We start from the raw sequence: 144,179 nt of genomic DNA on the forward strand, positions 1-144,179 counted from the left end.
GTGTTCCAATGGTTAATTACCTTCTCTGATAAAAATGTATTCCTTTAGTCTGTCACTGTAAGGCAGGTTTTCCAATCCCTTAAACATTCTTGTGGTGCTTCTCTGAACACACTCCAATTTATTAACATCCTTCTTGAATTGTGGCCAACAGAATGAGACAAGTTATTCCAGTAGTGGTTACACCAGTGACAAATACAGAGGCAGTATATCCTACTTACTCTTACTCGAGATTCCTCTGTTTATACAGCCAAGGATCATATTATCCTTTTGGTCCCAGCACCACGCTGGGAGCTCATGTTTAGCTAATCCTCCAAGTCTTTTTCTGAGTCACTGCTTCCCAGGATGAAATCCCTCATGCTGTAAGTATGGCCTATGTTTTTGCTCCTAGATGTACCACTTTACATTTGACCTTATTTAAATGTATTTTTTAAAATTGTGCCTAGTTTACCAAGAGATACCAATTTCTCTGCATAGGTGGTCTGTCCTTTTCATTATTTACCCACTCACCCAACCTTTGAGTTATCTGAAAACTTTACCAGTGAAGATTTTATGGGTTTTTCAGAAAAGGTTAAGGCTTGCAGGGCACCACTAGAAACACATGCACTAAGTGATGATTTCCCATTTACAATTACATTTTGAGACTTGTCAGTTAGCCAGTTTTTAATCCATTTAATGTGTGCCAGGTTAATTTTGTATCAGTCTCGGTTTTTAATTAAAACTGAGCTGCGAAGATATTATTTACAGCGGATCCTGCTCATTTATATAGCTCTTCTGCCAAGGCTGGGAAAAGACAGATCAAAAGGACAGAAACAGTTTAAAAAAAAAAAGAGAGAGAGAGAGTTGTCAGGGGCCCTTTGCAGGGAAACAGACTGACACATAGGGCTTGTCTATACTTATGGATAAATCAGCACTGTTGCGATCGATGCAGTAGTGTCGATTTAGCGGGTCTGATGAAGACAAGCTAAGTTGATGGCAGAGTGCTCTCCTGTGGATGTCTTTACTCCACCTCCCAGAGAGTTGGAAGGTAAGTGAGCAGGAGAGTGTCTCCCATCAACACAGTGTGGTGTAGACATCGCTTTAAGTCGACCTAAGTTATGTCAACATCAGTTACATAATTTACATAACTGAGGTAGCGTAACTTAGGCCAATTTACAGCTTTAGTGTAGAACAGCCCATAGACAGGCCATTCCAGATGGGGCTGTGTCATATATATAAAGGGAAGGGTAAACCTCTTTAAAATCCCTCCTGGCCAGAGGAAAAATCCTCTCACCTGTAAAGGGTTAAGAAGCTAAAGGTAACCTCGCTGGCACCTGACCACAATGACCAATGAGGAGACAAGATACTTTCAAAAGCTGGGAGGAGGGAGAAAAACAAAGGGTCTGTGTCTGTCTGTGTGATGCTTTTGCCGGGGATAGAACAGGAATGGAGTCTTAGAACTTAGTAAGTAATCTAGCTAGGTATGTGTTAGATTATGATTTCTTTAAATGGCTGAGAAAATAGCTGCGCTGAATAGAATGAATATTCCTGTCTCTGTGTCTTTTTTGTAACTTAAGGTTTTGTCTAGAGGGATTCTCTATGTTTTGAATCTAATTACCCTGTAATTATCTACCATCCTGATTTTACAGAGGTGATTCCTTTTCTACTTCTATTAAAAGTCTTCTTGTAAGAAAACTGAATGCTTTTTCATTGCCCTAAGATCCAAGAGTTTGGGTCTGTGGTCACCTATGCAAATTGGTGAGGATTTTTACCTAACCTTCCCCAGGAAGTGGGGTGCAAGGGTTGGGAGGATTTTGGGGGGAAAGACGTGTCCAAGCTCCGTTTTTTTCAGGAACCCAGATAAAGTTTGGTGGTGGCAGTGGAAGTCCAGGGGCAAAGGGTAAAACAGTCTGTACCCTGGGGCAGTTTTAACCTAAGCTGGTAAAAGTAAGCTTAGGAGGTTTTTATGCAGGTCCCCACATCTGTAAATACAGTTCAGAGTGGGGAAGGAACCTTGACATGGTGGCAGAGTGGTGGGATTAACGTGAAATCCTTTTGAGATCAATTTGAGATTTTTTGAACCAGAAAAACAGGTTTTAAAAAGGAATTTTTTTTTCTTTGGAGCTGCTGGAAAGGAGGTCCAACCGAAAGTGGCTAGTTTTTTCTCTGCTTTGGAGCCAGAGCACAGACAAAAGGGGATTATCTTTGTGAATTGCAGGTTTTCTTTGCCTGGAGGCAGAGTAGTTAACCTCCTGCAGGGAAATTCAGTCTTCACAAACCTGAGGGTTTTTTTCCCCTAAAAGTAAATAGGAGAGTGTTCTACCCATTTGCCTGGAGACAAAAGTGGTAGGGTTGTTTTTTTTTTTTTTTTAGGAGAAGGAGGTACAGGAGGCTGCCCACAGGAGGGAAATGGAGGCAAGGAAGCATGTGGAGGAGGAGAAGGAAAAAGAAAGGAAGCATTTGGAGGAGGAGAAGGAAAAAGAGAGGAAGCATGTAGAGGAGGAGAAGGAAAAAGAGAGAAAGCATGAACTGGAGATGGAGAAGGTAAAGGCTCAGCAGAATATACCAACAAACCCTAGCAATCCTTCTCCAGGTACCACATCCCATCCCAGAAAGTTCCCCACCTACAAGGCAGGAGATGATACTGAGGCCTTCTTAGAAAACTTCAAAAGGGCCTGCCTTGGGTACAGCATCTCTACCGACCAATACATGGTAGAGCTGAGGCCGCAGCTCAGTGGACCCTTAGCTGAGGTGGTGGCTGAAATGCCTAAAGAACACATGAACAAGTATGAACTGTTTAAATCCAAGGCGAGAGTCAGAATGGGGATAACACCTGAGCAGTCTCGTCGGAGGTTCAGAGCCCTAAGGTGGAAACCAGACGTGCCATTTACCTGACCTTGCCTACCATCTTGTGAAACATTGGGATGCCTGGATATCAGGAGCAAGTGTTGAATCGCCAGTAAATTTCCCTTCCTAATGCAAATGGAACAATTCTTAGAGGGTTTTCCTGAAGAAATAGAAAGATACATCCTAGATGGGAAGCCCAAAACTGTAATCGAAACAGGAGAGATTGGAGCCAGATGGGTAGAGGTGGCAGAGAAGAAGAAAACTGGTCGCAGTTGGAGTGGAGACCAGAAGGGACAACCCCAGACCACACCCTATTACCGGGGGCCACCCAAGGCCTCACCTACCTCCCAAAGAATCCTCCAGACCCCTTATCATCCCACCACCCCGTTCTCCAGCAACCCGCCTCGCCCCAGTGACCCGTCAGCTGGACGATGTTTTAAATGTAATGAGCTGGGGCATGTAAAGGCCAACTGCCCCAAGATCCCCAACAGATTACAGTTCATTGCACCGGAATCACACCAGAGATCCGCAGGCCCAGATACCTCCCAGATACCCTTGGAGCGGAGGGAAACTGTGAGTGTGGGCGGGAAGAAGGTCACCGCATGGAGGGACACCGAAGCACAAGTGTCAGCTATCCATGCTTCCTTAGTGTACCCCAGTTTAATCAACCCAGAGATCCAAGTGATGATTCAACCCTTCAAGTCCAACTCCTTCAATTTGCCTACAGCCAAGTTGCCTGTCCAGTACCAGGGCTGGTCAGGAACGTGGACTTTTGCAGTCTATGATGATTATCTCATCCCCATGCTGTTGGGGGAAGACTTGGCCAATCATGTGAAGCGGACCAAGAGGGTGGGAATGGTCACCCACAGCCGGGCTAAACAAGCCGTGACACCTAGCTCTGTTCCGGAAACTTCTATCAGGACCCGGTCAGAGGTGATGGACCAGGGCCAATGTCTGGACCAGATGATGGACCAGCCCAATGTCTGCAACAGCAGTAGTGGATCCACTCCCAGAGACCCAGATGGAACCAGTCCCAGAACTGGAACCAGCAGAACAACCAGCACCAGACCCATTGCCAGCACTGAATCCAGTACTTGCAACCTCAACACCAGAGGGACCCACCGAACCTGAACCAGCAGCAGCCCATAACCCTACACAAGAGGCTCAGCCGGAGCCTGAACCCCAACATAGTGTCCCAGTGGAGAGCAGTTCACAGTCAATGGAAACAGCCCTATCCCCTACATCGCTTCCAGAGGGACCAAGCATAGGTCCACAATCCAATGAGGAACTGATGTCTCCAGCATCAAGTGAACAGTTCCAGACCAAACAGGAAGAAGATGAAAGCCTCCAGAGAGCTTGGACGGTGGCACGGAGCAACCCACCACCTCTCAGCTCTTCTAATTGATCCAGGTTTGTTGTAGAAAGAGGACTTTTATACAAGGAAACTCTTTCTGGTGGAGACCAGGAAGACTGGCATCCTCAGAGACAGTTGGTAGTTCCAACTAAGTACCAGGTAAAGCTCTTGAGCTTAGCCCACAATCATCCTAGTGGCCATGCTGGGGTGAACAGAACCAAAGACCGTTTGGGGAAGTCCTTCCACTGGGAGGGAATGGGTAAGGATGTTTCTACCTATGTCCGGTCTTGTGAAGTATGCCAAAGAGTGGGAAAACCCCAAGACCAGGTCAAAGCCCCTCTCCAGCCACTCCCCATCATTTAAGTTCCATTTCAGCGAGTAGCTGTGGATATTCTGGGTCCTTTTCCGAAAAAGACACCCAGAGGAAAGCAGTACATACTGACTTTCATGGATTTTGCCACCCAATGGCCAGAAGCAGTAGCTCTAAGCAACACTAGGGCTAAAAGTGTGTGTCAGGCACTAGCAGACATTTTTGCCAGGGTAGGTTGGCCCTCCGACATCCTCACAGATGCAGGGACTAATTTCCTGGCAGGAAGTATGGAAAACCTCTGGGAAGCTCATGGGGTAAATCACTTAGTTGCCACTCCTTACCACCATCAAACAAATGGCATGGTGGCCATTCACAGTCCAGGAGCGCCTGGGAGCTGTTAATTATCTCCTAGCATTCCCCACCTCCAACCGAAAGCCTAAGGTGTACCATATTAATTCTCTAAAGCTCTTTTATTCCAGAGAATTAAAGGTTTGTCAGTTTACAGCCCAGGGAGGAGACGACGCTGAGTGGCCTGAAGCTGTCTACTACAAAGGGAAAAGTGCTGGTGGTGTGGAAGAGATGAACCTCTCCATGACCCTTGGGCGTATGCAGCGACAGCAGATCAAGGAGCTGTGCACTAGCTACGCGCCAACATTCTCAGCCACCCCAGGACTGACTGAACGGGCATACCACTCCATTGACACAGGTAATGCTCACCCAATTAAAGTCCAACCTTACTGGGTGTATCCTCAAGCTAAAACTGCTATAGACTGGGAGATCCAGGATATGTTACAGATGGGTGTAATCCACCCCTCTGGAAGTGCATGGGTATTTCCAGTGGTTCTAGTTCCCAAACCAAATGGGGAGATACGTTTTTGCATGGACTACCGTAAGCTAAATGCTGTAACTCGCCCAGACAACTATCCAATGCCATGCACAGATGAACTATTAGAGAAACTGGGATGGGCCCAGTTCATCTCTACCTTGGACTTAACCAAGGGGTACTGGCAGGTACCGCTAGATGAATCCGCCAAGGAAAGGTCAGCCTTTACCACACATCTCGGGCAGTATGAATTTAATGTACTCCCATTCGGGCTGCGAAATGCACCCGCCACCTTCCAAAGATTGGTAGATGGTGTCCTAGCAGGATTAGGAGAATATGCAGTCGCCTACCTTGATGATGTGGCTATATTTTCGGATTCCTGGGCAGAACACCTGGAACATCTACAAAAAGTCCTTGAGCGCGTAAGGGAGGCAGGACTAACTGTTAAGGCTAAGAAGTGTCAAATAGGCCTCAACAGAGTGACTTACCTTGGACACCAGGTGGGTCAAGGAACTAACAGCCCCCTACAGGCCAAAGTGGATGCTATCCAAAAGTGGCCTGTCCCAAAGTCAAAGAAACAGGTTCAATCCTTCTTCGGCTTGGTCGATTATTACAGACGATTTGTACCGCAATACAGCCTAATCGCCGCCCCACTGACAGACCTAACCAAACAGAAACAGCCAAATGCCATTCAGTGGACTGAAGAGTGTCAGAAGGCCTTTAACCAGCTTAAAGCGACACTCATGTCTGACCCTGTACTAAGGGCCCCAGACTTTGACAAACCGTTCCTAGTAACCACAGATGCGTCCGAGCATGGTGTGGTAGCAGTTTTAATGCAGAAAGGACCTGATCAAGAATTCCACCCTGTAGTGTTTCTCAGCAAAAAACTGTCTGAGAGGGAAAGCAACTGGTCAGTCAGTGAAAAAGAATGTTACACCGTTGTCTACGCTCTGGAAAAGCTACGCCCATATGTTTGGGGACGGCGTTTCCACCTGCAAACCGACCATGCTGCACTACAGTGGCTTCATACTGCCATGGGAAATAACAAAAAAACTTCTTCGGTGGAGTTTTAGCTCTCCAAGATTTTGATTTCGACATCCAACACATCTCAGGAGCTTCTAACAAAGTGGCTGATGCACTGTCCCTTGAAAGTTTCCCAGAATCAACTGGTTAAAATCATCCTTGAGATGTGGAAAATATTGTTAGTCTTTTTGCACTTGGTAGTATATTTAGAGGTGCATGTGTCTTATTAACTCTGTTTTTTCCTGAGCTCCAGGAAGAAATCCCAGCCAGCATTTCACCGTTGCTGAGATTTGGGTGGCGTGTCATAAATATAAAGGGAAGGGTAAACCCCTTTAAAATCCCTCCTGGCCAGAGGAAAAATCCTCTCACCTGTAAAGGGTTAAGAAACTAAAGGTAACCTCGCTGGCACCTGACCAAAATGACCAATGAGGAGACAAGATACTTTCAACATTTGGGAGGAAGGAGAAAAACAAAGGGTCTGTGTCTGTCTGTATGATGCTTTTGTTGGGGACAGAACAGGAATGGAGTTGTAGAATTTAGTAAGTAATCTAGCTAGGTATGTTTTAGATTATGATTTCTTTAAATGGCTGAGAAAATAGCTGTGCTGAATAGAATGACTATTCCTGTCTGTGTGTCTTTTTTGTAACTTAAGGTTTTGCCTAGAGGGATTCTCTATGTTTTGAATCTAATTACCCTGTAAGGTTGTCATAAATATAAAGGGAAGGGTAAACCCCTTTAAAATCCGTCCTGGCCAGAGGAAAAGTCCTCTCACCTGTCAAGGGTTAAGAAGCTAAAGGTAACCTCGCTGGCACCTGACCAAAATGACCAATGAGGAGACAAGATACTTTCAAAAGCTGGGAGGAAGGACAAAAACAAAGGGTCTGTGTCTGTCTGTATGCTGCTTTTGCCGGGGACAGAACAGGAATGGAGTCTTAGAACTTTTAGTAAGTAATCTAGCTAGGTATGTGTTAGATTATGATTTCTTTGAATGGCTGAGAAAAGTGTTGTGCTCAATAGAATGACTATTCTTCTCTGTTTCAGAGTAACAGCCGTATTAGTCTGTATTCGCAAAAAGAAAAGGAGTACTTGTGGCACCTTAGAGACTAACCAATTTATTTGAGCATAAGCTTTTGTGAGCTACAGCTCACTTCATCAGATGCAGCTGTAGCTCACGAAAGCTTATGCTCAAATAAATTGGTTAGTCTCTAAGGTGCCACAAGTACTCCTTTTCTTTATTCTTGTCTGTGTGTCTTTTTTGTAACTTAAGGTTTTGCCTGGAGGGATTCTCTATGTTTTTAATCTAATTACCCTGTAAGGTATCTGCCATCCTGATTTTACAGAGGTGATTCCTTTTCTACTTCTATTAAAAGTCTTCTTGTAAGAAAACTGAATGCTTTTTCATTGTTCTAAGATCCAAGGGTTTGGGTCTGTAGTCACCTATGCAAATTGGTGAGGATTTTTACCAAACCTTCCCCAGGAAGTGGGTGCAAGGTTTGGGAGGATTTTGGGGGGAAAGATGTGTCCAAACTACGTTTCCTAGTAAACCAAGATAAAGTTTGGTGGTGGCAGTGGAAATCCAAGGACAAAGGGTAAAATTAATTTGTACCTTGGGGAAGTTTTAACCTAAGCTGGTAAAAGTAAGCTTAGGAGGTTTTCATGCAGGTCCCCACATCTGTACCCTAGAGTTCAGAGTGGGGAAGGAACCTTGACAGGGCTATTGCCACTCGCTTCTCACCTGTGAGGGCTGCTCTCATCTTGGTATTCTTGCCCCTCAGGGCAGGGGAAAGCAAATCGCATGCGAAAGTTTCGCAGCCGCTGGGAATCGTTCCAGACCTGCAACACGATGCTGTTCCACTAGTCTGTGCTTGTTTCCTGGGCCCAGAATCGGCGTTCCACCATATGAACCTGCCCCATTAGCACCATGATGCCCACATCGCCAGGGCCTGTGCTTTGAGAGAAGTCTGTGTCCATGTCCTCGTCACTCTCGTCTCCGCGCTGACGTCGCCCACTTGCCTGGTTTCCCTTTGCCAGTTTCTGGTGCTGCATATACTGCTGGATAATGCACGTGGTGTTTAATGTGCTCCTAATTGCCAAAGTGATCTGAGCGGGCTCCATGCTTGCCGTGGTACGGTGTCTGCACAGAAAAAAGGTGCGGGATGATTGTCTGCCTTTGCTCTGAAGGAGGGCGGGGTGACTGACAACATGGTTTACAGGGTTGGCTTACAGGGAATTAAAATCAACAAAGGGGGTGGCTTTACATCAAGGAGAAACAAAAACAACTGTCACACAGAATGGCCCTCTCAAGGATTGAACTCAAAACCCTGGGTTTAGCAGGACAATGCGCAACCCAATGCTCAATGCACTGAGCTATCCCTCCCCCTGATATTTCACACAGGACTGAATCTCTGTTAAACTTTTCAAGGTGCCCCTGACAGACCTCACTGAAATGATTGTCAGCCATAGATTTCACGGAGAGAGGGAGGGGGAGCAAATGAATACAAAACAAATCTGGTGTATTTCTTGTTTTGATCCACTCCATCTATCTTTTACATCTTTGGCTGGCAGCAGACGGTGCAGTAGGACTGCTAGCCATCTTCATCTCCTGCCTGCTTGCCATAAGATGGTACAACAGGACTGCTGGGAGGACTAAAGAGAATGACCTGGTCGAGTCACTCCTATTTTAGTCCTTGCGCCCATGTCTGCCCAGGCGCTCCTGACTGACCAGGAGCACCTCAGACATGATGACGATGGTTATCAGGCCTATTGTACCATCTGCTGCCACAAGGCAATAGGTTGCTGCTGTGTAGCAATGCAGTACCATGTCTGCCAGCACCCAGGAGACGTACGAGCTGAGTGGGCTCCATGCTTGCCGTGGTATGGCGTCTGCACAGGTAACTCAGGAAAAAAGGCATGAAACGATTGTCTGCCGTTGCTTTCACAGAGGGAGGGAGAGAGGGCTTGATGACATGTACCCAGAACCACCCGTGACAATGTTTTTGCCCCATTAGGCATTGGGATCTCAACTCAGAATTCCAATGGGTGGCAGAGACTGCGGGAACTGTGGGATAGCTACCCACAGTGCAATGCTCTGGAAATCGACACTAGCCTCGGTACTGTGGAAGTACTCCGCCGAGTTAATGCACTTAATGCAGTTAGAGCATTTTGTGTGGGGACACACACAATCGACTATATAAAAACGATTTCTAATAAAACAACTTTTATAAATTCGACCTAATTTCATAGTGTAGACATACCCTCAGGCTATATATAAGGGGATTGACCATAGGAGTTAAGACAGTGTAGAAGACAGAAAACAATTTGTTTAAATCTCTGAGTGTGTTGTTTTTTGGTAACACATAGACAATCATTAGTGTCTGGTAAAAAACTGTAACAGCTACGAGGTGAGAGGAGCAGGTGGAAAATGCCTTTTGCTTTCCAGAGATGGAAGAGAGTCTCAGGATGGTGGCTATAATAAGAACATAGGAGATAATGGTTAATAGAAATGAGGGCAGAGTGAAAATGGAGGCAAATAGGAATGCTACAAATTGCACCACGATTGTGTCACAGCAGGAGAGTTTTATCACTGGGGTGAGCTCACAAAAGAAATGGTCAATTTCATTGGGGCCACAGAAAGTTAACTGTGACATGAACGATACTATTATGCTAATAGCCAGAAATGCACTTATCCAAGACCCAGCTGTGAGCTGAAGGAAGAACCTGGCTGTCATAAAGGTTGCATAATGCAGTGGTTTACATATTGCCAGATACTGATCATCAGACATTGCTGCGAGGAGGTAACATTCTGCAGCTGCCAAAGAACCAAAAAAATACATTTGTGTAACACAGCCCATGAAAGAGATGGTTCTGTCCCCCGTCAGGAGACTGGCCAGCAGCCTGGGCAGGATGGTGGAGGTGTAGCAGTTCTCCAAGCAGGCCAAGTTCCCCAGGAAGAAGTACATGGGGGTGTGAAGGTGCTGATCAGCCATAACTAGAGCAATGATGAGCATGTTCCCGGTCATGGTCACAATGTAGATCACTAGAAATACCAGGAAGAGAAGAACCTTCAGATCCTGAATATTCTCAAATCCCAGGAAGATGAATTCTGTGATTATCGATTGATTTCCCCACTCAGTGTTTGCCACTGATTGCATCTAGGGGAAAGAAAATAAATTCAGCCATTTAAATTTAAGGAGATACTTTTAAATTTTGGCCAAGTATCTTTTATTTAAACCCAGAAATACCAAAATCCTCACCTCTCTTCTGGGATCTGGGTTCTTTACTCAACTGCTGGGCTATTTACTTTCCCAACAGGTGGATCAAGACCCCAGATCAGAAAGGTGAACTTTCCGGTATCTTGACATTTTAACCAACCATGTATTTTGCTCCCAGCAGTCTGAATGTCTGAAATTCCCACTATACAAATTCATTTTAATTCTGGTAACCCATCTCCTCTTATGAGAGTTCAAGCAGGTTCTCTGTTTATCCACACACCTGGCTGGTGCCATCAGAATTTTTTCATCTTCTTTGGTGTCCTATCTCCTCACAGTGGAATATGAGCACCCAACTGCCTTAGACAATTTTTACAATCCCAAATTCTAAATTCAGTATACATATTTGCTACCTTGACATTCCCCAGGGTACAATCTGGACTGTTGAACAACTGTGTCCCCTCCATTCTCCAGTCTGGGGTGCCTTTTACACTGCTTCACTGTGAAAGCCACCACACCTAATCTGTTCACACACAATCTCCAGCATGTAAATCACTCCCAGCTATATTGTACGAGTGCTATAACCAGCCACTCTTGAATTACACTGCAGAACGCCAGCAAATTCCCGGTCCCTGACTTCCCCCCAGAAACATGCGTCTTGTACAGCCCAGCTCTCTCCTTCTAGACAAGCTCATATAAAGTCTGTCACTTCATCAACAGAAAGGTGGAGTGGTGGAATCTCCATCCTTAGAGGTCTTTAAGGCCTGGCTTGACAAAGCCCTGGCTGGGATGATTTAGTTGGGGTTTGTCCTGCTTTGAACAGGGGATTGGACTAGAGGACCTCCTGAGGTCTCTTCCAACCCTAATCTTCTATGATTCTATGATTCTATGCACTGAAAGGTTCAGAAACAAGAATGCAAATAAAAAGCACCCCCGACCCCCAAAAGTTCTGTTTGGTTTTTGTGTATCTTATGATTTTCAACCAACCTTATGAGATTTTGGGGGCCTGACTCATGATTTTTGAATGACTGGGGTTGGCAATCCGTGTGTGTGTTTGGTTGTGTTTCTTTCTGTGTGTATGTGACTGTGTCTTTGTGTGTTTGTCTTTGGATAGGATCTGCTGCTGCTTTATATTTGATTTTGGCAGTATGGCCAATCCCAAGTGTTAAAGATAAGTAAATTAGGTCACAGAAAATAGAATCATAGGACTTGAAGGGACCTTGAGAGATCATCTAGCCCAGTCCCCTGCACTAATGCACTCAATAATAATTACATTATTATTGTTATTATTATTACTATTATTAACAATAATAACAACAATAACAATATAAAACCATGGTTCTGCATACAATTATGAATATCAAGGAAGATGTAGAGAGGTTGTACATCCAATGATGTGATGGAGGGAAAGGTCTGCTATCTTTGGAGGAAGAAATTAACAATGAAAAATATAACATCAATTCTATGAGGAGTCAGTCAGAGTAAAAGGTCACGATACCAAGCGATGGCCAAGTGTGCATCCTGGCCCAAGGAAGCATAAAGGAGAGAAGAAAGCAAATCTCTAAGGAAAGACTGGAAATATTTACCCGGAAATCAACGCATGGTCAGAAAATATGTCTGATCACACCACTAAACATATCTTCATGGTCTGGTGAGTTATTGCTTCAAAGTTACCTGAGCTGTCATCTCATCTACCTAATAAAAACAAAGACATCCTTTGAGTTAGAAGTTCTTCTCACTCCTTAATTTTCCCTTTTGAGTTTAGAAGTTGACTCCATTCCTACCTCTGCTAATACTGTCTAGAGAGTATAGATATGATTAGCTTTTCCCCTTTGGCTTATTTCAAGCACCTACCAGCCGAAGTGCCAAGGGAGATGCCTTCTTCTCACATGAAGGATAAATAATGAAGCAAAAGAAACACAAGCTTTTTAGTACTACATACAAGGCACGGGAAACCAAGCAGGCCATCGGGACCATTGCTGAGAGAATAAAGACAAGTGAAAAAGATGGTGACTGATGGTCGAGAGTGCAACCTGCATCCAGCTCTCCAAAATGCTGACTGAAGAGGTTATATCAGAGATTCAAGATCATGCAGATCAGTCTTAAAGGTAAAGCAATCTTGTCCCCCTCTTCCTATTTGAAATGGTAGAAATAGATCATGAAATAAAAATACAACCATTCATAGATTCCAAGGCCAGAGAGGGCCATGGTGAACATCTAGTCTGACCTCCTACAAAACACAGGCCTTTGGAACTTCCCCAAATTAATTCCTGCGGCACCCACCAATAAAAGAAAATGCATCTGTGTGCAATACAGTATCAGCTTGAAATAGTTTCTCATCTGAAAGTGAAATGTAGCTGGATTTCCAAAACAAACAGATATTTATATGGCCAAATTTGCATTCACTGTGATACTGTCGTGATTTATGGCTGTGATGACTTGGGGAATTTATCTGTGCAATTTATGAATTCTGTTTGATGCTATGAAGTTGCTATAACATGGATGTATCCAGGAATGCCTCTATGTGGATGTGGACTCCACCACTTGCTGACACGGGCTGAAGGATGTACCTACCAGGCAATGGAGGGCAGTTAACCCTGATGGCTGAACTCTGACTCAACAATTGGTATGCTGAGGAAGTGGGCTGTGCTTGGAGAAGCTACTTCCTCCAGATTGTTGCGGGGGGTGGGGGAGGGACTAGTGATGGAGGATTTGGGAAAAACACTGGGAGCAGAACAAAGGAACCAGGTTTTGGTAGGGGAACATATACATTGAAGACACTTGCTAAGACAGGAAGACGAAGCTTTGAGTAGGAGAGGAGAAGAGAGAGAAAAACTTTTGTAGTGGGGGGGGTCCTGTTTAGTTGCAGACTAGCCAAGTCAGAGAAGGCTGGCTGGGGTAGAGAAGTCATGAGCTGCCAGCAGAGGATCCTGTACACCCAAAGGGTGTCTCCCAAGCCCAGAGAACTCTCCAGAGTGGGGAGAAAGCTGAGGCAGGGAAATGTGGATGGGTGTGTTGAATATTTTGTGTAACTCTGTGTATCTCTCGTGCTGTTAAGTAAAGAGCAATGGGGTTTTAGAATCCTGAACAAAATCTGTCTGTGCATCTGCTGGCTCTCGCTGCAAAACAGAGGGCTCATACCTTTTGAGGCACAGAATGCACAAAAGCTGCTTGGGAGGCCTGAGGAGCTGGTGCTAGTTTCAGAGCCTGGGCAACGGGATCTGGGGACCTCACTGGCGAGAGGGGTGTCAGACAAAAGGTCTGCACCTGGAGTCCCAAAGCCAGGGACAGTGCCTACACTCAGCCCAGCACCAGAAAGCTAAGAGCATATGTGATTCAGCATTTGTAACCCCTGACAACGTTCTGAGACGTGTCCCTCGTGGGGAGCGGGACTAGATCCCTGACAATGGCATTACACAGATGTTGGTGTTATCCTTGTCACTTCTATTCAGGTAATTCTGTTCTATCCCACACCAGTCACAATCATATCACAGCACCTACAAGAGTGAAAACCCGCTAAAGAGCAATAAGGGAGTCACCCCAAAATATCAAATAATGAACATCCTCAGCAGTGGGCTCTTCACTGAAGGGAAGCATTTTTCTGCTCCTATATTTAGTGCATGACAGAAGGTGATCAAACAATCTGAACTGTTATGTTTCAGTGTTTGGGGTTTTGGTTCTTCTACTTAGGTCTCTAAACACTGAGGGGGGATGGATAACTCAGTGGTTTGAGCATTAGCCTGCTAAACCCAGTGTTGTGAGTTCAATCCTTGAGGCAGCAGTCTGAGGCAAAAATTGGGGATTGGTCCTGCTTTGAGCAAGGGGTTGGACTAGATGACCTCCTAAGGTCCTTTCCAACCCTGATATTCAATGATACTGCTAGTGAAAATTTTTTCACTGAGGTGCATCTTTTGAAGCAAAATGGTCTTATAAATGAAATGGAATATTTTGTGAAAATTTCCATATTCTGCTAAATTTTCTGGGGTTTTTTTCCTTTTGAAGAACCAAAACCCCAAACACTGAAAACAATGAGCAAAAATTGTAGATGAAAACATTTTTTTTCATCCTTTTTTTCCAGAGGAAAAAAAAGAGCAATTTCCCAACCACCTCTAAGTTGGGTAGCCTGAGCCATTATTTGATCTTTTACTGGTGTAGTTTGGATGGCAGAATATGCATGATTTGTTCCAAAATGAGAGATACCAGGCAAAGAAGCCATGGTCTGGGGTTTTGATCCAATTGCTGGAAAGGTAATTAGCAGGGAATGATGAGTTTTGAATATTTCAGGAACTTAAAAGAAGATGTGGTTTACATTTATTCTCTTCAAGTTGAATTTTTGCATTTGTTTGTGTTCCCTAGATATGACAATGGCAAACACAGAGTGGAGAAACCAAACGGCCATCACAGAATTCATCCTCCTGGGATTTGGGGATCTTCCTGCATTGCAGATCCTTCTCTTCCTGTTGTTTCTAGTGATCTACATTGTGACCTTGGCTGGGAACATCCTCGTCATTGTGCTAGTTGTGGCTAATCAGCACCTTCACACCCCCATGTACTTCTTCCTGGGGAACTTGTCCTGCTTGGAGACCTGCTACACCTCCACCATCCTGCCCAGGATGCTGGCCAGTCTCCTGACAGGGGACAGAACCATTTCTGTTAGAGGCTGCCTGGTACAATTATATTTCTTTGGTTCTCTAGTAGGTACAGAATGTTACCTGCTAGCTTCAATGTCTTATGATCGGTATTTAGCGATATGTAAACCACTGCATTATTCAACCCATATGAATGACAGGTTCTGCCTCCACCTAGCAGCTGGGTCTTGGCTAAGTGCATTTTTGATTGTTACCATAATAATATTTTTAATGTCACAATTAACTTTTTGTGGCCCCAATGAAATGGACCATTTCTTTTGTGATCTCACTCCAGTGATAAAACTCTCCTGTAGTGTCACCCATCAGATGGAACTTGTGACCTTCTTGGGCTCCTTCCTATTCACTTTACCACCATTTCTATTAACCCTGACATCCTACGTTTGTATCATAACTGCCATCCTGAGAATCCCTTCTAGCACTGGAAGGCAAAAGGCCTTTTCCACCTGTTCCTCTCACCTTATTGTGGTTACTACTTTCTATGGCATGCTAATCATTGTGTATATTTTACCAAAAACCAAGATGCTGCGAGAGCTTAACAAAGTATTCTCTGTCTTCTACACCGTCCTGACTCCCCTGGCCAACCCCCTCACCTACAGCCTGAGAAACAAAGAAGTCATGGAGGCCCTGAGAAAAGCTGTCAGGAACGCTGTGGCTTTCATGAGCTCATTTATGGAGGGTGACGTGAAATGGAGTGTATGATGTATGACATTCAGTCACTGGACCAGAATCTGTCTGGTCTGTTTTCAGAGTCCTTTACTGTAAGTTTTTCAAAGCGGGTGTAACATAATAAAAGTATAGCTGTACTGGTCAGATAAATATGTGTATGGAATCAATTAAAGTTGGGGACAAGGAAACTGGTACATACTGTGTTTGACCTAGTAGATTTGGTTAGAGGTTTTCATGACTTCTGAGAAGGTCGTAAAGTTACTGTAGTAAGTATCCAAAATGTGAGTTGCATCAACTGCAAATAAGTGGAACCATTAGATAGTTGTTTTTGTTAATTAAATTGGATGTGGTGATGTTGCCACCTGTCTCTGGACATTTCTTTTCTGGGGTCACTTGGCAACTGGCTTAAGTCTGAAGAATGAACTGGTTGATGGATGAGGTGGGAGGAGAAGTGGTGAACTTCATCAGCAAGGCTGTCCACACCATTTATTCAGACACTGAGCCCTTCCACAACATCACTAGGTGTGACTTATCCTGATCCAGAAGCATGCTGGCTGGGATTTCAAATGAGCCTAAGGGAGTTAGGAGACTTGTTCCCCATGAACACTAATAAGAATTGTGATCCAGACTTTCAAAGGTAGTTAGGCACCTAAGGATGCAGATAGGCACCTGGCAGGTTTTTTAAAAACAGCTAAGCAAATTACGAGCCTAATGCCCCATTGGAATCTTATGATGCAGCAATTGTTAGAACTTTTATTAGGAACATCCCTAAACTTCAAATGATGAAACCAACAAACCAAACATTCCTGCATTCTTCCAAATTTATTTTACACATTTGTTTATTTTTAATTAACACAGGAATGGCAGATCTCCATTATTCTTTCCTCTGCCAAAATGAAATCCATACCACCATCATAACTATGGCATCACAACCAGCTCCACCATAATACTTGGATCTTCTTGTTATCCATATCAGTGATGAATCCCTCTTCATCTGTTTCAGCTACCCTGACAACTCCACCATTACAACACTGCTGTAATTTTAAAAGCATGGGCTTAAAAAACAATCCAAGATCATCTATTACAATACTATCTAGTATCAAAAATTGCCCTAGTAAGAGCTTTAAATATTATCTACAGAGACTGTCACTGCAGGGATTTCCTTTATAAATGATTTTATGTACAAATGACTTTAATTAATCTTTGTTGGTTACTCCAGTTGGGGATTTGACCATTAAAACTAAAGTATAACTCCCTACTCCGCCACCATTTTCATTTATTTTTGGAACTTTTTCACACACAAACCCCAATATTTAGATTTTAAAAGTTATAAAAATTTTCAAGTTTTTGTTGTTTACAGAAAAATCGAGTTGTAAGTGAATAAAGAATAAAAGTTTTTTTATTTATGAAATCTTCAAAATGATTGAAATAGGATCAATTGTGCAGGAAATTAAAGTTTTCAAACTTGGTGATAGTTTTTCATTAAAACTATATATATTTTTTAAAAAGACTTGTTTCTAAAATGTGAATACAAATCTTATAAAACATTTGACAAAAATAATTGACAGTCAGCAAGTTTTTGTTAAAAGTTTTAATTTAAAAAAAGACCATTTGTAATTCAGGTGAGACACTTTTCATTTGAAGAACGCTGACCCTCTAAAAAGTAAAAAAAATGAGAAAAGGGGGATTGTTGAAATGAAATGATCATTAACTTTATAAGTTTCAAATATTTTAACTGTCTCCTTCCTTTTCTGTCAGTATAATAATCAAATAAAATAATTGTTAATGGTCTTTGTTACAATGGGAATAAAAAAAACCAATCTTGATCTGAAAGGCAGGTCAGACTGAGCTGTTCAATATTTTAGCAATAAGCATTCATTTTAAACCAATAATATTCACTTTTGGGTCTCTGACACCCACCCTGAATAATACATCTGACCTTTGACAAGTTCTTGGAGCAAAGAGAACATAAGAACAGCCATACTAGGTGAGACCAAAGGTCCATCAAGCCCATTATCTTTTTTTCTGACAGTGGCCAATGCCAGGTGCTTCAGAGGGCATGAACAGAACAGGCAATCATCAAATGATCCATCCCCTCTTCCTAGCTTCTGGCAAACAGAGTCTAGGAACACCATCCCTGCCCATCCTGGCTAATAGCCATTGATGGACTTATCCTTCATGAACTTACCTAGTTCTTTTTTGAGCCCTGATAGTGTCTTGGACGTCACAACATCCTCTGGCAAAGAGTTCCACAGCTTGACTGTGTGTTGTGTGAAGAAAGACTTCCTTTTGTTTGTTTTAAACCTGCTGCCTGTTAATTTCATTTGGTGACCCCTGGTTCTTGTGTTATGAGAAGGAGTAAATAACACTTCCTTATTTACTTTCTCCACACCACTCATGATTTTATAGACCCCTATCATATTCCCCCCTTAGTCGTCTCTTTTCCAAGCTGAAAAGTCCCAGTCTTATTAATCTCTCCTCATATGGAAGCTGTTCCGTACCCCTAATAATTTTTGTTGCCCTTTTCTGTACCTTTTCCAATTCCATTTTCATAGAATCATAGAATCATAGAATATCAGGGTTGGAAGGGACCCCAGAAGGTCATCTAGTCCAACCCCCTGCTCGAAGCAGGACCAAATCCCAGTTAAATCATCCCGCCAGGGCTTTGTCAAGCCTGACCTTAAAAACCTCTAAGGAAGGAGATTCTACCACCTCCCTAGGTAACGCATTCCAGTGTTTCACCACCCTCTTAGTGAAAAAGTTTTTCCTAATATCCAATCTAAACCTCCCCCACTGCAACTTGAGACCATTACTCCTCGTTCTGTCATCTGCTACCATTAAGAACAGTCTAGAGCCATCCTCTTTGGAACCCCCTTTCAGGTAGTTGAAAGCAGCTATCAAATCCCCCCTCATTCTTCTCTTCTCCAGGCTAAACAATCCCAGCTCCCTCAGCCTCTCCTCATAAGTCATGTGTTCTAGACCACTAATCATTTTTGTTGCCCTTCGCTGGACTCTCTCCAATTTATCCACATCCTTCTTGTACTGTGGGGCCCAAAACTGGACACAGTACTCCAGATGAGGCCTCACCAATGTCAAATAGAGGGGAACGATCACGTCCCTCGATCTGCTCGCTATGCCCCTACTTATACATCCCAAAATGTCATTGGCCTTCTTGGCAACAAGGGCACACTGCTGACTCATATCCAGCTTCTCGTCCACTGTCACCCCTAGGTCCTTTTCCGCAGAACTGCTGCCTAGCCATTCGGTCCCTAGTCTGTAGCGGTGCATGGGATTCTTCCATCCTAAGTGCAGGACCCTGCACTTATCCTTATTGAACCTCATCAGATTTCTTTTGGCCCAATCCTCCAATTTGTCTAGGTCCTTCTGTATCCTATCCCTCCCCTCCAGCGTATCTACCACTCCTCCCAGTTTAGTATCATCCACAAATTTGCTGAGAGTGCAATCCACACCATCCTCCAGATCATTTATGAAGATATTGAACAAAACCGGCCCCAGGACCAACCCTTGGGGCACTCCACTTGATACCGGCTGCCAACTAGACATGGAGCCAGTGATCACTACCCGTTGAGCCCGACAATCTAGCCAGCTTTCTACCCACCTTATAGTGCATTCATCCAGCCCATACTTCCTTAACTTGCTGACAAGAATACTGTGGGAGACCGTGTCAAAAGCTTTGCTAAAGTCAAGAAACAATACATCCACTGCTTTCCCTTCATCCACAGAACCAGTAATCTCATCATAAAAGGCGATTAGATTAGTCAGGCATGACCTTCCCTTGGTGAATCCATGCTGGCTGTTCCTGATCACTTTCCTCTCATGCAAGTGCTTCAGGATTGATTCTTTGAGGACCTGCTCCATGATTTTTCCAGGGACTGAGGTGAGGTTGACTGGCCTTTAGATCCCAGGATCCTCCTTCTTCCCTTTTTTAAAGATTGGCACTACATTAGCCTTTTTCCAGCCATCCGGGACTTCCCCCGTTCGCCATGAGTTTTCAAAGATAATGGCCAATGGCTCTGCAATCACAGCCGCCAATTCCTTCAGCACTCTCGGATGCAACTCATCCGGCCCCATGGACTTGTGCACGTCCAGCTTTTCTAAATAGTCCCTAATCACCTCTATCTCCACAGAGGGCTGGCCATCTACTCCCCATGCTGTGATGCCCAGCGCAGCAGTCTGGGAGCTGACCTTGTTAGTGAAAACAGAGGCAAAAAAAGCATTGAGTACATTAGCTTTTTCCACATCCTCTGTCACTAGGTTGCCTCCCTCATTCAGTAAGGGGCCCACACTTTCCTTGGCTTTCTTCTTGTTGTCAACATACCTGAAGAAACCCTTCTTGTTACTCTTGACATCTCTTCCTAGCTGCAGCTCCAGGTGCGATTTGGCCCTCCTGATATCATTCCTACATGCCCGAGCAATATTTTTATACTCTTCCCTGGTCATATGTCTAACCTTCCACTTCTTGTAAGCTTCTTTTTTATGTTTAAGATCCGCTAGGATTTCACCACTAAGCCAAGCTGGTCGCCTGCCATAATTACTATTCTTTCGACTCATTGGGATGGTTTGTCCCTGTAACCTCAACAGGGATTCCTTGAAATGCAGCCAGCTCTCCTGGACTCCTTTCCCCTTCAAGTTAGTCCCCCAGGGGATCCTGGCCATCCGTTCCCTGAGGGAGTTGAAGTCTGCTTTCCTAAAGTCCAGGGTCCGTATCCTGCTGCTTACCTTTCTTCCCTGCGTCAGGATCCTGAACTCGACCAACACATGGTCACTGCCTCCCAGATTCCCATCCACTTTTGCTTCCCCCACTAATTCTACCCAGTTTGTGAGCAGCAGGTCAAGAAAAGCACCCCCCCCAGTTGGCTCCTCTAGCACTTGTGCCAGGAAATTGTCCCCTACGCTTTCCAAAAATTTCCTGGATTGTCTATGCACTGCTGTATTGCTCTCCCAGCAGATATCAGGAAAATTAAAGTCACCCATGAGAATCAGGGCATGCGATCTAGTAGCTTCCGTGAGCTGCCGGAAGAAAGCCTCATCTACCTCATCCCCCTGGTCCGGTGGTCTATTGCAGACTCCAACCACTACATCACTCTTGTTGCTCACACTTCTAAACTTAATCCAGAGACACTCAGGTTTTTCTGCAGTTTCGTACCGGAGCTCTGAGCAGTCATACTGCTCCCTTACATACAGTGCTACTCCCCCACCTTTTCTGCCCTGCCTGTCCTTCCTGAACAGTTTATAACCATCCATGACAGTACTCCAGTCATGTGAGTTATCCCACCAAGTCTCTGTTATTCCAATCACGTCATAGTTCCTTGACATCACCAGGACCTCCAGTTCTCCCTGCTTGTTTCCAAGGCTTTGTGCATTTATATATAAGCACTTGAGATAACCTATTGATCGCCCCTCATTCCCAGTATGAGGCAGGAGCCCTCCCCTCACAGACGTTCCTGCCTGTGCTTCCTCCCGGTTTCCCGCTTTCCCACTTACCTCAGGGCTTTGGTCTCCTTCCCCCGGTGAACCTAGTTTAAAGCCCTCCTCACTAGGTTAGCCAGCCTGCTCGCAAAGATGCTCTTCCCTCTCTTCGTAAGATGGAGCCCGTCTCTGCCCAGCACTCCTCCTTCATGGAACACCATCCCATGGTCAAAGAATCCAAAGCCTTCTCTCCGACACCACCTGCGTAGCCATTTGTTGACTTCCAAGATTCGACGGTCCCTACCCAGGCCTTTTCCTTCCACGGGGAGGATGGACGAGAACACCACTTGCGCCTCCAACTCCTTTATCCTTCTTCCCAGAGCCACGTAGTCCGCAGTGATCCGCTCAAGGTCATTCTTGGCAGTATCATTGGTGCCCACGTGGAGAAGCAGGAAGGGGTAGCAATCCGAGGGCTTGATGAGTCTCGGCAGTCTCTCCGTCACATCACGAATCTTAGCCCCTGGCAAGCAGCAGACTTCTCGGTTTTCCCGGTCAGAGCGGCAGATAGATGACTCAGTCCCCCGGAGGAGAGAGTCCCCGACCACCACCACCCGCCTTCTCCTCTTGGGAGTGGTGGTCGTGGAACCCCCAACCTCAGGACATCACATCTCATGCCTTCCAATCAGTGGAGTCTCCTTCTGCTTTCTCGCCCCAGACATATCATCTGGTCCACTCTCCGCAATGGTACCTGTGGAGAGAACATGAAAGCGGTTAGTTACCTGTGTCTGCGTTACTGGAACCCGGACATTCCGCTTACCTCTTCTGGAGGTCACATGTTGCCAAGCTTCTTCACTGGCCTCTTGGCTCCTCTGTGCAACCTACTCTATATCTTTAGAGCTTTGTGCCCCTAGAAGCCTATCCTGAGTTTTGTCCAGAAAATCCTCAGTTTCTCGTATGCAACGCAGGGTCGTTATCTGTTGCTCCAGACCTTCAATCTTCTCTTCCAATATGGAGACCAGTCATCTGGGACTTCCCCTGTTGGCCACGAGTTTTCAAAGATAATGGCCAATGGCTCTGCAATCACAGCCGCCAATTCCTTTAGCACTCTCGGATGCAACTCATCCGGCCCCATGGACTTGTGCACATCCAACTTTTCTAAATAGTCCCTAACCACCTCTATCTCCACAGAGGGCTGGCCATCTACTCCCCATGCTGTGATGCCCAGTGCAGCAGTCTGGGAGCTGACCTTGTTAGTGAAAACAGAGGCAAAAAAAGCATTGAGTACATTAGCTTTTTCCACATCCTCTGACACTAGGTTGCCTCCCTCATTTAGTAAGGGGCCCACACTTTCCTTGGCTTTCTTCTTGTTGCCAACATACCTGAAGAAACCCTTCTTGTTACTCTTGACATCTCTTGCTAGCTGCAGCTCCAGGTGCGATTTGGCCCTCCTGATTTCATTCCTACATGCCCGAGCAATATTTTTATACTCTTCCCTGGTCATATGTCCGACCTTCCACTTCTTGTAAGCTTCTTTTTTATGTTTAAGATCCGCTAGGATTTCACCGTTAAGCCAAGCTGATCGCCTGCCATATTTACTATTCTTTCGATTCATCGGGATGGTTTGTCCCTGTAACCTCAACAGGGATTCCTTGAAATACAGCCAGCTCTCCTGGACTCCTTTCCCCTTCATGTTAGTCCCCCAGGGGGACTAACCCATCCGTTCCCTGAGGGAGTCAAAGTCTGCTTTCCTAAAGTCGAGGGTCCATATCCTGCTGCTTACCTTTCTTCCCTGTGTCAGGATCCTGAACTCAACCAACTCATGGTCACTGCCTCCCAGATTCCCATCCACTTTTGCTTCCCCCACTAATTCTTCCCGGTTTGTGAGCAGCAGGTCAAGAAAAGCTCCCCCCGTAGTTGGCTCCTCTAGCACTTGCACCAGGAAATTGTCCCCTACGCTTTCCAAAAACTTCCTGGATTGTCTATGCACCGCTGTATTGCTCTCCCAGCAGATATCAGGAAAATTAAAGTCACCCATGAGAACCCAGGGCGTGTGATCTAGTAGCTTCTGCGAGTTGCCGGAAGAAAGCCTCATCCACCTCATCCCCCTGGTCCGGTGGTCTATAGCAGACTCCAACCACTACATCACTCTTGTTGCTCACACTTCTAAACTTAATCCAGAGACACTCAGGTTTTTCTGCAGTTTCGTACCGGAGCTCTGAGCAGTCATACTGCTCCCTTACATACAGTGCTACTCCCCCACCTTTTCTGCCCTGCCTGTCCTTCCTGAACAGTTTATAACCATCCATGACAGTACTCCAGTCATGTGAGTTATCCCACCAAGTCTCTGTTATGCCAATAACGTCATAGTTCCTTGACATCACCAGGACCTCCAGTTCTCCCTGCTTGTTTCCAAGGCTTTGTGCATTTATATATAAGCACTTGAGATAACCTGTTGATCACCCCTCATTCCCAGTATGAGGCAGGAGCCCTCCCCTCACAGATGTTCCTGCCTGTGCTTCCTCCCGGTATCCCGCTTTCCCACTTACCTCAGGGCTTTGGTCTCCTTCCCCCGGTGAACCTAGTTTAAAGCCCTCCTCACTAGGTTAGCCAGCCTGCTCGCAAAGATGCTCTTCCCTCTCTTCGTAAGATGGAGCCCGTCTCTGCCCAGCACTCCTCCTTCATGGAACACCATCCCATGGTCAAAGAATCCAAAGCCTTCTCTCCGACACCACCTGCGTAGCCATTCGTTGACATCCACGTTTCGACGGTCCCTACCCAGGCCTTTTCCTTCCACGGGGAGGATGGACGAGAACACCACTTGCCCCTCCAACTCCTTTATCCTTCTTCCCAGAGCCACGTAGTCCGCAGTGATCCGCTCAAGGTCATTCTTGGCAGTATCATTGGTGCCCACGTGGAGAAGCAGGAAGGGGTAGCGATCTGAGGGCTTGATGAGTCTCGGCAGTCTCTCCGTCACATCGCGAATCTTAGTCCCTGGCAAGCAGCAGACTTCTCGGTTTTCCCGGTCAGGGCAGCAGATAGATGACTCAGTCCCCCGGAGGAGAGAGTCCCCGACCACCACCACCCACCTGATTGGCTGGTAGCCTGCAGGGGGCGGGCATTGGGGCTGTCTGTTTGTTTGTTTCAGGGAAGCCTGGCTGTTTAAAAATAGCCAGAGCTTTGCGAACCAGCTGAGCGGCGGCGAACCAGCTGAGCAGCGGGGAACAGCAGAGCAGCACACAGCAGGAGTTTGCCTGGGATTGGTGAGTATCCCAGTGCGTGTTTGCTGAGTAAGTATCCGAGTGTGTGTTTGCTGGGAGGGCAGTGTGAAAGCCTGAGCAAGTGCCTGATTGGCTGGTAGCCTGCAGGGGGCGGGCATTGGGGCTGTCTGTTTGTTTGTTTCAGGGAAGCCTGGCTGTTTAAAAATAGCCAGAGCTTCGTGAACCAGCTTTTATCTTTTTTGAGATGGGGTGACCAGATCTGCACACAGTCTTTAAGATGAGAGCATACCCATGGATTTATATAGAGGCAATATGATATTTTCTGTCTCATTCTCTATCCCTTTTGTGATGTTGCCCCCCATAATTCTTTATGGAAATATGCTCATGAATGTATTTATGCCATAACTGGAATATGTTTTATGCTACATATGCCACGTAACATATATATGTAAAGATTAAGATCTACTGAATATATTCATCCTATTTGTATGCATGTGTCATTTTTGTATTCGAAGTTATGAATATCGGCTGTGTACTTGTTTGAGTTTAAGTAGCCTTAGTAAAGCATTTGGTCAGCTTCTTGAGAAAGGAATGTGCAAATTAAGTGCCTAATCAAGAAACACTTAACTGACAATGGATCTTGGAAGACTCCAATCCACATAAGAAGTCTTCCTGGAGACATTCAAGATAGCATGTGGGCAATGGCTGCTGTCTGTAAAAACGGAGTCATGCATGGACATGTGACTTGCCCGTGTGACTCCAAAACTCCATCTTGGAGTTGGATTCTGCATAGGAGAGAGGAGGGGGTCTCCACCCACAAGAAAAAGTCTATTTAAACCCCTGGGAGACCCCTACATTTTGTCTTCAGCTGCCTCAAGAGATAGCCTCTCCACCCCCAAAGGATACCCGAAAGAAACTGGAACAAAGGACAGTAACCACAGGGGTGTGAGTGATTGCTGGACCCAGACTAGAAGGAGCCTAGTCTGTAAAAGAATCTTACTGGAACACCTCTGAGAGTGAGATTTCATTTGTAATCACTTTCTTACTGTATTAGGTTTAGACTTGCATGTTTTATTTTATTTTACTTGGTAATTCACTTTGTTCTGTCTGTTATTACTTGGAACCACTTAAACCCTACTTTTTTATTTAATAAAATCACTTTTTACTTATTAATTAACCCAGAATATGTATTAATACCGGGGAAAAGGGGGGAACAAACAGCTGTGCATATCTCTTTATCAGTGTTATAGAGGGTGAATGATTTATACAGGGTAGAATGGATTAATTTGGGGTTTGGACCCCATTGGGAGCTGGGTATCTGGGTGCTGGAGACAGGAGCAGTTCTTAAGCTGTTTTCAGTTAAGCCTGCAGCTTGTGAGGGATGTGGTTCAGACTTAAATCTGTTTTTGAAGCAGGCAAGCATGTCTGGCTCAGACAAGGCAAGGTACTGAAGTCCCAAGCTGCCAGGGAAAATGGGCTCAGAGGTATTCCCAGCACATCAGTTGGCAGTCCCAAGGGGGGTTTCTGTGATCCAACCTGTCACACCTTTCCTAATGATTCCCAACATTCTGCTATCGTTTTGACTGCTTCTGCACATCAAGTGGATGTTTTCAGAGAACTATCCACAGCGCCTCCAAGATCTCTTTCTTGAGTGGTAACAGCTAATTTAGACTCCACCATTTTATATGCATAGTTGGGATTATGTTTTCCAATGTGCATTACCTTGCAAAAGGATGCACGGAGGTTTCTGACCACTGTGCTCCTCATGTACGGCTAACTTTGATAGTGGATCAGGTCAATAAACCCACCTGCCTATGCACTTGTGTCTCTAATAGAAGCTTGGGACCAGATTGCACTATCCAAGTCTAATAATTTCACTAGCTAAATCATCAACAAGAACTTAACCTAGAACATCTCTAGGTTAAAAGCATGAGCCTCTACTGTACAAGCTAAAGGAACAACTGTCAGCTCGGAGCCTGGAGCAGACACAGAAATGCCTGGGGCCGGTTTTGTTCAATATCTTCATAAATGATCTGGAGGATGGTGTGGATTGCACTCTCAGCAAATTTGCAGATGATACTAAACTGGGAGGAGTGGTAGATACGCTGGAGGGCAGGGATAGGATACAGAGGGACCCAGACAAATTGGAGGATTGGGCCAAAAGAAATCTGATGCGGTTCAATAAGGATAAGTGCAGGGTCCTGCACTTAGAACGGAAGAACCCAATGCACAGCTACAGACTAGGGACCGAATGGCTAGGCAGCAGTTCTGCGGAAAAGGACCTAGGGGTGACAGTGGACGAGAAGCTGGATATGAGTCAGCAGTGTGCCCTTGTTGCCAAGAAGGCCAACGGCATTTTGGGATGTATAAGTAGGGGCATAGCGAGCAGATCGAGGGACGTGATCGTCCCCCTCTATTCGACATTGGAGAGGCCTCATCTGGAGTACTGTGTCCAGTTTTGGGCCCCACACTACAAGAAGGATGTGGATAAATTGGAGAGAGTCCAGCAAAGGGCAACAAAAATGATTAGGGGTCTGGAACACATGACTTATGAGGAGAGGCTGAGGGAACTGGGATTGTTTAGTCTGCAGAAGAGAAGAATGAGGGGGGATTTGATAGCTGCTTTCAACTACCTGAGAGGTGGTTCCAGAGAAGATGGTTCTAGACTATTCTCAGTGGTAGAAGAGGACAGGACAAGGAGTAATGGTCTCAAGTTGCAGTGGGGGAGGTTTAGGTTGGATATTAGGAAAAACTTTTTCACTAGGAGGGTGGTGAAACACTGGAATGTGTTACCTAGGGAGGTGGTAGAATCTCCTTCCTTAGAAGTTTTTAAGGTCAGGCTTGACAAAGCCCTGGCTGGGATGATTTAATTGGGGATTGGTCCTGCTTTGAGCAGGGGGTTGGACTAGATGACCTCCTGAGGTCCCTTCCAACCCTGATATTCTATGATTCTACGATTCTATGAAATCTCTGTAATCAGTCTATCCACTAAAAGGGAGCAGAGAGCTGCACTTTGCTAGCTTGTGTTAAACGACTGTGGTCAGTGGCGCCAGAACCTGGGGACCAGGGGCCATGGCCCTCCCACTTTTTGAGGGGACTGACCTGACCCATCCACTTTTCACCAGGGCAGACCCTGCCCCCCTTCCCCATCTCTTTCCCCCTGAGGCTCCACCTCCACCAGGCCAGTGTGGAGGTTGACCCTCCACCTGCCAGTGGTGCAGGGGCCCACTGAGAGCAGCCTCTGGTCCATGTCCCTGCCCCCCGGGCTCCCCGCCTGACCCAGGGCAGGTGGAGGTGGAGGGTCCACAACTCTGTGCTGGCTCCCCAGAGCTGTCCGTGCGGCTCTCCAGAACCCAGCTCCAGCCGGGGGCAGGAGGCTGGGAACCTCACCCCAGACATGGTAAGAGCTGTGCGGGCAGCTGTGGGAAGCCGTGGACCCTCCACCTGCCCTGGGCGGTGGTCGGGGACACGGGATGGGGACTGCTCTCAGTGGGCCTCCCGCACCATGCACAGGTGGAGGGTCAGCCCGCAGCTCCTCACAGCTGCCTGTGCGGCTCTTACCAGAGCTGGGCTGCAGCTCTGAGGTGCCCCCCACCCAGCCAGGGAGAGCCATTCAGGCAGCTGTGGGGAGCCTAGGTTCCTCCACATACCGTGGGCTGAGGGCCCAGGGGGTGGCGACACAGGCCAGGGGGGGCACTTTTGGGAAGGCTCCAGCGCCCTTGACTGTGGGCCATGGACATCACTATCTTGCAATTTACCTTTAATATAAGGAACACACATCTTCTCCCACTCTGTCCTCCAGCTGTTGGCTAGACCAGAGGTTCTCAAACTGTTTACCATTGTGCTATGGGCATGTCTACACTTACCTCCAGAGTGATCGATCCAGTAGGGGTTTATTTATTGCACTCTCCTGTCGATTCCAGTACTCCACTGAAGCGAGAAGCATAGGTGGAGTCGACAGGGGAGCGTCAGCAGTAGACCTACTGAGGTGAAAACACCGCAGTAAGTAGCTCTAAGTACGTCGACTTCAGCGACGCTATTTTCATAGCTGAAGTTGTGTAACTTAGACCTACTTAGCTTGCCCACCTCAGTGTAGTGTTATGTGGGCCATCTCCAGACAATAGATCTCTATAGGGTGACCATAATTCCTGTTTTGGCTGGGGGAATCCCTTTCTTAAGTCCTGGCCCAGCCATCCAGACTTTTTTGACATGAGCAAATGGGACAAATGCCCATTTTGGCAAAAAAAGTGGGGTACAGAGGAATGTGCAGGGGGGAGGTGAGCAGTGATGCCAGTTAGCCAGGGCTCAGGTGAGGGGCATGCAGGGCTCAGACAGGCAGGAACTCCAGTCCCATACTGTTGTGGGGAAGGGAGGGGGCATGGACAAGCAGCTCAGACCAGCACCGTGCGAGATGGGGGAGAGTTTGGGCTAGCCCCATGTGGTGTCCCATTTTTCCTTTTGGAAATATGGCCACCCTATATATATATACTACCTGTATGGCCCTGAGGATGTCACATGGGCTACAAATGTATGCTGTTTAGGCTGCAAGTGGCCTGTAGGCCGTGGGTTGAGAACCACTGGGCTAGGGAAACACATGTTTCCTTAGAGGGGTCACAGATTGCCTCCAGCATTCAATGGGCAAGAAACACATGATCTGGCTTTTAAGCTGAACTTTTTGCTTTGGCAAGATATTATTTCACAGTCATAGGAAATCTCATCCCATCTACCTGGAAAAGAGGAATATTTCCTATGTGGCTAGAAGCTCTCCTCTTTCTGTTCATTCTGTTTTGAGTTTTCACATTGACTCCATTCCCACAGCTGCTTCTGCTCTCTGGAGAATAAAGATATAATTAACTTCCCCTTCCTTGTTAGTTATAAGTTACTGTCTGTCAAGGAAGTGTTTCACCTTCTCACATGAAGGATAAACAATGATTTAGGAGAGACACATGCTCCCTGGTATTCAATACAATATTCCAAGCAGGACAGCACAACCAGATTTCTTCATTGACAGAACCAAAGCTCAGACAGGATATGGCGATAGAAGATGCAATGCAGAACCTATATCCTGGCTTCTAAAGCAATGAATGAAGGTTATGTCAGAGACATGGGCTCTTGTGCATAACTCTTAATGCAGTTAAAATAGTGTGAATTTTCCTCGTCTAGTGAGCCCTCTTTCTTTAAGGAGTTTCTTCATTGCCACTCCATAATTTCTCTGACACAAATGTGGAGCAGAGATATTGCTTGTACAATCTTTCAGTTCTATGGTACTGCAGTAGTTAAAAAGTCAACAAACTCTTTTATGTTAATGGCGTAATCGGCACATCTCAAATGTTTTAGTATTAGTGTCAGTCAGAGAGAGAGAGACTGGGGATAGATAGATAGATAGATAGATAGATAGATAGATAGATAGATAGATAGATAGATAGATAGATAGATAGATATCTCTGGAACTATAATGCATCGAAAGATACCAAATCATTTTATAACCATAAAATAATATATTTCTTTTTGCCACAAGGAGTCAACCTGAAAAAGCCCTCTTCCCACACTCAAGCATGAGTGGGAATTGAGTTGAAAGCTCACATATTTTCATACAATACATTAAACAAAATAACAGTTTTCCTTTTGTTTAATGGCTGGTAAAATAGCTGTGTATATTCTTGGTTTTGTGTCTTTTTGTAACTTAAGGTTTTGCCTAGAGGGATTCTCTATGTTTTGAATCTGATTACCCTGTAAGGTATTTACCATCCTGATTTTACAGAGGTGATTCTTTTACTTTTTCTTTAATTAAAATTATTCTTTTAAGATCCTGATTGCTTTTTCATTGTTCTTAAGATCCAAGGGTTTGGGTCTGTGTTCACCTATGCAAATTGGTGAGGATTTTTATCAAGCCTTCCCCAGGAAAGGGGGTGTAGGGCTTGGGGGGGATATTTTTTGGGTTAAAGACATCTCCAAGTGGGTTCTTTCTCTGTTCTTTGTTTAACACGCTTGGTGGTGGCAGCATAGGGTTCAAGGACAAGGCAAAGTTTGTACCTTGAGGAAGTTTTTAACCTAAGCTGATAAGAATAAGCTTGTGGGGGGGGGTCTTTCATGCAGGTCCCCACATCTGTACCCTAGAGTTCAGAGTGGGGAAGAAACCTGGACAACATGTGAATCTGATCAGGGCCTTTATAGTGGATTTCTACAAAGAAAACACAGGCCAGATTCTGATCCCTTTTGCATTGGTGTAAAAATGAATTGCCTCTTGTCATAAATATAAAGGGAAGGGTAAACCTCTTTAAAATCCCTCCTGGCCAGAGGAAAAATCCTCTCACTTGTAAAGGGTTAAGAAGCTAAAGGTAACCTCACTGGCACCTGACCAAAATGACCAATGAGGAGACAAGATACTTTCAAAAGCTGGGAGGAGGGAGAAAAACAAAGGGTCTGGGTCTGTCTGATACTTTCAAAAGCTGGGAGGAGGGAGAAAAACAAAGGGTCTGGGTCTGTCCATGTGATGCTTTGGCCGGGGACAGAACACGAATGGAGTCTTAGAACTTAGTAAGTAATCTAGCTAGGTATGTGTTAGATTATGATTTCTTTAAATGGCTGAGAAAATAAGCTGTGCTGAATAGAATGAATATTCTTGTCTCTGTGTCTTTTTTGTAACTTAAGGTTTTGCCGAGAGGGATTCTCTATGTTTTGAATCTAATTACCCTGTAAGGTATTTACCATCCTGATTTTACAGAGGTGATTCTTTTTTACTTCTATTAAAAGTCTTCTTGTAAGGAAACTGAATGGTTTTTCATTGTTCTAAGATCCAAGGGTTTGGGTCTGTGGTCACCTATGCAAATTGGTGAGGATTTTTACCAAACCTTCCCCAGGAAGTGGGGTGCAAGGGTTGGGAGGATTTTGGGGGGAAAGATGTTTCCAAACTATGTTTTTTCAGGAACCCAGATAAAGTTTGGTGGTGGCAGTGGAAGTCCAAGGGCAAAGGGTAAAATAGTTTGTACCTTGGGGAAGTTTTAACCTAAGCTGGTAAAAGTAAGCTTAGTAGGTTTTCATGCAGGTCCCCACATCTGTACCCTAGAGTTCAGAGTGGGGAAGGCACCTTGACATGGGGCAGAGCGGTGGGATTAACTTGAAATCATTTTGAGATCAATTTGAGATTTTTTGAACCAGAAAAACAGAATTTTTTAAAATCCTTTGTGCTGCTAGAAAGCAGGTCTCCAACTGGCAATAGTTGGAAGGTTTTTTTTGCTTTGCTTTGGGGCCAGAGCAGAGACAAAAGGGAATTGTCTTTGGGAGCTGCAGTTTCTCTTCCTAAAGGCAGAGTAGTTAACCTCCTGCAGGGAAATTCACAAGTCTTCACAGACCTAAGAGCAACTAGAGGGGATTTCTACCTATTTGCCTGAAGACAAAAGTGTTAGTTTTTGGGTTTTTTAGGATTTTGATTTTTTTTTTTGAACAAGAAGCACAGATTTGAAAAGGAATTTTTTTTCCTTTGGGCTGCTAGAAAGCAGGTATCCAACTGGAAATAGTTGGAAGCTTTTTTGCTTTGCTTTGGGGCCAGAGCAGAGACAGCTTTTCTCTACCTAAGGCAGAGTAGTTAACCTCCTGCAGGGAAATTCACCAGTCTTCACAGACCTGAAAGTTTTTTTTTACCTAAGAGTAACTTGAGGGGATTTCTGCCAATTTGACTGGAGACAAAAGGTGTTAGGTTTGGTGGGGGGTTTTTTGGATTTTTCTGTAGGCTGACAATCACTGTCAGAGAATATACGTATCCTATTCCAGCACAGCAAAATTTTACAAGCCAAGTTTTGTTTGTTTAATTTCTAACCCTCGGGTGTAAAGTTAGTTAAAAACAGAGAGGTAAAGATGACAGACACCAAGGCACTACACAAATTGGACTTAGCCAAACTGGAGGCAATGAAAGAAGCCGAAAAAACCCTAGAAGCTGCTCACAGGAGAGCAATGGAGGCAAAGGAAAAAGAAACGGAGGCAAAGGACAAAGAAAGGGAGGCAGTGAAAGAGGCAGAACAACACCAAGCGGCTGCTCACAGGAGAGCTATGGAAGCAAGGGACAAAGAAATGGAGGCAAGGGACAAAGAACTGGAGGAGAAGGAAAAAGAAAGTAAGCATGTGGAGGAGATGGAGAAGGTAAAGGCTCAGCAGAATATACCCACAAACCCTAGCAATCCTTCTCCAGGTACCACTCCCCATCCCAGAAAGTTCCCCACCTACAAGGCAGGCGATGATACTGAGGCCTTCTTAGAAAACTTCGAAAGGGCCTGCCTTGGGTACGGCATCTCTACAGACCAATACATGGTAGAGCTGAGGCCAGAGCTCAGTGGACCCTTAGCTGAAGTGGCGGCTGAAATGCCTAAGGACCACATGAACAAGTATAAACTGTTTAAAACCAACGTGAGGGTCAGAATGGGGCTAACACCTGAGCATTCTCGTTGGAGGTTCAGAGCCCCAAGGTGGAAACCAGACATGTCATTTACCCGACATGCCTACCACATTGTGAAACATTGGGATGCCTGGATATCAGGAGCAAGTGTTAAATCTCCAGAAGAGTTGCCCTTCCTCATGCAAATGGAACAGTTCTTAGAGGGTGTTCCTGAGGAAATAGAATGATACATCCTAGATGGGAAGCCCAAAACTGTAATCGAGGCAGGGGAGATTGGAGCCAAATGGGTGGAGGTAGCAGAGAAGAAGAAACTGGTCGCAGTTGGGGCGGAGACCAGAAGGGACAACCCCAGATCACACCCTATTACTGTGGGCCACCCAAGGCCCCACCTACCCCCCAAAGAACCCTCCAGAGACCTTATCGTCCCACTACACCATTCTCCCGCAACCCACCTCGCCCCAGTGACCCGTCAGCTGGACGATGTTTTAAATGTAACGAGCTGGGGCATGTAAAGGCCAACTGCCCCAAGAACCCCAACAGATTACAGTTCATTGCACTGGAATCACACCAGAGCTCCGCAGGCCCAGATACCTCCCAGATACCCTTGGAGCGGAGGGAGACTGTGAGTATGGGCGGGAAGAAGGTCACCGCGTGGAGGGACACCGGAGCACAAGTGTCAGCTATCCATGCTTTCTTAGTGGACTCCAATTTAATCAACCCAGAGATCCAAGTGACGATTCAACCCTTCAAGTCCAACTCTTTCAATTTGCCTACAGCCAAGTTGCCTGTCCAGTACCAGGGCTGGTCAGGAATGTGGACTTTTGCAGTCTATGATGATTATCCCATCCCCATGCTGTTGGGGGAAGACTTGGCCAATCATGTGAAGCGAGCCAAGAGGGTGGGAATGGTCACCCGCAGCCAGGCTAAACAAGCTGTGACGCCTAGCTCTGTTCTGGAAACTTCTATCAGGACCCGGTCAGAGGTGATGGACCCGGACCCCAGGTCAATGTCTGCAACAGCAGTAGTGGATCCAGTCCCAAAGACCCAGATGGAACCAGTCCCAGAACCGGAACCGGTGGAACAACCAGCACCAGACCCATTGCCAGCACTGAATCCAGTACTTGCAACCTCAACACCGGAGGGACCCACCGAACCTGAACCGGCAGCAGCCCATAACCCTACACAAGAGGCTCAGCCAGAGCTTGAACCCCAACAGAGTGTCCCAGCGGAGAGCAGTTCACAGTCAACGGAAACAGCCCCATCCCCTACATCGTTTCCAGAGGGACCAAGCATAGGTCCACAATCCAATGAGGAACTGATATCGCCAGCATCAAGGGAACAGTTCCAGACCCAACAGGAAGCAGATGGAAGCCTCCAGAGAGCTTGGGCGGCGGTACGGAGCAATCCACTGCCTCTCAGCTCTTCTAATCGATCCAGGTTTGTTGTTGAAAAAGAACTTCTATACAAGGAAACTCTTTCTGGTGGGAACCAGGAAGACTGGCATCCTCAGAGACAGTTGGTAGTTCCAATTAAATACTGGGCCAAGCTCTTGAGCTTAGCCCACGATCACCCTCGTGGCCATGCTGGGGTGAACAGGACCAAAGACCATTTGGGGGGGTCATTCCACTGGGAGGGAATGGGCAAGGATGTTTCTACCTATGTCCAGTCTTGTGAAGTATGCCAAACCCCAAGACCAGGAACCAAGACCAAGACCAAGGAACCTTGACACCTCTACTGTCATTAGGGGATTTAAATTCGATAAGAATCTGGCCCGATATGACGGGAAGTTAATGTATTGACACTTGTTAATTTTTCTTGATACTGATAAGTGATGTCCATTTCTAGATGATGGTGATTAATTTATTTGCATGTAACTGGGATCTAGAGGCCAGTTTTCAGAAGGGATCAGTCCTACAGCTGCTGCCAAAAGGGGGAAAATTTACCATGAAAAGTTTGGCAAACATTTCATCCTGATTTTTTTTTGTCCAAAAATTTGAAATTCAGAAAACGTCAACCAGCTCTAGTAAGAGTCCATGACTGTAGCTGAAGTAATTGGTATCAGCATCTCTAAAGCTCAGGGCCCCACACTGAGATTTCCAAAGTAGATGAAGGTTGCATAAACAATGGGCCATTTCTAAAGTCCTAGCTCAAGCAAACTCATGATTACTTCAGTGGGAATTTGGCTGTATAAATCAGGAGAAAAAATGGAGTAACGGTTTCAGGCTCTGATCTTTGAGCTCTGTGAGTGGTTTTTCAAGAAAGGCTTCAATTTTGCCATCCTTTGTCATTTTGAATAGATCTTGGGACTAGTCATGGAGTAGAATATTACTCAGTGGATGAAATGATTGCACAGAATTGATGTGCAGATTGTCCAGCTAAAAGCCTACTCACTACAAAAGTCCCAAGTGGAATTTAAATGGTGCATATATATGTGACAGACATGTTAATTTCCTGCAACATAAGAGCAGACCTTACTGAATACATTGAACCCTATTATACTAAGTAATTTTAGGAGTTCATTGTATTAAAAATGCCAATGTTTATGTATTATAGTGGGATGAATGTAATGTCTGTAAAGAGGAGACCTGACTAATGAAAACCTTGTGGAGTGTTATGAGCTTCAAAGAACTATTTGGAACAATGTGAACTTTTTAAGTTAATTGGGTTACCCAGGAAATCTCTAGGCAGAGGTTTATGCTAATGTAACCCCCCCTTTGCTTGTAGATCAGCTGTTATATGAAGACAGGTCAAAGACCCAAACTGCATAAAGAAGTGACTCATAGATGCATGGGTGTACTTGTTCTGAGCCAAGGAGTTATGAACTTGTAAGCACACAAAAAAAACCCTTAGTGGTATTCGCAGGACCAGCCAGAGCCCTGGTTGGAGTTGGGGTGGTCTCTAGTGAGGTCATTAGCAGGGGTGTAGCTTCTTTTGTGGGTTCAAAAAAGAACTATAAGTTCATGGAGGATAGGTCCATCAATAGCTATTAGCCAGGATGGGCAGGGATGGTGTCCCTAAGCCTGTGTTTGCCTGAGGTTGGGAATGGGCAACAGAGGATGGATCACTTGATGATGACCTGTTCTGTTCATTCCCTCTGAAGCACCTGGCATTGGCCACTGTAGGAAGACAGGATACTGGACTAGATGGACCTTTGGTCTGACCCAGTGTGGCTCTTCTTATGTTCTTAGTGTTTTTATATGTTTTCTCTGTAATACTTTCACTTTCAGAATGAATGGGCTTGCTTAGAAAGGGCTGTGGCGGTAATTGAATGGTGAATAATGATACTGTTTATAGCTTCTGAGGAACGAAGGCAAAGCAGGCCTGGTGAGACAGGTGGTTTTGCTGGGAAATTCACAGCAAAGTCAGGGAACTGTGCAGTCTGGAAATACGCTGGTGGTCAGGAGGGCGGGAGACACGAGTCTCTGCCCAAGACAGATGATGGTTGAGGAGCCAGGAGCCTTAGAGAGGCTCCCCCGCTGGACCAGACAAGGATGAAGTGTATCAAAGTGCACTTGGGGCCAAAGGGTAGAATAGCTCTTGTGCTGGCCCCTGTGCACAGGGGTGAATTTCACCAAACGAGTCAGGCCAGAATCTAACCCTTACTGAGGAATGAGTGAACATGGAGTAAAATTTCAGATTTGTCTCCACAATACTTACTTGCATTATCATGTCGCTTTTCCCCAGCTAAATCCTATATGGCAAAGCTCCTCCCATGGAATGAAACGTTGGTCATGAAGTTCATACTGCTGGGATTTTCAGACAGCCATGAAGTACAGATCCTACTCTTTGCGTTGTTTTTACTTCTCTACCTCGTAGCCCTGGTGGGAAACATCCTGCTGCTCATCACACTGTCTGCTGAGTGAAGCCTTAATACTCCATGTACTTTTTCCTGGGTAACCTCTCCTTCCTGGAGATCTGCTACACAACCAATATATTCCCTTGTATGATAGTCAGCTTCTTTGCTGAGGCAAAATCCATCTCTTTCAGTGCCTGTATGGCCCAGTTTTATCTGTTCAATTCCTTGGGTGGCACCAGGGATGTAAGTAAGTTAAAGGACTTACCGGTACACCGGAATCCTGAGCAAATTCCTGTGGCTTCAACTGGAAGAGGCAGGGCCTTAAATCTTGATTTAAAGGGCCCGGGGCTTCAGCTGCAGTAGTGGCGGCGGGGAGCCCCAGGCCCTTTAAATCACACCCGAGCTACCAGCTGCAGAGGGGGCTGGGAGCCCCGGGGCTCGGGAGCAATTTAAAGGGCCCAGGGCTCCAGCTGCTCCTACTGCAGTGGAGCCCTGGGCCTTTTAAATCGCTGAGGAGCCCTGGGGGCTCCCAGATGCCACTGCTACCCCGGGGCCCCGGCCCTTTAAATCCCCTCCGTAGCCCTGCCGCCACTACCCCAGGGCTTCGGCACCAGGACTCCGGCGGGGATTTAAAGGGCTTAGGGCTCTGGCAGCCACTACTGCCCTGGCCCTTTAAATCCCCACCAGAGCCCTGCCGCTGCTACCCCAGAGCTTTGGCAGGGATTTAAAGGGCCGGGGCGGTAGCGGCGGCTGGAGTTCCGGGACCCTTTAAGTCACCCCCGGAGCCCTGCCGCCACAACCCCCGGGCTCGGGCAGCAGGGCTCAGGCGGGGATTTATAGGGCCCCGGGGTGGTAGCGGGGGCTGGAGCCCTGAGGCCCTTTAAATCCCCGCCGGAGCCCTGCCGCCGCTACCCCAAGGCTTCGGCAGCAAGGCTCAGGCAGAGATTTAAAGGGCTTGGGTTTCCAGCAGCCACTACCACCCTAGCCCTTTAAATCTTCCTGCCGCCACTACCCCAGGGTTTTAAATTGCCTTCTGGGAAACCCGGTCCCGGTACAGCACACCAGCTATTGCCGGTATGCCATACCAGGGCGTACTGGCTTACTTTCACCTCTGGGTGGCACTGAGTGTCTCCTCCTGTCCATGATGTCGTACGACCGGTATCTAGCCATATGCAATCTGCCCCGTTATGCAGCTGTTATGAGCAGGGGCGTGTGCCCCTTTGCCTGGCAGCTGCCTCCTGGATTGGTGGCTTTGTGATCACCTTGGTGACCATTCTGTTCATGGTGAATTTAACATTCTGCAGCCCCAATGAAACAGATAATTTCTTCTGTGATTTCACCCCGCTCCTAAAGCTGGCTTGCTCAGATACTTACCTCTTTGAAAAGGTCTCCTTCTTCTTGTCTTCCACTCTGATGCGGGTCCCCTTTCTGTGAATTGTGCTGTCCTATATTTATATCCTATCTGCCATCCTCAACCGCCTTTCCACCGCCGGGCCACAAAAGGCCATTTTCCACTTCCAGTTCTTAGATCTGTCAATGACTCACTATGTGGCATTGGATATTTCACATAACCTCTCTAGGACTCAGTTTCCTCCTCTATAATACTGCCCTGTTCCTTTAATAGTTATTTGACACCTGTAACAAAGTGGGGATGTTTTTAATGTTTTGTCTGAATAGTGTGTGTACCTCAGTTTCCCCTGTGTGTTACCCCAGTATCTAAGTGGTGGGACAAGTGTTTGTTGATCCTTGCAGAGACACCGAGTGGTCAGGTGTGACCTGTCGTCTGGCTGCCTGGGCACAGACAATGGCCAACACTCTGTAACCTGGCAACTGATGCCTGGGGTCCATCTTCTGCAAGAGCCTGCCAGAGATGTTGGAGAACAAAGTGAGAAGGGTGTTGGAGAACAAAGAGAGAAGTGAACAAGAGATGACCAGTTTGCCTGGGAAAGAGACAAAGGATGGAGGAGGGGCAACTGAGCATGACTGTGGGTGGGCTGCTGGAAGCAAGTCAGTCTCCTTTTGGGACTCAGCGGGGACAGCCCAGAGCCTCTGGATTCCCCAAGATGGACTTTGCTGAATTTCTGTGCTGACAATATCTGTTCTACACTGTGTCCCGGTCGACTAATAAACCTTTCTGGTTTACAATGCTGGCTGAGAGTCACTAATGACTGTGAAGTTGGGGTGCATGGCCCATCTGAGGGGAGTGTTGTAAGGTTTCCCCTCATGTCCCATTCAGGCAGACTCACTGTGGGGAGCTTCCAGTGTAAAAACAGGAGTGCTGAATGCTCCAAGGTCAGACCCAGGAGGCGCCGAAACCAAGGAGGCTTGCCCAGTAAGAGTGTGCTTGGAAGGGTTGTCACACTACACCAGAGGGGTCCCACCTGAACTTCATTCTAATAGTTCCAAGAGCACCGAGGCTGCGCACTCCATGACAACGCCATGATAAGCATCGTAGTGCTGTAGATAGATAGATTAGATAGCACAACGCATATTCAACTTGTGGAACTCTTTGCCATAGGATGTTGTGAAGTCCAAGACTATAAAAGAGGGTTCAAAAAAAGAACTAGATAAATTCATGGAGAATGGTCCATCAATGGCTATTAGCCAGGATGGGCAGGTATGGGTGTGTTGATGGTGTCCCTATTAAGCCTCTCTTGTCAGAAGCTGGGAATGGGTGACAGGGATGGGTCACTCAGTGATTGCCTGTTCTGTTCATTCCCTCTGAAGCATCTGGCCACTGTCGGAAGACAGGATACGGGGATAAATGGATCTGTGGTCTGACCCAGTGTGGCCATTTGTTATGTTCTTTTATGGATTTGTACATTTACACCCCGCAGCTTGTTCAACACTAACTCTCCATATGGACAAGCCCTTAGGGTCCCTTTAGCCTAGAAAGTCACACTTTATATTGCTTGTATGTTGGGTGGAACTGGCTGAGCAGGGCTGGGAAGTGAGATGAAGGGAAAAGTTACCAGAAACATTATGAGAAGCCTGATTTTCGCTAAAATTTAAGCTCAAAGAATTCCCCTTTAGCAGTCGAGGGAGAGAGGAAGCTCTCTGTTCCTCTAAAAACCTCCAGCCCCCCAAGAACACTTCAGGCCCCTAACCCCCTCTCTCCCTCTAAACCAGTGGTCTCCAAACTGGGGTGCGTGCACCCCAGGGGCTGCCCGAGATGATCCCAGGTGGTGCGTGGCAGCAGGAGCTCTGCTGGATGGCACTCCACCATTTTTATTCTTCGGCAGCAGCTCTGCACATATCCACTGCCTGCCACAGGTCTTCTGGTCTTCTTCCGGCGGCGGTGCGTCTGCAGCAGGTCTTCCGGTCTTCACCCTGGGAGTTTTTTAAATTGAAATGAAATGTGTTCAGAATCCGTGGGACCTGTGCTCCCAAACACACGTCAGGAGCAGCTTTGGTGTGTGCCCCCCCGCCCCCGTGTCCCTCTCTCTCTCTCTGTGTCCCATGGGAAAGGGGCTAGACAGCAGTCTCACTCCGGCCATGCGGCCACCCCAGAGCCCGGGAGTGAGGGGCGGTGCCCGCCCGGGGTTCCGGACCCACAGACAAACCCCGGGGCAACCAGTCCCATTTATATTTGCTGGACAAGGCTCTTTGCTCTTGTTGTACATGAAGCTAAGTGACACCCCCCCTCCACCCCTGTAAATTAAAGTAAATTAAAATAAAATAGTTTAAAAGGTTTTAAAAATAGCAAATACAAATTTAAAATTTAAAGAGTAAATATAAATTAAAAAGAAGTAAAATCTGAGACTGAACCAACCCACCCATCTTGCCCAATGAGAGTCCTTGGGACCCACATGCGCCTCCTCCATCACAGGTAGTAGGGTGACCAGACATCAAGTGTGAAAAATCCAATCGCTCAGACATCAACTCCGGTACTCCACCGGAATGAGTTAGGGCAGGTCTACACTACGGCAGGGACTGAAGCTCTGAGACTGATCCACTGGTGGTCGATTTAGCGAGTCTAGTAAAGACCCGCCAAATCAAGTGCAGATTGCTCTCCAGTCGATCCCTGTACTCTACCCCCGATGAGAAGAGTAAGGTAAGTCGACTGGAGATTTTCAGTCAGTAGCTGGAGTTGCGTAGCGTAGGTCGACTTACCGCAGTAGTGTAGACATAGCCTAAGAGGAGTTGATGGGACAGTTTCTCCCATCAACCCAGGGCAGTGTGGATCCTGTGGTAAGTAGATCTAAGCTATGTTGACTTGAGTTATGCTACTAATGTAACTCAAATTGCGTCGCTTGGATCAGCTTTTCCCCCTCGTGCCGATCTGCCCTGAGACTTACTATGAAAAAAGTACCAGGAAAAAGAGTCAGGAAGACTCCGTGAGAATTTATTCTTTAATTCAGTTTTTTGGTCAAACCTTGGTGGTAAATATTTATATGTGTATAGGGTGTTACCGTGTGTGGCAAGGGAGGCCCATGTGACACTATTTAGGCTGAGATTGGCAACGTTGCCTAGTGCTTTTGGGTGCTCATTTCCCATTCGTTTTAATTCATTCATTTCTTTTTATTTGGGTGGGGGAGGGAAATCAGGTCTTATGAGCTTTGAAAATTTTGGCCAGACATTTTCTGTTAGCATTTTATATATATGTATTGATGTCTATATTGATGTCAGTATCAGTATAGAAATAGATATGTTAATGTTGCCTTCACCATGCAAAGATGGATGAATAGGCAGGACATTTTACATGGCAGGACACTGAGACTCCCAACCCTCCACAGACTTTCATGTTTTGTTTACCCAGCTACAGATCTGCAGAGAATACTACCTAATCAAAGCTCTTCAGTCACAGCAGCGGCAACATTGTTTACCTACTTTTCAGAGGCATAATTGACAAGAGATGATCCTAATCACTGGAGAATTAATGTCATTGGCATCAGTGGTGTGTGGAAGAGACCCAGAAGCACTCAAAAGATATTAAGCTCCTTGCAGAATTTGAGCCCTAGTGTTCATGTACGGATGACTGAAGCAGAGTGCTCTACTGAAACGTTTGTCTTTTCAAAAAGAATGTCTCTTACAGTATCAAGTTTTGTATAAAGAAATGTGCATTAATTGTATGAAAGATGAATGCTCAAAATGTAGCAGAGTCACAGAAAGAAAGAAAGAAAGAAAGAAAGAAAGAAAGAAAGAAAGAAAGAAAGAAAGAAAGAAAGAAAGAAAGACCTGTCCCCATACACATCTATCTATCTATCTATCTATCTTTGAACCCTTCTGTATTTTTTCAGACCTTCTTGACATGTGTATCTTCTTTTAATTCTATTTCATATAATAATGGAATTACTCCTCATTTTAATCTGGTCTATGGAATTATTCAGATCAGTCAATTATTCACATTCATCAACATTCCCAGTGATTCCGGAGAAGAAGAAGCATGATAAGACATAGTTTTGACACAGCACATAGAATATTCCTAGCCTGTTAAAGACCATTCTTCCCCACCACCCCGGTGAGGTGGCCGGAGTATGGTGCAGAGAAGCTCATGTTTGCCACTTCAAAATCCCATGATTTAATTGAAACAGAAATGGTGGAAATGTTTTACCTTTAAATCTGTTCTAAGTGAGGCGGATTTTCAGATACTGCCCCTTTTCCCAGTGATTCAGAGACCAGGATACTGGTTCTGCAGTTTATCTTCTACCATCATCTGCTTCACGTTCTTTAACAGTGCCAGGAAAGAGATCTACTCCGAGTGTTCTATATGGTGCTATTTGCCTTGTGCCCAGTTCCTACAAGAGAGACCCTCTCAAGATTTCGCTTTTATCCTTTCTGTGGGAAGGCGACATCTCCCTTGATGCTTACATTGATTAATGAGAAGGAAAACTCAATAACATGCTAGCACTGTCGACGGTACAAACACCAGAGTGAATGGAGGCAAATTTCTATCCTCCAAGGAAATGGCCTTCCTTACTACATGCAGGTGATGAGGTCACTGGTCACCTCCAATTATGGTGCCACAGTCCAAGAAGAGATGCTTACAAGAAACCTATTGTAGATTTTCCCACCCAATCGCTGTTTAGGAGACTCTTCAAAAAAACAGAGTGGAGTCCCTCACCCATGTCTTCAGGGTGGCCAGAGAAAGGGAGGGTGTGACACCTGTTCATGTACTCAGTGTACAGTTCATGGTTGGGATTTTCCGAGATGCCGCTGACTTTCAAGTGGACCTGTGCTCTTAAATCATGTAGACACTCGTGAAAAGCCTAGCCTCAGGTCCCAGACTGCTATGGAGACACAAATGTCTACACACACACATCTTAGTGACTTCACATTTTTCATTATCTAGGCTCTAATATGCCCATCAATGTGGCATCAGGGAGTGTCACACACATTCATGGATTTATTCTCCCAGCATCCAAGTGCATCATTATGCACAAGGGAAACTGAGGCAAGGGGAGATTCAACAGCATCTCCAAGACACACAGTGAATGTGTGAGAGAGCCAAGTAGAGTCTTAGACTCACAGACTTTAAGGCCAGAAGAGATCATCATGATCATCTAGTCTGACCTCCTGCACATCACAGACCAGAGAAGCTCAGCAGCCCACTCCTGTAAGAGGCCCATAACCTCTGGCTAAGTTACTAAAGTCTTCAAATCATGATTTAAAGATTTCAAGTTACACAGAATCCACCATTTACTCCAGTTAAAACCAGCAAGTGACTGACAAAAAGTCAGAGTAGATGATCACAACCGTCCTTTCTAGCCCCGGAATCTATAAATTTATAAGTATCAGAGGGGTGGGCTGTGTTAGTCTGGATCTGTAAAAGCAGCAAAGAGTCCTGTGACACCTTATAGACTAACAGATGTATTGGAGCATAAGCTTTCGTGGGTGAATACCCACTTCATCGGTAAATTTTTATAAATTTATAAATTGGTAATTTATAAATCTGTAAGTTATTGGCCTCAACACAGGGGTAACTGGGTGAAATTTAGTGGCCTGTTATTTACCGGTTCTTTAGAAAGTCTTCCTAGTTTCTTTGGAAATCTCAGTCACAATGGGTCTATCTATAAACTGCTGGAAAGAATTTCCCCTACCAGAAGGCTTTGATTCAAATGAAAAGTAGCATATATAGAGACTAAGTAAGCCAGTGTTGAATCAGGCCCACAATGTTGAAATATGCCTTAAAAGAAAGAGTCCAGAGTTTCTGTGAATCAGTGCATTTCCACTGACCAGCTCAGTAAATCTAGGGTAATCAGAGACTCTGAAAAGTCCAGATAGGAGGGAGTGGGAAACATAGATGGCTGGTCACGTTCTTTGGCCTGTGTCATGAAGACTAGATCAGAGTCCCTTCTGACCTTAAAATATGACTCAAAGACCAAAAAAATATTGACCCAAACTTTTATGCAGTTGCCCTGTTTTATTATTAGATTTGCAAAGGGAAGCATGATGTAATTCCACAGGCATCTACAACAGTTAACATTGCATTTGAATTCAGATTTATTTTTCTCACTCATGCAATCATTGTTTCCCCCTTCCTTCTCCCCTCTCCCCAAATTATCCTCCATCACCTGGAAAAGAAAAATATCAGCCAAAGCATACCATACGAATACTGCTCCCTAAAGGCAGCAGCAGCAAGTATCAGTCCTAAAATTCAGTGAAATCCATGTCTGCCAAAGTTTTAGGGCAGGATTTCCAAAGAAATGTGAAGGAATTAGGTGACTCAACTTCCAATTTAGGTGATTAAATCCCTTTGGTGATTAACTCCAATGTAGGTGTTTAACTCCCTTCAACTCCTTTGAGATATCACCCTAAGTAACCCTCCAAAAGTTTCTGGAAAATCAAAGCATGGAATACAGTGCTCCTAACCCCTAAAGTCCCTTTTAAAAATCTCAATCTTATTTTACAACTGCAAAGATCAAAATTAGCTGATTGGGGAGAGGTGCCAGTCTTCCAGAATCTCCTGCTGTAGGTGACTGATAGAGATCTGTTAATTTTACAGTCTGAAGTCTTGCAAAAGCCAGAAACTTACTGACAGCCCTTCTCGGGGCCTCTTTGACCTCTTTGTTCCTCAGACTGTAGACGTGGGGGTTGACCATGTGGGTCAGGACTGTTTAGAAGACAGAAAATACCTTGTATAAGTCCTTTGAATGGTGGGCAATTGGAACCATGCAGCCAATAATCAGAGTCCCATAAAATGTTGTGACAGTGACAATGTGAGAGGAGCAGGTAGAAAATGCCTTTTGCCTCCCGGTGGTGGAAGGAATTCTCAGGATGGTGTTGATGATGCAAACGTAGGATGCCAATGTGAATAGAAATGGGACTAGTCACCTGACGCAGGAGACCATGAAAATGGTGAGTTCTAGAAACTGGGGAACAGTAGAGGATAGTTTTATGATGGGTGAGGAATCACAAAAGAAATAGTCAATTTCATTGGAGCCACAAAACTTTATTTTAGTCATTAAAATGATTACTATGGTACTGCTCAGAAAGCCACTTGTCCAGGAACAAGCCGCGAGCTGGAAACAAACACTGCCGTTCATCAGAGTGGCATAACAGAGTGGATTGCAGATCACTAGATACCAATCGTAAGACATCACTGCTAGCAGATAGTATTCTGTGGCTGCTAGGATACCAAAACAATAAAATTGTGTCATGCAGCCACTAACAGAAATGGTTCCGTCCCCCGTGAGGAGACTGGCCAGCACCCAGGGCAGGATGCTGGAGGTGTAGCAGATCTCCAAGCAGGACAAGTTCCCCAGGTCCTTGAGTCCTAGAGTTCAGAGTGGGGAAGGAACCTTGACAACTCCAGTTCCCTGATGTTCATATTGTGTGCCCAACTCTCATCTCAGAACCACAATTAGAACCCAGGAGCTCAGACTCCCACTCCCAACTGCTCTAAATATTAGACCCCACTCCCCTCCCAGAGCTGGAAACAGAACCCAGGAGTTCTCAGTCTTAGACTCCACTGCCCCAACCATAGGGCCCATTTACCTCCTAGAAGACCAGATGCAAAGCCCGTAGAAGTCAGCAGGACTATTCCCTTTGATTCCAGTAAGTTTGCAGTGGGACCAGAATCAGGACTAGTTCCCAGGACCATTAGAAAAAACGCTATGTGGAAGCTGAGCAGTGCTAGGGGGTAGTAGGGGTGATGGGCTCAGCTGGGAGCACTCTCATTTCTTAGACAGTTCTGACCCCCTTACTTCAGCCTGGCCGTAGTGGAGGCTGTGCTACTGGGAGTGGGATGGGATGCTCAATTTGAGGCACTCTTCCCCCTTAGTTAGTGCTGCTAGCAGTGTCCCAGTGTGGCACTAGAGGGTGCTGAGCTGCAGGGACGGACTCTAGGATTGTCAAGGATCCTTCCCCACTCTGAACTCTAGGGTACAGATGTTGGGACCTGCATGAAAGACCCCCTAAGCTTATTCTTACCAGGTTAGGTTAAAACTTCCCCAAGGCACAGATTTCTTTCTTGCCTTGGGAACCAGCTTAGGTTAAAAATCTGATACACTGCCACCACCAAGTGTTTTAAACAAAGAACAGGGAAAGAAACCACTTGGAGACGTCTTCCCCCCAAAATATCCCCCCAAGCCCTACATCCCCTTTCCTGGGGAAGGCTTGATAATAAGATCCTCACAAACTGGTACAGGTGAACACAGACCCAAACCCTTGGATCTCAAGAACAATGAAAAATCAATCAGATTCTTAAAAGAAGAATTTTATTTAAAGAAAAGGTAAAAGAATCACCTCTGTAAAATCAGGATGGTAAATACCTTACAGGGTAATTAGATTCAAAACATAGAGAATCCCTCTAGGCAAAACCTTAAGTTACAAAAAGACACAAAAACAGGAATACACATTCCCTCCAGCACAGTGAATTTACAAGCCAAAAACCAAAGCAAACCTAACGCATTTTCTAGCTAGATTACTTACTAACTTTACAGGAGTTGGAGAGCTTGCATTGTTGATCTGTTCCCAGCAATGGTATCACACAGACAGACAGACAGACAGACAAAAGCCTCCCCCCCTCTCCAGATTTGAAAGAATCTTGTCCCCTCATTGGCCATTTTGGGTCAGGTGCCAGCAGGGTTACCTTAGCTTCTTAACCCTTTATAGGTGAAAGGATTTTGCCTCTGGCCAGGAGGAATTTTATAGCACTGTATACAGAAAGGTGGTTACCCTTCCCTTTATATTTATGACAGGAGTCATGAGCTTTGGGTGTTGTTCCTGTCTATTTGTATTGTTTTTGAACAAGCAATCCTTCCTCATCATGTCTCTGATTTTCTAGACAAAAAGTATCACACACTTTACCACAGTTAGTAAATCCCATTATGATTTTCGTCTAGAAAACACACATAATAATGATAATTTGATGACAATGTTGATGATTATGATGATTGATGATGATAGAACTGCCTATGAAATGATTGCAGAATTGTTCTTCCTCTAAGGAATATTACAAGAAATTTCCTTCAGGGAGTAGGTCCCAGAAGCCAGTGAATGAAATAAGAATACCTGTTTCCTTCAGCACATATAGCGTCTGCAGCTGGGAGAAGGATCTACTCTTCTTAAACAAGGTAGGTTATAGATGAAAAACTTAAGCCCTAACCATTCTCCCACTGAAGTCCATGGACACTGTACCCCAGTCTGCAATGGTCACTGGTTTCTTCATTTGAATTTTCCATACCTGGGCAGAGAATCTTACTGTGTGTCCGAGCAAATGGGTTTTGTCTGTATTCATATCTATCTATCTCTCTATCTATCTATCTGGCAGTCTATTAGCATATCAGTTGAGCTATTTGTCTCTGAATCTATCATTCTGAACTGAACTAATTAACAATCATGGGTCAGGTCATAAGCCTGACTTCAGTGGTGTTTTGCTAATTTACTCTAGGTGAAATTCTGGTCCCATATTTCCATAGTGCCCACCAGAGTGATAGATACACACTAGACATATTCATCCCCAGGCCATGGCTCTATTTATTAGTTTTGTTGCTGTTGTTGTTGTGTTGGTGGTGGTTTTTCTTGCTTCTTCCTCTTATCCTTACTGCCCTCTGTTCCCCAATTCTTATAATCATCCATTGAATCAAAGTGGAAATGTTGTTTCTTGAGATGGGTCTTGTATTTGGATCTGAATACAGTTGGCTGGGAAAGCTCAGTCTGATCTCTTTTAATAAGAGAGTCTACTCCCAGGATGTGACCATGGCACATGCTCCACACCTGGTGCCCAAGAGTTAAGTGGTTGTCTCTTTTAGCTGAATTTACCTCAGCCCTCTCTTCACATAATGAGAGCCCTCCGTAAATAGGAAAAATGTATTTCTGCATCCGATACGCGATTCACAAAAAATATCGGCAGATAGCCACATGTGTGGGTGCAGATATACGCAGATATCTGCGGATGTGCAGTGCTGTACTTACCATGGCCAGCCTGAGGCTCTGAGGCACCCCTCTGCCTGAGCCTGGTCAGAGAGAGCTGTTCGGGAGTCTCAGACCCTCCACCTTCCCTCGGGAACACGGCCTGGGGCTGCTCTCAGCCCCCTCCCCACCCCACGGGCAGGTGGAGGGTCCACCATGGTCCCCAGCTGGACTCCACACTGGCCGCGCTGGAGGAGGAGGGGAGGGTGACCTGTTTAACTGCCCGGGGGCTACTCGGGCCCCCCACACCAGACAGGTGGAACTTTTACCATGGAACCCAGGCTCCCTACAGCAGCCAGCACGGCTCTCTGGCTGCAGCAGGGGGCCTGCCCGGCCTGCAGCCCAGCCATGGTAAGAGCTGGGTGGGCAGCGGCGGGGAGCCACAGTAGACCATCCGCCTGCTCTGGATGGAGGGCCAGAATAGCCCCCGGCCCAAGTCCCTGCCCCCGGAACCTCTGTCCAGCTCAAGTAAAGGGTCCGCACTGTGGCTCCTCACAGCTGCCTGCCCGGTTCTTACCCGTCAGAGCCCTGCACGCATACAAAGTTTTTATCCGCATCTGCGCTGCTATCCGCAAAAATGTTCCACGGATATAAAGTGGACACCTGACGATTTGCAGGCTCTACACATAATGTATGTTCCTTTTGTTGATTTCATGTTCTCCTGTATGTAAATGGAGTGTCCAGATGCCTTGAAGAGCTGTGAAAATAACACTCAACTGCAAGTGAAAAGCATCTATACAGACCTTATTCCTAATTATGAGTAAATTTCTCCATTTACTTAGAGCCACTCCAAATATCAGCCAACAAATAAAGAAATAAATCCAAATCCCTTCTGAATAAATGGTTTAATCAGTATTAATGTTTTCCATGAGAAAATGTTGATGTTGATGTCAGTGTTCAATTTTCCATTCGATTTCATATGAAGTCTTCTGAATCAAAATTAGAGGTTTTGCTATTTCAACTTTTCATATCAATTCAGGGTGAAAACTAATATTGGAATATTGGAATTTCACATTTTTGAGCCAGCTCTGCATTTAGTGCAATGGTCGTGCTGAGGAAAGTACTCACAAATGTCAAGATAGGTTCCCCAAAGTAGCTCTTAAGGGAGGCAGAAGAATTCCCACCTCTTACCCAGGTCTCCCTATTTAGATAAAACCATTCCCTTTTGTTTTAAATTGTTCTGTGTAGTGCACTCTTGGTTGTTGGATTTAATTTTCTCTATTTCATTCCCTTTGAATGTGTGTGAGTGTCTGTGTGTGTGTGTGTGTGTGTTCAATTTCCAGGAGAATGGTTCTGTGGTTATGGGAGAGTTTCACGTATCAGGAATGCTGACTTGCTGTGTAAACCCAGTCTCTTCACCCCTATCATGCCACCTATCATTCCCAGTTTCCCCCTTAGTAGCTCACCATTATTTGACGCATTGCTTTGAGAGCCACATATTGAAGGCGCTAAGAATATGCAAAATATGATATTTTTATTGCTCATTTTTATTTCAACTCTGTCATTTCACTTTCATACCCATTATTAGGAAGTTCTTTTTCAACAAGTAACCTTGAAGTAGAACATCTGTGGAAACTATCTCTTCTAAAGTAGGATCTTCCTTCTTGTAAAATTCTATAGCAAGGTCATAAGACAAAGATCCTCAACTGGTGTAAATCAGCATAGATCTTTTTATACCCATGGAGCTGTTAAGATTTACGTCAGCAAAGGACCTGGCCCTAGGTCTTCTTTTGTATATTGAGAGAAACCAATGCATTTCGGATGCTGTGATGATAAAGGCAGGAATGATTTCAATTGTTCTCTAATATTTAGGGAAGAATAACATTTTTTAGTACACAAAAGGCCAAAATCCCCCATTGTTTTCACCATTTATTGTGCTTCTCATTCTTTAAAGTGCTTCAAACATATTGGGATCAGCAGCATCAGTTTACTCACGTGAGTAGTCCTCACTTATGTGAGTTGTAACTGCAGTGGGAATACTTGCATTCATATCACAATTCTGGTGATTAAGATCCGAATGAGATCAGAATTTGCCCTCATTTGAGAAATCTTATTTGATAAATGTGGCTGTAGAGTAACACTCAGAGGGGAAAGAAAGAAAGAAAGAAAGAAAGAAAGAAAGAAAGAAAGAAAGAAAGAAAGAAAGAAAGAAAGAAAGAAAGAAAGAAAGAAACATTGATCCCTTTTTGAATTTTTATGTAGACGGAAAAAAATGTGTTTGAAGAGGAAAATGATGATGCTGGAAAGTGGTATACCTCCATTGCTGGTGTAAACTGATGTAGCTCCTTTAGAGTCAATTTATCAGATCCCTGTCTGCTGTAAAACAGCTGTATTTCCACCATTATGAAAGTGATCAGATCTCCAGCTGATCTATATTGGCATAGCTTGATTGACATCAATGTGCCTACATCAGTTTATGCTTGAGGATTGTGCTCAGTTACATATTTCTATACAGAATTGCAGCAGGTTTTAGTCTGAAGCATCCCAACAGAAGGGAAACCAGTATGAATTATTTGATTCACATCCACAGGTTTATTCCTCAGATTCAGTATCTTTCTTTGTCACCCCTACAGATGATCTATTCTGAGATTGACCCTGGAGAGAATCAGACCATCTCCGATGTATTCATCCTGGTGGGGTTTTCAAACCTTAACAAGCTGCAGATCCTTCTGTTTCTGGTGCTTCTGGTCACCTACTTGGTCGCCCTCATGGGGAACCTGCTTGTTATCCTCCTATAAAGCTAAACCCCTCACTCCACACCCCCATGTATTTCTTCCTGGTGAACCTGTCTTTCTTGGATATCTGCTCCACTAGCAGTGTGGTCCCTCAGCTGCTGGTTCACCTCTTGGTGGAGCAAAAGACCATTAACATTGCAGGCTGTGCTGCCCAGATGTACATCATCATCATCATGGGCCTGATGGAATGCTGCCTCCAAGCAGCCATGGCGTATGACCGCTATGTGGCCATATGTCACCCCCTGCACTACAGAACTATCATGAGTGGCTGGGCGTGTGCACAGCTCGCAGGTGCTTCATGGACCATCGACATCTCTGTGGAAGTAGCTCAGACCACATGGATCTTCAGCCTGCCCTTTTGTGGCTCCAGCCGCATCCACCACTTCTTCTGCAACATCCCACAAGTGGTGAAGATGGCACGCATGGACACATCCAAAAATAAGATTAATGTCTTGTCTGTGTCAGTTTTGTTCATCATGGGCCCTTTTTTGTTGATAACCCTGTCAGGGTTCCCTCCCCACTCTGAACTGTAGGGTACAGACGTGGGGACCCACATGAAAGACCCCCTAAGCTTATTCTTATTCCATTCCAGAGACGTTGCCATTTTGTAAGATCCAGGCTGGGTTGTGTTCTCCCCCTGTGGGGTCAGTTAGAGTATATTGTCAGGGTGGTTTGTTCACAGGTGAGATCATAGTTGGGCTCAGAATGCTGGAAACCTGATTCAACTATTTAGCCCCAAAGGAGGTGCTTACTGGGCTGTAGTCATGTCAAGCTGTAGAGCTGGGAGGGGCTTCCAGTCCCTGATCCCATTTAATCATTTGCCTCTCAGCCAAGCCTGCCCCAGGAGTGGAGCAGAAAGTGCCCATCTGTGGAATGTATCCCTGTCTTCTTGGAACTGCAGAGAGCCCCAGCAACTCAGAAATCTAGTGATGGAACATGAAAATTGGTGCTGGATAATGCAGTGATGAGTTCATGAGAGAGATAAAGAGATTGTTGTGCATGGAAATATTTTGATAGATAATGGCCAATAATTTTGAGCACTGCTCGGATCAAATGCTTTGCAAGTTGGGAAGAACTGTCCAAAGACGAACACAGTAAGTTTACTATTGTCTTTTTTTCTTTATTAGAAAATGTTCTCTTCTCATAAAAGTCCCCGAAATTTCCAAACATTGAGATATTTGCAACAGAGAACCAATCGTTTCCTGCTGCAAGCTGAAAAATTCCAACCAAAAGAATCCCCCTCCCCAAAGGAAAAAAAAACCCAACTTTTAGATAGATAGATAGATAGATAAAGTCTTTCCATGAAAATTTGTTTAACTGAAAACACAAATTTTCTTTAAAAAGTAAAGAGAGAACATTATTGACCAGGATGGGAAGCACTAATATTGTCCAATGATACCATAATTTCAAACGCTGTCATTCTGTTACATCCATTTTTATTTCTCCTTCAAAGACAAAGCTGCAGGATGGCAGAACAGAGTGAACAACAGAGCTGACAGTCCAGGGAGTATGGGCTATACCTAATAGACATGCTAGAACCTTGAAACTCAGAGTCTGGGTTCAATCAAGCAGCCTGTTTTATGTGGACCTTGCCCAAGGACATTAAGGGCATATCTACACCACAGCTGGGAGCATGCTTCCAAACTCAGGTAGGCAGATTTCACTAGCTGTGCCAGGGTTCCTTCCCCACTCTGAACTCTGGGGTACATGAAAGACCCCCCTAAGCTTATTCTTACCAGCTTAGGTTAAAACTTCCCCAAGGCACAGATTCCTTTCTTGCCGTGGGATCGCTGCCACCAACAAGTGATTTAACAATCAGGGAAAGGACCACTTGGAGTCCTATTCCCCCACAAAATTCCCCCAAGCCTACACCCCCTTTCCTGGGGAAGGCTTGAGCATATATCCTCATCAATAGGTCACAAAGGGACTACAGACCCAAACCCCTGGGTCTTAGAACAATGGAAAAATCAGTCAGGTTCTTAAAAAGAAGGATTTTATTTAAAGAGAAAAAGGTAAAAGAATCGCCTCTGTAAACTTAGGCTGGTAGTTAACCTTACAGGGTAGCAGAAAATTCAAAGAGCACAGAGGAAACCCCTCTAGCCTTAGTTTCAAAGTTACAACAAAACAGGGATAAACTTCCCTCTAGCAAAGGGAAAATTCAGAAGTTGAGAAAACAAAGGTAAACTAATACGCCTTGCCTGGCTGCTACTTACAAGTTTGAAATATGAGAGACTTGTTCAGAAAGGTTTGGAGAACATGGTCTGATATCCGGATCCTCTTAGTCCCAAGAGCGAACGGCCACAGAAACAAAGAACCCAGAACAAAACCTCTCCCCCCCGACCAGATTTGAAAGTATCTGTTGTCCCCATTGGTTCCTTTGGTCAGGTGCCAATTAGGTTACTTGAGCTTCTTAATCCCTTACAGGTAAGGAGGAATTTACGCTTTCCCTATGGTTATGACAAAGCCTATCCTACATGTGCATTATCTCCACCATCCTCAAGCTGCAGTCAGAGGAGGGAAGGCATAAATCCTTCTCCACCTACTCCTCCCACCTTATGGTGGTGACTTTGTTCTTTGGAATGACCCTTTTTGCCTACCTGAGGCCCAAGTCTATCTCCACCCCAGAGAGTGATCAAATGATTTCCCTTGTGATCACAGTTGCGGCACCTGTGTTGAACCCCACAATATACAGTCTGAGGAACAAAGAGGTGAAGGGAGCCTTCAGGAATACAGTAAAGTAGAGTATCTTTTCACACAACTGAAGAAAACAGAGAATGAAAAGTAGAGTTAATTAAAACAGGGGGAATGGGGGGAATTCATGAATGTTTTGTTGAATTGCTCCCGATGACCTGCACTTTTTTAATTGAAATTTTGCCATTTGAAAAACTTTGACTTCTAAACCTATCAGAAGAATGGGAAGAGAAACTTTTATTACCAAAAAACCCAAAAATTTAAATATCTTCAAAATTTGGAATGTGAAAGAAAAAAAGCTTAAAATGAAAACCCTTTCATAAAATGTTCACCTTGGTTTTTGCAAATTTAACAATTTTCACCAAAATTTTAATGATGGAAAAATTCCAACCAGCTCTATATATAACTCCATTCAGGCTTCTCCTTTTCCTGCTTTGTCAATTCATTGCAGCATTTTAGGTTTTAGGTTGGGTTGGACTAGGTTTTTTTGGCTGTGTAATGGATTTCCCCAGTGCTCCCTGTTGCCTAATTTTAAATAATATTTCTCAGCACTTATGCAGTTTCCTGTGTAAGACTCTGATGGATCTTTCAATGCCTAACTTGATCAGGTCACACAACAACTCTGGAAGCTCTCTCTTGACTTCCATGGCATTCTGCACAGGTTCAGAACTCTATTCTAACAGACTATGTATATCTTAGATTCATTGATTAAAAGGCCATAAGGGACCATTTTGATCATCTAGTCTGACATTCTGCTTAACACACGGCAGAGAGTTTCACCTGGTGATTCCTGAGTCAGAGGAATTTTATATTACATATGTAAAATAATAGTTGTGTGATAAACTCATAAACTACAAGTGGTTCGATCAATGTATAATAATATTGCACCAAATGCTAGTGTACATGGTACCTCCTAGTATAACTATATGATAAAAATTCCTTTCTACGTTTTTATGATGAGAGATTCTATTCTGTTTGCTTCTCTACCTATATCTCTGCAGCTGTATAATAAATACCAAATTAAAAACCTCTATACCTTGTTCAGCATTTACATGACTATATGTCTTCTTTCACTAAACATCCCTATAATGCATTCATCGGAAGCTTAAAATACATTGAGACTCTGAGATGCACTGGCTGGCAGTATGTGATGGTTTTTGTTATATCTCTTTGATATAATTTGCTGATTTGTTTAAAATGATATTGTTGGCAAGATAAATAACCTGTCGTGTTGGAAGATGTAACTAAGAGGTACGAACATGTAATGATAAACAAAAGAAAAATCCCTTTCTCTGGGAATCTTAGAAGCAGAGTGGCCCAGGCCAACATGACCCAGAAACTACAAATTCAGCAAGAAAATTGTAGACATTTGATGATTAACATTTGTGGATAAGTAATGCACAGGTTATGTAAAATTCAATGGATAATGTGTTGACTAAAGAATGGAGGAAAATTAAGCAATAGATAACGTGTAAATGTATAAAAATACATACAAAAATACATATAAATATGTGTAAAATACATATGTAAAATACGCAGAATATGTAAAAATACCTATGTACATATGTGCATATACAAAATACATATGTATATATGCAAAATATCTATAAAATACATATGTGAAATACATATAAAATAAGTAAATACATTTAAAATGGGCTGGAGAAATGCTGGATCAGAAACCAATGAATGAGGCTGAAGGACCTGAACAGGAGATCCAGGCAAGTGAGGAGGACTGACATCATGAAGGAAGGAAGAATTTCTCAGTGCCCCAGTGTCACAATCCAATGGCCCCCTCCTTCAGAGGGTTCCCGAGGGAGACAGATCAGCATTATATATTGCTAACGTTGACATGCCTTGAGAGGTGCTTTGGGAAGGGCTGAAGGTCTTAGTGTGAAGTGAAAGATTCCTTTGCAGGTTGTGAGAGGCCAAAGGGGAGGAAGGGTAAGTTAACTTGACACTCCAGCTAGGTCCGAAGATAAGAAGCTGAAGGTCACGGACAGACTCTCTGATGCCAAGAAAGCTGGGAGTCTGGATTCCAACCCTGACCAGCCATGAGAAAAGAGAAGTAAACTGAATAGAACTGCAGAGGATTGCAAAGCCTAGTGAGAGGGTGAAGGTTAGTGAGTGGGAACATAACATCGCGACCCTGAAGCTGGAATGTTTTGGGGACTCTAAAGAAGCTGCAGAAGGCCGGTTCAGACTGGTACAGAGAGCACGGAGAACAAAGGTCCCTGGACAAAATGCCCCCAAAAGAACCCAAGACTTAAAAACCCTCCCGAGAGCTGAACCAAGCCAGAGATCAACAGCAGACCCTAGACAGCCTGTGCACAGGACAGAACTCCAGTCTACCCCTCCCCCTCTTCTTCTTAAGTTACACCCAGACTTGGCCAGCTTCGGGCCGTGCGTGTGTGAGTATGAAAGTGGGTTAGAAATGGGGCACTAACGCTTCCTTCCTTCCTTCCTCTGAGTGACATGGGAACGGTCCCAGCGCTCACCGCTGTCATTTTATTAATAAAGCTTTAAAATTTAGTCACTTGGTCTGCTCCTCCATCTCCACCCCCATGATCCTGCGGGCCTCAGACTGATCACCTGACGCCTCAGGCAGATTGGTAACATAAATCTGTCACACCAGAATGTGTTAACTTGGGCCCATTCACCTATTCCATCTTGTCTGTTATTACTTGTGAGGCAGAAATGTATTTCCATACACTATAAGTGAGATTAATTCTGTTTGAAATTGTATTAAATAAAGGTAAAACTGATTAAGCCTAAATTTTGTGGATGTGTGACTTGGTTTCCCACTCTACACACCCAACAATTTACACAATTTGATTAAAAAGAAAAATCCCACATAAATGCTCTCATCTCTGCTTTGTTAATTAATTCAGCAAAGGTGTGACCCTCATACAATAATAATCAGAGCAACAAGCCATGGCATGTCAGTGAACACATATGTGTTAAATTAGTATACACCCCTTTATGTGAATACCTGCCAGTTCTACAAGCTGAATTAGCATATGTTCTTCCCAGTGTTCTGTGCACTCATGCTAACCTACACCCCACATTACCAAGAAACAGTATAACTTAGTGTTTAACATAAGCGGATGGGAAACTTGTCAAAGTCAAGATACATTAGTTCAATAGCTTAGTACAAATTGTGGGGAAACTTCACGGACCAGGACATGGAATGCTGTGTCCAAAAGTAAGATATGGATGGTCAAGGTTCAGACTAACAAGTTAAGGAACAGGGATGAACAGACAGGCTGGATTTCTGTGACATGTAAAAAGTTTTGTAACTTGAGTTACTCCTCGTTGAAATGTATAAATTTGGAAGCCCACCTTCTGTGCAAGATGAATTTAACATGAGACAGCTTCCTGGAGACTGGTATCATATTAAACCTTTTCCCAGTACGATACTATGATTGACTTTTAGCAATAAACCTGACAGTCAAGCAATTGACTGTACAATTTATCAAACATAAGCAGCAGAGTGCTGCAGATGATGGACGACAGGGAACTATCTGTTATACTGTATAACAGCAGTGAGAAAGGAGTGACTAAACCCTGGTCTACACTACGGGGTTAGGTCAACTTTAGTTGTTTTAGGTAGATTTTAAAATGAATGCGTCTACACAACCGATCCTGCTCCATCGACCTAAAGGGCTCTTAAAATTCACTTCTGTAATCCTCCCTGGTGAGGCAAGTAGAGCTAAAATCAACCTTGCTGGGTCGAATCAGGGGTAATGCAGATGCAAATTGACAGTATTGGCATCGAAGAGCTATCCCAGAGTGCTCCAATGTGACCGCTCTGGGCAGCACTTTCAACTCCGATGCACTAGCCAGGTACACAGGAAAAGCCCTGGGAAATTTTGAATTTCAGTTCCTTTTTGGTCAGCGTGGCGAACTCAGCAGCACAGGTGACCATGCAGTCCCCCCAGAATCGCAAACGAGCTCCAACATGGACTGAACAGGAGACACTGGATCTTATTGCTGTATGTGGAGAAGAATCTGTGCAGGCCAAACTCTGATCAAAAAGAAGAAATGTTAATATATATGCCAAAATCGCATAGGGCATGTTGGACAGAGGCTACAACAGGGATACACAGCAGTGCCGTGTGAAAGTTAAGGAGCTCAGGCAAGCCTACTAAAAGACAAAGGAGACAAATGGTCGCTCTGGGTCAGAGCCCCAGACATATCGCTTCTATGATCAGCTGCATGGCATTCTAGGGGGGACCCTACCACTACCCCACCACTGTCCGTGGACACCTGCAACGGGGGAGTCTCACGCAACAGGGAGGAGGATTTTGTGGATGAGGAAGAGGAGGAGAAGGAGGAGGAGGAGAATGCGCAGCTGGCAAGCTGTGAATCCATTTTCCCTGGCAGCCAGGACCTTTTCATCACCCTGGAGCCAATACCTTCCCAAGACGGGATCCCCAGGCCTGAAGCTGGAGAAGGCACCTCTGGTGAGTGCACATTTGTAACTACAGTACAGGGTTTAAAAGCAATAGTGTTTAATGTTTGATTTGCCCTGAAGAATTGGGATGCATTCACAGCCAGTACAGATCTCCTCCAAGGACATCTCCAGGAAGCTCTCCTGGAGGTACTCTGAAAGCCTTTGCAGAAGGTTACTGGGGAGGGCTGCCTTATTTCATCCTCCATGGTAGGACACTTTACCATGCTAATCCAGTAGCAAATAGTCTGGAATCATTGCAGCACAATGCATGGCAGCGAATGGTCCTGGGTTTTGGTCGCATTCAAGCAACATACAGTATATATCTTTCTGTGTTAGCCTCAGGAGAGTGATATCATTCATAGTCACCTAGCTGAAATAGGAGAATTTTTGTAAGGGAACAGTAAAAGGACCCCGTTCATGCTGGGCTATTTGCTCTTGGCTAAAAGGCATCATCCCAGAGAATAGCCATGTGATGGGGTTGGGGGAGGTGTCTGCTGCAGATCCACCCAAAAACCGCAGTCCCTTGTTTTAAATGTGAAACCCAACTGGCATTGCTTGCTATGGGAAAGGAGGGCGCTGCAGTTTGAAACCATTCCCACATGTTTTGAAGGTGTAAGAAGCCAACCCTACATATCAAAAGGCTTACCATGGCTGCCTGGAAATCAAATTCTGTTGCCCAGCCATTTGTGATGTGTCACCATACTGGCAGACACTCAATATAAAAGGCAAAATGTGACCTTGTACCTAAAGCACATGTGCTGTCTGCTGTGAATTGCTTGATTCACTGTGAAAGAGTCTCCCTTTTGTTCTCAGAAATGTATCATCTTACATTTCTTTCCCTTTTTATCTCCCCCTAGGTGCAAATGTTTCTGTGCTCCCTCTATCATCTCCGTCCCTGAGGATATCGCAGATTAGATGGCGAAAAAAATGCACTCGCGATGACATGTTGTCATAAATATAAAGGGAAGGGGTTAAGAAGCTCTGATACAGTACTATAAAATCCTCTTACCTGTAAAAGGTTAAGAAGCTCAAGTAACCTGACCAAAATGACCAATAAGGGGACAAGATACTTTCAAATTTTTGGGGGTGGGAAGGCTTGTCTGACTGTCTGTGTGATGCCTCCGCTGGGCACAGATCAAGAAAGCAAGCAATCCAAATCCTATAGAGTTAGTAAGTAATCTAGCTAGAAAATGCATTAGATTTTCTTTTCTTTTTGGCTTGTGAAATTTGATGTGCTGGAGGGAATGTGTATTACTGTTTTTGTCTCTTTTTGCCTACAGGGAGTCTCTATGTTTTGAATCTGACTGCCTGTGAGATTGTTTTCATTCTAAATTTACAGAGTGTTTCTTTTCTTTTATTTTTTTTTTGTTCTTGAAATAAAGTTTTGTTTTTTAAGAATCTGATTGGGTTTTTAGGGTCCTAAAAACCCAAGGCTGGTCTCCGCTCATCTTGTTTATTCTCAAGTCTCCCCAGGAAAGGGGGTGTAAGGCTTGGAGGGATATTTTGGGGGAAGATGTCTCCAAGTGGTCTCTTCCCTGATTCTTTGTTAAAATCGCTTCGTGGTGGCAGCATACTGAATCCCAGATACAAGGAATTTTGTGTCTTGGGGAAGTTTTAACCTAACCTGGTATAAGCTTATAAGCATAAGCTTAGGGGGTGTTTCATATGGGCCCCCACATCTGTACCCCAGAGTTCAGAGTGGTGAAGGAAACCCGACATGGTGGCAAAGGTGGGATCATTTTGAAGAAGAGATCATTTTGAAGCAGAGATCATTTTTGAAAAAGCACAGACTGAAGAGGTTTTGTTAGCTAGGAGAAGCTGCATAACAAAAGGATGTTTCTGTTAACTGGGAACAGCTGCAGGCAAAGGTATCAAAGGCAAAGATATCAGATTACAGCACAGCGAATTGGAAATTCACAGGCAGGTCTTTTTTTTTTCCTTTCTAAATCTCGGATAAGCTAGGTAAGCAGAAGCTAGGATAGCAAGACGCAATATCCAACAGCAACTAGAATTAGCTTAATTTGAAGCTGAAGAGAGACAAAAAGAGCATGACAGACAGATAGCCTTAAAACGCTTGGAGTTGGAAGCAGAGGAGAGGAAAGAGGCGAAATGCTTGGAGTCGGAGGTGGAGAAGCAACGCTTGGAGACGGAGTTAGCGCTGAAGCGCTTAGATCTGAAAAAGGCTAAGCTGAATCTACCAGATAACCCTAACAAGAGGACCCAGAATATCCACAGGTACTCGCTGAAATGACACCTCAATTATGGGGAGTGGCTGGAGAGGGGCTTTGACCTGGTCTTGGGTTTTTCCCACTCTTTGGCATATCTCACAAGATCAGACATAGGAAGAAACATCCTTACCCATTCCCTCCCAGTGGAAGGACTTCCCCAAACGGTCTTTGGTTCTGTTCACCCCAGCATGGCCACTAGGATGATTGTGGGCTAAGCTCAAGAGCTTTACCTGGTACTTAGTTGGAACTACCAACTGACTCTGAGGATACCAGTCTTCCTGGTCTCCACCAGAAAGAGTTTCCTTGTATAAAAGTCCTCTTTCTACAACAAACCTGGATCAATTAGAAGAGCTGAGAGGCGGTGGGTTGCTCCGTGCCGCAGTCCAAGCTCTGTGGAGTCTTTCATCTGCTTCCTGTTTGATCTGGAATTGTTGCCTTGATGCTGGAGACATCAGTTCCTCATTGGATTGTGGACCTAGGCCTGGTCCCTCTGGAAGCGATGCAGGTGATGAGGCTGTTTCCGTTGACTGTGAACCGCTCTCCGCTGGTGCACTATGTTGGGGTTCAAGCTCCAGCTGAGCCTCTTGTGTGGGGTTATCTGCTGCTGCCAGTGCAGGTTCGGTGGGGCCCGCTGGTGTTGAAGTTGCAAGTACTGGATTCAGTGCTGGCAATGGGTCTGGTGCTGGTTGTTCCACCGGTTCCGGTTCTGGGACTGGTTCCATCTGGGTCTCTGGGACTGGATCCACTACTGCTGTTGCAGACATTGACCTGGGGTCCGGGTCCATCACCTCTGACTGGGTCCTGGTAGAAGTTTCTGGAACAGAGCTAGGCGTCACAGCTTGTTTAGCCTGGCTGCGGGTGACCATTCCCACCCTCTTGGCTAGCTTCGCATGGTTGGCAAAGTCTTCCCCCAACAGCATGGGGATGGGATAATCATCATAGACTGCAAAAGTCCACGTTCCTGATCAGCCCTTGTCCGGACAGGCAACTTGGCTGCAGGCAAGTGAAAAGAGTTTGACTTGAAGTGTTGAATCATCACTTGGATCTCTGGGTTGATTAAATTGGGGTCCACTAAGGAAGCGTGGACAGCTGACACTCCATGTTATACAGACAAAACTACATAGGATCATTTCAGGGGACAAGATAAGATGTCACGTTTATTATAATAACACAATTTGATTTAAGGCCAATAACTAATATCTAATACCTATGTATACACACACACACCAAATGTTCTGCAGCTGCTATATTGTTACCAGTCCTGAATTTAGCTTGAGTTCGTGGCTTGGGTTCGTAGCTTGTGGCGGCTAACTGGCCAGGAAAGCCGGGCACAAGGAAGAACTGGGTCTCTGTTGGGCATGCACCGATGCCCTTCCATGTTGGCAGCAGAATGTTACCCTCCAAAGTCTTCCATCTCACCCATCCTTTTTGTAGGCTTTAGTTTGAATCCAGAGTCTATGGGCCTTGCTGTGTCACGCTGCCTCTGGGTTCGGTGTGATTGATCACTCGTCAATTGCAGACATGACTTTCAGCCTAGGACCTGGCTTTGATGTTTCTTCAATTGCACTTTTTAGGGTGGACTCCTCTTGCTTTGTCAGGGCTGTTGTCTGCATCTTCAGCTGCTTGTGTTTACACTTTATTTCATCAGGACAGGCTGGGGCTGGAGGTTGATTCTGTCATCCATACTTACCTCATTCACACATCTAAACTAAACTAATAAGATTACAGCAGGGTTTAGCAAAAATTAAGTGAGCATTTTAAAATGGGTTACAACATGGACAAGTGTCAGGAATGGCAAACAGTGAACAGAAGTTACAATGTTGAAGCAGTGCAAGTTTCAGTGATTTAAGCAGCAATTGGATTGAAAGTGAAACTCAATTAGGGAGTTATTGGGGTACCTGGTTTTATAAATGAATGTAGTTTCATTCATAATACTTTACTTATGAAGTTATATTAATAAAGTGAACAATTAAAAACAATTTCATTGATCAGTTCTACATCCACGCTGTAACCTTCTTCCCAGACACACTCATAGTTTCCCTCCACTTTGAGGGTATCTGGGAGGCATCTGGGCCTGTGGACCTTTGGTGTGACCCCGGTGTAATGAACTGCAGTCTGTTGGGGTTCTTGGGGCAGTTGGCCTTGACATGCCCCAGCTCATTACATTCAAAACATCGCCCAGCTGACTGGTCACTGGGGGGAGGTGGGTTGCTGGAGAATAGTGTGGTGAGATGATACGGAGTTTGGAGTTTTTCCTGGAAGGTAGTCGGGGCTTTGGGTTGCCCCCGGTAGTAGGGTGTGGTCTGAGGGTGTCCCTTATGGTATCCACTCAAACTGCGACCAGCGTCGTTTCTCTCTCCTCCCTCCACCCATTTTGTTCCAGTTTTCCCAGCCTCTCTGGCAGCCTGGGACTGCTCGTATTGATCAGCATAAGACGCAAGACTTCCTGCTGAGTCCATATTCTTATCCCATAAACACTGTTTTATATCATCCTTGGACATATTCAGGAATTGCTTCTGTAGCATCAAATCCCGCATTCCTCCAAAGCTATTTACATCCCATCCTTTGAGCCATTTAGCTAACAGATCCTTTATCTGGTTTACATAAGCCACATTACTTAGTCCAGGCTCTTTCTTAAGGATTCGAAATTTTACTCTGAAAGTTTCAGGTGTAACTTGAAATTATTTTAAAACCAAATCCTTGAATTTAATATAGTCAGAAGGTTCCTCAATAGGCATCTTACTGAATATGTCCAGAGCTTTTCCAGTCAATTTTGCTACCAATGTGGTCATCTTGTGAGAGTCAGGAATTTGATGGAGTGTTGACAGTCTCTCAAAGGTGAACAAATATTCATCAATATCCCTGGATTCATCATACTGTGGCCATAGTCGCTCCCATTTGTGTATTGTTGGGGAAGGATTGTTAGGGTTATTTGGTATATTTTGCTGAGCCCTTGCCTTGTCTATCTCCACTGCATGCTTCCTCTCTTTTTCCCTCTCCTCCATTTCTTTTTCTTTTGCCTGCATAGCTTTTTGTTGGGCAGCTTCCTGGGCTTTAGCTGCCTCTTTCGTTGCATCCATAGCTCTCTGGTGGGCAGCCTCCTCTGCCTCCTTTTCAAGTTGTTTTAATTTGACCAGACTCTGCTGTTCCTTTTCTTTCTCTTCTGCTTACAGTCTGGCTAACTCCAGTTTCTGTTGGACATTGCTTTCTGTCATACTAGCCTCCCTGTTTTTAACCTAGCTATACCTGAGAGTTAGAAAGAAAAAAAATCCTTGCTTGTAAAATTTGCTGTGCTGTAACCTGATACCTTTGTCTCTGATAGCTGTTCCCAGCCTACAGAAAAATCCATTTGTTAAAACCACTGACACCTCTGCCTCCAGGCAAAGGGACAGAAAAAACTCTAACTGCTTTCAGTTAAAAAAAATATCTTCAGGTCTGTGCTTTTGGTTCAAAATGATCCCACTTCTCCGCCACCATATCAAGGTTCCTTCCCCACTCTGAACTCTAGGGTACAGATGTGGGGACCCACATGAAAGACCCCCTAAGCTTATTTCTACCAGCTGAGGTTAAAACTTCCCCAAAGGCACAAAATATGCTGCCACCACCAAGTCCTTTAACAAAGAACCAGGGAAAAGGACCGCTTGGAGTTCCTATTTCATCAAAATATCCCCCCAAGCCCTTACACCCCTTTCCTGGGGAGGCTTGAGAATAAACAAGTTGAGCATACACCAGCCTTGGATTTCTTAGGACCCTAGAAACCCAATCAGATTCTTAAAAAAAACAGAACTTTCTTAGAATAACAAAACAAAGATTAAAGAAACACTCTGTAAGATTAGAAGGGAAGATAATCTCACAAGCAGTCAGATTCAAAACATAGAGAATCCCTGTAGGCAAAACATTAAGTTACAAAAAGACATAAAAACAGGAATACACATTCCCTCCAGCACAGCGAATTTACAAGCCAAAACAAAGAATACCTAAAGCATTTTCTAGCTAGATTACTTACTAACTTTCCAGGAATTGGAGGGCTTGCATCCTTGATCTGTTCCCTGCAAAGATATCACACAGACAGACAAAAGCCCCCCCTCTCCAGATTTGAAAGTAGCTTGTCCCCTCACTGGTCATTTTGGGTCAGGTGCCAGCGAAGTTACCTTATCTTCTTAACCCTTTACAGGTGAAAGGATTTTGCCTCTGGCCAGGAGAGATTTTATAGCACTGTATCCAGAAAGGTGGTTACTCTTCCCTTTATATTTATGACAGCCCCCTACAGCCATGGTGGAGTAATGGGTCAGAACTGTCTAAGAAATGAGAGTGCTCCCAGATGAGCCCATCACCCAAGTCCCTGCAGCACACTACCCCCTAGCACTGCTCAGCTTCCACATAGTTTATTCTAATGTTCCTGGGAGCTCGTCCGGATTCTGGTCCTGCTGCAAACTTGGGAATAGTCCCACTGACTTCTATGGGCTTTGGATCTGTTTCTCTAGGAGGAAAATGGGCCCTTTCATTAGGGCAGTAGAGTCTCAGAGTGAGGACTCCTGGGTTCTGTTCCCAACTCTAGGAGGAGAGTGGGATGTAATGTTTAGTGGGGATTTGGAATCAGATCTCCTTGGTTTTAATCATGGCTCTGAGACAGGGGTAGGGCACACAGTCTGAACATCAGGGAATCAGAGTCATGAGTCTTGGGTATCGTTACTAACTCTACCCCTGACTCTTTGTGTTGTGTAGCCTTGGACAAATCATTCCTCCTTCTGATAAAAACGTGTCATTACCATTTTCATCTAGAAAACACACATCGTGATGATGATGCTACCACCTCCTATGAAATGATGGCCCTAGTGAATTTTGTTTTGTTGCAGGTAGATGCAGAATTGTTCTTCCTTTGAGGAATATTACAATAAATTTCCTTCAAGGACTAGGTCACAGAAGCCAGTGAACGAAATAACACCTCTGTTTCCTTCAACACATATAGTGGCTGCAGTAAGGAGAGGGAACTACTCTTCTTAAACATGACGTAAGCCCCAAGTATTCTCCCACTGAAGTCCATGTTTTCATCAATATTAATGTTTTCCATGATAAAATATTGATGCTGATAGCAATTTTCAATTTTCCATTCAATTTCATGTGGACTCTTATGAATCAAAATTAGAGGTTTCGCTATTTCAACTTTTCATATCAATTCAGGGTGAAAACAATGATTGGAATTTTCCAAGAGACGGAAATTCCATTTTTCCAGCCAGCTCTGAATGTACCGCAATGGTCGTGCTGAGGAAAGTACTCACAAACATCATTAGAGGTTCCCCAAAGTAGGTTTTAAGAGAGGCAGAAGAATTTCAACCTCTCAACCAGATCTCCGTATTTAGAGGACATCATTCCATTTTGTTTTAAATTGTTCTAGGTAGTACACTTTGCAAAGTGTTCCATCAAAGTTTGCTTTGGTAGTTTAATTTAATTTCCTCTATCTGATTCCCTTTGAATGTCTCTCTCTCTCTCTGGCTCTCTATGTTGAATTACCAGGAGAATGGTCCTGTGGTTATGGCACAGTTTCAGGTATCAGGACGCGTCAGTTCCATTTCTCAGCATGCTGACTAGCTGTGTAAATCCAGTCTATTCATCCTATCATTCCCAGTTTCCCCCTTAATAGCTCAATATTATTTGATGCATTGCTTTGAGAGACACATCCTTCTTGAGGTTTTGGGCTCAAAATTGGACACAGTACTCCAGATGAGGCCTCACCAATGTCGAACAGAGGGGAACGATCACGTCCTTCGCTCTGCTGGCAATGCCCCTTCTTATATATCCCAAAATGCCATTGCCTTCTAGGCAACAAGGGCACACTGCTGACTCGTACCCAGCTTCTCAGCCACTGTCACCTCTAGGTCCTTTTCCGCAGAACTGCTGCCTAGCCATTCGGTCCCTAGTCTGTAGCGGTGCATAGGATTCTTCCGTCCTAAGTCCAGGACTCTGCACTTGTCCTTGTTGAACCTCATCAGATTTCTTTTGGCCCAATCTTCTAATTTGTCTAGGGCCCTCTGTATCCTATCCCTACCCTCCAGCGTATCTACCTCTCCTCCCAGTTTAGTGTCATCTGCAACCTTGTGGAAGGTGCAATCCACACCATCCCCCAGATCATTAATGATTATTGGGCCCAGTTACATATTTATATACAGAATTGCAGGTTTTATTCTCAAGCGTCCGAACAGAAAGGAAACCAGTATGAATTATTTGATTCACATCCACATGTTTGGTATTCCTCAGATTCAGGCTCTTTCTATGTTGCCCCTACAGATGACCTCTTCTGTGAGTGACCCTGGAGAGAACCAGACCATCTCCCATGTATTCATCCTGGAGGGGTTTTCGTACCTTAACAAGCTGCAAATTCTCCTGTTTCTGTTGCTTCTGGTCATCTACCTGGTCACCCTGATAGGGAACCTGCTTGTTAGGCCATAAGCCATAAGCCATTAGGCCATAAGGAACCATTTTGTAGTCTGACAGCCTCCTTAACGCAGGGCAGAGAATTTCACCTGGTGATTCCTGAGTTAGAGAAGCACTGCACATGTTTAATATTACATATGTAAAGTAATAGCTGGGTTAAAAACTCATATAACTACAAGCGGTTCAATCAGTGTATAACAATATTGCGCCAAATGCCTGTGCATATATCTATAACTATATGATAAAATACATTTATATAGTCTTATCATAAGAAATACAACTCTGTTTGCTTGCCTACCTATATAATTGCCTATAATATAATAATATAATAAACACCAAATTTAAAATTGATTTAGATTTTTCAGCTCCTGCAGTTTTAGACTCCCTTGTTTATAAAGAACAGTGTATTCCCCTGTTGTCAAAGCCAATCCCCAGCCTCAGAGCCACTAGGAAGATTAATTATTACCAAGGGAATTCATTACTCCAACAGTGTAACTATTTGCTACAGATAAAGTAAAATTTCCCTGTTTGTTTTGCTGAACTTTTTGCCCTATACTTGTGAATGTTGTCAGGGCAGGGATGTGCCTGGACCTGGCATGGTCCTTGATGATTTTCCATTCATCACAGTTCAGAATGGGCTTTATTTGCACAGGAGCTGAGGTCTCATTGACTTCAGTAGGAGATTTACTTCTCAAATATTGCTGTAAATTAGAACCAAGGGTTTGATCAGAGTCTGGAGAATAAGGAAACAAATAAATCACCTGTGGCAGCATAACCTTTCCATTCTGATGGGAACAGGTCCACAGCCGAGCTCCTCCCCTTGCTGCTTTTGGCATAGGTCCATGTTGTGCCCTGCTGAAGCATTTTATGTAGAGGAACAAGGATTATGAAACGTCCTATAACTTCCTCCTAACATCATTTCCCTACGGAGTTGGCAGTGTAGACTGTGTCTTTGAAAAAAACACAAGATAATCACTCCTACTCTTCTGGGGCTGTTTGGCAGTCAGAGACTCCTTTTGTTTGTCTTTAAGATTCACTTCTACTATATCTGTGCTTGCTTCATCCCAAACATTTACGGTCACATATCACTGATGTATTTCATATTGTCAGAGAGTTACAGAGTTTAAGGACAAAAGGGACCTCTAGATTATCTCATCCAACCGCCTCTGTCTCACGTTGTGTTGGGTTTCGTTACACAGGCCCACAGAGTATATTAGCCAGGCATCAAATGAATATAAAAGAGAACTTTTACTTGGCGGGCCCTGTGCTGAACCACTGAAATGGAGGCACCTCTGGGATGCAGAATATATAACGTCATGCAACACTGTTCAACGGATGATTAAGACAGGAAGGAAAGAACACCTTGTGCAAATAGAAACTGTCCATATGTGTGTGTGATGGAGACAATTATAGCTCATGCAATGACTACATAGCCATTCAATAATGATAGTTATATAGGAAGTAAAGGATAAAGGGTTGAGGAAATGGAATCAGAAACACAAGAGACCTATAGGTCTAGTCTTGTAAAAATTACTTAGAAAGACAAGGTAGGTGAGGTAATATCTTTTATTGTTGGTGAGAGAGACAGAAATTGGTCCAGGAAAAGATATTACCTCATCCGCTTTGTGGCTCTAGTATCCTGAGACCCAGGCGGCTACAACAGCACTGCATACAAGAATGGCTTAAGCAGTTAGGGGAAGTAGAAGGCCGTCTAGCTTGAAGAGGAGCAGTTACTCAATGACTTGGCATAAGGAAGTAAACTATCAGTGACCTTAAGTCACAAAACATTACAAGGCTCTGTTTATTGTTTTGTCATTATCACAAGTGTTGCAAACAGCAGATAGGTAACCACACAGGAATGCACCCTGCTCAGTGTGTGTGTGTACGTCTGTCACCCCGTGCTAAAGGGAATGAGCCATGTTCAGTGCACCTGTGTACATGCCACTGCTGCCTCACTGACTTGTCAATGACCACAGGTGGTCGGGAAAGATCTTTCAGTTCATCCAAAAGCTATAACAGCCACCAGAAACAGCGCCCCCTTCCACTGTGATGGTTCATTGTGGGTCGGCACCAACTCCGAGGGGAGAGTGCCGCGTACTGAGCCACCCTATCTACCCCTGCAGCACAGGGCCCCTGAGAGCCACGCTGGAGCACTGTGGTAAGAAGCAATTCTGACGGGAACAGGTCCACAGCTGAGCTCCTCCCCTTGGTCCTTTTGGCACAGGTCCATGTTGTGCCCTGCTGAAGCACAAGGGGTCAGCATGGACCAAGAGACAACAGCGCCCCCGAAATGAAACCTCACCCAGCTCCTTGCAGCATGTCATCGCCTGGAGCTGCTCTGGAGCACTGGGTTTATTACTGACCCACAGAGGAGAATGTCCCTTAATGAGTCCTCCATCCTGTTCCCTTCAAATACAGCGACCCCTATTGCTGAACTGGGACATTGGGAGTCCAACAACCTGAGAACAGCCTACAGAGCCCTACAGGCCCATCCCTGTATTTTAGCACCCCCTAGTTCTACACTGGGGTCATTGTTAGCCACACAGACTAATGGGGAAGAGTGCCCCAAACTGAGCACTCCACCCCACTCTCAGTAGCACAGCCTCAGCCCCCTATGGCCATGCTGGAGTAATGGGGTCAGAACTGTTTAAGAAATGAGAGTGCTCCCAGATGAGCCCATCACCCCACTCCCTGAAGCACACTACCCCCTAGCGCCTCTCAGCTTCCACATATATAGAGTTTATTCTAATGTTCCTGGGAACTAGTCCTGATTCTGGTTCCGCTGCAAACTTACTGTATGAAAGGGAATAGTCCCACTGACTTCTATGGGCTTTGTATCTGGTCCTCAAGGAGGGAAATGGGCCCGTTGGTAAGAGCAGTAGAGTCTGAGAGTGAGGACTCCTGGGTTCTGTTCCTGGCTCTGGGACGTGAGTGGGGTATAATGTTTAGAGTAGTGGGGACTGGGAATCAGATCTGTTGGGTTTTAATCATGGCTCTGAGACAGGAGTGGGGCGCACAATCTGAACATCAGGGAACTGGAGTCATAAGCCTTGGGTGTTGTTACTGACTCTGCCCCTGACTCTTTGTGTTGTGTTGCCTTGGACAAATCATTCCTCTTTCCAGACAAAATAGTGTCACACAATTTACCACACTTAGTAAATCTTATTACAATTTTCATCTAGAAAACACACATGATGATGACTATGATGATTGATGATGATGACACCACCTCCTCTGAAATGATTGTGCTAGTATATTTTGTTTTGTTGCACTTTGATGCAGAATTGTTCTTCCTCTGAGGAATATTATAAGAAATTTCCTTCAGGGACTAGGTCCCAGAAGCCAATGAATGAAATAAAAACACCTGCGTTTCCTTCAACACATATTGCACTTGTAGCTAGGAGACAGAACTACTCTTCTTAAACAAGGTAGGTTATAAATGAATGACTTAAGCCCCTAACCATTCTCCCACTGAAATCCATGGGTGTTGTGCCGCAGTCTACAATGGGAGCAAGATCATGTCATTGGTTTCTTCATCTGAATTTTCCAGACATGGGCAGAGAATCTTAATGTGTGTCTGAGCACATGAGTTTTGTCTGTGTTCGTATCTATCTATCTCTCTATCTATCTATCTATCTATCTATCTATCTATCTATCTATCTATCTATCTATCTATCTATCTAGTCAAATCCATCTGGCAGTCTAGCTATTCGTCTCTGAATCTACCATTCAGAATTCAACTAGTTTAATAATCATGAATCAGGTCATGAGTTTGTCTTCAGTGGTGTTATGCTAATTTACACAAGGCGAAGTTCTGGTCCTATAATTCCGTAGCGCCCACCATGGTGATAGATAAGCACCAAACATGGTCATCATCATGCCATGATTGTACTTACTATTTTTGTTGTTGTGTTATTGTTGGGGTTTCTTGCTTCTCCCTCATCTCGTCCATACTCCCCTCTGTTCCTCAACTGTCATCATCATTGACTGAGTCTGAGTGGAAAAGTTGTTTCTTGAAGTGGGTCTTGTATATGGATCTGAATACAATTGAGGCTGGGAAGATTCAGCCTGATCTCTTCTAATAAGAGAGTCCACTCCCAGAATACGACCATAGCGCATGCTGTGCATCTGCTGCCCAAGAGTTAAATGGTGTCTCTTTTAGCTGAATTTTTCTCAAACCTTCCTCCACAAAATTTATGCTTCTTTAATTGCTTTCATGTTCTCCTGTGTACTAATGGAGAGTCCAGATGCCTTGAAGAACTCAGAAAATATCACTAAACTGCCAGCAACAAGCAGCTATACAGACCTTATTCCTAATGATGAGTACATTTCTCCATTTATTTAGAGCCACTCCAAATGTCAGCCAACAAATAAAGAAAGAAATACAAATCCCTTCTGAAAAAATAGTTTAATCAATATTGATGTTTTCCATGAGAAAATGTTGATGTCAGTTTTCAATTTTCCATTCGATTTCATGTGGACTCTTCTGAATCAAATTTAAGGTTTTCGCTATTTCAACTTTTCATATCAATTCAGGATGACAACAATTATTGGAATATTGGAATTTCCCAAGAGACGGAAATTCCATTTTCCAGCCAGCTCCGCACGTACCGCAAAGGTCATGCTGAGGAAAGTACTCACAAACTTCAATAGAGGTTCCCCAAAGTAGGTCTTAAGAGAGGCTGAAGAATTTCCACCTCTTCTCCAGGTCTCCCTATTTAGAGAACATAATTCTTTTTGTTTTAAGTTGTTCTAGGTAGTGCACTGTGCACAGTGCACCGCTACAGTATGCTTTGGTTGTTGGATTTAATTTTCTCTATTTCATTGACTGTGTGCGAGTGTGTTCAATTTCCAGGAGAATGGTTCTGTGGTTATGCTAGAGTTTCACGTATCAGGAATGATGACTCGTTCTGTAAACCCAGTCTCTTCATCCCTATCATGACCCCTATCATTCCCAGTTTCCCGCTTAGTAGCTCACTATTATTTGACACATTGCTTTGAGAGCCACATATTGAAGGTGGTAAGGCTATGCAAAATACAATAATTGTTATTGCTCATTTTTATTTCAACTCTGTCATTTCACTGTCATGCCTTTTATTAGGAAGTTCCTTGTCAACAAATAACCTAGAAGTAAAACTTCTCTGGAAATCATCTCTTCATACATTATAGGACCTTCCTTCTTCTAAAATTCTTTGTAGCAAGGTGATTGGACAAAGATCCTCCACTGTTGTAAAGCAGTATAGCTCTTTTTATACCCACGGAGCGGTTAACATTTACACCAGCAAAGGGTTTGGCCCTAGCTCTTATTTTGAATATTGAGAGAAACCAATGCATTACAAATGTTGTGATGGTAATGGCAGGAATGATTTAAGTTGTTCTCTAATATTTAAGGAAGAATAACTTTTAATAGTACACAAAAGTTCAAAATCCCCCATTGTTTCACCATTTATTGCACTTCTCATTCTTTAAAGTGCTTCAATCATGTTGGACTCAGCAGCATCAGTTTACTCATGTGAGTAGTCCTCACGTATGTGAATTGTAATTGCAGTGGGAATACTTGCATTCGTATCACAATTCTCGTGATTAAGATCTGAATGAGATCAGAATTTGCCCTCATTTGAGAAATCTTATTTGATAAACGTGGCTGTAGAAAGAAAGAAAGAAAGAAAGAAAGAAAGAAAGAAAGAAAGAAAGAAAGAAAGAAAGAAAGAAAGAAAGAAAGCTCCCTTTTTGAATTTTCATGTAGACAGAAAAGAAATGTGTTCGAAGAGGAAGAACAGAACCCCTGCTATTGGAGACTGGTATTCCTCCATTGCTGGTATAAACTGATATAGCTCCTTTAGAGTAAATTTATCAGATCCCCATGTGTTGTAAAACAGTTGTATTTGCACTGGTGTCAAAGTGGTCATTGTGATGCGTTGCCCCCCCGCCCCCTAGGTGCCACCTGATGTACTGGGGTAACATTCAGCCCACCTGTTCCACAAGCCTGGGGTTCCTTACATTGTCCTGCTGAGCCAGGCCCTCATCCTCCTCCAGCACAAATGAAGGCAGGGACACATCCAGCTGTGGAAAGAAACAGACACTGAAATCAGAACTGCATGGGAAGGCTTCAGCTAGGGAATTGCCCAGCACTCAAGAGAGAGTTGGTGGAATCTCCATCCTTAGAGGTGTTTAAGGCCTGGTTTTACAAAGTCTTCGCTGTGATGATTTAGTTGGTGTTGCTCCTGCTTTGAGCAGGGGGTTGGACTCGATGACCTCCTGAGGTCTCTTCCAACCCCCATCTTCTATGATTCTATGATTAGCCAGCAAATAAAACAAAAACACAATATAAGCTTAATATACTAAAGAAACTCGTTACAAATAGTAATTTCTCACCCTAAATGTTGATTTAGGCAGATTTCAGACGTTCTTGAAAGCATGCTGCTCTTGCTTGCAGCTTAAAACTCCAGGTATTTCTTTCACAGGTCAGACACCTTCTCAACCTGGGCTCAGCCCTTATCCCCCCTTTATCTTTGTTCCTTAGGTGTTTCCAGCAGTCATCCTGGGCGGGGATTCAGTGAAGAACGAACCCTAATTATCTCACTCCCCTGACTTAAATAAGATTTACATATGGCAGGAATCCATTATTATTTTTCAGTGTTATTCCCACACCCCTCAGTGGAAAAATACTGGTGTTTTATCATGGAAACCAGAACCTTGTGACTTGAACACATGACCGTGCACTGTCAAAGCAGCCATAGGTCACAGGCAGTTTGTAGCTTCCCTGGAAAGCTTCTCAGGAAGGTGGGAGATTAGCATCTTTAAAGACCTATTGTTCTTCCTAATGGTCCACTGACTTGTTCCCAGTTAGCCAGCCAGAATGATTGCATTCTGTCTAGTGGGCATTCCCCAGATACAAACACTTTTGTAGTACAGATGTATAGTCAATATTGCTAACTTTAGATACAGCAATGATACTTGCATACAAATAAGCTAATCATATTCAGTAGATCATAACCTCTCCAATGATACCTCACATAAGCTATTTTGCATAAAATACATTAGGATTATGACACAATCATATCATATTATTACTATCAAAAATATGGGAAGCAGTGTCACAGTCATATCTCCAGGTGATCTACAAAGTCATAGCTTGATTGATATCAATACAGCTATACCAGTTTATACTCAATGATGATTGGGCCCAGTTACATCTTTATATACAGAACTGCAGCAAGTTTTTGTCTGACGCGTCCAAAACATGTAGGAAACCAGTAAGAATTGTATGATTCACATTCACATATATGGTATTCTTCAGATTCAGCTCCAGTGTCTCTCTCTCTTTGTCACCCTTGCAGATGACATATTCTGAGAGAGAGCCTGATGAGAACCAGACCATTTCTGATGTGTTCATCCTGGTGGGGTTTTCGTACCTTACCAGACTCCAAATCCTTCTGTTTCTGGTGTTTCTGGTCATCTACCTGGTCACCCTGGTGGGGAACCTGCTCATTATCCTCCTTATAAAGCTAAATCCCTCACTTCACACCCCCATGTATTTCTTCCTGCTCAACCTGTCCTTCTTGGAAATCTGCTACACAAGCAGTGTGGTCCCTCAGCTGCTGGCTCACCTCCTGGTGGAGCAAAAGACCCTCTCCATTGCAGGCTGCGCTGCCCAGATGTACATATTCACCATCATGGGCCTCACGGAATGCTGCCTTCTAGCAGCCATGGCGTATGATCGCTACATAGCTATATGCAACCCCCTGCACTACAGAACCATCATGAGTGGCCAGGTGTGCGCACAGCTCGTCGGTGCTTCATGGACCATTGGCATCTTGGTGGAAGCAGCTCAAACCACGTGGATCTTCAGCCTTCCCTTCTGTGGCTCCAACCGCATCCACCACTTCTTCTGCGACATCCCACCAGTGATAAAGATGGCATGCACAGACACATCCAAAAACCAAATTGTGGTCTTGGCTCTGTCCGTGCTGTTTATCCTGAGCCCTTTCCTGCTGATAATCCTGTCCTACATCTGCATTATCTCCACCATCCTCAAACTGCCGTCGGCAGAGGGAAGGCGTAAAGCCTTCTCCACCTGCTCCTCCCACCTCATGGTGGTGACTTTGTTCTATGGAACAGCCCTTTTCACCTACCTGAGGCCCAAGTCGATCTCCACCCCGGAGGGTGATCAAATGATTTCCCTCATGTACACAGTTATCACCCCAGTGTTGAACCCCATAATATACACTCTGAGGAACAAAGAGGTGAAGGGAGCCTTTAGAAAAATAATAGGGAAGAGCATCTCTTCACACAACCAGATAAATTAAAGAATGAAAAGCAGAGTCAATCAAAATGGGGGGACTAAGGGCAATTCATAAACATTTTGTTGAATTTCTCCCGATGACCCCCCACTTTTTTAATTGGAATTTTTCCATTTGAAAAACTTTGACCTGTTCTAAACCTGTTGGGAAAATAGGAAGAGAAACTTTTCTTAAATGAAATAAATAAATAAATATTTATTTCTTCAAACTTTTGATAGCCAGAACCTTTTGACCAGATCTAAAGATCATTGAAAAATCAAATGATAATCTTTAATCAAAGTAGTGTCCTGATTTTACATCTTCAAAATTTGAAATGTCAAAGAAAAAAAAACTTAACATAAAAAACATTTCATAACATGTTCATCTTGGTTAGTTGGAATTTAACAATTTTCACCAAAATTTTAATTGTTGAATAATTCCAACCAGCTCTATAGAAAAGTCCATTTAGGCTTCCCCTTTTCCTGCTCTGGAAGTCCAGTGCAGAATTTTAGGTTTTGGGTCGGGCTGTGGTTTTTCGGCAGTCGAATGCATTTCCCCAGTGCTCCCTCTTGGCCTAATTTAAAATAACATTCCTCGGCACTTATGCATGGCTTCCTATGACACTGATAGATTTTTCAATGCCCAACCTGATCAGATCACACAACAACTCTGGGAGATGGCTCTTGACTTCCATAGCATTTTTTACTAGCAGATCAGATTGTACGATTATGGTGTATAGCATAGATTCATCAATTTTAAGGTAATAAGGGACCATTTGATTATCTAGTCTGATATCAGCAATTTCAAGGGATGTCCAACATGGCTTATTTTGCCTCGTGCAGCAGCACGCTCTGTGGGGATGGGCATGCACTGTCCAGTGATGGACAGGAGCTCTAAGCCCGGAACTCTAAGAAGCATCTATTGAGCTTGAAACTGAGATTTTTTTCAAATGCTCATAACTTGGCCAAGTCTGGGTGTTGTTCCCTATACCAGCAAAAGGTGCATCCCTGACACCAGGGTGACCCCCCCCTCATATTTAATTTATTTGCTTCAATGCCTACCGGTGCTAGAGTGTCCGGAAAGAGAATTATTCCTCTTTGTTAACACAGGGGAACCAATGTATTTTCCCCTAATCTCTTTCTTGGAAATGACTGAACCTTTTTTGGGAGAACCCTTAAGAAAATTTTCTACTGAGGCAGACACCCAACACGAAAACTAGCAGCCCAAATGGTTAAAGTTTTAGGAAGTTATAAGGAATTAAAAATGGGGTCTTGTAATCAAAGTGTTGGATAACATCATTTATAGGGTTTTCTCCCATTGCCACCTCTTATATATCTTGTCTGGCTGGAGTCTATCTAGATTCATAGATTCTAAGGCCAGACAGAGCCACAGTGATAATCTAGTCTGACCTCCGGTATAACATGGGCCATAGAACTTCCTCAAAATAATTCCTAAAGCATAACTTTTAGTAAAAACATCCAGTATTGCCTGGAGCCAACACATACCTCAATAATTTTTTCCAGTGGTTAATTGACCTCACCATTAAAAATGTACAATTTATTTCCAGTCTGAATTTGCCTAGATTCAACTTCCAGCTATTTGGTAGACAAGCCCCAAGTATGTTCAAGTAACATCATCTTCCCCATGTCTTCTTTATTTATTTATTATTTGTTCTGTGTTTAATTGAGCAATAGATCATAAACTGCTCAGAGAACTATTTTGTTCCCTTATGTTTGCTATAAATTTTCACGTATGGCTAAGGTGCAATAATGTAGACAAAAGAAAGAAAGAAAGAAAGAAAGAAAGAAAGAAAGAAAGAAAGAAAGAAAGAAAGAAAGAAAGAAAGAAAGAAAGATGTTTGTAATTGACAATAAAATAGTTCAAGTAGTTCTGTCTGTAAGGAAAGATTTTTATGACCCAAAGGCAGTTAAATTGTTCTGTAAATAAAAAGTAACTTGATCAAGTACAATTATTTATTGTTTGTCTCTTCAGGACCAACACAAAATATTTGGCAGTCTAGAAAACAAATTAACAACATAAGCAAGCAGCATAGCATTTAAGGCCAGAAGGGACCATGAAATCATCTAGCCTGACCTCCAAGTATGTCACTTGCTACCAACACCACCCAGCGCCCTCACACCCATGCAACAATTTAAATTAAACAAATTATTTTTGCCATTCCTTTGGACCTGAGGGAGAGAGCCTGATGTTCCAAGAAACTTATTCAAGTAATAGATGGTTTTAAGGGTCAAATCTGATATTTTCAAAGCCAGATAAGGGATTTGAACAATCAAATGGAAGCTCAGTGCCCAGGTTGCCTAAGGATGCAAATAAGCACCTTGTAGGGTTTTCAAAGCACCTAAGCGGAGCTAGGACCAGATTTTTAAATGTATTCGAATATACAGAAAGGTTTTTAGAGAGGTGGGATTTAGTCACCCGAATGATTTTGAAAAATCCTATTAATAGTCTAACTGCATTTTAAGTGCCTAAGGGCCCTAATTTTTAAAGGTATGTCGGTGCGTAATGATCACATAGGTGCCTAGAGGGATTTTCAACAGTGCCTGGCTCTCATTTAGTTGAAAGAATGTGGTGTCTAACCTGCTTAGGAACCTTTCTAAATCCCATTAGGTTTGCATCTACATCTGTAAGCACCTAAATACTTTTAAAAAACTGGTCTTTAGGGTCTGACCCAGTACTCACTATAGTCAATAGAAAGACACCTGTTGAGCACTGGATTTGGTTCTTAAGTGATGCATTGCGGTGGCCATCTGCATTTGAGGGAGTTTTAGCTCAAGGGAGCACAATGTTAGGAGTCCAGCTATGGTGCCATAATGTATTGTGTAGACGCTACACAGAAGATACCACAGCAATGGACGGGGTTCTTCTGACAGTGTCATAACTCCAACCCCCTGAGGAATGGTAACGAGGTTGATGGAAGAATGTTCCCCCTTCTCCAACTGCCAGGTTCTCCCCTCTGCATCCTTTCCTTCCTCTACCTGAGGCAGGGGGGAGCTCTACGGGGGAGTCTTTTCAGCTCTTTTGGGTCTATTCCAGGGTATTCCGTGTGGGGTTCTTTCATCCCCCACCCACAGAAACTACACTGTGTGTGGGGTGGGGGCTGGATGGCGCCACAGATCCACCGACTCACAGGTCCTCACACAATTCACAGCTCCGTGGGTGTTCCCTTTATTTTCCCTCCTTCCTTTCCATCAGGGGCTTGGGGTTGGTCCCTGCCCTCTCCCAGACACTTAGGGCTTCCTGTCCCCCAAGCTCGTCCAATGGGGCCTGGGTCTCTTCCTCTGGGGGTCAGCTAACAAGGACCTCTGCCGGGCCTTACTCTCTGGTCAAGGACCCTGGGGTGAACATCCGGACCATAACTTCCCTTTCCCTTCTCCACCTCTGTTGTCTAGGGGTTTTCTGCTCGGGGATTTCTACACCGTCTTCAGGGGTTCTCCCCTTTTTCTTTTCTTGGGCTTTCTCCCTCTGCCCACCTTCCTTCCTGGGAAGGGGTCCCAGTCCGTACCCACCACCACTGGATAATGTAGGCCTTTTACTACCTCGACCCGTTGCCAGTTTGCCACTTATGCCTGCCCCGAACCTCATAGGGCAGCTGGGCAATAGGGTAGCCTCCTATCCCTCTGGATGCATTCTACATCAATCTTTGCACTGGGGATCCACCAGTGTGGCCTCAACAGCTTCCTTTGTACCAGACAGCAGGCCAAGGCCGAGTCCACCAGGCCTTGCTGAGGTTTCCTCCTCACCATTACTGGAATGGTGGCCAGCTTCTGCCCCTTTCCCTGCCCTCCAGGATTTTCAAAGCCACAAAATTCCACCCACAATCCATGTGCAGGCAGCCCCCTTCTTGTGTCCCGGTCGTCCGCACCGCCAGCAGACCACCGGTCTGAACCCCGTGGGAGCCCCTCAGGTGTCCTCCCATTTATTCTGCAGGCCCTTCCCAGATGGGGTTTCTATGGGCCTTCTCCCTGTCTCCACTTCTTTCCTCTGCCATCCCTCCTTCCTGGAAAGTCCACCTCTGTGTACTCCTCCGTAAGCTTTACAGCTGCCTTGACCGTATTCGCTTGGTGCCGCCTCACCCACAGCTTTATGTTCTTGGGGAGACCCTATTAAAACTACTCTAGAATGAGCACGTCAGTGATTTCCACCACTGTCTAGGCATCCGGCCTCAGCCACTGGGTTGCCCAGTCCATTAACTTTTGGGTGAATGCCCAGGGCTGCAAGCCCACATCCACTTCACTGTTCGGAACTTCTGGCGGTACTTCTCCGCAGACAGCTCCACCCAAAAGAATGGCTGCCTTTACCGCTTCATAATTCCTGGCCTGCTCTTCATTTAGGGCTATATAGATTATTTGGGCTTTGCCATCTAAGTAGGGAGACAGTAGCAGGGCCCAGGTTGCCCTGTCCCATCCAACTCCCGTGGCTTCCCACTAAAAAGTGCCTAGGAAAGCACTGGGGTCATCTGTCAGGCCCATTTTACACAGTCTAGTGCCCGAATGCCATCCCCTTCCATGGGACTCACCACTTTCTGCAGGAGCTGCTCTTGGATGGGCAGCACAGTATGGGGAGGAGATGAGCAGCCCTCAGTGGCGAAAGAACAGGTTAAAGACTATTTAGAAAAGCTGGACATGCACAAGTCCATGGGGCGGGATCCTCACTCCCTGGAAAAAGCATGGAGTAGGTGGTCAAGGAATCCTTTTTGAAGCACTTGGAGGAGAGGAAGGTGATCAGAAACAGTCAACATGGATTCACCAAGGGCAAGTCATGCCTGTCCAACCTGATTGCCTTCTATGATGAGATAACTGGCTCTGTGGATATGGGGAAAGCGGTGGACGTGATATATCTTGACTTTAGCAAAGCTTTTGATACGGTCTCCCACAGTATTGTTGCCAGCAAGTTAAAAAAGTATGGATCGGATGAATGGATTATAAGGTGGATTGGAAGCTGACTAGATCATCGGGCTACCAATGGCTTGATGTCTAGTTGGCAGCCGGTATAAAGCGGAGTGCCTTGGGAGTTGGTACTGGGGCCGGTTTTGTTCAACATCTTTATTAATGCTCTGGTTTGCGGATGTCACTAAGCTGTGGGGAGAGGTAGATACTCTGCAGGGCAGGGATAGGGTTCATAGTGACCTAGACAAATTAAGGATTGGGCCAGAAGAAATTTGATGAGGTTCAATAAGGATAAGTGCAGGGTCCTGCACTTAGGACGGAAGAATCCAATGCACCGCTACAGACTAGGGACCGAATGGCTAGGCAGCAGTTCTGCGGAAAAGGACCTAGGGGTGACAGTGGCCGAGAAGCTGGATATGAGTCAACAGTGTGCCCTTGTTGCCAAGAAGGCCAACGGCATTTTGGGATGTATAAGTAGGGGAATTGCCAGCAGATCGAGGGACGTGATCGTTCCCCTCTATTCGACATTGATGAGGCCTCATCTGAAGTACTGTGTCCAGTTTTGGGCCCCACACTACAAGAAGGATGTGGAAAAATTGGAGAGAGTCCAGCGAAGGGCAACAAAAATGATTAGGGGTCTGGAACACATGACTTATGAGGAGAGGCTGAGGGAACTGGGATTGTTTAGTCTGCGGAAGAGAAGAATGAGGGGGGATTTGATAGCTCCTTTCAACTACCTGAGAGGTGGTACCAAAGAGGATGGTTCTAGACTATTCTCAGTGGTGGAAGAGGACAGGACAAGGAGTAATGGTCTCAAGTTGCAGTGGGGGAAATTTAGGTTGGATATTAGGAAAAACTTTTTCACTAGGAGCGTGGTGAAACACTGGAATGCGTTACTTAGGGAGGTGGTAGAATCTCGTTCCTTAGAAGTTTTTAAGGTCAATCTTGACAAAGCCCTGGCTGGGATGATTTAATTGGGTATTGGTCCTGCTTTGAGCAGGGGGTTGGACTAGATGAATTCCTGAGGTCCCTTCCAACCCTGATATTCTATGATTCTAATACTAGCAGGTGTTTGTTCACCTCTCTTTGCAGGTGAGGGTTGGGAGATTCTCTCTGTGAGGAAAGGGAGACCAGGTTGGAGGTAAAGAAGTTAGCTCTTAAAAAGTGATGTCTTTTTTAAAGGGTTTTCGGAGAAGCCTTCATGATTTAGGGGGAGAACAGCTCACAGAACCTTTGTTGCCATGGTCATTTTAGCCCTTCCTGTTACTAGCTCACTCAGAATTTGTTTCTCCTATGTGGAAGCTCTATGGTGCTCTGATCTCAGAGACATGTCTCCAGAGCAGGGTGCAGGTCTCCCTGTTCCCCTTTCCTGACTAGAGCACGTACAGTGGCTTATGGGACTCCTACAACCTTTGAGCTACCAGGGCTGAGTGTTTATCTCAACCAATACAAGCTCATGTTTTTCAGTTCTCATGGACATGCCACGCAAACATCCATGTTGTAAGAAGTGGACTGGACAAGGCAGTCTCTGAGGACTCCAGGGAATGGATGCCATCTGTATTGGCTTCCCCTCAAGCTGTCCACCTAATCACCATTGTACCTGAGTGCCTCACAGCAAAACGAGGGGACAGTAATATTATCCCCACGTCTGTAAGGGGAACTGAGGGACATGGAAATTTTTGGGTTCACAATTTCAAATGGTGGGATTTAAGGCAAGCACCACAAGCCATAGGCACTAACATAAAATATACAGTGACCAGAGGTAGGGTGCACCTGCTCTTCACACTTCACTCAATGAGGCTCAAACTGCTTCTGTGGAGGAGCCACTAGAAAGAGCAAAGTTGCTTGCTGTGTTATTGCGGAATGCAGGTGCTCAGTAACTCTGATAGTGAGTTCATAAATTCAGCATCTGAATCCCCTAAATCAGTGGCTCTCAAGCTTGTCCGTTCCATATCCCCTCTCATCTAGCAGGGATCTCCCTGCCATTGAACAATACGTGTACATCAGTCTGCTCATTGTGACCACCTGAAACATGTTTGTGACCCTCATGTTGAGAATCCCTGGACTCTCAGAACTTCTGAATAAGTGCAACCCACTCATTCCCAGGACAGGGCCTCTGGATACCAAGAGGACTCTGTAGAACATGGAAGGGGTGCAAGGTCATGACTGAAGTCTATGATTTGTTAGGGCCTGTTTGGTGAGCAGACCACTTGTCCTCACCCCCAACTACCTCATGATTGCAAAGCCCTCCTAGTTAAAGCAGGGTTCCCCTACAGTGGGGCTGAGGACAAAGTGTTAAATTTAGGAAAATTAGGAAATTCACAAACACAACATTGGTCTTAAGGTGAAGTTAATATTGAAAATATAATATAAAGGGAGAAAAAAACAAGAACTTTTTAATCACTATTATAACTATTATTTACTATTTTTTTCATTTTTCAGGTACAATTTAAAGACACAGAATGGAGCAAGAGAACCTCCCTACCACAGTGACAGAATTTGTCCTCTTGGGCCTCACCCAAACTGCTGAGGTGCAGTGATTCCTCTTTGTCATCTTCTTAATAGTTTATCTGACAACGTGACTGGGAAACTTCACCATTATCACCACTGTGATCGCCAGCCACCAGCTCCACACCCCATGTACTTCCTGCTGGCCAGCTTGCCTTTCCTAGATGTCAGATACTCATCAGTTAATGCTCCCAAATTGCTGTTGGGTCTCCTCTCCCAGTGCAGAACCATCTTGTTCAACGAGTGCACCCTCCAGATGTTCTTCTTCCACTTCATCGCTGGTGCGACGGTTGGAGTCCTCATGGTGATGGCTGCTGTTCGATATGTGGCCATCTATAAACCACTGCGTTACTTGATTATCATGAACCATGGTGTCTGCATGGGGCTGGTGGCAAGGGCTTGGCTGGGTAGATTGGCTCACTCTGCTGTTCAGATTGGACTGATCCTCCAGTTGCCATTCTGTGGTCCAAACATCCTGAACAATTTCTACCGTCATGTCCCTCAAATCATCAAACTGGCCTGCATGGACACCTACTTGGTTGATGGGTTTCAGAGTAGCAGCCGTGTTAGTCTGTGTCCGCAAAAAGAAAAGAGGTACTTGTGGCACCTTAGAGACTAACAAATTTATTTGAGCATGAGCTTTTGTGAGCTACAGCTCACTTCATCTGATGCATGCAGTGGAAAATACAGTAGGGGAATTTTATATATACAGAGAACATGGGTAACGAGAGTGATCAGCGGTAAGGTGAGGTATTACCAGCAGGAGAGAAAAAAAACTTTTGTAGTGATAATCAACGTGGGCCATTTCCAGCAGTTGACAAGAATGTGTGAAGAACAGTAGGGGGGAAAAGAAACATGGGGAAATAGTTCTACTTGGTTGAGTTGCTGATGGTCTCTAATGGCAGAGGGCTTGTCAAAATAATATTTATCCTCCTGCTTATTTCCTACACTGTCATCTTACTAAAGATAAGAACAAACGTCACAAGAAGGGAAGCACAAGGCTCTGTCCATCTGCGGAGCCCAGGTCATGGTTGTGAGCTTAATATTCATATCTTGCATCTTCATCTATGCTTGGCCCCAGCTGTCGGACCCCACCTTGCAGGGTCCTAGAGCCTAAGCTGCTGCCTGAGCCCAGACATCCATATGGCAATTTAACTGCTTGTGCGCCCGAGCCCAGTGAGCTCACATCAGCTGGCTTGGGCCAGTGGCAGGTTTTTAATTGCAGTGCAGACATATAAGACATATAAGAGGTAACCAGAAGCAAAGACTGAAAACTAAGGGCCAGGTCCTGAGCTTGTGTAAACTGACACAGTTCAACTGATTCCAGAGTAGTTAGGGCTATTTATGCCAACTACGGATCTGGTTCTTCGATTTCAGTGGAACTACAATGATTTAAAACACCTGGGGATCTGTCCCATTGACTTCCACAGACCTGTGGTTGATTTTCTCCCACTCGGGATCCACTCTGTTACACAGTTTCAGATCCATAATCTTTGCCTGTCATTCTGAAAGAAAGATGAGTCAAAAGTTCTTAACCCATCTCCACTTCTGTCATGGTTCCTTCCTCACTCTGAACTCTAGGGTACAGATGTGGGGACCTGCATGAAAACCTCCTAAGCTTCCTTTTACCAGCTTAGGTTAAAACTTCCCCAAGGTACAAACTATTTTACCCTTTGCCCTTGAACTTCCACTGCCACCACCAAACTTTATCTGGGTTCCTGAGAAAACGTTGTCTGGAAACGTCTTTCCCCCCAAAATCCTCCCAACTCCTACACCCCACTTCCTGGGGAAGGTTTGGTAAAAATCCTCACCAATTTGCATAGGTGACCACAGACCCAAACCCTTGGATCTGAGAACAATAAAAAAAAATTCAGTTCTTCAAAAGAAACACTTTAATAGAAGAAACAGTAAAAAGAATCACCTCTGTAAAATCAGGATGGTAAATACCTTACAGAGTAAGTAGAATCCGTCTAGGCAAACCTTAAGTTACAAAAAGACACACAGACAGGAATATTCATTCTATTCAGCACAACTTAATTTAATCAGCCATTTAAATAAATCATAATCTAACACATACCTAGCTAGATTACTTACTAAATTCTAAGATTCCAATCCTGTTCTGTCCCTGGCAAATGCATGACACAGACAGCCACAGACCCTTTGTTTTTCTCCCTCCTCCCAGCTTTTGAAAGTATCAGACAGACCCAGACCCTTTGTTTTTCTCTCTGTCTCCTCATTGGTCATTTTGGTCCGGTGCCAGCGAGGTTACCTTTAGCTTCTTCACCCTTTACAGGTGAGAGGATTTTTCCTCTGGCCAGGAGGGATTTTAAAGGTGTTTACCCTTCCGTTTATATTTATAACACCTTCCACGGCTCTTTGTCCCATGGGATTATTTACATGAGTGGAACTTTTAATGGCTACACAGTGATTCAGTCCTACTGGGTCAGAATATCGGAGGAATTCAGTGTTGCAGAGATTTTTTATATCTGATTTTCAACTTCTGCTGGGATGGATGGCCCGACCTTTCTTTCTTTCTTTCTTTCTTTCTTTCTTTCTTTCTTTCTTTCTTTCTTTCTTTCTTTCTTTCTTTCTTTCTTTCTACCTTTACTCAGATGACACAAAAACAAAACACCGTTAGGCTGCAAGTGCAATGGTGCATGGCATTTTAAAAACATTTAACTCCTACGGGTTGTACTTATCTCAGAGAGAGTGAACAGTTATAAAGGACCAGAAGTCCAGCTGGTGTTAACCAGTGTAGCTCCATTGGAGTCAATGGGTCCATCCATAGCTCCACTGGATTAAATGGGTCAGTTCCCCCCTTTTGTAAATGGCTGCAGTTCCATTGAAATCAATTCCTAGCTGCTGTAAACCAGACATAACCCCAGAATAGTAAATTCTGCCATTTCCAAAGATGGGATGAATTAGTTTAGTGCAATGCAGTTATGGTAATTTACATGAGCTAAATATCCTTCCTGTAATGCCTAATTTTGTCTATCTTTCTGTCTGAGATTCTTATTTCTTAACACCACGATGCCATATTTAACCTCATGGAAGATTCCAAGATCACGGTTAATAGACATATGGAGAGACTCCCAAGACTCATCAAGACCTCGGATCACTACCCCTTCCTGCTTCTGCAAGTGGGCACCAATGATACTGCCAAGAATGACCTTGAGCGGATCACTGCAGACTACGTGGCTCTGGGAAGAAGGATAAAGGAGTTTGAGGCGCAAGTGGTTTTCTCGTCCATCCTCCCCGTGGAAGGAAAAGGCCTGGGTAGAGACCGTGGAATCGTGGAAGTCAACGAATGGCTACGCAGGTGGTGTTGGAGAGAAGGCTTTGGACATGGGATGGTGTTCCAAGAAGGAGGCGTGCTAGGCAGAGATGGGCTCCACCTAACAAAGAGAGGGAAGAGCATCTTCGCAAGCAGGCTGGCTAACCTAGTGAGGAAGGCTTTACACTAGGTTCACCGAGGAAAGGAGACCAAAGCCCTGAGGTAAGTGGGAAAGTGGGATACCGGGAGGAAGCACGAGCAGGAGTACGTGAGAGGGGAGGGCTCCTGCCTCATACTGAGAAAGAGGGGCGATCAGCGGGTTATCTCAAGTCCCTATATAAAAATGCAAGAAGCCTGGGAAGCAAGCAGGAAGAACTGGAAGTCCTGGCACAGTCAAGTAATTATGATGTGATTGGAATAACAGAGACTTGGTGGGATAACTCACATGACTGGAGTACTGTCATGGATGGTTATAAACTGTTCAGGAAGGACAGGCAGGGCAGAAAAGGTGGGGGAGTTGCACTGTATGTAAGGGAGCAGTATGACTGCTCAGAGCTCCGGTACGAAACTGCAGAAAAACCTGAGTGTCTCTGGATTAAGTTTAGAAGTGTGAGCAACAAGAGTGATGTCGTGGTGGGAAACTGCTATAGACCACCGGACCAGGGGGATGAGGTGGACGAGGCTTTCTTCCGCCAACTCGCTGAAGTTACTAGATCGCACGCCCTGGTTCTCATGGGAGACTTCAATCACCCTGATATCTGCTGGGAGAGCAATATAGCAGTGCACAGGCAATCCAGGAAGTTTTTGGAAAGTTTAGGGGACAATTTCCTGATTCAAGTGCTGGAGGAATCAACTAGGGGCAGAGCTCTTCTTGACCTGCTGCTCACAAACCGGGAAGAATTAGTAGGGGAAGCAAACGTGGATGGGAACCTGGGAGGCAGTGACCATGAGATGGTCCAGTTCAGGATCCTGACACAAGGAAGAAAGGAAAGCAGCAGAATATGGACCCTGGACTTCAGAAAAGCAGACTTTGACTCCCTCAGGGAACTGATGGGCAAGATCCCCTGGGAGAATACCATGAGGGGAAAAATCAGTCCAGGAGAGCTGGCTGTATTTTAAAGAATCCTTATTGAGATTACGGGGACAAACCATCCCGATGTGTAGAAAGAATAGTAAATATGCACGCAACCATCTTGGCTTAACAGTGAAATCCTTGCTGGATTTACAAGAAGTAGAATATTGGACAAAAGACCAGGGATGAGTATAAAAATATTGCTCGACCATGCAGGAGTGAAATCAGGAAGGCCAAATCACACCTGGAGTTGCAGCTAGCAAGAGATGTTAAGAGTAACAAGAAGGGTTTCTTCAGGTATGTTAGCAACAAGAAGAAAGTCAACTTTGATTACATCCCCCCAAAATGAAACCGCCACCCAGAACTCACAAATTCACAGCCAGCAATCTCAGTGAGGTCAGTGATTCCTCCAGTAATTAGTAACTCTCAGTTTAACTGTACGAGGCAGCAGAAAAAAACCATTTTGGGTGAGGTGTAACTTGTGAACCCCAAGGTCAAATGACCCAAATCTGGAACATTAACAGGACTTTGTGCCCCAATGAGACACACTAAATTTCAGATCAAACCAAGTAACTATTTGGATTTTTAGAGCACTTAAAAGAGTTAAGCTTTAAAACATATCAAATGGGGACTATGGAAACCATATATCAGTGTTTCTGTATTGGCATGTACACACTGTAAAAGAGAACAACTTCTTAAATACAGTGTTTCACCACCCTCCTAATGAAAAAGTTTTTCCTAATATCCAACCTAAACTTCTCCCACTGCAACTTGAGACATTACTCCTTGTTCTGTCATCAGCTACCACTGAGAACAGTCTAGAACCATCCTCTTTGGAACCCCCTTTCAGGTAGTTGAAAGCAGCTATCAAATCTTCCCTCATTCTTCTCTTCCGCAGACTAAACAATCCCAGTTCCCTCAGCCTCTCCTCATAAGTCATGTGTTCCAGACCCCTAATCATTTTTGTTGCCCTCCATTGGACATTTTCCAGTTTTTCCACATCCTTCTTGAAGTGTGGGGCCCAAAACTGGACACAGTACTCCAGATGAGGCTTCACCAATGTCGAATAGAGGGGAACGATCACGTCCCTTGATCTGCTGGCAATGCCCCTACTTATACATCCCAAAATGCCGTTGGCCTTCTTGGCAACAAGGGCACATTGTTGACTCATATCCAGCTTGTCGTCCACTGTAACCCCTAGGTCCTTTTCTGCAGAACTGCTGCCTAGCCATTCGGTCCCTAGTCTGTAGCGGTGCATGGGACTCTTGCGTTGTAAGTGCAGGTCTCTGCACTTGTCCTTGTTGAACCTCATCAAATTTCTTTTGGCCCAATCCTCCAATTTGTCGAGGGCCCTCTGTATCCTATCCCTACCCTCCATCATATCTACCTCTCCTCCCAGTTTAGTGTCATCTGCAAACTTGCTGAGGGTGTAATCCACACCATCCTCCAGATCATTAAGGAAGATATTGAACAAAACTGGCCCGAGGACCGACCCTTTGGGACACTCCACTTGATCCACTTGAGAAGTGAATGGCAATTGCACTGTGGAAACATGCAACACGATTGCTACCGGTCAGTTGAGAATCATTCTGGAGTCAGGAAATCCATTTCAGGGACCACTCTCATTCGAGTGTATGGGGCCATTAATTTACTCCTGCTATGCAGGACTGTGACTCTAGGCCATGTGCAGGACATAGTGAATGGATTTGCAGCAATTCCCGAACTGCTATGGGTCCAGAGATGGCACAGGTGTCCCTAATTTAGCATCAGACTTGCCACAAAGTACATCAACAGAAAGGGTTACTTTTCTATGGCTATGCAAGTGCTGGTGGATCATCAGGCATGCTTCACCATCAGTGTTGGCTGTTCAGAGAAGGTGCATGATGCGCACATATTTAAGAACACAAGCCCATTCAAAAAGCTGCAAGCAGGGACTTTTTTACCCAAGCCTTTGGGAACGTTGAAATGCCTATAGTGATCCGGGCAACCCAGACTACCCCTTGCTCTCATGGCTCATGAAGCCATACACCGGCCACCTTGACTGCACCAAGGACTGCTTCAGCTACAGAAAGACAGACGAATGTGCCTTTGGTCATATGAAGGGACACTGGTGTTGTGTACTTACAAGATTGGAACTCAGTGAGAAATATATCCCAATGGTTATAGCTTCCTCCTTTGTCCTTCATAACATCTGTGAAGCGAAGGGGGAGACGTTTCCATTGGGGTGGAGTGGCTTTCTGGTGAATTTGAACAGCCAGAGCAAGGGATATAAAAAAGCTCAACCCAGAGTTAGATGACTGAGGGAGGCTTTGTAGATGTTCACATTTCTATGGCTGGATCAGAGCTGTGCTTGCGCAGCTTCTTCTCCCCACAGGCCCAAGAAATCCAATATCTCCTGCATACTACAGGCAGGAGCACGTCTCCAACATGTAGCCAGTATGGTCAACAGGGCAGTTACACTCAAGAAATGAGAGCTGCTGGGTGGGCTTGCCATGTTGGGCAACCAAGAAAAACAATTTCAAAAATTTGCAGGGCTTTAAAGAGGAGGAGGGGCTTCCTGTCCACCTGAACCCTGGGCAGCTGAATTCACAATGGTGACCGGAATGATCAGTGTGAGGCATCGTGGGTCAGCTCCTGGGGGCTAATAACAGTTGCCGTTTAAGTGTCTAGAATGTATCATTTACATCGACCATGACTCTGTGCCACTCAGGGAGGTGGTGTTATTAAATCAGTGTGGCGGGGCACTTATGTTGGCAGGAGCCAAATTTAAGTGAAGAGACTTTGACAGTTAGGTCAACGTAAGCAGCCCCTGTACCCCATAGAGCCTCTTTGTCTCAAGCTCAGTCAATCTGGTAAATTTCCAAAGCCTGTTCATCATGAGTGGCTAAAAAGAAACATACATAAAATGAAACAAAATGAAAAACTCATTTCTCAAATCTCTGAAGCAGGAACTCTCTCAATCTGGCTCAGTAGAGCTCAGGAGATTTGAGAGAGTCTTTGATTCTAGCACCAGTCTTGGTGTATGGGTCAGATGGGATATAAGGGGTAGATTTCTACCATTCTCTCCTGTTTGGACCCAGGTCCCCTGCTCCAGCCAGTCAGAAGAGCGAGGTTCAGCTGTGAGGTGTGACTTTCCCAAATCATCCTCAGTTTTTTGGAGGTGGCCGGTGTGACATTGCACCCCATAAGGCTTTATGGAAATGTGCTTATGAATGTATATTTGACGTAACTGGAATATGTTTTATGCGACATATGCCATGTAACATATCTCTGTAAAGGTTTTGATCTACTGACTCTATTCCTCCTGTTGTATGCATGTATCATTTTTGTGTTCTAAGTTGTGAATCTTGGTTGTGTACTTGCTTGATTTCTAAGCAGCATTAATAAAGCATTTGGTCAGCTTCTTGAGAAAGGAATGTACAAGTTAAGTGCCAATCAAGAAACATTTAATGAACAATGGGTCTTGGGAGGCTCCAATCCACATAAGAAGTCTACCTGAGGACGTTCAACGTAGCAAGTGAACAATAGCTGCTACCTGTAAGTTCTGAGTCATGCATGGCTATGTGACTTGCCCATGTGACTCCAAATCTCCATTTTATAGCTGGATTCTACACAGGGGGAGGAAGGGGTGTCCACCCACAAGACAAAATATATTTTAACCCCTGGAAGACCCCTCCATTTTGTCTAGCTCTCCTGTTCATCACTCTCTCATAGTGCAGTGGTTGGCAGATGGTGACATATCGATCAGGTCAGGTTGCCAATATCAGCTGAACCAAGGAACATGAAGAGAAAGACTTGGGTGACACATCCAGGGTAAGAAATCACCCTGGTGTTCATGAGGGAATTAGCCATGGCTTTGGGGATGGTGACGGAGATGAATCGAAGGTCCAGGATGGCCAGATTCTCCAGGAAGAAGTACATGAAGTGTGAAGATTGTGGTTGAGAGCTATAGCTGTGATGATGAGAAGATTCCCCATCAGGCCTGCCACGTAAATCTTTAGAAACACCACAAAGTGCAAAATCTGCAGCTCTCGAAGATCAGAGAGTCCCAGGAGAAGGAACTCGGTCAGGACAGTTTGGTTGGACATTTTCTTCCTCAGCACATTGTGTGATGGCAGTGGAGGGAAGGAGAAGGGCAATGGTCAGGATTAGAGTGTCAGAGGGAATTACCCTTATTGCGTTCTGAGTAATACCTCATGATCTACTGTTAAATGTGCACAGCACTCCTCTCATCCTTCCATTGATTAGGAGCAGTATGTGTTCCTCACTGCTGACAATCAGAACACTAGAGAGATAACTTGAGTGAAGTAATATCCGTTATTGGACCAACTTCTGTTAGTGAGAAAGACAAGATTTTGAACCACACAGACTACCTCATCCATCTTGTGTCTTTAATATTCTGGGACCAACACAGCTACAACTACTGCATGCAATCAGACCACTACTCAGACCACTAGTGTCAATTGACATAACTGTCTAACAGTCCACGGGGCAGCTTCAATTTACACTAGGCTTACCAGATGTCCTGATTTTATAGGGAAAGTCCCAATACTCAGGTTTTTGTATTATATAGGCGCTACTTCCCCCCACCATCTGTCCCAATTTTTCACACTTGCTATCTGGTCACCCTAGTTCTATACCATCTGAGTATCTGACCCAAGATGTCACTTGAACAAATGCATTAAAGACTGGAACAAATTACAACCCAAGCCCACAGATCTAGCAAAGATGGTCCCTCAGCTCTGTGAAACAACAGAGGAAAAAATTGGGCATGAAACTAAAGTACTAGATCTCCAAGACCACCGGATTCCCACTAGGGAGATATGACAGATTTTCTGAGCATCCAAATTGTAAGCTTGTCTGTAATGATTCCTTCTCAAGCTCTGTATATAGATGACTTGATACCTTGTTACAAATTGATTGACGGCACCAGTCCCAGCTCCACTCCTATCTCTGGGTGTTGATGGGCTAGTTGCATCGCTCTGTGACTTTATGTCTGGTCTGAGCGTGGCAGCGACGGTCAAGAGACTTGGGTTCTGTTCTTGTCTCTGCCAGTGGCTTGCTGTGTGACCTTGGGCCGGTCACTTCTCCTCCCCGAGCCTCTGTTTCCCTCCTTCCCTTTGTCTGCCTGGTCTTTTATGAGGTCTATGGGGGATAGGCTGTGTCTTATCATGTGTCTGCTCAGTGCACCCATTTACAGCCTTTGTTCTCAGCTGGCAGCAGTGTTTCACATGGGATATGGTGATTGACCGGGAGGTCTGGATTCCTCTCCCATTGACCTCCTGGGCATCCATCTATGCTGCAGCGGGGAGCATCTTCCCAGCTCCAGCAAACAGACATGGGGTAGCTCTGCCGAAGTTACTGCAGAAAAAAAAAGCCAAGTAGCCAGAGGTAGCCTGGGCACCAGCTCAAACTCTATCCGACTATATACCCACTGAGCTCAGCCGGGTATGTACTGAGGTTCAAAAAGAACTAGCTAAATTTATGGTGGACAGGTCCATCAATTGCTATTAGCCAAGGTGGACAGGGATGGCATCCGTATCCTCTGTTGCCAGAAGTGGGAATGTGCGACGGGATGGACCACTTGATGACTACCTTGTCTGTTCCTTCGATCCTTTGATCCTCCAGTGGTAGAAAACATTGGCCACTATCTATCCATATATGTCCATTCACAACAGTCTATTACCATAGCTTTCACATGTAAGCATCATTGCATTATCCAGCAGCGGTTTCCATGTCCCATGGATGGATTTCCTGAGTCCCTGGGTCTCTCCGCAGTTCCTAGCAGACAGGGAGCCCCTCTACAGATGGGCGCTGCCTGCTCCCCTCCTCAGGCAGGCTTTGCCAAGAGTTGATTCACTAAACTGGATGAGGGACTGAAAACCCCTGAAAATCTAGAACTGCTCCTGGGTTGTGCAGGCATCAAACACCGTCACAGCCAGTATGTCCTTCCTCTGGGGCTGAATAGATGAGTCTAGGCTCCAGGGCTGTGAGCCCAGCTCTCATGTGACCTCAGGAAAAAACCACCTGGACAACCTGTCCCAGCCAACCCTAACCCCACAGACGGGGAACAGACCTGCCCTGGATCTCACATGACGGCAACATCCCTGAAAGGACCCTTGGCTAAAATCAAGGCAGATTTGGCTAAGTTTGGACAAGTCAAATGTATATTTATAGCACAGTCATGTGACATACAAGAGCTAAGAGACTAGAAGCACCAGAAGCTCAGCTGGCCTGGACTAACCTGTTCCTTCATTAACTCTACATGATTGCTACTGGGGCAGCAGAGAATGTTTTCTCCTGCATTGCATCAGCAGCTCTTGGGAGGCAACCACCAGAGGAACCCAGAGGTCAGGCTGCCTGGGGTGTTCAAAGCTGGCCACTAAGCGGTACCCAGAGGCAAGCATTAAAAATGAAAGGTCATGTCCTGAGCTGGTGTAAATTGATGCAGTTCCATTGATTTCAAAGTAGCTAGGGCTATTTACACCAACTGATGACCTGGCCGTTTGATTTCAATCAAGGTTTGGCCAATTTACACCAGCTGAGGGCCTAGTTTGTCAGAGTTTGTTTTGTTTATTTTGGATTGGGGGTATCTCTTGAAAGCCCTTTATGTTTGTGGATGGGGATAGGGAATTGCTGTAGACTGAAGATCCAACAGTTTCCCCTGAATACCACTGCCCTCTCCTCTAAGCTCTGTCTAGGGCTCATCACCCTGTCTTCCAAGGTGGCCTGTTGGAGAATCCAACTCAAGCATTTGTGAAGCAGCTTCTCCAAATGGCTTCCCTGCTAAGGCTGCAGGATTTGGTCAGCAAAACCCCCTCTGTTGACTCAGGGGGGGATATGATAGAGGTTTATAAAATCAGGACTGGGGTGGAGAAAGTAAATAAGGAAGTGTTATTTACTCTTTCCCATACTACAAGAACTAGAGGGGGTCACAAAATGAAATTAATAGACATCAGATTTAAAACAAACAAAAGGAACTATTTTTTCACACAATGCACAGTGAACCTGTGGAACTCCTTGCCAGAGGATGTTGCAAAGGCCAAGATTATAACAGGGTTCAAAAAAGTACTAGATAAGATCAAGAATGATAGGTCCATCAATGGTTATTAGCAGAATGGGCAGGGATGGTGTGCCTAGCCTCTGTTTGCCAGAAACTTGCAATGGGCGATGGGATGGATCACGTGATGACAACCTGTCTGTTCATTCCCTCTGGGGCACCTGACATTGGCCACTGTTGGAAGACAGGATACTGGGCTAGATGGACCATTGGTCTGACAAAGTATGGCCGTTCTTACGTTCTTATGTTCAGTGCACAGAACTCTGCCTAACAAGGCTTTTGTTCTGTCCGCCGACAAAGACCATGTGATCTGGGACACACTGTCCTGCACTGAGGAACCAGAGAGCTTTCTCTGCAGACTACAGGGATCTGGAAACATTTTTCAGCCCCTGCTGTTGTTCTACATTGGATAAGGTGTTTTTGTTTGGGTATGAATTTGGGATGCCAGGACCAGATCCTGCAGCCCTTACTCAGCATTCTGGCAGCAGTCAGTGGCAGTGCAATCTGAGCAATGGCTGCAGGGATGGGCCACATCCGACTGGGTGATCTCTTACATAGACATAGCCTTGTGGCCTGAGCCATAGAATCAAGTGATTGCAATATTTGTTTTACTTATCCATTTTGAATGAAAAGAGAGTCCAGACTGTAGGTCTGTGCCCAGGACAGTACGAACACATGTAAAATACATTGACTTCGTCCACCAAATTCTCAGCAATTTATCCAGCATAACATCCTCCTTCCCTCAGCAAATAATTTTCCCATTAATTAACTTTTAACTAACTTTTAAGTGTAATTTTTCACCATTAAGCAAATGGCAATTTTTTCTCCATCAATGAACTACAACATTCTCCTTCTTCAACCAGCCATAGTTTTCTCTGCCCTTCACTACCTCACACTTCTGCATCTTCCAAAAATCACGGACTTTCCCTCTTCCACCTAAGTAAGTAGAGCTGGCTAAAAGGCAGGATTTCTGCTTCATGTGAAATATTGCTATTTCAAAATTTCCCTCTAACCAGAAACTCTAAACAAAAAAACATATTTTTTTTAGAAATATCAACACATGGTGTCTCAGAAACAAAATTTGCTTCCCAGGACTCAAGAATCTACCCAGTGAAACTGACAATCTTGTCAGTTTCAAAGCTGCTATTAGCCTATCAGCAGATGTGATTGACAAGATTGTTAGTTTCACTCAGCCGCTGTATGGGTCTTATGGACTGCTGCTCAGGGACAGGCCAACAATGGAACTGTTCCAGACTTGGGAGTCTGGAAACCCTCAGGTTCCTGGCCCAGGACAGTCTGCATGGCAAGGTTACCCCAGAGTCTGTCTGTCTACTTATAGACTGTCTATGTCTGTCTGTCTAGACATGAAGAGAAAATGAGTCACAATAATTGGGTTTATCTATCCATTGTTCGATCTATCGCTCTATCTCTTGAATCACATACTATACGTTTGTCCCTCATATATGAAATTATATATATCCATGCACAAAGATGGGTATTCTAATACTAATAATAGGCCTACTTCGTGAAATCCTTTTTTAGCTTGGATGTGACTAGATTTAGAATGGATGATGCATGAAATGCTAGGTCAGTGCATGTGACGGTACTTTTACACTTACACCAATATTATAATGATATGACACCAAGCAAAGGACTCCTTGTTGTTTTCGCTGATACAGACTAACACAGCTATCTGTCTGAAACCTGAGATGGGGAATTTACCCATGCATTTATGTTGCACTCACTTTCTCCCAGCCACCATTGCCCATTCTTGGATCTTTGTGTGTATTGGCCATTGGCCAAATCCTGATCCATTTGAAGTGAGTGGCTATATCCCAGTGACTTAAAAGGGATCAAAATTGGCCTCATTATCATGGCTGACTGTCTTTAAGAAATACTCCACAGTTTTCTCTTCACCAGACAGACAAACAAACAAACAACCCTTTCCCACTATAGCACAAATTGATTTATTTATTTGGGATTACAATAATGAAAAGATGTCTACCTAAGGCTCTTGGTTCCCAACACATCAAAAATAAACTAAAAAAACAGAGACATAGGCAAAAAACATACAGCTACTGTACTGATACTGCAATCCAATTTTTACTCCAAAAAAGAAGAGACAGACACTCCCTGAGGGTTCACTAAGGACTTTGATATGGCTAATGATTTTATATAGAAGGTGCTAACATAGCATGGTGATGGGTAGTAGTACACAATCCTGTCAGAGATAGATAGACAAGCAAACAGATGGATGATGATATTTTTTACATTGGTATGCATTTACATTAGATCCATTGACTTGAGTGGTGTTTTCAAATATGTCAAGGAAGCACAGAAAGAAACTAAAATCAAAAGAGAAAGATAGACTTTTTATTGGTTGTAAATAACCTCCTTCTAATCAGTTTCCTCAGGGAAGCTTTGATCTCCTTGTTCCTCATGCTGTAGATGATCGGATTCAGCTTTGCATGTACCATGGAAAAGAAAACATCCACCATGAGATCCAGGAGTGATAAGGACCTGGAGCTGGGTTTCAGGTAGGCAATGATGCCAGTGAAAACAAACAAAGAGACAACAGTGAGGTGAGGCAGGCAGGTAGAGAAGGCTTTATGCTGGCCCTGTACAGATGGGATTCTTAGAACTGATCTGAAGATCGGAAACAATTATTAAAACAAAACAGCTTACGGCTAAGCATGCACTGAAGACAATAACCCAACTTTCACTGAGGTCTGAAGTCAGGCAAGCTTGAGTAGCTGGGGGATGTCAGAGAAGAACTGATCCACCACATTTCCTCCACATAAGGATAATGCAAATGTGTTTCCAGTATGCAGGGCAGAGTAAAGAATACCACTGATCCAGGCACTCTTGTAGTGCAATGATTGGCGGATGGTAACATATTGATCATATGCCATGACAGTCAGGATGCCAATATCAGCTGCACTAAAGAACATGAAGAGAAAGACTTGGGCGACACATCCAGAATAAGAAATCATCCTGGTGTTCATGAGAGAATTGGCCATGGATTTGGGGATGGTGACGGAAATGAATCCAGGGTCCAGGATGTCCAGATTCACCAGGAAGAAGTACATGGTGTTGGAGCCCTCAGGGCATGGCCACTAGTTAAGTGGAGAGGATGGAGGAACAGAAGGGTCGAGGAAGTCTCCCTACTGAAGGCCTAAGGGCTTCTTCTCAACCCCTCCTTAATAGAATTCAGGCCTGGCTGGTTCAAGTAAGCTCTTTTGATCTTAAAACAATTTTGCAGTCGCAGATAATGCCTTATAGTGTAAGGTTTTCTGACGCCAAGTAAAAGATAATAGGAGAGAGAGCTACAAGGCCAGACAGAATGTGCTGGTTGTTTAAATTGCTAGGAATGCTTGTTAGAGGATGCAGGAAAAAAATATTATTGTAACCCATATAAGGAAGGCAGCGTTTTTGTGCAAAGTTTTAATTGGATGTTGTGTAGTGCAGTAGCATTAAGGAATATAAAAGTGTGTGTAATAACCTGCTATGGTGTGCAGGATTTGAGATTCTATTCTCCCTGTACCTTGTTTGCAGTTGCAAATAAACTTTTCTGCTTCTCCACCCCATTGTGATTATTGAGTGAAACACACCGGGTAACGAACCCCTGCTGTTGTTTTGCCTCTCAGCACTGGATGCCGGGAATATGGGGGTGTAAAGATGGTGGTTGAGGGCTATAGCTGTGATGATGAGAAGATTCCCCATCAGGCCTGCCAGGTAAATCTTAGAAATACCAAAAAGTGCAAAATCTGCAGCTCCCGAATTGTCAGAGAATGCCAGGAGAAGGAACTTGGTCATGGTGGTTCGGTTGTACATTTTCTTCCTCAGCACATTGTGTGATGGCTGTGGAGGGAAGAAGAAGGTCCATACTCAGGATTCAAGTGTCAGAGGGAATTACCTTGATTCCTTCTGAGTAATGTCCCATGATCTACTGTTAAATGTGCACAGCAGTCCTCCGATCCTTCCATTGACGAGGAGCAGCGAGTGCTCCTCACTGCTGACAATCAGAGCATGAGAGAGATAAGGTGTCACAAATATAAAGGGAAGGGTAACCACCTTTTTTTATACAGAACTATAAAATCCCTCCTGGCCAGAGGCAAAACACTTTCACCGATAAAGGGTTAAGAAGCTAAAACAACCTCGCTGGTACCTGACCAAAATGACCAATGAGGAGACAAGATACTTTCAAAGCTGGAGATCCGGGGGGGGGGGAAGGGTCTGTCTGTCTGTGTGATGCTTTTGTTGGGAAAAGAACAGGAATGGTGTATTAGAACTTGTTAGCAAGTAATCTAGCTACAAATAAGTTAGATTTCCTTTGTTTAAATGGCTGGTAATTAAGCTGTGCTGAATGGAATGTATATTCCTGTTTTTGTGTCTTTTTGTAACTTAAGGTTTTTGTCTAGAGGTATGTTTAGAGAAAACCTATGTTTTGTCTAAACCTATGTTTTGTCTAAAACCTCTATGTTTTGAATCTGATTACCCTGTAAGGTATTTACCACCCTGATTTTACAGAGGTGATCCTTTTACTGTTTCTTTAATTAAAATTCTTTTTTAAAAATCCTGCTTGCTTGCTCAATGTTCTTAAGATCCAAGGGTTTGGATCTGTGTTCTCCTATGCAAATTGGTGAGGATTTTTATCAAGCCTTCCCCAGGAAAGGGGGTGTAGGGCTTGGGGGATATTAGAGGGGAAGACGTCTCAAAGTGGTCTCTTTCCCTGTTCTTTGTTTAAGACGCTTGGTGGTGGCAAGTGCAAGGACAAGGCAAAGTTTGTACCTTGAGGAAGTTATTAAACTAATCTGGTAAGAATAAGCTTAGGGGGTCTTTCATGGAGGTCTCCACATCTGTACCCTAGAGTTCACATTGCGGAAGGAACCTTGACATGGTGGCAGAGCGGTGGGATCATTTTGAGATTTTTGTGGGACCATTTTGAGATTTATTTTTTTTAGATCATTTTGAAGCAGAAGCACAGTAGGATTTTAAAAGGACATATTTTTCCTTTGGTCTGTTTGGAAGCAGGTTTTAAGTTGAAAGCAATTAGAGTTTTTCTGTCTCTGCCTGGGGGGGGGGGCAGAGTAGCAAGTATAACAAAAGGGATTTGTCTTTCTGAGCTGGAGTTTTCTCTACCTCAAGGCAAGGTAGTCTCCTGCGGGGAAAATCACAAGTTTTTCACAGACCTGAAGCTAAGAGCTTTTAGCTAAGAGCAACTAGAGGGTTTTTCTGTCTATTTACCTGGAGACAAAGGATTTTTCTGTAGGCTGAGAATATCTATCAGAGAACATAGGAATCACATTACAGAAGAAAAATTTGACAAGCCAGTTTTCTTTTTAACTCTTGGTTGCAAAGTTAGTTAAAAACAGAGAGGCTAAGATGACAGAACCCAAGGCAAAAAAACCCAAAGATGCTGTCCACAGGAAAGAAATGGAGGCAAAGGAAAAAGAAATGGAGGAGAGGGAAAAAGAGAGGAAGCATGCACTGGAGATGGAGAAAGCAAAGACTCAGCAAAATATATCGTATAATCCTAACAATCCTTAACCAACAATCCACAAATGGGAGCAACTATGTCCACAGTATGATGAGGGTTGGACAAGATGACCTCCTGAGGTTCCTTCCAATCCTGATATTCTATGATTCTATAAATCTAGTGATATTGCTGAATATTTTCTCACCTTTGAGAGACTCTGCACAATCCATTAAATTCCGTAAGCTCACAAGATGACCACATTGGTCACAAAATTGACTGGAAGAGCTCTGGACATATTCAATAAGATGCTTATTGAGGAGGTCTCTGACTATAATAATTTCAAGGATTTGATTTTAAAGCAATTTCAAGTTACACCTGAAACTTACAGAGTAAAATTTTGAACCCTTAAGAGAGGGCCTGGACTAAGTAATGTGGCTTATGTAAACCAAATAAAGGGTCTGTTAGATAAATGGGTCAAAAAAGGGGTGTAACTAGCTTCGAAGGAATGTGTGATTTGATGGCTCAGTAGCAGTTCCTGAATATGTCCGAGGAAATAAAACATTGTTTATGGGATAAGAAAATGGACTCAGCAGGAAGTCTTGCTTCTTATGCTGATCAATATGAGCAGTCCCAGACCACCAGAATGGCAGGGCAAACTTGAACAAAATGGGTTGAGGGAGGAGAGAGAAACAACCCTGGTCACAGTTGCAGCGGATATCAGAAGGGACACCCTCAGACCACACCCTACTACCGGGGGCAGCCCAAGGCCCCAGCTACACCCTAAGGAACACTCCATCACCTTACCGTACCATCACATTGTTCTTCAGCAACCCACCTCGCCTCAGTGACCTGTCAGCTGGACGATGTTTTAAATGTAATGAGCCGGGGCCTGCAAAGGCCAACTGCCCCAAGATCCCCAACAGATTACAGTTCATTGCACTGGAATCACACCAGAGATCCGTAGGCCCAGATACCTCCCAGATACCCTCAGAGCGGAGGGAAGCTGTGAGTGTGGGTGGGAAGAAGGTCACTGTGTGGAGGGACACTGGAGAACAGGTGCCGGATATCCATGCTTCCTTAGTGGACCCCAACTTACTCAACCCAGAGGCCCAAGTGACAATTCAACTCTTCAAGTCAAACTCTTTCAATTTGCATAAAGCCAAGTTGCCTGTCCAGTACCAGGGCTGGTCAGGAATGTGGACTTTTGCAGTCTATGATGATTATCTCATCCCCATGCTGTTGGGGAAGACTTGGCCAGTCATGTGAAGCTAGCCAAGAGGGTGGGAATGGTCACCCACAGCCAGGCTAAGCAAGCTGTCACGCCTAGCTCTGTTCCGAAAACTTCTACCAGGACCAGGTCAGAGGTAATGTACCGGACCCCATGCCAATGTCTGCAACAGCAGTAGTGGATCCAGTCTCAGAGACCCAGACAGAGCCAGTCTCAGAACCGGAACGGGCGGAACAACCAACACCAGACCCATTGCCAGCACTGAATCCAGTACTTGCAAACTCAACAGCAGAGGGCCGCACCGAACCTGCACTGGCAGCAGCAGATAACCCTACTCAAGAGGCTCAGCTGCAGTTTGAACCCCAACGTAGTGCACCAGCGGAGAACGGTTCACAGTCAATGGAAACAGCCCCATCCCCTACATCGCTTCCAGAGGGACCAAGCATAGGTCCACAAGCCAATGAGGAACTGATGTCTCCAGCATCAAGGGAAGAGTTCCAGATTGAACAGGAAGCAGATGAAAGCCTCCACAGAGCTTGGACGGCGGCACGGAGCAACCCACCGCCTCTCAGCTCTTCTAATCGATCCAGGTTTGTTGTAGAAAGAGGATTTTTATACAAGGAAACTCTTTCTGGTGGACACCAGGAAGACTGACATACTCAGAGACAGTTGGTAGTTCCAACTAAGTACCGGGTAAAGCTCTTGAGCTTAGCCCACGATCATCCTAGTGGCCTTGCTGGGGTGAACAGGACCAAAGATCATTTTGGAAAGTGGTTCCACTGGGAGGGAATGGGCAAGGATTTTTCTACCTATGTCCGGTCTTGTGAGGTGTGCCAAAGAATGGGAAAACCCCAAGACCAGATCAAATCCTCCCTCCTCCCAGTTTTTGAAAGTATATTGTCTCCTCATTTGTCATTTTGGTCACATGCCAGCGAGGTTACATTTAGCTTCTTAACCCTTTACAGGTGAGAGGATTTGTCCTCTCGCCAGGAGGGATTTTAAAGGTCTTTACCCTTCCCTTTAAATTTACGACACCACCATCAAACAAATGGCCTGGTGGATAAGTTTAGTGGAACTTTGGCGGTCATGATACGTAGATTTGTAAATGAGCACTCCAATGATTGGGACCTAGTGTTGCAGCAGTTGCTCTTTGCCTACAGAGCTGTACCACATCCCAGTTTAGGGTTTTCCCCATTTGAACTTGTATATGGCCATGAGATTCAGGGGCTATTACAGCTGGTGAAGCAGCAATGGGAGGGGTTTACACCTTCTCCAGGAACTAACAGTCTGGACTTTGTGAACATCTTACAAAACACCCTCCGTACCTCGTTAGCCCTTGCTAAAGAAAATCTAAAAGATGTTCAGGAAGAGCAAAAAGCCTGGTACGATAAAGTAGGGGAACCAGGTTGTGGTCTTGAAGGCGCTCCAGGCCCATAAAATGGAAGCGCCATGGGATGGGACATTTACGGGCCAAGAGCTTTCTCACAGCATCCCCCACCTCAAACCTAAATCCGAATATGTACCATTTTAATTCTCTAAAGTCCTTTTATTCCAGAGAATTAAAGTTTTGTCAGTTTACAGCCCAGGAAGGAGACGACGCTGAGTGGCCTGATGGTGTCTACGACGAAGGGAAAAGTGCTTGCTGGTGTGGAAGAGGTGAACCTCTCCAAGACCCTTGGGCGTATGCAGCGACAGCAGATCAAGGCGCTGTGTCTTAGCTATGCACCAGTGTTCTCAGCCACCCCAGGACGGACCGAACGGGCATACCACTCCATTGACACAGGTAATGCTCACCCAATTGGAGCCCAACCTTACCGGATGTCTCCTCAAGCCAAAACTGCTATAGAATGGGAGTTCCAGGATATGCTACAGATGGGTGTAATCCGCCTCTCTGGCAGTGCATGGGCCTCTCCAGTGGTTCTAGTTCCCAAACCGGAAGGGGAGATCTGCTTTTGCATGGACTACTGTAAGCTAAGTGCTGTAACTCGCCCAGTCAACTATCCAATGCCACAAAAAGATGAACTGTTGGAGAAAATGCGGTTTGCCCAGTTCATCTCTGCCTTAGACTTAACCAAGGGGTACTGCCAAGTACCACTGGATTAATCCGCCAAGGAAAGGTCAGCCTTCATCACCCATGTATGGCTGTGTGAATTTAATGTGTTCCCTTTCAGCCTGCGAAATGCACCCACCACTTTCCAAAAACTTGTAGATTGTCTTCTTGCAGGATTGGAAGTCACCTACGTTGATGATGTGGCCTTATTTTCTGACTCATGGGCAGAACACCTGGAGCATCTGCAAAAAGTCTTCAAGAGCATAAGGGAGTCAGGCTAACTGTGAAGGCCAAAAAGTGTCAAATAGGCCTAAAAAGAGTGAATTACCTTGGACACCAGGTGGGTCAAGGAACTATCAACCCCCTACAAGCCAAAATGGCTGCTCCGCAAAAGTGGCCTGTTCCAAAGTCAAAGAAACAGGTCCAATCCTTCTTTGGCTTGGCCGGATATTGCGGACGATTTGTAACGCAATACAGCCGAAACGCCGCCCCGCTGACAAAACTAACCAAAAAGAAAGCACCAAATGCAGTTCAGTGGACTGAACAGTGTTAGAAGGCCTTTAACTGGCTTAAAGCAACACTCATGTCTGACCCTGTGCTAAGGGCCCCAGACTTTGACAAACCATTCCTAGTAACCACAAATGTGTCCGAGCATGGTGTGAGAGCAGTCTTAATGCAGAAACGACCACATCAAGAATTCTATTTTGTGATGTTTCTGAGCAAGAAACTGTCTGGGAGGGAAAGTCACTGGTAAAGCAGCGAAAAGGGATGCTACACCATTGTGTACGCTCTGGAAAAGCTACGTCCATACGTTTGGCGACGGCGTTTCCGCCTGCAAACATACTATGCTACGCTGTAGTGGCTTCATACCGTCAAGGACAAGAACAAAAAAATTCTTCAGTGGCGTCTAGCGCTCCAAGATTTTGATTTTGAAATACAACACATTTCAGGAGCTTCTAACAAAGTGGCTGATGCACTCTCTCGTGAAAGTTTCCCAGAATCAACTGGTTAAAATTGTTGTTGAAATGTGGAACATATTCTTAGTTTTTATATAATCAGTAGTATCTCTAGAGGTGCATGTGTCTTATTAACTCTGTTTTCTCCTCAAGCTCCAGGAAGAAATCACAGCAGGTTGTCCGACACCGTCTGTGATTTGGGGGCGTGTCATAACCATAGGGGTAGCTTAAATTCCTCCTTACCTGTAAGGGGTTAAGAAGCTCAAGTAACCTGATTGGCACCAGACCAAAGGAACCAGTGGGGACAACAGATACTTTCCTATCTAGTGGGGTGAAGAGGTTTTGTTTTGGGTTCTTTGTGTCTGTGGCCATTCTCTCTTGGGACTAAGAGGGATCGGATATCAATCCATGTTCTCCAAATCTTTCTAAACATGTCTCTCATATTTCAGACTTGTAAGTAACAGTCAGTCAAGACATATTAGTTTATCTTTGTTTTCTCAAAGGGCTAGGGCTAGTTATGCCGACTGATGGCCTGACCCTTTGATTTCAATTGTGCTATGGCCGATTTACATCAGCTGACGGTTTGGCCTGTCGGAATTTAGTTTGTTTAATTGCGATTAGGGGTGTCTTTTGAAAGACCATTTTGTGTGTCGAGGGGGATAGGGCGTGGTTGGAGACCGAAGTTCCAACAATTTTCTCCTGAGGACCACCTCCTTCTCCTCTTCTTCTATGGCCTGTCTAGGGCTCATCATCCATCCAGGAGGTGGACCCTGGATGGGAGCTGTTGGATGGTGCTCAGTGTGCCATGTCCTCATGTAGGTGATGGAGGTACGTCACAGAGCTAGCCAACAGCAGATGCACCACACATGGCCAGGAATAGGCTAAATAGCCGATAGGCCTGGGTAAAGAGGACTCTGTTTGCAACTCTGTTCTGGTTCTAAGGCCTGTGTTTGGACCACGTTCCAGTTAAACGTTCCATAAATTACAGCAAAAGCTGAACAACAACAAGGCACAACTACCACCCCCTGGCATGGGGCAGGAAACTGAGGATCTCACTGGAGGATCCTCAGGTCAGTGTCCACCAAGGCTAGTGTCTTGTTGGTTAGTCCAACTCAAGCATTTGGGAAGCAACTTCTTAGAAATTGCTGCTACACCTAAGGGCAGGTTGTGGGATTGGGGGGGCTGGTGGGGTGTTGCTCAGCAAACATGCCTGCAGGGCACAGAGCTCTGTGTAACAAGACTTGTGTTGTGCCCCTAGAATCCTGTTGACAAAGACCATGTGATCTGCGACTCAGTGTCCTGCACTGAAGACCCTGTGAGCCCTTTCTCTGCACATTGCAGGGAGATGAAATCATTTTTCAGCCCCTACTGTTGCTCCATCTTGGAGAAGCTGGCCTTGTTCGGGGCTGAATTTGGATGCCAGAGCCAGATCCTGCAGCCGTTGCTCAGTAATCTGGCAGCAGTCATTGGCAGTGCGGTCTGATCAAGGTCCTAGGGAATGGGCTTAGGGACTGCTGCTCAGGGTCTGGCCAGCCATGCAACTGTCCCAGACTGGGTACCCCAGGGCTTCCAATCACTTGGGACCACTGGCTCCCCAGGCTTCCCATCTCAGTGTTGGTTCCAAGGAGCCAGTTGGCCTGGGAATCTGGAAGGCCTCAGGTTCCTACCCAGGACAGTCTGCATGGCAAGGTTACCTCAGAGCCCTGGACCCTGGGATTCCAGGCTCCCAGCTCCATGGCATGGAATCTGGAAGCCCTCTGAGCCCTGTCTTGAATCAGGGTTCTTGGGACTTCCAGGCTGAGGAGTAGAGAGCTCCCATTCAATCCAGGGACACCCAGCTTTGATCTCTGATCCAGAGACAAAGAGTAGAAGAAAGTCAGGGAGAAGGGAGTCTCCTGCAGGAGATGCAGAGAGGAGACCCAGGACCAGAGAGAACTTTTGAAGAAGCTCTCTAGAGCAGCCAGAGGGAAACCTTGCTGGAGCGACCTGCACTGCAGAGCAGAAAGAGACCCCATCAGAGGGACTAGGGAGCAGAGGAGGGGCATAACAGCCTAGTAACGTTGGGTCAATCCAACCCAGAGATTTGAGACAACTCTTATTCTGTGTTTATAAACCAGTCTCCAGAAGGGGTTAGTAATTCAAATGCCTCAATTGTAGAAGATGGATTAACAGGGGAAGGAGAAATATTCAGGCGGTGACAGGTCTGACACCAGTTTAGACCTAGCCCTAAATCTAATCCAATAAAGGATGAGTTTTTAACTGTAAATCACCAGTGGAACAACTCACGTGTTTAAAGTTAAGCACTTTCTAAAGGGGTTTGCTGAATCAGGGCCTTAGTGCAAAACATTCAGAGGAACTGAGCGATGGATTAATAATCATGAGTGTTGACAGCAGATGTGAATTCCCAAGCTCAACCGATGTCAGCTTTTGTCCCTCATATATGCATTGTATATATCCATGCACAAAGATGAGTATCCTAATACTAATAATAGGCCTGCTTTGTGATATCCTTTCTGAGCTCAGATGTGACTAGTTTTACAACGGATGATGCATAAAATGCCAGCTCAGTGCATGTGATGACACTTTTCCATTTATACCAATATTATAATGATATGACACCAGCCAAATTACTCATGCTGGTATTTCTTAGAGAGAGAAGGTGTACCTTATGGAGAGCTCATCTCCAGACCTGAAGAAGAGCTCTGTATACGTTTGAAAGCTTGTCTTTCTCCCCTGCAGAACTTGGTCAAATAAACGATATTAGTTCACCTACCGTGTCTCTCTAATATTCAGTGACCAGCATGGCTGCAACAACACTGCATACACCACTGTTTATGTCACGGTTGAATTTAGCCTTGTGTCTTTGGGCCAGTATCAAACCAGCAATATTGATGGAGATACTCTTCATTAGCACAGGGTTAGCTGAGATGAGGAAAACCGGGAGAAGTCCTCGTGGCACCTTAGAGACTAACAAATTTATTTTGGCATAAGCTTTAATTGGCTAAAACCCACTTCATCAGATGCATGGAGTGAAGAATACAGTAGGCAGTTATAAATATACAGAAGGTATAACTATACAGCCTACTGTATTTTTCACGGCATGTATCTGATGAAGTGCGTTATAGCTCATGAAAGGTTATGCCCAAATAAATCTGTTAGTCACGAAGGTGCCACAAGGAATCCTTGTTGTTTTCGCTGATACAGACTAACATGGCTTCCCCTCTGAAACCTGAGCTGAGGAATTTACTCATGCGTCTCTGTTGCACTCACTTTCTCCTGGCCACCATTACCCATTTTTGGATCTTTGTGTGTATTGGCCATTGGCCAAATCCTGATCTATTTGAAGTGATTTGCTATATCCCAGTTATTTAAAAGGGATCAAAATTGGCCTCATTATCAAGTCTGACTGTCTTTAAGAAACGTACACAGAGCTGCAACAAACAAACAAACAAACAAACAAACAAACAACCCTTTCCCACCGTAGCACGAATGACACAGCATTGATTTATTTATTTATTGATACAATAATGAAAAGATGTCTACCTAAGGCTCTTGGTTCCCTAACACACATTAAAAGCACAATCCTATCCCAGCCTGATTCATATAATTATTTCAACAGAAAACCATGCAGACACTTCTTGTGCACACCTTTATCACTGTGGAAAGAAATCTTTCAGCTCGCTCAGAAAACCCCATCAAACATATCACATATGGACACCCTCGATAGATAACAAAACATCGACAATGATGTGTAAGTGAACACTTACTATCTCTCCAGTCATTCCCACCTCCAAAAACACTTCAAAAAAAGAAAGAAACCAACCCATCAAAAAATAAACTAAAAAAACAGAGACAGAGGCAAAAAAATTACAGATACTGCACTGATACTGCAATCCAATTTTTACTCCAAAAAAGAAGACAGACACTCCCTGAGGTTCACTAAGGACTTTGATAGGGCTAATGATTTTATGTAGAAGGTGCTAACATAGTGTGGTGATGGGTGGCAGTACACAATCCTATGATAGATAGATAGAAGGCAAACAGATAGATAATGATATTATTTACATTACATTGGTATGCAGTTACATTAGGTCCATTGACTTGAGTGGTGTTTTCATTTTTGCAAGTGCAAATTCCCCTTTTTGCATAAAGAGATGACAAACCATGTTCTTGTGGAGACAATTATGTCATCATTTCATTATATTTTCAAGGAAGCACAGAAGGAAATTAAAATCAAAGGAGAAAGATGGATATTTTATTGGTCATAAAAAAACCTCTGTCCAATCAGTTTCCTCCGGGCAGCTTTGATCTCTTGGATTCTCATAGTGTAGATGATCGGATTCAGCATTGGAGGTACAATGGAATAGAAATAGATATGGAATAGATCCAGATGTGATATGGACCTGGAGCTGGGTTTCTGGTAGGCAGTGATGCCAGTGAAAACAAACAAAGAGACAACAGTGAGGTGAGGCAGGCAGGTAGAGAAGGCTTTATGCCTGCCCTGTGGAGAGGGGATTCTTAGAACGGATCTGAAGATCTGAACATATGACACAATTATTAAAACAAAACAGCTTAAAGCTAAGCAAGCACTGAAGACAATAACCCCACTTACACTGAGGTCTGAGTCAGAACAGGCAAGCTTGACTAACTGGGGGTTGTCACAGAAGAAGTGATTCACCACGTTTCCTCCACAGAAGGATAATGCAAATGTGTTTCCAGTATGCAGGGCAGAGTAAAGAATACCACTGATCCAGGTACTGGCTGCCATTTGTATACAAGCTCTCCTGTTCATCACTCTCTCATAGTGCAGTGGTTGGCAGATGGCGACATATCGATCATATGCCATGACAGTCAGGATGCCAATAGCAACTGAACCAAGGAACATAAAGAGAAAGACTTGGGCGGCACATCCAGAATAAAGAATCACCCTGGTGTTCATGAGAGAATTGGCCATGGATTTGGGGATGGTGACGGAAATGAATCCAGGGTCCAAGATGGCCAGATTCACCACGAAGAAGTATATGGGATTGTGAAGATGGTGGTTGAGAGCTATAGCTGTGATGATGAGAAGATTCCCCATCAGACCTGGCAGGTAAAGCACCAGAAACATCACAAAGTGCAAAATCTGCAGCTCCCGAATTGTCAGAGAATGCCAGGAGAAGTAACTTGGTCATGGTGGTTCGGTTGTACATTTTCTTCCTCAGCACATTGTGTGATGGCTGTGGAGGGAAGAAGAAGGTCCATACTCAGGATTTGACTGTCAGAGGGCCTTGATTCCCTTCTGAGTAATGTCCTATGATCTTCTGTTAAATGTGCACAGCACCCCTCCAATCCTTCCACTGCTGAAAATCAGAGAGCACTAGAGAGATAAAGTGAGTGAGGTAATAGCTGTTATTGGATCAGCTTCCCTGGGTGAGAGAGACAAGATTTTGAGCCTCCCATACTACCTCACCAACCTTGTCTATTTAATATTCTGGGACCAACATGGCTACAAGTACTGCATAGAATCAGACCACTACTCAGATGTGTTATCGCAATAGTGTCAATTAGCATAACTCCCATAAAATCCATGGGGCTATATCAGTTTGTACCATCCGGGGATCTGTCCCAAGATGTCACTTGAACAAATGCATTAAAGACTGAAACTGCAAAAACAACAACAACAACAACCACAGAGGTCAAGCAAAGATGGCTCCTCAACTCTGTCAAACAACAGAGGAAAACTTGGGCACGGAACTAAAGTACTAGAACTCCAAGACAGCCCAATTCCCACTTTCTATGGAAATATGACAGACTCTCTAAGTGTTCTAAGTGCAAGCTTGTCTGTAACAATTCCTCTCCAAACTCTGTTTATAGATGACCTGCCACTTGGTTACAAATTGATTGATGGCACCAATCCCAGCTCCACTCCCATCTCTGAGTAAAGATGGGCTAGTAGAATTGCACAGTTACTGCTAGCTTGTGTCGTTTCCCTCTGTGACTGTATACCTGTTCTGTGAGGGTCAGAGGCAGCCAGGAGACTTGGCTTTTGTTCTTATCTCTGCCAGTGTCCTGCTGTGTGACCTTGGGCCAGTCACTTCCTCTCCCCATGCCTCTGTTTCCCCTCCATCCCTTTCTCTGACTTTTATGAGCTCTGTGGGGGAATGGGCTCTGTCTTATCATGTATCTACACTGTGAACCCATTTGTTCTCAGCTGGCAGAAGTGTTGTACACTGGATATGGTGATAGACCAGGAGCTCTGGATTCCTGTGCTATTGACCTCCTGGGGATCCATTTACACAGCATATGGGAACACCGTCACAGCTCCAGTAGATGGAAATGGGCTAGCTCTGCTCAAGTTACTGCACAAAACATACCCATGTAGCCAGAGGTAGCCTGGACACCAGCTAAAGCTTCATCCGACTACGTACCCACAGAGTTCAAGCGGGTTTGTACTGAGGTGGCTAGACTGAGCCACTCCCTGTGCTGCCCTCATCTTCTCCGCTAGTGCAGTTTGCTATGTGAAGCGGGCAGGTGGAGAAGACTTTTTTGCCGGCCCTTTTGAGAGAGGATTCACTTAGTATGCCTACATGAGTTTGGAAGCATGTTCCCGGCTGTGGTGTAGATATGCCCTTAATGTCCTTGGGCAAGGTACACATAAACAGGCTGCCATTGCTTGATTGAACCCAAACTCTGAGTTTCATGGTTCTAGCACATCTATTAAGTATAGCCCATACTCCCTGGGCTTTCAGTTCTGCTGTTCACTCTGTTCTGCCATTCTGCGTTCATGACTTTGAAACAGAAATAAAAATGGATATAACAGAATGACAGTGTTTGAAATTATGGTACCATTGAACAACAATAGTGCTTCCCACCCTAGTCAATAATGTTCTGCTTTAACTTTTTTTAAAGAAAATTTGTGTTTTCAGTTAAGCAAATTTTCATGGAAAGACTTTATCTATCTATCTATCTATCTATCTATCTATCTATCTATCTATCTATCTATCTATCTATCTATACAAAAGCTGATTCTTTTTCTATGTGAAGGAGAGATTTTGGTTGGAATTTTTCAGTTTGCAACAGTTTTTAGCAGAGAACGATTGTTTCTCTGTGGCAAAAATCTCAAACGTTTGGAAATTTGGGGGACTTCTATGAAAAGACAATATTTTTAATAAAGAAAAAAGACAGTAACAAACTTACTGTGTTGATCTTGGATTGTTCTTCCCAAATTGCAAAGCATTTGATCCTGCAGTGCTCAAAATTATTGGCCATTATCTGTCAATATATTTCCATGCACAACAATCTCTTTATCTCTCTCATGAACCCATTACTGCATTATCCAGCACAGATTTTCATGTTCCGTCATTGGATTTGTGAGTTGCCGGGTCTCTCTGCAGTTCCAAGCTGACAGGGATCCACTCCACAGATGGGCACTTTCTGCGCCACTCCTAGGGTATGCTTGGCTGAGAGGTAAAAGATTAAATGGGATCAGGGGGACTGGAAGCCCCTCCCAACTCTACAGGTTGACATGGCTTCAGCCCAGTAAATCCCTCCTCTGGGACTAAATAGTTGAATCCGGTCTCCGGGGTTGTGAGCCGAGTAATGATATCACCTGTGAACAAACCACTCTGACAATATACTCGAACTGACCCCACAGAGGGAGAACACAATCCAGAGCCTGGGTCTTACACAATGGCAACATCCTTGGAAGGGCCCTTGGCTAAAAGAAGGCAGGGCTGAGGTCCAAAAGGTGTCCGAAGATATTTGCCAAATCAAATATATATATATAGCGCAGACATGTGACCTACAGTAGCTCATAGCCCTGTGGCTTAAGAAGCCCAGCTGGTCTGGAATAGCTTCTTCCTTCAGACACACCACATAATTATTTCTGGAGGAACAGAGGTTTTTTTCCCCTGCATTCGTTGGGGATTGGTCGTAGCTGGGATGATTTAATTGGTATTGGTCCTGCTTTGAGCAGGGGGTTGGATTAGATGACCTCCTGAGTTGCATCCCAACCCTGATATTCTATGATTCTACGATTGTTCAGGGCTGAATTTGGGCCAGGGTTCTAGCAGCAGTCATTGGCAGTGCTCTCTGAGCAATGGCTGCAGGAATGGGCCTAGGAGGGAATGGGCTTAGGGACTGCTGCTCAGGGTCTGGCCAGCCATGCAACTGTCCCAGAATGGGTACCCAATGGCTTCCAAACTCTTGGGTCCACTGGCTCCCCAAGCTTCCCATCTCAGTGTTGGTTCCAAGGAGCCAGTTGGCCTGGGAATCTGGAAGCCCTCAGGTTCCTGGCCCAGGACAGTCTGCATGGCAAGGTTACCTCAGAGCCATGGACCCTGGGATTTCAGGCTCCCAGCTCCATGGCATGGAATCTGAAAGCCCTCAGAGGCCTGTCTTGAATCAGGGTTCTTGGGGCTTCCAGGCTGCAGAGCGGAGAGTTGAGCTCCCATTCAATTTAGGGACCACCAGCTGTGTTCCCTGTCCCAGAGATAAAGAGTAGAAGAATTTCAGGGAGTAGGGAGCCTCCTGCTGGCTATGTATAGAGGGGAAGAGGCTCTCCAGAGCAGCCAGAGGGGAGTCCTTGCTGGAGCGATCTGCACTGTAGAGCAGGAACAGACCCCATCACAGGGAGTTAGGAGTGGAGGAGTGGCATAACAGCTTGGTGAGTCTGGGCCAAGGCAACCTGGAGATTCTAGATTTGAGAAAACTCTTATTCTGTGTTAATAAATCAAAAGATGAGATTAACTGCAAACCATCAGTGGAACTGCTTGTGTGTTTAAAGATAACCACTTTCTAAAGGCATTTGCTCGATCAGGGCCTTAGTGCAAAATATGCAAAGGAAGTGAGCTATGGATTAATAATCATGAGCATTCAGAGCAGATTCTCAGCTGGTATAAATTCCCAAGCTCTGTTGATCGATCTATCGATTTATCTCTCGAATCACATATTGTGCTTTTGTCCCTCATATATGCATTGTATATATCAATGCACACAGATGGGTATCCTAATACTAATAATAGGCCTGCTTTGTGAGATCCTTTCTTAGCTAGGCTGTGACTAGTTTTACAATGGATGATGCATAAAATACGAGCTCAGTGCATGTGATGACACTTTTCCACTTATACCAATTTTATAAGTATATGACACCAGGCAAATTATTCATACTGGTAATTCTTAGAGAGAGAAGGTGTACCTTATGGAGAGCTCACCTGCAGACCTGAAGAAGAGCTCTGTGTACATTTGAAAGCTTCCCTCTCTGTGCCATTGTATACCTTGGCGGAGTGCACTGTAACCCCCATATTCCTCATTTTCATATAATTGTGATCTTACATATAAATCATGCCTTGTAAGATATCAGGGGAAAGTCATAATCTGCTGAAATTCATTTCTCTATCCATATATGTGTATCATTAATGCACACAAAGTTATGAGAATTATGTTGTATGGTGGTCACTAAACCATGCTGTAAGTTGGGGAATCAGAGAGATATTAGTTCCCCAGAGGCAACAACAAGGAAAGTAACCAATGCCCGGGTGGGGTGTCAAACAATCCATCAGTAGCCATTGTCCAGCAAGGGAGTTACGATGCAATGACTCACCTGGCTGCACCAGGGGACTTGCTCAGCCTTGCTTAGAGAGACTCAGCAATACCCTACAGACATGCCTGGACTTGTGTTCTAGAAGCACATGTGCTGAGAGTATACACAAACTGGGCCCTTCTCCGGCCCCCATCTCCGCTGCAAGCAACCAGGACACTGAGAAGAAGACAAGACTCCAGCACAGGAAATTGGCCCACATTTAAGGAACAAATCTGTATATTAAGGACTGCAATATCGAGTGAGGTGAAAAAACCTGCTTTATCTAGTTGCTTCCCAGTCTAATAGGGTTGAGAGTTTAGACTGCATGCTTATATTTTATTTTATTTTGGTAATTACTCTGACTTGTTAGGCTTTGACTGATAATCACTTAAAATTTATCTTTGTATTTAATAAATCTGTTTGTTTATTCTACCTGAAGCAGTGCATTTGGTTTTAAACATGTCAGAGACTCCCCTTGGGATCACAAGATTGGTACATATCAATTTCTTTGTTAAATTAATGAATTCATATAAGCTTGCAGCGTCCAGCCTTGTGTCTTTGGGCCAGTATCAAACCAGCGATGGAGCTACTCTGCATTAGCACAGGGTTAGCTGAGCTGGGGAATTTACCCATGCATTTCTGTTGCACTCACTTTCTCCCGGCCACCATTACCCATTCTTGGAACTTTGTGTGTCTTGGCCATTGGCCAAATCCTGATCCATTTGAAGTGAGTGGCTAAATTCCAGTTGTCATAAACATAAAGGGAAGGGTAAACACCTTTAAACTCTCTTCTGGCCAGAGGAAAAACCCTTTCACCTGTAAAGGGTTAAGAAGCTAGGATAACCTCGCTGGCACCTGACCAAAATGACCAATGAGGAGACAAGATACTTTCAAAGCTGGAGGGGGTGGGGAAGGAGAAACAAAGGCTTTCTCTGTCTGTGTGATGCTTTTGCCGGGGTCAGAACAGGAATGGAGTCTTAGAACTTAGTAAGTAATCTAGCTCGATATGCGTTAAATTCTGATTTCTTTAAATGGCTGAGAAAATAAGCTGTGCTGAATGGAATGTAGATTCCTGTTTTTGTGTCTTTTTGTAACGTAAGGTTTTGCCTAGAGGAATTCTCTGTTTTGAATCTGATTACCCTGTAAGGTATTTACCATCCTGATTTTACAGAGGTGATTCTTTTTACTTTTTCTTCTATTAAAATTCTTTTTAAGAATCTGAATGCTTTTTTCATTGTTCTTAAGAGCCAAGGGTGTAGCTCTGTGTTCACCTATGCAAATTGGTGAGGATTTTTATCAAACCTTCCCCAGGAAAGGGGGTGTAAGATTTGGGAGGATTTTGGGGGGAAAGATGTTTCCAAACGGGCTCTTTCCCAATTACATCCCTGTTAGACGTTTGGTGGTGGCAGCGAAAGTCCAAGGACAAAAGGTAAAATAGTTTGTACCTTGGGGAAGTTTTAACCTAAGCTGGTAAAGATAAGCGTGGGAGGTTTTTCATGCAGGTACCCACATCTATACCCTAGAGTTCAGCGTGGGGAAGGAACCTTGAAACCAGTGATTTAAAAGGGATCACAATTTGCCATCATTATTCTGTCTGACTGTTTTTAAGAAATATTCCACAGCTTCCTCTCAAACAAACAAACAAACAAACATACAAGCAAACAAATTCTTTCCTCTCATAGCACAAATAACACAGCATTGATTTATTTATTTAGGTTACAATAATAAAAAGATGTCTACCTAAGGCTCTTTGTTCCCTAACACATCATTAATAACACAGAAATACCCCAGCTCTAGTCATATAATTATTTCAGTAGGAACTCAACCATGCAGACACTTGTCACAGCTTTATCACTGTGGAAAGAAAATTTGCAGCTCGCGCAGAAAACCCCATCAAAGAGATGACATATGGGCATCCCGAATGGGTAACAAAACATTGACAATGCTGTATCAATTAGCACTTACCATATCCCCAGACATTCTCACCTTAAAAACAATGGAACAATGAAAGAAATAAACCTACCTACCGATTAGGTAAAAACAAACAAAAACAAAACAAAACCCTCAAAATTGGAGACAGAAGCAAAAAACCAACAGCTACAGCAGTGATACTGCAAAACATTTTTTTACCCCCAAAAAGAAGAGTCAGGGACTCCATGAAGTCCACTAAGGACTTTGATATTGCTACTGACTTTAGCAGATAGCATGGTGATGGGTGACAGTATACAATCCTGTGATAGATAGACAGACAGATTCTGATATTATTCTCACTGGTATAAATTTACAGTAACTCCACTGACTTGAGTGGTGTTCTCATTTTTGCCCATGCACAGTCCCCTTTTTGTATAACAAGATGGCAAACCATGTGTTCATGGAGACAAAAACGTCATCAGTTGATTTATCTGTGAAGAAACACACATGGGTGGTGGAACTAGGAGTGTGGCGAGTGCTGCAGCACCCCCTGGCTTGAAGTAGTTTCTATTCTATGCACGGTTTGGTTCAATGATTCTCAGCACCCCCACTATAAAATTGTAACAACACCCCTGGATGCACAGAAGGAAATTAAAATCAAAGGAGAAAGATGGACATTTTATTGATCATGAATAACGTCTGACCAATGAGTTTCCTCAGGGAAGCTTTGATCTCCTTGTTCCTCATGCTGTAGATGGTGGGATTCATCATAGGAGGCACCACAGAATAGAAAACATCCACCATGAGATCCAGACATGATGTGGAGCTGGAGGTGGGCTTCAGGTAGGCAAAGATGCCAGAGAAAATAAACGAAGCTGTAATGTGAGGAAAGCAGGTGGAGAAGGCTTTATGCCGGCCCTGCTCAGAAGGGATTCTCAGCACAGTTTTGAAGATCTGAACATATGACATAATTATGAAAATAAAGCAGCTTAAGACTAAGCATGCACTAAAGGCAATAACCCCACTTTCACTGAGGTGTGAGTCAGAGCAGGCGAGGTTGAGTAACTGGGGGATGTCACAGAAGAACTGATCCACTCTGTTACCTCCACCGAAGCATATGACAAATGTGTTCCCAGTGTGCAGAGCAGAGTAAAGAATACCACTGATCCAGGCACTAGCTGCCATTTGGACACAAGTTCTCCTGTTCATCACGCTCTCATAGTGCAGTGGTTGGCAGAAGCCGACGTATCGGTCGTACGCCATGACAGTCAGGATGCCGAGATCAACTGCACCAAGGAACATGAATAGAAAGACTTTAGCCACACATCCAGAATAAGAAATCAGCCTGGTGTTCATGAGGGAATTGGCCTTGGGTTTGGGGATGGTGACAGAGAAGGAGCCAAGGTCTAGGATGGACAGATTCACCAGGAAGAAGTACATGGGGGTGTGAAGATGGTGGTCGAAGGCTATGGCTGTGATTATGAGAAGACTCCCCAGCAGGACTGCCAGGTAAATCATTAGAAACACCACAAAGTGCAAAATCTAGAGCTCCCTAACGTCAGAAAACGCCAGGAGAAGGAATTCAGTCACGGTGGTTCGGTTGGACATTTTCTTCCTCAGCATGTTGTGTGATAGTTGTGGAGGGAAGGAGAAGGGCAATGGTTAGGATTAGAGTGACAGAGGAAATTACCCTTATTTCCTTCTGAGTAATACCTCATGATCTGAATGTCAAAGGTGCACAACTCTTGTCACTTCAATTGATTAGGAGCAGTGAGTGCCCCACACCTGAGGTCATATCTGTAACTGGACAAACTTCTGTGGGTGAGAGAGACAAGCTTTTGAGCCACACAGACTACCTCGCCCATCTTGTCTCTCTAGTAACCTGGGACCAACAGAGCTGCATGCAATCAGACCATAATCCAGGTGTGTTATCCCACTAGTGTCAATTGGTGTAATGCCCTTACAGTCATGGGGCTGCGTCACTTTGCACCATCTGAGGATCTGGCCCAAGTCATCACTTGATCAAATGCATTAAGGACTAGAATAAATTACAACCCAAACTCACAGATCAAGCAAATATGGCCCCTCAACTTTATAAAACAAGAGAGGAAAAACGGGCACAAAACTAAAGTACTAGAACTCCAAGACAGCCCGATTCCCACATTCTAGGGAAATAGGACAGACTCGCTGAGCACCCTAAATGCCAGAGGTAGCTGGGGCATCCGCTGACTATGAAGCCACAGAATCCAGCCGGGTTTCCACTCAAGTGGTGAGACTGAGCTGCTGCCTGTGCTGCCCTCATCTACTCCGCTGTGTTTAACACAGAGCTGGTGATGTCTGCCCAGCTGAGCACCAACTGTGGTGTAGATGTGGCCTCAATGTCCTTGGGCAGGGTCCAGATAGATAGGTTACTAGTGCCTGATTAAACCAGGACCCCGAGTTTCCAGGTGCTACTATGTCTATTAGGTCCAGCCCATATTCCCTGGGCTGTCAGCTTTGCTGTTTATTCAGTTCTGCCATCCTGCAGTTATGTCTTTGAAACAGAAATAAAAATGGATGTAACAGAATGATAGCGTCTGAAATTATGGTATCACTGGACAACATCAGTGCTTCCCATCCTGGTCAATAATGTTCTGCTTTAACTCTTTTTAAAGAAAATTTGTGTTTTCAGTTAAATAAATTTTCATGGAAAGTCTTTATCATCTATCTATCTATCTATCTATCTATCTATCTATCTATCTATCTATCTATCTATCTATCTATCTATCTAAAAACAGATTTTTTTTCTTTGTGGGGGACTTTGGTTGGAATTTTTCAGTTTTCATCGGAAAATGTTTGGTTCTCTGTTGCCGAAACCCCAACATTTGGAGATTTTATGGACTTCTATGAAAAGTCAAAATTTTCTATTAAAATAAATAATTCTGACTGGCTTTACCTGTTTGATTGAATTGATAGCAAACGTTGTAAAGAGTTTTAACTTACGTTCACATTTATGTTCTTAAATTTGCCCTGTACATTAATACTCTTACTTATTTAGTTGAAATAGCAAACTTACTGTGTTGGTCTTCAGATAATTTTTTCCCAAATTGCGATTCATTTGATCCTCCAGTGCTAGAAACTATTGGCCACTATCTATCTCTATATTTCCATCCACAACAGTCTATCACCTTATCTCTCTCATGGAGCCATGTCAAGGTTTCTTCCCCACTCTGAACTCTAGGGTACAGATGTGGGGACCTGCATGAAAGACCCCCTAAGCTTATTCTTACCAGCTTAGGTTAAAACTTCCCCAAGGTACAAACTTTTACCTTTTGTCCTTGAACCTTTATGCTGCCACCACCAAAGTGTCTAATAACAGGGGAAGTGCCCTCTCGGAAATGTCTCCCCCGCAAAATATCCCCCCAAGCACTACACCACCTTTCCTGCGGAAGGCTTGACAAAAATTCTCAACAATTTGCATAGGTGAACACAGACCCAAATCCTTGGATATTAAGAACAATGAATAAGCAATCAGGTTCTTAAAAGAAGAATTTTAATTAAAGAAAAAGTAAAAGAAAAACCTCTGTAAAATCAGGAAGGGAAATACTTTACAGAGTAGTCAGATTCAAAACATAGAGAATCCCTCTTGGCAAACCTTAAGTTACAAAAAGACACAAAAACAGGAATATACATTCCATTCAGCACAACTTATTTTATCAGCCATTTAAACAAAAGAGAATCTAACGCATATCTAACTACATTGCTTACTAACTCTTTACAGGGGTTCTGACCTGCATTCCTGCTCTCGTCCCGGCAAAAGCATCACACAGACAGAGAGGACCCTTTGTTTCCCGTTCCCCCTCCATCTTTGAAAGTATCTTGTCTCCTCATTGGTCATTTTGGTCAGGTGCCAGCGAGGTTATCTTAGCTTCTTAACCCTTTACAGGTGAAAGGGTTTTTCCTCTGGCCAGGAGGGATTTAAAGGTAGTTAGCCCTCCCTTTATATTTATGACAAGCCATCACTGCATTATCCAGCAGCAGTTTCCATGTTCCGTCACTGGCTGTCCTGAGTTGCTGGGTCTCTCTGCAGTTCCTAGCAGCCAGGGACTCACTCTGCAGATGGGTGCTCCGTTCTCCCCTCCTCGGGCAGGCTTGGCTGAGAGGTGAAGGACTACAGGAGATCAGAGCTGAAAGTACCTCCCAGCTCTAGAGCCGGTACCAGCTTGTGGAGCATTCAGAGATGGCTACATCCCAGTATGTCCCTGCTCTGGGGCTAAATAGCTGAATCTGGGCTCCAGGGCTGTGAGCCCCACCCTGATATGAGTTCAGGAACAGAACACCCTGACAACCTGCCCTAACTGACCCTAACCCCACAGAGGGGGAACACGACCTGCCATGGATCTCGCACAATGGCAGTACCCCTAGAAGGACCCTTGGCTAAAAACAAGGCAGGTTTGGCTAAGGTATTTGACAAATCAATATATATTTGTAGCAGAGACATGTGACCTACAATAGCTAAGAGCCTAGAGGCACCAGAGCCCCAGCTGGCCTGGAACAGCCTTTTCCTTCATTAACTCCACATGATTACCACTGGGGAGAAGAGAATTGTTTGTCCTCCACTGCATCATCAGCCTTTGGCATGCAGCCCCCAGAGGAACCCACAGCTCAGGCTGCCCTGGGTGTTTGAAGTTGGTTACTAAGAGGTATCCAGAGGCGAAGACTAAAACCTTAGAACCAGGTCCTGAGTTGATGTACACTGATACAGTTCTGTTGATTTCAGAGTAGCTAGGGCTATTTATGCAACTGATGACCTTGCCCTTTCATGTCAATCAAAGTCTGGCCAATTTACACCAGCTGAGGGTCTGGCCTGTCAGAGTTTGCTCGGTTTATTTGGGACTGGGGGGACCTTTATGTGTGTGGAGATGGATAGGACGGTGGTACAGATGGAAGCTCCAGCAGTTTCCCTTGAAGACCAGCACCCTCTCTTTCTCTGGCCTTCCCCCCTAAAATAAAATTGCCTCCCAGGCTTCACAAATTTAGTAACTACCCGCCCCTAAGTCCAAAACTCCTTTTGTTGTGGGTGGGGATTGTGACTAATTTACCCTTAGTGATGTTAACTGAAGGGTGAGTTCACAGCTATCCATCTCAACAAGGTCTGTGATTCATCCAGTCCTTAGTGCCTCTCCGTTTAACAGTGCAAGACAGCAGAAGAAAATTTTTTTGGGGGGGATGGGGAGGTGAAATACAAGATACCCACAGAGAAATGACCCCAAATTTAGATCACTAAAGATACCCATGTCTGCAAGTTGTTCACCAAACTTCAGAGCAAAGCAGATTTTAGAACACCTACAAGAGTCGAGCTTTAAAGAATATAAACTGCTGGGAATGGAAACTTTCTAGCTATTTTTCTGCATTGGTGCATGCACACTAAAAATGTACATTTTCTCAAATACCATTGTCAGCTTGGTCTCCCAAAGATTTTTATGGGGGTTATGAACTACCTTTTCTAAAAGTCAACAGATCAAGGGCATTTTGACCTGCATCACATCAATTACTTGGCCTCTAGCTCTGCACAAAAAAAACCCCAAAACGAAAAATCAAAACCAAAAGAAAACCAAAAATACACCCCCCCCTCCAAAAAAAAAACAAAACCCCACACATCACCACTTAGAAACCTTTTTCATGGCTTATATCTCAGCAACACCTAGCTTAAAGGACCGCAAATTTGGGTCATACGAAAATGTAAATTTCAGCCATAATGTCCCCCAAAATGGCTTTTCAATTTCTCTCTCTCTCTCTCTCTCTCTCTCTCTCTCTCTCTCTCTCTCTCACACACACACACACTCACACACACACACTGTTGGGGGCGGGGAAGGATAATCACCCCCCCCAATTTTCCTGGGAATGTAATCAAACCCCCAATTTTCCTTTAAAAACAGCTTAATCAGAGCCTTTCTGATCACCCCTAATTGGAAGCTTAGCTTTCTCCAAGCTTGGGGATCACTAATATTCTCAAATAATATCATAATTTCAAATCCATTCATGCTATTGCATACTTTTTAATTTAATTTTTGCAGGGAAGCTGCAGGATGGCAAAACTGCAAAGCCCCAAAGCTGAGACCCCAAAGACTATGTTCTCTACAAACTAGTAACTTTACAGTCAGGGACAGATTTGAACCAAGCAGACAATGTCTGTCTATCTGTATCCTGCCCATGGACAAACAAGGGGTTAACAGAACTAGAACTAAGCTCTTTAGTCAAATACTATATCCTGTGTACAGCACTGCTGTTAGCTGAACACAAACGCTGAAGACAGAACATATACATAATTAGACACAGCCCATCCCCCAAAGGGCTCACAGTCCTCCTAGACAAGGCAGAGATATGGGATGGAGGAAGGGGAAACAGAGACACGGGGACGGGAAGTGACTGGCCCAAGGTCACACAGCAGCTCAGTGGCAGAGCCAAGAAAAGAACCCAAGTCTCCTTAGTGCCACTGACCCGTTCAGCACAGAGGGAAACGATACGACGCAGAGGGAGAGTACCAGCCCATCGTTGCACTGATATCAAAAAATACCATAATGCCATAAATCTATGTGCAGCTGAGTAGCAGGTCATCAACATGGCGTTGGGTGGAATCATCACAGACGAACTTCCACTTTGGATGTTGGGCGCACCCATGTCCTGTTTCAGTGGGAAGAGGGAATCAGGCTGTACTGGTGGTTTAGAATTTCAGTTTCCTGGCCAAGTTGTGAGCCTGCTGTTTGTCATAAGAACATACAGTTGGGCAGGAGCTGAGTCATCAAGTCCAATCCCCTGATATCACTGCCAACTCCGTCATACAAACCTGGCAATACAGTTATCAAGCTCCATCTTAAAACTACTTAGGTTGTTGACCCATTGCTCCTATTGGAAAGCTGTTCTGTACCCTCCCTCCTCTGATGGCTGCAAAACTTCTTCTCATCTCCAGCCTGAATTTACCCTCGGGCAGTTTCTCCCCATTTGTTCTTCTGCCAACATTGTCCTTTAGCTTCAATAGCCCTTCTCCTTCCATAGTGTTTTTCCCCCTGAAGTATGTATAGAGAGTGACCATATCCTGCCTCAGCCTGAGTTTTGCTAGGCTAAACAAACTTAACTCTTTTAGTCTCCTCTCACAAAATAGGCTCTCCATCGTCGCAATAGAACAACCATTGTTCCTAAGATTGTTGGGTTGGGGTTGTAATTTGTTCCATATTTATACTGCATATTATCAAACATATTTTGAACCAGAATGCCAGATGGTAGACATAGATGCCACTCTATTGACTTTAAGGGAGTGTTGACACTTAAGATAAGCCAAGAAAGATTTTAAGGCTTCCAAGACCCCTATGATGCTTCACAGTTAAGAGGAAGTTAAATTTAGAGAGTGAAATTTTGCCAAGCAGTAACCCTTAGCATATTTTAGAAATTTTATAGAAATATCTTAGCAATGTTCTAACCGCAAGGTGTGAAATGAATCAACATGTCTCTTAGAAGGGCATACTTAATGACTCACCAACAGATGTCGAGCGAATTGGAAAGTTCCAATGGAACAGGGAACTTTGGAAATAGCCTAAGATAAGAAGTGTGTTCCAAAAAGAGAAAATAGATAAGGACCAGAATGATACACAAAGAGGGTAACAAAGATATAAATGCCCTGAAAAATAAGGAGGTAGTAGAGCCCATCTGCAGAGAACTATGGAGAAGTTCTTCCCCAGTTCTTGGTAACTGTATGCCTTTCTCTGTGTGTGCTATCATAGAATCATAGAATATCAGGGTTGGAAGGGACCTCAGGAGGTCATCTAGTCCAACCCCCTGCTCAAAGCAGGACCAATCCCCAATTAAATCATCCCAGCCAGAGCTGTGTCAAGACTGACCTTAAAAACTTCTAAGGAAGGAGATTCCACCACCTCCCTAGGTAACGCATTCCAGTATTTCACCACCCTCCTAGTGAAAAAGATTTTCCTAATATCCAACCAAAACCTCCCCCACTTCAACGACACCACTACTACTTGTTCTGTCATCAGCTACCACTGAGAACAGTCTAGAGCTATCCTCTTTGGAACCACCTCTCAGGTAGTTGAAAGCAGCTATCAAATCCCCCCTCATTCTTCTCTTCCGCAGACTAAACAAGCCCAGTACCCTCAGCCTCTCCTCATAAGTCATGTGTTCCAGACCCCTAATCATTTTTGTTGCCCTCCGCTGGACTCTTTCCAATTTTTCCACATCCTTCTTGTAGTGTGGGGCCCAAAACTGGACACAGTACTCCAGATGAGGCCTCACCAATGTTGAATAGAGGGGAATGATCACGTCCCTCGATCTGCTCACTATGCCCCTACTTATACATCCCAAAATGCCATTGGCCTTCTTGGCAACAAGGGCACACTGTTGACTCATATCCAGTTTCTTGTCTACTGTAACCCCTAGGTCCTTTTCTGCAGAACTGCTACTGAGCCATTCGGTCCCTAGTCTGTAGTGGTGCATGGGATTCTTCCATCCTAAGTGCAGGACTCTGCACTTGTCCTTGTTGAACCTCATTAGATTTCTTTTGGCCCAATCCTCCAATTTGTCTTGGGTCCTCTGTATCCTAGCCCTACCCTCCAGTGTATCTACCTTTCCTCTCAGTTTAGTGTCATCTGCAAACTTGCTGAGGGTGCAATCCATACCATCCTCCAGATCATTTATGAAGATATTGAACAAAACCGGCCCCAGGACTGACCCCTGGGGCACTCCACTTGACACCGGCTGCCAACTAGACATGGAGCCATTGATCACTACCCGTTTAGCCCGACAATCTAGCCAACTTTCTATCCACCTTGTAGTTCATACATCCAGCCCATACTTCTTTAACTTGCTGGCAAGAACACTGTGGGAGACTGTGTCAAAAGCTTTGCTAAAGTCAAGGAACAACACATCCACTGCTTTCCCTTCATCCACAGAGCCAGTTATCTCGTCATAGAAGGCAATTAGATTAGTCAGGCATGACTTGCCCTTGGTGAATCCATGCTGACTGTTCCTGATCACTTTCCTCTCCTCTAAGTGCTTCAGAATTGATTCCTTGAGGACCTGCTCCATGATTTTTCTGGGGACTGAGGTGAGGCTGACTGGCCTGTAGTTCCCAGGATCCTCCTTATCCTTACTAACTTTTAATCAATACAGCCAATCAAATTTGACTTTTCCGAGGTTTGTTACAAGTAAACTAATCTCGACTCAAGAAAAGCCCTCTTGTTAAGCATATAATCAGAGTTGAAATGATTACTAATTTTTGGTTATCAAGTCATTGCTTGTTGAAATTATTAATGATCAATTATTGATTATCAACAGGAGCCTACCAATTTACACTCATGAGATAATGCACCTGATTAGGTGTGTGATTGTTAGAGGTGACGACTACTCCATCCTGACCTTTGCCCTGCCCTCCCCTCCACAGGCAGCACATGATGTCCTGAGAAGGAAAATGTTCAGCTGAACCACCATGACTGAGTTCCGACTCTTGGGTTTCTCTGAGTTGCAGATTTTGCACTTTGACATGTTTCTGGTGATGTATCTGACATCCCTGACAGGGAATCTTCTTGTAATCACCATTGTAGCCCTCAACTGCTGCCTTCACACCCCCACGTACTTTTCGTGGGGAATTTGTCCGTTCTAGACCTCAGATCCATTTCTGTCACTGTCCCCAAGTCCATGGTCAGTTCTCTACTGAACACCAGGTTAATTTCCTTTTCTGGATGTGTTGCCCAAGTCTTTCTCTTTGACTTCTCCTTATTCGCCATCATGGCATATGACTATGTCTCTATCTGCCAACTACTGCGCTACCAGAGAGTGATGTATAGGAGAGTTTGTGTCCAAACGGCAGCCAGAGCCTGGATTACTGGCATTGTTTACTCTGCACTGCACACCGGGAACACCTTCAGGTTATCCTTCTGCCACTGTAATGTCATGAATCCGTTCTTCTGTGAAATCCTCCAGGTACTCTAGTTCACCTGCTCTGACTTGTATCTCAGTGAAACTGGGGCTATTTTCTTTAGTGCGTGCCTATTCCTAATCTGCTTTGCTTTAATAATTTTGTTGTATGTTCAGCTCTTCACTACGATGCTGAGAATCCACTCTGAGGAGGGCCGGCACAACACTATCCCCACTTGCCTTCCTCACCTCATTGTCATCTCCTTCTTTTTCCTTGCTGCCTTTGCCTACCTGAAACCCTGCTCCAGCTCAGCATCGGGACTGAATCTTGTGGTGGGTGTTCTTCATTCTGTGGTGCCTCCAATCATAAATAAGGTAATCTATAGCATGAGGAACAAAGACATCAAAGGTGCCCTGCGTAAAGCAACTGGGTGGAGGTTATTCTCCAGGAATAAAACATCTGTCTTTCTCCCTTGACCAAGATTTCACTCTGTGTTTCAACAAAGATATATTCAACTGATGACAATATTTTTTCCATGAAAACATAGCATGCAATCAGTTTATGTAGTGGTAGAAATCTACACCAACATCACTCAAGTTATTGGAGTTACTGTAGAATTATACCAGTGCAAAGAAGATCAGAACGAATCTAATCTAATCTATCTATCTATTGTGACAGGGTCAGGCCAGATGGCTAGAGGAAAGTGATTTTTTTTCTTTTTCTTTTACGGAGAACAACTAATGAAATAACAGGGACAGGAGTGTGGTCAAAGGGTCAAACGAAAGGAACCAGATGGGGACACCGAGCAGAGAACCCCGGACAGTACCCACTGCTCCTCAAAGGCGTCAAGAGAATCAGTGGACGCTGCCCAGAGGAACTCTGCCCAGATACGTGAATGGACAGAGGATCGGAAATAGTCCCCACATTCACAGGAGACTTCATCGGCCAATCTCCTCACCCTAGTTTTATAGATTAGAGGAAAGTGATCCTATAGGGATCCGGGAAGTGGTCGGGCGAAGCCCAACCACCCCCCAGCCTAAGAGGGGGATCCACAGGACCTGGATACCAAATAAATCTGGGGGACAACGAATGAAATAACAGAGACAGGAGTGTGGTCAAAGGTTCAAACGAAGGTAACAGGACGGGGACACTGAGCAGAGAACCCCGGACAGCGCCCACTGCTCCTCAAAGGCATCAAGAGAGTCAGTGGATGCCACCCAGAGGAACTCTGCCTGGATACATGAATGGACGGAGGATCGGAAATAGTCCCCAAAGTCACAGGAGACTCCATCGGCCAACCTCCTCGCTCTGGTTTTATAGATTAGAGGAAAGTGATTTTTTTTGAAGCAAAAGATATTTTTATTTGCATAACACACTTACAAAGTAAAAACAGCAGAGTATGCAATGTATAACACAGCAACCAATCACAATTGTTTTCTCATTAGCTTCAGGGGAGGGAAGTGTTCAAGCTTGCCTGGGCCCAGAGTGGGGAGCTTCCTCGACTCTCGTGGACTTCCACCCTTCCGAGTTACCTGGTGACCCAGAGCGAGGGGGCTTCATCGAATCTCGTGGTTTTCCACCCCTTCGAGTTACCTGGTGCCACGCCCGAGTGTCACCAACAATTCCCTCCTCTGAAAGCACCCAACAAGAGGGGCAGGCTGTGGGGTGGACAATCCGGGCGAGGAAGGGGCATGTGCACCCACATGTGAAAGGACCCCTCTAAGGTGGTGGTGTCCGCAGCAGCAATGGCTGGGGCTGGGGTCCCTTACGCTCTCCCCCAAATCAAAGGGTCAGACAAAGGGACCCGGAGGGGGACACCAAGCAGAGAACCTCAGACAGCGCCCACCGCTCCTCAAAATCATCAAGGGAGTCGGTGGACGCTGCCCAGAGGAACTCCACCCGGATACGTGAATGTATCAAGGATCGGAAGATGGCCCCACAGTCACAGGAAACTCCATCGGCCAACCTCCTCTCTCTGGTTTTATAGATGGCCGTTTTAGCCAGGGCCAGGAGGAGGTTAACTAGGAGATCCCGCGACTTTGTGAGGCCACGGATGGGGAGTGCATAAATAAAAAGGTGAGGGGAAAAATGCAACCAAAAACGTAATAGGAGATTTGTGAGGAGCTGGAACAGGGGCTGCAGCCTGGCGCACTCCAAATATACGTGCTCCAGGGTTTCCCTCACACCACAAAAGGGACAAGTATCTGGGACGGGGGTGAACCGCGTCAAGTACGTGCCCATGCTCACAGCTCCATGAAGGAGCCGCCAACTGATGTCCCCGACGGGCCTCGGAACCAAGGTGGAATGTAGGCTGGCCCACCAGGGCTGCTCACCCTCCAAAGGTGGCAGAAGGTCTCGCTACTTTGTGTCGGGGTGGGACACTAGGGTGAGGGCATGAAAGGTGTAGAGCATGAGCGTGTATAGATGTTTCCTTGGCGTGGTTTGGAAGCGTACCAGCTGCAGTTCATGCAGCGAGCTCGCAGTGAAGGGGTGAGGGGGTCGATTGGGTCCACGGGGCAGGGGTCCAATTAAAAGGTCCGGTGGGCCTGGGGTAGAGGGTGGGTGGGGCATGCCCTTGAGCAGGACCCGGTCGAGGTAAGCTCGAGCAGCGGGCGGCAAAGCGGCCTTCGCCTCCTGAAGTACGCACCAGGGGGTGCGAGGTCTGGAGAGCCCCATGCGCTGGGCGAGTGTCAGGGGATCCAGCCAGTCTCCTCGGTCGTAGTCCAGGAGGTCTCCGACTCTCGTGACTTCTGCCAGGATCAAGCTCTGGCGCACGGAGCGGGACTCCGCCACCTGCACATGGAGCTGGGGGTTGTGTAGCAGGGGCTCCGCGAGGAGATCTACCCCCTCGGTCGCCACAGACCTGGTCGTTAAAAACAGTTTCCAAGTCCAGAGGAGGTCCTGGTAGAAGACCGGCAGCCCGGAGAGGTCTTGCGGAAGACCTCCCGGACGGAGATAAAAGAGCTGCTGGTCATATCGGAGCCCTCAGATGCGGCGCAGGATGGCGTGCGCCAGTGTGCTCCACGCCGAACTGCCTGCACCATAGAGGAGCCTCTCTATGGCCTGGAGGCGGAAGACATGGACCTGAGTGTGTAGACACTTCAGGCCCTGTCCTCCTTCCTTCAGGGGTAGATGAAGAACCCCTACAGGGGGCCCAGTGGTTCCTGACCAAAAGAACCCCAGAATCGATGTTCGGAGGTTGGTCAGGAAACCCGGGGCCGGGACCAGGGTGTTGAGCCGGTACCAGAGCATGGACAGGACTAGTTGATTAAGCACCAGCGCTCTCCCTTGGAGGGAGAGACATCGGAGTAGTCCCGTCCATTTCCAGAGCCACTCTATCACCCCGCCCTCTAAATTTTCCCAGTTTTCCGGTGGAGAGGGATGCGTGGCAGAAAGGTAAATGCCGAGGTAGAGCAGCGGACCTGTGCTCCACTGGATGGTCTCAAGTGTGGGTGGGAGGGAGCTTGCCTGCCGCCAGTCTCCTACCGCCAAGCCAGAGCTCTTTACCCAGTTGACTCGGGAGGAGGAGGCTGCCGAATAGATGGCCTGGCAAGCCTCCACCTGCGCCAAGTCGCCGGGGTCCTGGATCACGAGGAGCGCGTCATCAGCGTATGCCGACAGGACCAGCTGCAGCTCCGGCTCCCACAGCACCAACCCTGTCAACCTCCTGCAGAGGAGACAGAGGAAGGGTTCGATCACCAGAGCTTACAGTTGGCCCGAGAGGGGGCACCCCTGCCATTCTTCTTGCCCAAAGCTGACCTGTTCGGTCAGGGTCCAGTTGAGCTTAACCAGACACTCTGCAGAAGTGTACAGAACCTGGAGAAAACCCACAAACTGGGGTCCGAAGCCAAACGCCTGCAGAGTGCTCAGGAGGTACCCATGGTCCACCCTATCGAACGCCTTCTTCTGATCTAGGGACAGGAAGGCGAATGACAGACCGTCTCTACGCCCGAGTTCCAAAAGGTCCCGAACCATAAATAGGTTATCAAAGATACTGCGGTACAGGACGGTGTAGGTCTGGTCTGGGTGGATCAAGTCCGCCAGCACAGACCCTAGCCGCAGCGAGATTGCTTTCGCTACCTTTTTGTAGTCCGTGCGGAGGAGCGAGATGGGACACCAATTTTGTAAATCACGGAGGTCCCCCTTCTTCGGCAATAGGGCGAGCACAGCTCGCCTGCACGAAAGAGGGAGGACCCCGCTCTGCAAAGACTCAACCCAGACGGTGACTAGGTCTGGGCCGAGGACGTCCCAAAACACGCGGTAGAACTCCACGGTCAGCCCGTCTATGCCCGGAGACTTATTAGTGGGCATACGACGGAGGGCTTCCGAGAACTTGGCCAGAGTGAGAGGCAATTCTAGCCAGTCTTGGTCGCTAGCGCTGACCGTAGGGAGCTCCTCCCAATGCACTCTGCAAGCGCTAGGGTTGGTCGGATCCGGGGAGAAAAAACTTGTGTAGAAGGCTCGAGCCCTCCCGCACATTTCCGCCAGTTCCGTGAGGGGGGTGCTGTCTTCTGCCAGGAGGCAGGTGACGTGTTTCTTAGCGGGAGCCGTGATCCATCTCCCGAAGGAGGCGGATGCGGGATCGAACAAAGGCGCCCCTGGCCCAACGGTCCTTGAGGGCCCGGCGCTCCTCCCGCTTCTCCTGGCACGCTCCGCAGAGGAGCGGGGCTTTGGGGCTGGTGGCCAAATGCTTCTCCAGCTCTAAGACCTCCCGTTCCAACTGCTCTATCGCCGCATTTCTCCGTCGACTGGTGCCCCGGGTGTAGCTGCGGCAGAAAAGCCGGGCGCGCACCTTCCCCAGGTCCCACCATCGCCGCACTGAGGGAAAGGCATGCCAGTGCCCTCGCCAGGCCAGCCAGAATTCCCAGAAGGACGTCACAAAGCCCTCATCCTCCAACAGGCTGTTGTTAAAATGCCAATAGGCCGGCCCCGGCCTCTCTGCACGGAGGGAGGCTGTCACAGTGGCTAGTTGATGGTCAGAAAATGGGGCCAGCCAAATGCTGGAGGAGTAGGCTCGTGAGAGATGGAAGCGTGATAAATAAATGCGGTCCAACTGGGAGTGGCTCGACCGATGGGCTTCCACTCGGACAAAGGTGAATGTGGAAGTGTCATCTGGGTGATGGTCACGTCAGATGTCCACTAGGGAGTGATGTTTAACTATCTCCCGGAGGGTGTCCGCGGCGGCCGGGCTCTGCTTGGTCCCTGAGCAGTCTCGCTCCTCGAGGGTGGTATTAAAATCCCCTCCCAGGACCAGGCACTCATGAGAATCTAAGGTGCCAAGGAAGGCGGACGCCTGCTGATAGAATTGCAGCTGCTCCGGGCCCGATGTCGGGGCATAGACGTTAACGAGGTTAATCACGAGCCCCTCTATATGGACCCGGAGGTGCAGCATGCAACCTTGCACGGCCTCGGTGACCCCTAGCACCTCGGGCCATAGGTCCTGGGAGAACAGGGTCATCACTCCAGCCTGCCGAATCGTGGAATGGCTAAAGTAGACCCTGTCCCCCCACTCCAGCCGCCAACTATCTTTGGCGGTCAGATCAGTATGGGTCTCCTGCAGGAAAATCATGGAGTACCCTCCCTCCCGAAGGAAGGAGAGCACCTGGGACCTGCGGAGAGCCATCCTACAACCCCGGGTGTTCAACGTTGCGAGGGTGAGAGGTGTCATGGGGAAGGCCGGGGGGGGATCCTCACTGGCAGGGACACTCGCATCCCCAAGCGGGCCATGCAACAGTCCTTGACCCATCCCGTAGGTGAGTAACTGGTCACGGAAGACGCGGACCCTGCCAGTAGGCCCACTAAAACAGGCAAGCAGGGTGTGGACCCCCAACAGGGTGCCTGATGGGCTGGAGCTTCTAGGCCCACCTCAAGCCCTGGGACGATAGGGGGTGGTGGAGGGAAAATAGCAGCCCCTAGTGGGTCGGGGCAGAAGAACACAAAAGCCGCTCCCTGGGGTCATCAATTGGAAAAGGGAAGGAGACAGCCCCGGGGGCAGCGATAACATCGCAGGAGGTAAACTGGATAGGGGTAGGGGCAGGGGCAGGGGCAGAGGCGAGGTTCTGGGTTTGGCGAGGCAAGCAGCTGGATGGTGGCGCCTCCCGATCAGGCTCGAGGGTTAAGGGGGTGGGAAGGGAGCTCTCAGTAATACCGGGTGTGGGCTCCATGGTGGATTTAGCAGCTACAGCATCAGGAGGTGGATTATCTTCTGTCGGGCCCCCGCCTGGGAAGGAAATCAATTGCTCCGCACCAAAGGGGGGGTGCCCCTGGCGGCTCGTGTCCCAGTCACTTGGCGCCAGCTGTCACCTGAGCAGGCTCGGTGGTTGTCAGCGGGGTGCCATCAGCAGCCAGGTCGATGGAGGAGTCCAGGGGCTCCTTGGAGGTGGGAGCGGAAGCAGCAGTTAGGGGGAGGGAGCATGGGGAAAAGAGGGGTGGAGTGAGGTCGCCCAAATCGAGGTTTGCTGGCAAAAGGTCATCCTCCCACTGGGCGACCGGGGTCAGATCTAGGGCCTCAAGCTCCTTGAACATGGAGGAGAAGACACTTTTTGTCTCCCCGGGGTTCTCCCCGCTGGCACCTGCCACAAAGGTTGCCTCGGGGTTCACGGGGGCTTCGGGCAGTGTCAGGACAGAAAGGGCTTCCTCGAGGGTCTCGGAGGGGAGGGTCTCCTGTGGAGGGGAGACACTACCTTCCAGTGCTACCACGTCTTTCCCGGCTGACACCGGTGGATGGGACACACTCGTGGGCAAAGCAGAAGATTCGGCATCAGTACCCCCCTTCCTGGTCTTCCGGGGGGCCTCCGCCTCAGGTAGATGAGGCGGAGCTCGAGCTTTCCGCTTGCCTCACTTCCCCTGGACTAGGGCCCAGCCCTCGCTGGCATCATCTGGGGGCTGGTTAGCAGGGGTCATATCAGGGGGTAAAGGTGATGGCTCAGGGGCTTGGGGGGAGGATGGGGGGCAGCATAAGGGAGGGAGGATTCTCCCTGGGGCAGGCTCTCTCCCATGCCTGGTGGTATCTCTGCCACACCCTCCTCCATAGGCCCCGCCAGATTGTCAGCAGTGAGGGCAGGGTTCTCCCATTCGTCTGGGCATTGTAGGGGAGGTGCCCCTTGGGCCTGAGCGGGAGAAATGGTGGTCTGAATTGTAGGGGGGCGAATTCAGGTATCGGGCGGCCAGGGGTGTTGGCAATGACAGGGCTGATGTCCTGCTGGGTCTTGGGGATCCCAGGTGCCCCTCCTTGCCGGACTAAGGGGCAGTCCCTCCGGACATGTCCTGACGCCTGGCAGAGGTAGCATCGGGCTTCCCCCATGGAGAAATACACTTGGTAATGGGCCCCTGGCAGGGGACTAGGAAGGACCCCTCGAGCGCCTCTCCGTCATGCACCGCCGACGGCAGTAGAAGCTGCACTTGCCGGCAGAAGGAAAAGATGTGACGGAGGGTGGGGTCCTTGCAGCCCAATGGGAGAGGGCTGATGACAGAAACTGGTTTCCCCAGGGTGGAAAGGGTGGGTAACAGGGCAGCACTGGGGAGAAAAGGAGGGACAGAGGTCAGGACCAGGCGGATGTCCAGGTCCTCTAGCGGCTCTAGGGGGACCACCCCACCCCACCGCCAGGCCCCTCTCCACCGCTTCCTGGGTGGCAGCCTCCGATGCTAAGAAGAAAACTTTCCTGTACATTTTGGAGGCCGCCACAATGGCCGAGGGCCCCGCCACCCTCACCAACGCCCGCACATAGGTTTCCACGTGGGGCAAGGTGGGCACCAGGAGGCATCGGACTCCGTGCTTCCTTGTCATGGTGGGAAAGGGGCCCTGGCCGCTGTTGATGGTGGTGGAGGCGGTGGGCGGGAGAGATGATGAGGCGGCAGGCGGGGGACTGCCGCCGCCTGGGCATACATCCTGGGGGCTGAGGGAGGGACATCCACAGAGCTGGTGGAGGGAGCAGCGGGGGAGAACGCCGTGGTTGGTGGCGGGGCCGCAGCAGTGGGGGTGGCCCCTGCCATGGAGGGTCTGGTGGTTTTAGTGGGGCCCTTCCTCCTGCTGCGGGGGGGGGGTGGCAAGTATCTTGACAATAGTGGTAGCGGGGGGACCTTGGGGGTCGGGCAGGGATGGTGGTGGGGGACGGACAACTAATTTTGTTGAAGCAGTCTCACCCCTCTCGTTCCCCGCCATTGTGAGCAGGGAGAGACAGGGAGACACCGGAAGGAGAAGGGGGGAGGGGGACAGGAAAAAAACCACTCCTCCCCGCTAGGCTGCAGGCGGGGAGCGGGGGAATGCTGAGGGGGTTGGACTGGGAGGGGGGGAAGAAACAAAATCGGGGTCCGGTAATAGGGGCAAGCTGTGGGATAAGCAATCCAGGGGGTGTGTGCAGACCCACACACGTTTGTCCAAAAAGTCTCGGTTGGTCGGCTGTTATGTCCGGTCCGGAAGGCAAAGTTCAAAGTGAACAGCTGGATCGGAAGGGAGATGGCAGGTTGCCAGCAGGGACAGATGGCGGGGGGGCCGTGACAGTTGTAATAAGGATGCGGGGGTAGGGGCACCGATGGATCGGGGGTGGGAGTCTCCACGCCACACCTCCTGTGCCGCCATTAACACAAGTAACCACAGTCAAACTCCCCCCCACGAGAGTATAATTCAGAAAATTACTCAGTCCTACGGCCCCCTTCACGAAGATTTATAGCTCTCCTGGATTATTTCTCCTGTCTGCTGAAATCTTCTTCTCCGGCTGTGTTGGCTGTGTTCCAAGGCTTCCGGCATGCTGAGAATGTTGTAAAGTCCGAGCTGCTGGCAAAACGGCTGGGTCTGGGGGTTTCCACTCCCCCCTCCGGCGAGCAAAATCGGCAATCTTCCCCCCCCTCCACCGGGGGCTCAGCTGAGGCAAATAGCTGCGCCCGAAAGCAGGTGGGGGGGTGGGTGGGTGCTGGCGAGCTAAGGGCCGAAGCACGTAGACGGGAAAAAAAACAAAGAATAAAAAAAAAACAAAAAAAAGCATCTGGCCCGGTCGGCGGGGGGGGGACTAAGGCAGGTGCAAAAAGTAAGAAAAATCCGGGCCAGGGGGCTTTAGGAAAGAATAGAAAGCAGATAGCTGAGGAGCAAGCAAAGGACGTTCCGTTTCCCAACAGGGAAGGCTTTTTATTTTTTTTTTGAAACAGAAAGAAAGTTTATTGGTAACGCTTACAGAATTACCAAAGGAAACAAAACAACTATGCAACAAAACAACGCAAAGAGAAGGTATAACACAGCAGCTTTCAGGAGGGAGAAGTGTTCAGGCTAGCCTGGGCCCAGAGCGGGGGGGCTTCCTCGACACTCGTGGTCTTCCACCCTCCTGAGTTACCTGGTGGCCTAGAGCGGGGCGGCTTCCTCGACACTTGTGGTCTTCCACCTCCTCGAGTTACCTAGTGCTGCGCCCAGTGTCACCGATCCTCCCTTTCCTGAGAGTGCCCGGTAAGATGGGCACAGCTGCGGGGTGGGCGGTTTCGGGGGGGAGGTAGACACCCATGTATTATAGGACCCCTCCTAGATGACAGGAATGATGGTATCCACAGCGGCAACGGCTGGGGCTGGCGTCTCTCGCTCTTCCCCTCAATCAAAGGGTCAGACGGAGGGAACCGGACGGGGTCACCGAGCAGAGAACCGCAGACAGCGCCCACCGCTCCTCGAAGGCATCAAGGGAGACGGTGGATGCCGCCCAGAGGAACTCCACCCGGATATGTGAATGTACTGAGGATCGGAAAAAGGCCCCACAATCGCAGGAAGTTTCACGGGCCAACCTCCTCTCTCTGGTTTTATAAATGGCTGTTTTAGCCAAGGCTAGGAGGAGGTTGACCAGAAGATCCTGCGACTTTGTGGGGCCACGGATGGGAAGTGTATAGATAAAAAGGTGAGGGGAGAAATGAAGCCAGAAGCGTAATAGAATATTTGTGAGGAGCCGGAAAAGGGGCTGCAATCTGGCACACTCTAAATATACGTGCGCCAGGGTTTCCCTCACATTACAGAAAGGACAAGTGTCCGGGATGGGGGTAAACCGTGTCAGAAACACGCCCGTGCTCACAGCTCCGTGAAGGAGCCGCCAACTGATGTCCCCGACGGGCCTTGGGACCAAGGTGGAATACAGGCTGGCCCACCTAGGTTGCTCACCCTCCAAAGGTGGCAGGAGGTCCCCCCACTTTGTATCGGGGAGGGACACCAGGGTGTGGGCGTGAAGGGTGTGAAGTGTAAGTGTATATAAGTATTTCCGTGGTGCAATTTGAAAGCTAACCGGCTGCAGTTCGTGCAGCCGGCTTGCAGTGAAAGGGTGAGGAGTTTGTTGGGATCTATGGGGTAGGGGCCCGATGGAAAGGTCCGGTGGGCTTGGGGTAAGGGATGGGCGGGGTGCGCCCTCGCACAAGGCTCGGCTAACATAAGCCCGAGCAGCGGGGGTCAAGGCGGCCTTCACCTCCTGAAGTACGCGCCGGGGGGTAGGGAGGCTGGAGAGCCCCATGAGCCAAGCGAGTGTCAGGGGATCCAGCCAGTCTCTCCGGTCATAGTCCAGGAGGTCTCCGACCCTCGTGACTTCCGCCTGGACTAACCTCTGGCGCACCGAGCGGGACTCCGCCACCTGCACATGGAGCTGGGGGTTGTGTAGCAGGGGCTCCGTGAAGAGGTCTGCTCCCACGGTGGCTGCCACAGACCTGGTTGTTAGAAACAGTTTCCAGGTCCGGAGGAGGTCCTGGTAGAAGACCGGCAGCCCGGAGAGATCTCGCGGAAAACCCCTCGGAGAAAGATAAAAGAGCTGCCGGTCGTATCGAAGCCCTTGGAAGCGGCACAGGAAGGCGTGCGCCAGTATGCTCCACGCCGAACTACGTGCACTATAAAAGAGTCTCTGCAGGGCCTGGAGGTGGAAAACGCGGACCTGAGTGTACAGACACTTCAGGCCCTGCCCTCCTTCCTTCAGGGGTAGATGAAGAACTCCAACAGGGGCCCAGGGCATTCCTGACCAGGAGAACTCTAGAATCAATCTCCGGAGGTGGGTCAGGAAACCCGGGGCCAGGGCCAGGGTGTTGAGCCGGTACCAGAGCATGGACAGGACTAGTTGGTTAAGCACCAGTGCTCTCCCTCGGAGGGAGAGACATCGGAGTAGCCTCGTCCATCTCCGGATCCGCTCTATCAGCCCGCCCTCTAAATTTTTCCAGTTCTCCGGCGGGGAAGGGTGCGTGGCGGAAAGGTAAACGCCGAGATAGAGCAATGGACCCGCACTCCACCCGATGGTCTGAAGTGCGGGTGGGAGGGAGCCCACCTGCCGCCAGTCCCCCACCGCCAAGCCAGAGCTCTTGACCCAGTTGACTTGGGCGGAGGAGGCTGCCGAATAGATGGCCTGGCATGCCTCCACTCGTGCCAAGTTGCCCGGGTCCTGGACCACGAGGAGCACGTGTAGCCAGACAGCCAGCCCCCCCCCCCTCTCAGACCAGCATTGCTGGAAACACAGGAGGAAGCAGGAACAGGGCACTTAACATATATTCCAGCACAGCCTTTGAAGCTGTGAAAGCACAGGTGTGCTGCTACAATGTGCCTCTGGGAACAGATACAAGGATTAAGCTCACAGCAGGCAGAGGCCCTGTGACAGACATGGCTCTTAGCCCCTACTAAATAGCGTGATGCACACACACCAACATCCTAGGTGGGAAAATATTTACCCTGATAAAAGAAATGTCCAGTAGTCGAAACTTATTGTTTCTCTCCCTTGCAAGTGTAAACTACTCTTGCGAAAGCTGGCGTCACCCCGACAGACCAGCCTCAATTTGGCATAAAAAAGGAGAAAGAGAATAAAGGAGTACAGAGGTATAAGTAGGGGACCTACAGCACCATGATTTTTGAGTGCTTTTCACTATCTATCTGCTGGTCAGATAAGTGACAGCCTCCCAAGGCTTCTGCAGCTAAGAGGGTCCCTACGCCTTGTCCCTTATTCGTCTTTCCACGGAATTGAGTGACCGATCCTGGCTTGGCACCGCTGGAATCGAGAGATGCAAGGAGGGTAAGAAGCACCCACACCTGATCTCCTATCTTTAGTGTACACATATTTTGAAATAGAGCTCTATACTTTGTTTTCTTTCTTTGGGATTGTGGCTTCAGTTTTGTAACTTGTTTGTGTGTGTAACATCTCTACATTTAAATAAGTAGGCACTAGCAATTTTGTAACCACATGATTAGAATCTAGCTTAATAAATTTTGGTAACCATTTATGCATAAGCCTGACTTGTCTTCTCTGGTTTACTGTAAAGCAGCCAACACAATTAAAGAACCTCAGCCGTTTTGGCTCTAAAGCCTGGCCATTAGGTGAGAGTACTAAGAGCCTAGTGTTGAGTTGTGCCGCCTCCATGGGGCAAACTCTTGGGGCACCTGTCAGTCAATCCTGGCTGCCCGCTGCGAAGGAGCTCTGAGCTCTAGCAGTTAAAGTCACGGGTGTGGAGAGGCTCTTAGTGCTGCCATTGGGGCACCTGTCAGTCAGTATTGACTGCCCGCTGCGAAGGAGCTCTGAGCTCTAGCAGTTAAAGTCACGGGTGTGGAGAGGCTCTTAGTGCTGCCTTTGGGGCACCTGTCAGTCAGTATTGACTGCCCGCTGCGAAGGAGCTCTGAGCTCTAGCAGTTAAAGTCACGGGTGGTTAGGACCTTGGGGCATCCGTCAGCCTAGCCCGGGCTGCCCGCCGCGAAGGGACAGTGCATCCTAGCGGTTAAAGTCACGGATGGTATAAACGGGCATAGCTGGCACCTCACCAAACATCCTTGGCCGTCGGCTAACAGAAATTGGCGTCACGAACAGGATTGTGATATAGGCTGCACTACAGTAACACAATGAAACCAGTCATGATAAAGACCACAGAATTCTCTGAGCTAGAGAAAAGTTTGACCCAAGAGGGATGGGGAAATCCTCTGTGGAGCAAAGAACTGCTGGAGAAATATTGGGGAAAACCAGCAGAGATCTGGCAGCATTTCTGTAACTGGAGAACTGCCTGCAAGATGAAGAAAGGGAAAGGAAAAGGTGCTTGTATATGGCTGCTTACTAACGTTTGGCAAGCTGCCTGTAAGGATTATCATGGTCTGGCAATAGAATTTAATAGGCTACAACAGGAAAGGGACACACTGCGCCAGGAATGCCAGAATTTAGATACCAGAGTAAGAACACTGAATAGGGATATGGAACATCTTCAGAAAAGATTACTTCCCTTAATTGAGAAAGAAGGGATAGAACAAAGGGAAAAGCTGGAGACTAAAACACGCAGAATCAACCGGGCTAAAGTTGAGACTGCTCTCTGGCTAGACCCTGAGGAATGGGATGGAGACATTTGGGATTCAGCAAATGAGTCCCCCTCCTCTGAGGAGGAAGGTCCCTCTGTAAAATTAAGACCAGCTATCACACATCACAAATCAGAAGAACATGAGGAAAACTTGAGTGGGGCAGAGCTGGATGAAGAAGGGGATGACAATTATCCATCCACCTCTTCAAAAACAAAGAAGGGAGGTAAAAAGGGAAAAGGGAGTAAAGCTCCAACACACTTTACCAAAATTACCACCCGCCAATATACTCCCATGGAGTTAAAAACAATCCAGGGAGATTTTGCTAAAAAGCCTGAGGAAGGTATAATAGAGTGGCTGGTCCACCTCTGGGACACTGGGGGTGGATATATACACCTGACAGCCCAGGAAACTGAGCGCCTTAACTTAGGTGCAGGAATATTCCTGGAACACTCAGAGGGGAACACCCCTAAAACACTTTGGTCTCTGGCTTGTCGATGGGCAAGAGGTATTTACCCAGCAGACCGAGATGAACCCACAGTAATGCACTGGACCAACATAGATGAGGTAAAAACAGCTCTATTAACTGTGGCTGTCATTAGCATGCTTGGCCAAAACCCTCAAGAGTTAGCCTACGAAAGCCCATGGGAGGGTCAGGTAGATGTAGATGATCTCAGACCCCTGCTTAAGGGAGTTCCGAGTAACCACAGGGCTATGGCACTGTCCCTTAGATCAGAAGCTGCAGCACATAACAGTACCTTTCGGGCACTGCTAAACCATCTGGTGTCATACTTTAGAGAATTCGGAGACATCAGAGCACTGACAGGCAAAACTAAGATGCGTTCCCTTCAGGGAAACAAAGGGGCACCATCTAAAGGACATAAAAACAAGCGAGAGCCAACCCAAGAGGAAAAGGAGCTTAGAGCCAAGTTGTGGAGACAATGTCTGGCTTTAGGTTATCCCAGAGATGTGATAAATGGACTGCCCACAGAGCGGCTAAAATTATTAACCACCTTTAAAAGAGCTGACTGGGAGACAACTCATGCTACTCCCAGTGCACCTCTGCAGCTCTCTCCTCTTTCCCCACCTGCAAACACCCGGTATACTCCATTGCTGCAGCAACTGCAAGAGTTACCAGAGCAGGGAAACTAGCTTGCGGGGGTCAATCTCCTCTCCTAATAAACCAGCTTAAATCCAAAGAGGAGAAAACAACAGCAAAAGACCCCCGGATACATGTAACTGTAAATGACAAACACATTATTCCTTTCTTAATGGACACAGGGGCTCAAAGGTCCATGATTAAGCGAGAAAGTTTTCAGGGCTCGCCACCTACTGGCCGAAAGCAGGTACTTGTTACAGGGGTAAATGGCAGTACCATAACTTACCCATTAGTTAAGATAAAACTGGATATCCCCTTGCAACCCCACCATCAGCCCCGAAAATATGAGGTGATTTTGGGCAATGCCAACATACTGGGCATGGACGTTTTAAGAGGAAAGAAGGGAAGGATTAATGGGGAAAGATGGGCTTTTGGAGTCAGTTCTGTTCCTCATGCCACCCACCTGGAAGAGGAAAGCCCTCCCCACTATTCTGTAAACTTACTTAGCAGCGTGCCTGCTCTCCCGCCCTCAACAGTAACAAACACAAAGCAGTATAATGTCCCAGCTGAGGCCATAAGCCCTGTTACTGACCTGATCAAAGATTTGGAACAGCGAGGAATTTTAATTCGTACCCACTCTCGCTTTAATTCTCCTGTGTGGCCCATCAAGAAACCAAATGGCAAATGAAGACTCACTATAGATTATAGGAAGCTAAACAGTAACACTGGACCATTAACTGCAGCAGTCCCTAGCATAACAGATATTGTAAACACCATACAAACCTGGGATAAACCCTGGCTAGCAGTATTAGATGTAAAGGACATGTTCTTCATGGTCCCTTTGCAACCAGCTGACCAGGAAAGATTTGCTTTTACTTGGAAAGGTGTACAATACACTTTTACCCGAATGCCACAAGGGTTTAAACACTCACCCACTATTTGCCATGGGGCACTGGCAAAGGTCCTAGATGACCTTATACTGCCACACAATGTACAAACTGTGCAAAACATTGATGACATCTTAATAGGTGGGAAAACCTCAGAAGAGGTACAGGAGGCTATGAATCAAATCAAAGGAGCACTAGAAGCCCTTAATTTAGAGTTACCAGCTGAGAAATGCCAAGGTCCCTCCCAAGAGATAAAATTCTTAGGTACTGTATGGATGGGAGGTAGGAGGTCTGTGCCTAATGACACTGTGCAAGAGCTAAATCAGGCACCCTCCCCTGAAAGTAAAGATCAATTGAGACAGATTTTGGGAACCCTGGGGTTTTGGAGAAAACATGTACCTGGCTTTGCCATTATAGCCAGACCATTGTACAATTTGTTAAAGAAAAGTGCTGCCTGGGAATGGGCTCCTGCCCATGAGGAAGCCCTCAGGCAACTGATAGGGGAGATACACACCTATCAGGCTCTGGGTCCCATACATCCTGAAGCCCCATTCCATTTGTACCTAACTGTGGGAGCCACTGGAATGTCTTATGCTCTCTGGCAAGAAAGTGACACTGCTCCCAGACGACCAATTCAGTTTGGTTCCAAGTCATGGCAAGGGTCACAGGCTAACTACACGCCTTATGAGAAGGTGCTTCTGGCGGCTTACACAGCCTTGAGAGAAACTGAGGAATTAACTCAGGATAAGGACATCACAATTCACACTCCTCTTCCAATCATTAAACCTATATTGGAAGGGAAAGAGTTACCACCTGGTGTAGCACAAAAGATGACTATCCAAAGATGGGCACTTTACATACACCACAGGGTAAGGAGTGCAGACACTGCACAAAACCCCACTATGGTTCAGGAATCCCTATGGAAAGTAGGAATGCCTGATGAATACCGCCTGCCTCCACAGCAGTCTCCCATTAAGGATGCTGCCCCATTTGATCCTTCTAAGCCTGAGGGAGTATGGTTCACTGATGGCAGTGCCAGGCTGGTAAAAGGAAAGTGGAAGGGAAAAGCTGCAGCAGTGCCTGCAGACACCTCTGCAGCACCCCTAACTGCTGAAATTGATGGGTCAGCACAACTTGCAGAATTGGCTGCAATTAAACTGGCCTGTGAAGCAGGAGCCACCGCAGTATATACGGACTCCTATGCGGTATGGGCAGGTGCCACTCAGTGGATCACTAACTGGAAAAATAACCACTGGGAAATAGGAGGTAAACCAGTCTGGGGACTGGAATACTGGAAGTGGTTATATCAGCATGCCCTGCAACAATCCCTGTCTATAGGACATGTCTCAGCTCATCAGAGGAATAATACCCCAGCTGCACAGTTAAACAATTTAGCCGATGCAGCTGCCCAGCTCTTTACCACACAAGTAGAATGGGAACGCTTATATTCATGGTTACATGATAATTTAGGACACACAGGAAGTGATGAGTTAGTGCGGCAAGCACATATCAGGGGGTGGCCTATCACCCACAGACAGGCTAGAGACCTGGTGCAAGCCTGCACTATTTGTGCTGAGACTAGAAAACATATAGCAGAAGGACAAAGGTTTGCCAGGCTAAGAGATGGAAAAACACTATGGGCAACCTGGCAGGTCGACTATGTCGGACCACTGCTCACTACAAGGCAGAGGTGGAAATACATCTTGACTGGAGTAGAAATTGTTTCAGGGATTGGTTTTGCATATCCAACCCGATTGGCAACAGGGTTGTCCACAGTTATGGGACTAAACCGCTTAACAGCAATTGTCCCAATGCCTCAAGAAATCCAATCAGATAATGGTTCGCATTTTAAGAATAAACTTGTAAGGGAATGGACCCTTAACCATGGAGTCCAATGGACCTTCCACCTTCCATATCGACCTCAATCTAATGGCATGGTCGAGCGCTGGAATGGGTTGCTAAAGAATCACTTGAAGCCTACTGATGGCACATGGGGAGACAGACTGGACGAAGTGGTGCAGAGATTAAACAACAGACAGACTCCTACAGGCAGTCCAGTCAGCAGGGGATTCTTCCCTACAGGGAAAGCTATCTCCCCTGCCAGAACAGCACTGCACAGTTCCAAGTATGCTCCCGGAGATACTGTTGTGATTAAACACCCAGCCCTGGGAACCTTTACCTGCATTTTGCACGTCTATAAAGAGAAAGGTGTATGGAGTGCCTTAAATGCTGATAAAAGGCTAATAACCATTACAGAGGCTTGGATCGCATCCAAGACCGGCTGACCATGTGATTTATTGCAGGAATGGTCCCATGGTTCCGAGCAACCTGCCAGCTAACCTGTCAGCAAAATGGACCATGCAGCAGACCTGTTTGATCACTAGAGACTACTATGGACTGTTGATATATTTGCCATTACTTATAATAGCAGGTGTAATTTTTGCTTTTGGTTTTAAAATAAGTTTTTTAGCTAGAACACGACCCACCAGAGATATGTTCCTGCAAGCCCTCATGATCCTTCTGTTGGCTCCAGTCACCTTGGCAATACCAGAACATCCTCTTCGGGGAGCAATCCAAACCATCGCCTCAGCTGCTGGTGCTACAAATTGCTGGATGTGCACCTTGCTGGATTCAACCAATGGACTGGGAATTGAATTGGTACCACTACATGCAGTGGCTGAGAATGGACAAACCTCATGGATGCAATGGTTAGCTCAACACTTGGGATTTTCCCTCTCCCCATTTTTACATTCGGTTGTGAATACTGTTTTAACCATTTTAATTATTGTAATTGTTTTTTGTGTAACTTTATGTATTATGAAGCGTTTGATTCAAACTGCTCTTTCCTCCACGCAAATCAGATACCTAGAGCTAAAAAGGGATCCTACCCAATTCCGCGAACCCTCATCCTCTAATTTGGTTGTTGGGTATTTCTAGATTTCCCCAAGGAGGGCAAGAGGTGCTGGCATCACCGCCACCTTGCAATCTGGGATGTAGTGTGGTGCACCAGGGGGTGGAATGTAGCCAGACAGCCAGCCGCCCCCCCTCTCAGACCAGCATTGCTGGAAACACAGGAGGAAGCAGGAACAGGGCACTTAACATATATTCCAGCACAGCCTTTGAAGCTGTGAAAGCACAGGTGTGCTGCTACAATGTGCCTCTGGGAACAGATACAAGGATTAAGCTCACAGCAGGCAGAGGCCCTGTGACAGACATGGCTCTTAGCCCCTACTAAATAGCGTGATGCACACACACCAACATCCTAGGTGGGAAAATATTTACCCTGATAAAAGAAATGTCCAGTAGTCGAAACTTATTGTTTCTCTCCCTTGCAAGTGTAAACTACTCTTGCGAAAGCTGGCGTCACCCCGACAGACCAGCCTCAATTTGGCATAAGAAAGGAGAAAGAGAATAAAGGAGTACAGAGGTATAAGTAGGGGACCTACAGCACCATGATTTTTGAGTGCTTTTCACTATCTATCTGCTGGTCAGATAAGTGACAGCCTCCCAAGGCTTCTGCAGCTAAGAGGGTCCCTACGCCTTGTCCCTTATTCGTCTTTCCACGGAATTGAGTGACCGATCCTGGCTTGGCACCGCTGGAATCGAGAGATGCAAGGAGGGTAAGAAGCACCCACACCTGATCTCCTATCTTTAGTGTACACATATTTTGAAATAGAGCTCTATACTTTGTTTTCTTTCTTTGGGATTGTGGCTTCAGTTTTGTAACTTGTTTGTGTGTGTAACATCTCTACATTTAAATAAGTAGGCACTAGCAATTTTGTAACCACATGATTAGAATCTAGCTTAATAAATTTTGGTAACCATTTATGCATAAGCCTGACTTGTCTTCTCTGGTTTACTGTAAAGCAGCCAACACAATTAAAGAACCTCAGCCGTTTTGGCTCTAAAGCCTGGCCATTAGGTGAGAGTACTAAGAGCCTAGTGTTGAGTTGTGCCGCCTCCATGGGGCAAACTCTTGGGGCACCTGTCAGTCAATCCTGGCTGCCCGCTGCGAAGGAGCTCTGAGCTCTAGCAGTTAAAGTCACGGGTGTGGAGAGGCTCTTAGTGCTGCCATTGGGGCACCTGTCAGTCAGTATTGACTGCCCGCTGCGAAGGAGCTCTGAGCTCTAGCAGTTAAAGTCACGGGTGTGGAGAGGCT

The 144,179-nt window shown here is 45.8% G+C and overlaps 3 protein-coding genes and 7 pseudogenes across 3 annotated transcripts; 5 read left to right on the plus strand and 5 right to left on the minus strand.

Annotated features, from left to right (window-relative positions):
- Window positions 1-9,551: 9,551 nt before the first annotated feature.
- LOC140897250 (olfactory receptor 10A7) lies at window positions 9,552-10,484 on the minus strand. The gene has a single exon (XM_073309635.2). The coding sequence runs from the start codon at window positions 10,482-10,484 to the stop codon at window positions 9,552-9,554; it is 933 nt and encodes a 310-aa protein (XP_073165736.2).
- Window positions 10,485-14,905: 4,421 nt separating this feature from the next.
- Window positions 14,906-15,889, plus strand: LOC140897251 (olfactory receptor 11A1). The gene has a single exon (XM_073309636.1). The coding sequence runs from the start codon at window positions 14,906-14,908 to the stop codon at window positions 15,887-15,889; it is 984 nt and encodes a 327-aa protein (XP_073165737.1).
- A 28,814-nt stretch (window positions 15,890-44,703) lies between these two features.
- LOC140897253 (olfactory receptor 11L1-like) lies at window positions 44,704-90,717 on the minus strand (annotated as a pseudogene).
- LOC140897306 (olfactory receptor 10A4-like) lies at window positions 50,618-53,541 on the plus strand (annotated as a pseudogene).
- LOC140897055 (olfactory receptor 10A4) lies at window positions 73,927-74,895 on the plus strand. The gene has a single exon (XM_073309326.1). The coding sequence runs from the start codon at window positions 73,927-73,929 to the stop codon at window positions 74,893-74,895; it is 969 nt and encodes a 322-aa protein (XP_073165427.1).
- On the plus strand, window positions 82,238-83,400 carry LOC140897254 (olfactory receptor 4D1-like; annotated as a pseudogene).
- A 5,323-nt stretch (window positions 90,718-96,040) lies between the features above and the next one.
- LOC144929233 (olfactory receptor 14A16-like) lies at window positions 96,041-96,778 on the minus strand (annotated as a pseudogene).
- A 10,879-nt stretch (window positions 96,779-107,657) lies between these two features.
- Window positions 107,658-108,594, minus strand: LOC140897137 (olfactory receptor 14A16-like; annotated as a pseudogene).
- Window positions 108,595-115,532: 6,938 nt separating this feature from the next.
- LOC140896646 (olfactory receptor 14A16-like) lies at window positions 115,533-116,498 on the minus strand (annotated as a pseudogene).
- A 7,849-nt stretch (window positions 116,499-124,347) lies between these two features.
- LOC144929234 (olfactory receptor 14A16-like) lies at window positions 124,348-125,252 on the plus strand (annotated as a pseudogene).
- The last annotated feature ends 18,927 nt before the right edge of the window (window positions 125,253-144,179 follow it).

This window comes from Lepidochelys kempii, chromosome 13 (genome assembly GCF_965140285.1).
Source record: "Lepidochelys kempii isolate rLepKem1 chromosome 13, rLepKem1.hap1, whole genome shotgun sequence".
In the NCBI taxonomy this organism is placed as follows: Eukaryota; Metazoa; Chordata; order Testudines; family Cheloniidae; genus Lepidochelys; species Lepidochelys kempii.

Bases quoted from the DNA above. Each gene is read 5' to 3' on its own strand.
- LOC140897250 (XM_073309635.2), bottom strand. From the start codon at position 10,484: ATGCAATCAGTGGCAAACACTGAGTGGGGAAATCAATCGATAATCACA.
- LOC140897251 (XM_073309636.1), top strand. From the start codon at position 14,906: ATGGCAAACACAGAGTGGAGAAACCAAACGGCCATCACAGAATTCATC.
- LOC140897055 (XM_073309326.1), top strand. From the start codon at position 73,927: ATGACATATTCTGAGAGAGAGCCTGATGAGAACCAGACCATTTCTGAT.